At 40.0% G+C, this 102,980-nt stretch overlaps 1 long non-coding RNA gene across 1 annotated transcript; it reads left to right on the top strand.

Moving 5' to 3' along the window:
• The first annotated feature begins 27,214 nt into the window (after window positions 1–27,214).
• LOC146376724 (uncharacterized) lies at window positions 27,215–101,231 on the top strand. Its single transcript, XR_014801763.1, has 3 exons — window positions 27,215–27,343; window positions 70,058–70,164; window positions 100,207–101,231. It is a non-coding gene; the product is annotated as an uncharacterized LOC146376724 (long non-coding RNA).
• The last annotated feature ends 1,749 nt before the right edge of the window (window positions 101,232–102,980 follow it).

The raw sequence follows: 102,980 nt of genomic DNA, 5'->3' as shown, positions 1-102,980 counted from the left end.
GGGGCTAGGTCAAGGAGTATCTGCAGTGCATCTCCCTCTAATGCTAGTGCTAGGTGTGTAGCAGTCTCCTCTTCGCTCCAGCCACTATGTCTGGCGGCTAGCCGCACTTGTGAGAGGTAGGGCTCTAACGGGGTTAGCCCGTTGTATTTCGGTACCTTAACTGGCGTGGTAGGCATAACTGCTCGCGGTTGGGGGCTCGGCGTGTGGGTCGACAGAGGTAGCCCATGAAGCATTGCCCTAGCATCTGTCGCGACGGGCCGCCGCTGCGGTGCGCTCGCACCATCGGGACCCGTCGGGGGACTTACATGGCCGCTCACATCCTCTCTCTTCCATCGCCAGTTTCCCAAGCGGGGAATGTTCTCCTCGACGGCTTGCTCCAGCCTCTGAATGTCTCTCTCCATTACGGCGAGGGTGAGCTATCCCACTTCTGACACCAATGTGGCGAGCTCAGACAAGGAGGAGACGGAGGTATCGTTTGGTCTTGCTTCCCGTGAGCTAGCCAGGGAGCACAGCCGTTTATTCCATTTGCAGAAGAACACTGCCGCTAGCTAACTGCTCAGCGCGGCAACAACAACAACAACACAGGGCGCCCTCTGACCCCGGAAGGACACACCGTCGCAGCGAGAGGGCGTCACCTGTCACTATGGCAACATAAACAAAACATAACTGTACAAACAGAACCCCGAACAGCCCTGACCCACTACAATATAATATTCATATGAATTACTTCCCTTTTTAACTCAAATACAAATATTAAATTATTTGCTGTGATGAATTCCTGTAATTTGTTTGTAATTGCCCTTTAACTCCATAAGCGATTGCTAGCGTAAATTGTAGGAGATTGTTTTTAACATTAAACTTGCAGAAAAATCGCCTTCAAAGAAAATGATCCTTACATGCACATAAAACATAAAACACGTCTGTACATACACACAATTCTACCAAAGGCATAGGATGTATGTGGATGCCGCTGAATTTAACTAGCTAAGGCCACCATGCTGCACAAGCCTTCTCCTCAATTCACAGACTACTTCCTTTTTACATTCCAACATCATGTCCTATTACAGGCGACACGGATTTTAAGGTGACACCAGTGAGTTGCAATTACATATTTAACATTTAAGACAGCGGTCCCCAACCTTTAAGGTGTCGTGGATAAGTACAACAAAATAAAATAATACAACCAAGACAAAAACTGTGGTACTTTGTAAATATAATAATAAACGCGAATTCACTGTGTAACTGTGTAACTTTATTAGCAGTGTCCTCCTGACAACACTGAGAGTAACGTCCTCCTCTCTGCCCCTTAATGCTCTCTGTTCGCTATGGTAACGCATAAATATTTCTTTCAAAATAAGACGCACAACTACAACACGGGAAAAGACCCAGGGAAACCGAGTTAACTATAAAAACCCTGAAAACCATAAATTTCACACCCGAGCCTCACCTCTCGTGGCCCAGTACCAAACGACACAGACCGGTACTGGTCCGTTGCCCGGGGGTTGGGCACCGCTGATTTAAGAAATCTAAGAAAACATTCTACCTTAAACTAACTTTAATATCAGAACAGAGAGCTACGACATTATGAGACCTCTAGCAGTCACGTGAAGACCATCTCTGGTGGTAAATGTCATATGCAAAGCTGGCAAAGCTAGAACGATAGAATCATGTGGACGGGACTGATCAAGATGAAATAATCTCCACCTGTTGTTCAAAGCAGTCATGCCTGTGATGGTGCTGTTTTCTGTTGTATTTGTTGTATTTCTTCTGTTTCTACAGTAGTTTGTGCTGCTTCTGTGTTCCTGAGTTGTGTTAGTCTTCATGCTTTACTTATTTGGCTCAGCTTTTGTTTTTTCCTCTCTTTGTTGCCCTGCCTTCACTAGGTTCGCCTGTGTTTGATTGGCTCCACCTGTGTCTCGTTCCCACCTGTTTCTTTTAACCAGTCATTACTGTGTGTATGTATCCGGTTTCACTTCTTGCCAGAACCAATTTTTTACTCATTTATCAATAAAAGACTTATGAAATCCTTATGATTGTTCTTTAGTAGCAAAGTGTATGAAGTGAAGCTGTCAGTTTATTGATACCACAGTCCTGCTCTCGTCTATGAATCCATGACTCGCATCTGTGAGGCGTTGACCAAACGAATACGATCACAGATTACTGTTTAAATGAGCTTCTGAAGGGTGTCTCCACTGTTCCTTTAGTACGGAGCCCCACAAGGGACATGGGAGAAAAAAAAATTACGATGAACTTTTGCGAGATCTCGCAAAACAAACTCGGGATCTCGCATTCCAACAATGGCGGCAGCTACTTAGTTGTAATATTACTCTTTCTGGGTCACAAAATAAACTTTTAAGATATTTTGAGGCGTGAATGTAGTTGTGTAAACGTCAGATATCTGCTCGGTTTACAAGACATCACATATTTGCAAAAGTGCTGCGACGTTTTCGGAGATCTGACACCCACCATCTCGAAGCTAACGGGAGGTCGAGACCTACTACAGCCGGGAGGAACACCGCTTTCCCGGCACATCGTGCCTCAACCTCCCGGTCGGCTTCGAGCTGGCGGCCTCCGAAGAATGCGGCTAAAACTTTTGCGAGATCCCGAGTTTGTTTGGATTTTTTTTTCACCCATGTCCCTTGCGGGGCTCCGTACTTTAGAGAGGATGAAGCCCTCAGCATTTAATTAGGACATCGCCTGAGTAAGGAGTTTCTGACCTGTCCAGCTGTGAAGCAATACAAGCTACCACGAACCAAAGAGAAGTTATAATGCTTCCGTTTGTATGTTCACATGCAGCATTGAAGCATCAGCCCCTAAATTATTTGGAATAAATGTGTCAGTCGCAGTGAAAATAGCCACTGCAGACTTTCCAGGCAGAGAATGTGACTCTTTCTAGAGCTGAGTGGAGCTTTTATGCATGAAAGGAAACTAGGATCAATTTTTCAAAGATCACTGGAGTCATCTGTCAAATAGCACACTCAGCCTTTCAACAAGTTGGACTGCCAAAACATCTGGCTGAGCTATAGCCGCTCAAGTGGGATCCACATGCCATCAACTTTTTTTTTCTCTTAGATTTGGTATTGCCAGCACTACGACATATCCCCTAAGGAGCTGGAGAGCAACAGGTGTGGGGCTGAATGGGAAACCTATGAGAAATAACTTGGCACAGATTTATATTTCCCTTCTAAGTGTGATAAGACGGCATTGTGAAATCTGAAGGAGTGCAGGAACCTAAAACTCCCACTGAGGATTGAAGCTGATGAGGTGAAACCAAAACCTTGTGAAGAAATCTAATCTTTATAATATATAGTCTGTGATAGTGCAGTCAAACATGATCATTAACTGAACATAACCAGATGTTTAGTGATATATTATCTTCTGCTTCTTTTCTGTCTGCTCTGGGGTCATAACTCCATCATTCACATGAGGATCATAAAATGTATTTTTGCGTTTTTCTTGTAATTTGAGTTGTTTACATTCACTGGTCTATTGTTTATCTACAGTTTGACCACAATTCATGGATTTCCTACCTAAAACAGACTTTTATCAATGTTTTGACACCCATATGAATGAAAGGACAGCAATGGATTATACTGTATGAACTGGATTGAGTACTTCAACTTGAAAGCCAAATTTTCCAGGCTTTGGGAGTAATTAGAGATACAGTACACCATTTTGGTGGGTTTTTTTGTAACCAAACTTCAAGCCCAGGGGTCAGATTTGATTATAAGACCAACAGAGATGGCACACTCGTATGACAGGGATCTGTCAGTCTGAAGGTAGACCTGCAGAAAGGAATACTCTGCTTGTCATTTGTGATTCTAATGGAGACCAGAATTTACAAAAGGAAATTCATGATGGTTGTAATAAGAGGTGACATTAACAATTTTGACCATAAACTAACTGGTATGGTAAGGTATAGATCAAAAGTGGGCAGCACAGTGGTTGTTGTTGTTCTCCCCGTGTTTGTGCGGGTTCTCTCCGGGTATTCCAGCTTCTCCCACAGTCCAAAGACATGCAGTTAGTGGGGTTAGGTTAACTGATAATTCTAAATTGAATGTGGGTGAGAATAGTTGTCTATGTCTATGTGTTAGCCCTGTGACAGACTGGCGACCTCTCCAGGGTGTACCCTGCCTCTTGCCCTACAGTAGCTGGGATAGGCTCCAACTGCCCGCGACCCTGACAAGGATTATCGAACGAGAATGGATGGATCGATGGATCAACGGTGCTGTTGACTATTTTCTATTAGATTTATACAACTAAAACTCTTTTTGCCTTCAGTTTGCAACATTTCAAAGCTTCTGGTGCAGAATCTGGGCCCTTTCCTCAGACCACCAGTTACTGTTTGCAAAAGCAGATAAACATCTGCAAAAAACTAAAAAGAATTTAAATCATCATCAACTTGTTTTTGAGATTTAATGTAAGCACATGCAATCTGTGATTTGCTCAAGTAGCATTTATTTACATGCCAGGCCTGCTCAAGCATGACCGGTCAACAGAACGACAAACCAGTAACTGGAAACCAGAAGGATTTTTTAGTTATTAAAAATCTTTGCTCGGAGATATTTGTCTACAGAGATTAGATTTCTGCCATTTCAAATGTGAGTAATTGTATCACAGCAGTGTTATAAATCAGTAATTACATGGAAATGATACATAATCAAAAGTTCAGTAAAAGCTGTACAACTGTAGGAGTCTGAAGTCTGATGCATTATGTCAATGCACTGATTTTGTTTAAATGGTCACAATTTAGGTCAAAATATGTCTTTGACTGTTATCTTTAGACTTTATTTTGTGGTTTTAAGAGTAACTACAGGGACTGAAAGGGACGCTTTTAAAAAATGTAAACAAAAATGAATGAATAGGAAAAAATACCACCAGAGGTAATAACAATCAGCCAAACTGAAGCTTATAAGATAAGCAAAGGAATCAGAGGAGCCATCAAATGCCTGGGCCATCCTGATCCAGAAAGGAATGTGGCATCAGGAATCTGTTTGAGTTGGAAACAAAGCCTCTGAACAGAATTTCCTTTTTGCATGTCAGTCGACACAAAAAGCAAAACAGCAGGAGCTGGAGGAAGCCAGAAGAAGAGCGCATCACAGCAGCGTGCTCGTCAACCACACAGCAAAGTCGACATCACAGCAGTGCACGCATCAGTGGGGTTGTGTGTCCAAGGCCATCTTGCAGATGTCTTTGTTGTGTCCTCTCTCTCCGGGCTGACTTGGCCACTGTGTTTGTGTGATAGATACTAGGAGACACGGGGGGGCTGTCTGTAATATTTCAGCAGCTGTTTCCTTTATGCAGCTGCACCGCTGCAGACAGGACACTTCAAATCATGGTCATCGCTGCCACCACTGTGTGTGTGTGTGTGTGTGTGTGTGTGTGTGTGTGTGTGTGGGGCAGTCCGAAGGGATCTAGTCCCTGACGTCGTAGTGAGACTCAACAGAGACACGAGGGACACCCTACATCTATCACTATGGATATGATCAGCACAGGTTCACTGCAGAGAGGGCAGGTCGTGTTTGTGGGAACAGAGCATCACTAGCTGAGTTTCTATCCTTTATTCAGTTTTTTCTTCTCATCTAAATACTGTTTTAATTTCAGTTTTATTCAATACTCTTTGTGAGCAAACTTGCACATTTGACCTTAATGAAGTGTCTTCTCTGCAGCAGCTCTAACTTATGATTGATGTTCTGGGGGGGTGCACCTTTGTTTGGCATGTGCACCTCCCAGAACAGGTATTAAAAAAGAAGCCTCCTTTTCACTTGGATTAACAGTACAGTAATAAACTGTAAAAAATATAAATGAATATATATATGAGCAGTATTTCTGAAAACAGTGGCAAGTAGCTGCATATCTGAAGAGAAGACTGTAAGTGGATGACAGAATATGATGAGTTCTTGCAAACACTGAACCAGATAGTTTACATTTTAAACTTTCCTAAATTTAAGACTCCCTCACTTTTATATCTACATTCATTTAAATTTTCTCAGACTAGACGTTTGACTTGTTAGAGATGTGGCCCCTCACCTCTGCTGACTCTAATCTCCGAACTGGACCTCAAGCTTCAGATGTTAGCGTCTTTTGGAGCATTCTTAACCTGACAAATAATATGGACTACTGTGCAATTGCACACCTCTGCAGAAGTGTGTGCTCCGGTTCTGGTGAATGCAGTTCTAGTAGTCATTCAGCACTTAGAAGATATCTGTGTCTGCGTGTTCCGGCCTTATGATACATGGATTCAGGTGGGTGACCAAGCTTGCTAATATTAGGTGATAATGTAAAACTTCTCTCGTCTTAACCCATTTTTTTTTTTTTTTAAATAGCATAGCAATGGCCTTGATGCTAGCATCCAGGCTTCAAACTAATATCCCCAAAGGCACTGGGTCACTCTGTCTTTCATATACAGTTTATAGGCCAGACTAAAGATTAATGAATGGAAAGACAACAGTTGTTGTTGATGAATCGAGAAAAGTAAAGCAAAAATTAGCATTGTGTTGTTATTCCCATCAAAATCCTGCAAAAGATGATAGATAATAATACAATGGGGCCAACAAATCATGAAATGTGGCCCGCTCCGTTACTAGGTTCACACAATCATCATCGATGACAGCCTTCAAAAACACGTACCCATCGAATGCCTGTGTCAACAAAGATTTCTCCCAGCCACAACGAGACAGCCCTCTTTGATTTCCTCATTTATTTTTCATTTAAAGCTGAAACCACATTGGTGTGCCCATGAAAAATACAGATTTCACCCTTGTCCAGTTGGGGGAAAAAGATCCAATGAGGCAGAAAGACACATCAACAGGGAGGAGAGGGCAAGAGAGGAGAGAGGGGAAAATACACACAGCGTGTCCTTTGAGCCGGTGTCACCCTGCTGGGCGGAGTTTGACATTCAGACCATGCGACAAGGCTCGGCCCAGGGTGGACGGCCCCCCTGCAATATTAACTCTCATTTGGAGAGCAGCTGTGGCTATGAGCATGAAACATTGAAGGAAACAGCTGCCATGGATCCAGTGCCATCGCACCACCTCTCGCACTGTCTATTAAAGCGCCCTCCCTACTGTTCCCTTAAGCCTGCATGAAAAAAAAGCACACAAACTGGCTCTTATTCCTCATGTAATTTCCCCTCTAACTTCAGTCTCAGGGTGACTTAGTCTGTCTGTGTGAGGCTTCAGTGGCCTGGGAGATATCCCCAACATCTGGACAACAAAAAGTGCTTTCAAGGCCTCACTGTCTTAAAGACTGAGTGGGCTGTGTGTGGCTACAATCAAGGAAATTTCTTAAAAGTGTGGCTAGACAAAGACCAATAGGGTGTAGACAAGGAAATGTTTTCTAGATGTTCTAATGCTGAAAGTTTGATGAGCACCAGGAACAATGAATGCTTTATTCTCATGAAAATGTTAAGCATGTTTTTTTTAAAGATATCAGTGGGACCTCCGAATTGTTTCTCTGCTCTTTGGAAATAATTTGGTTTCGTCAGCTTCATCGGGCATGTTGACACATGGTGGACTTCTTCCTCTGGGTTTTGGAGTTGATGCTTCAGTATCTGTAGCTGTTTTCACACGTGCACTGCAGCCCTGAAAACAGCTGCATGTGAGAATACAAATGTTGGACATGGTTGGATATTTATGTGTTTAAGCTCTGCACAGAGTCTGTGTGATATCTAGTCACACCCATGTAAAAATATGGCAGGTCACTGTCAGCGCAGTTCACAAATGGTGAATGCTAAATGAACATGAAGAGTGCCCTTACAGCTCAAAGCACGCACCGGTACTGATACACAGTATTATACGATGTTACCTTTGCTTCTTCCTTTTCTTGTTCGGAAACTTCAGGACCAGCTCATCTTTGCTTGATGTTGACTTTAAGCATATTTTCCCACAAACACACAGCCCGTTCGGTGTATGTTTACTGTATATGTTACACAACAGACTGCTCATTTGTATGCTCAGGGTGTAATGGCCTTTAAGTGTGTGTTAAAATGTTACCAACTTCTTCACAAGGCTGTTAGATGTTTCCAGCATGATCTCTGTTGCTCTCTGTCACTGATTACAATAGATGATATCAACGTATTGAGCAGTCTGGAAGGCAAGGTACTGATAGTGACATTCGGTGGAGTCAGGGTACCAACTCTACATTGGTACCCTTAAAAAAAAAAATCCTAACTCTCTGCTGCTTTTTCTTTCAGGGTGTAGCACATGTTGCACGTGCACATGTAAATACTGATTTTGACTGGAACATTCAGGACCTCACAAACCCAAAATACGTGCAGAGCTGTGGCTATAACTCTGAAAGCTATAGAAGCTCTCCTTCCATTTAACTATCACACATTCATAAGACGTTCAGTGTTTTAAAAGACCCTTGCCTTGTAAAGTAGCTCCTTAGAGACACATGCTAATTTACTTTAGCTTTAGGAGGGGTGGAGGGGGGTGACAGCAATAAAGGTCGTCTGTGATTTCTAGTGACAGGCTGAAAGTAAGTGTACAGGCGTATGAACCTGAAGCTCCGCAGGGACCTGGACCCCCTGGTGTTCTCCTAGTAGCTGTACAAGCTCCCATCGTCCGTGCAGTGTGTCAGTGACTGATTCAAAGGCAAATGGCTCTGAATTATTGATCAGTCGGATCACTGTAGCTGCGGATTATAACCGTGCGAACACTTTCCCGTCTCTGCTTGTGTGTTTAACCATAATGAAAAACAGCAGTTCAGAAAGTGACAAAGAAACGTCATGTACAACAAGAATACGAATAGATTCCTCCCGGAGAGCTCGTGCTGCCATCATCAATGTAAATGAGGCCCTGACTCTTCGCCAGAATCGTGGACAATTAAACTGTTATTAATTATTCAAGAGTGGAAATAATTGATCAGCAAGGTTGAAGTGGCTGTGGATTGTAATGGCATGGGCAGTGCCACTTTCACAGGGGATAATTAGCAACTGGGGTAATTACACTCACAGCCAATTTGTAATACCAGCGTTTCTTAATGCCTTGTGTGTACACCGGTGTCTGTGTGCAGTATCAAGCTTTAAGCTAACAGATTTTCTTTTTGCTCTGCATTTGACACAGATTATCACAGTCATTGGTTGGTGGTGCTCCCAATTACTGAGCAGCTTCCTTATGGAAATACTACATCCAACTTTTCAAAATATTAAAGTAGATTTATTTTTAGTAGTTTTAGTTGACTACCGTATTTTCGCACTATAATGCGCACTTAAAATCCTTTAATTTTCTCAAAAATTGACAGTGTGCCTTATAATCCAGTGCACCTTATGTATGAATTCTGGTTGTTCTTATTGACCTTGAACTGATTGTATGTGGTACATGGCGCTCAAAAATCTGTCAAAAAATGTTTTAGTCCGACTTTGGTAAGCTACGAAGCCGCACCGCTTGATGGATTGTCGGAGCATTACCGCTACCGTAGTCAGGAGTAACCTAAAGTCAAACGAACACTGCGGCATCATTGAGAGGTAAAAACTGTTTGAATTATTTCATCTTTAATAAAATGGTCACTGTTGCTGCTTTACCAGGTGTAACAATTAAGTTTAACATCCAGGCATCCATGAAAACAGGATTTATTAAATTTAGCGGAGTTAGAAATTAGCAGGAAGTTAGCTTGCTAGTTTCCACCTAAGCATGATATAGCATGTTCTGACTGAGAGATTTTTGAAAAAATTAAAACTTACAGCTCTGCTATCACTTCCAGCATAAATGAAGAGAGAAAAATAAACAGCAGTGACGTTTGTAGGGTTACTGAAGTTGGGCTAGCTGGTATAGAATGATGTGCTACGTGATCGCTAGCGATACAGCTATATTAGCATAACATAACCAGTGGAGTTGGAAGATGAACGCTAACTTTTTTCCACTCGATAAAAGTTAACGTGAGGGTTCCCAATGGTCAGAGACAAATGCAATCGCATGGCAGGATGCTGTAAACGGACCAAACTTCAGTCAGGAGAACAACTGAGATAATCCATCCACAATACGAGGTTAGTCATTAATATACTGCAACAACATGGGGATAGAGCAGCTGCGAGAGAATTCAACATTAATGAATCAATGGTACAGAAGTGGAGGAAGCAAGAAGAATGAGTTGAGTAAAGTTTGACTTATATGACTGTTTTGTTTCGCTTAATGTGCTTTATGGTCCGAAAAATATGGTAAATACTTGGAGACGAAATCTAAAATTGGTTCAGACTTAAATATAAAGTGTGAAAGTTTGCTGTGTTTTTACTGGTATGTGGTTTATAAGGAGTCTTATTTTCCTTCTATTTTGTCACCTTTTAAAGAGGAACAGGGAGCATGGCAGCTAGCTTGAGTCGGAGCACTTACTGTAAACTCCCAAGAGCTTCAGGATAGTATGTGAGTGTGCATCTGCACTGCTGATAATGCTAACCAGATGCAGTCATTTCCATCCACCATCCCCTGCCATGCTTTGATCCATTTACATATTGACTGGTCACCTTGGTCGTATGTGTCTGAAATTACCAATTAGTACCTCGTTTCCACTCGCCAACTGTATCAGAGGAATCAGTGATGATGTGTCACTGCTGAGAAGGTGATTACTGAAAATTATAGGCGTGTGCAAGAATTCACTAGTCAGAAACGTACTTGTAGAAACAGCAGTATTTACTTACTTACAAGACTAAATATTTATATATGTATTTTTGGTGCAGCACATTGCTTTTCTGGCAAAATAAATTCAGTATGTAGTTATAATCAAACTATAGTATGATTATAACTACACTGAGCTCAGTCAACACTTCACATAGAGATTCACATACTGCAACACAGCTGGACTCCCACCTCTCAGACTGCAGCTCTTAGTCAGTTTTCTCTTAATTATCAGTGCCGTATGTGCGACGCAGTAATGACTCAGCCTTTACTACCGCTTGGCATTAGATAACACTATAAGAAGTTGAACTACAGTAGAACTACCCTAAGCATAAATGTAGTTTGTCAGATTGAATATGTTTATATGATATACAATTTTTTTTGTATAAGGTGACACTTCTTCATACCTCACTGTTCATGGAAAAGGTTTTGTATTCAGTCCAGAACTGGGTATTCCCAGTTTGTCATTCCGGGTTCTGTTTTTTGTTTAAGTTGTTTGTGTCGTTTCGCGTCAGAGCTTGAAGCGCTGGTTTACAGCAATAGTGCAAAAAGTCTCTGTGTGTGAAAAGGATCCCTTGGTGTCACATTTAAATGCATTTCTTGTGTCATTTTTTAATATGCATGGTTACTGTTATACGAGCTATGGGTAGTGACCGAAAGAACAAGATCACGGATGCCGCTGCTCCTCCACATCGAAAGGAGCCAGTTGAGGTGGTTCGGGGATCTGACAAGGATGCCTCCTGGGTACCTCTTGGGTGAGGTATTCCGGGCATGTCCCACAGGGAGGAGGCCCAGGGGCAGACCCAGGACACGCTGGAGGGATTATATCTCTCAGCTGGCATGGGAACCTGTTCCTCTGGATAAGCTGGAGGAGTCGGCCGCGGAGAGGGAGGTCTGGGCTTCTCTGCTTAGACTGCTGCCCCCACAACCCGGCTCCAGATAAGCGGAAGAAGATGGAAGCTTAGATGGATTGATGGTTACTGTTATAAACTGAGTATTTTAACTCAAACCAAGTAATGTACCTTAACCTAACCAAGTAGGTTTTGGTGCCTAATCTTAACCAGTGAGGGAAAGAAAACGTAAAAAGTAATTGAGTCCAAAGGAATCAGCAATTAAAAACAAGGTGAAGGCAACAACGGTACAAACACAACACAAATTATTGACACAACACAACATCCATGAAATGACCAACATATACAAGTATTTTAATTCATTAGTAAACCCCTCATTGATGAAGCACTAATTAAATAATTTTCTGCAGCTATGTCAGACACCTTTTTGAGTTAGAATCTCATACAAAGCGCTGGTACTCACAAAATAATAGAAACTGCAGAGGCAGTTAACTGAAAAGTAAAAGCACAATGGATCTCATTATGCTATATGTTTGTTCCTGTTCTCTTTATTGTCACTGTCTAACACACACTCCTCTCTCCGATTGGACTGTCTCTCATTTCTCTCATGATTCATTTCCAATGTGCCCTTTGCAATTAAACCCGGGGGTTCCTCACTTAAGACCGACAGGCCAGGGGAGGCGGGTGTCAGCTGAGACCATCAGTCATGCATGGACGCTGCTGTGTGGCTCTGTGGATGTGATAAAAACCAAAGCAAGGCACTGCAAACAACTGCTGCTGTGCACGCACGCACACGCACACGGATACACATAAACAGTCAATTATCAGTGAAATAGCACAACACTCTCTTTCTTCTGTATACTGTTTCCCTTTCAGCCTCTTCCACATCACGTCGTGTTCCCGACTCTCTCCCCGTCACTCTCTGTTCCCCTCCCCTCTCCCTTTCTCTCTGCAATCTCTCATCGTCGCTTTAGCACATTAATTGACTCATTATTCCAATTCGTACTCGGGGAGGGGGAAGGGCCCGTTGATTAACGAAGGCAGATGCCCAGTCTCTGCAGAGGAGCTCCGGATCGCTGTTGTTTGTCCCGTACGTTTACAGGAGTTATTAGAACAGCTCGAGACTGCTGGCTCGAAGGTAGAGGAACATGTAAATGTTCTGACAGTCACTGTGATGTGTGTGTGTGTGTGTGTTAAATGGGTGATTGTTTAATTAGCACATTAACGAAAAGATAACTGCACCAATTTGATTATTTACGGGATTTGTGGAATAGTTATGATGAGGCGTGAAAAAGGTGTCGTTCACAATGAAAATTAAGAATATGTGAAAATTGTGTGGTAAACAAAGATAAAACTGAGATGCGATCATCACTGTTTGTTTGTTTTTTGGGTGATTTTTCTTTTTTGTCTTTTTTAACAAAACCTAGTTTGAAAAGTTTTGTTCCTTTGCAAATCCTCTGTAGAAGGAGAGGCTGTATAAACTGCATCTTTTAGGTCAGCAATGTTTGTCCATTTAATTCAGTTATTTCTTTTTTCTGGCCCAAAATAAAAGTTGAAATCATGATCTGCCTCATTGCAGCATTGGTACTTTTGATTTTTACATCTTTTGTCAGTTCATATCATTGCAGCCACATCATCTTTGAGTTTTGGATGCAACTGCTGCAACTGGTCAGACAAAAGAACAAACTTGTGACAAGCAAATGATTGATTTCAATAACAAATATCAAGAAGATAAAAGTAGAAACACAGTGGCTAACATGCTTCCTTCCATATTAAAAACACTGGTCAAATAAGAGGCCCCCACATTTCTGTGTTAAGAGCAAATCCATATCCATAAATATCCAGTTTTTTCACTAGTTTCCCCTCATACTGCCACCACTGGTAGTATGAGGCAACACGTGGACCCCACAGAGGTTACACAGGTAGTCCAGCTTTTCCACGATGGCACATCAATGCATGCCATTGCCAGAAGATTTTCTGTATCTCCCAGCACAGTGTCAAGAGCATGAAGGAGATTCCAGGAGGCAGACAGTTAACCTAGGAGAGCTGGACAGGGCCGTAGAAGGTCCTTACCTCATCAGCAAGACTGGTATCTCAGGACGAATAGGATGAGCACTGCCAGAGCTACAAAATGACCTCCAGCAGGACACTGGTGTGAATGTTTCTGACCAACGATCAGAAACAGATTTCATGAGGGTGGCCTAAGGGTCCAACGTCCTCTAGTGCCCCTGTGCTCACTGCCCGGCACCATGAAGCCTGATTTCCATTTGCCATAGAATACCAGAATTTGCAGGCCCACCACTGCCACCCTGTGTTTTTCACAGATGAGAGCAGGTTTACCCTGAGCACATGTGACAGATGTGAAAAGGTCTGGAGAAGCCGTGGAGAATGTTATGCTGCATGTAACATCGATCAGCATGACCGGTTTGTAGTGGGATAATGATGGTCTGGATATCCATGTAGGGACACAGAAATCTACAGGCTAGGCAGCCACACCCTGACTGCCAGGTGTTGCAATGAAGTCTATCAGACCCTGCGTTGCAGTGGGTCCTGGGTTCCTCCTGGTGCAGGACAAATCCTCATGAGGCAAGAGTATGCAACTGATGCCATTGACTGACCCCACGCTCGCCTCAACTGAATCCAATAAAACTCCACTGGAACATTATGTTTCAGAACATCTGATGTCCTGGAGCAGAGTAATGCCCTGGTTCAGATGGAGGATACCATCGTTCGTCTTATTAGACGCATACCCCGACGTCAGGCATGCCTACAAGCAGACGGGGGGCTATGCAAACTACTGAGAACTGTTCTGTTGTGTTTTGGGCTGTCTTTGAATTATTCCTCTAATATTTTTGAGCAGTACGAATATTAGAAAACTTCTGAAATATCACCTTAACATGCTTAAAAAAATCACAAGCCAGTCCATGTCCAAATATCCTTTATTTATGATGTGTAAATTAGTTCCAGATTAGTCCCCTGTTACACCCATTAAAAGATATTAATGATACTTTGTAAAAAGCAAAAAGCAGATTTAGGTCAAGTAACACTTTCTATTACCAAATAATTTTTTAAGATAATATTTATATTTATATTGTATATCAATCAGCAAAAACTCAAAGGAGGATATTCCTCCTGTCTCATGTCCTATCCCCCACCTCCATTCTCTGTCTCCCAGTCCGTCTTCATGTCTCTCTGTATGTGACGCTAGCATAAGATTTTTAGGCCATATTTTTAACCCCACTGTTCTGTAGTGACAGCTCAACATTTAGCTGCCCTGACAAGTCCAGTTAGCTACAAGCCCAAAGTTTACCTGACACAGGGTGGCCTACTTATTGTCTCCCGTCTCTTTTCTTCATCCACACCCCCACCCATCAAATCTACCACCATCACCACCACTCTGTCTCTTAATCCCGCTTTCCTCTTTCTGCACCCTCCTCATCTTCCTACATCCTATTTGAGGGAATTAGGAGAGAATCAATCATTCGTCAGGGCCTACATGTTGTTACAGCCAGCCTTACTTCCCAGCCAGGGTATCTCTCTGCTATCTCTAGGCGGACAGCATGGGATGGAAGGGCAGAATGGGAGGGGGGATATCATATGAAGAGACCAGGAATGCAAAGTGACGCAGGTTGGAGCTCTGGTGGCCGTTGAGTTCCTCTGACAAACTGACTGCAACACCCTGGGGCACTTTTTTTCCCTCTCCTTTCTATATCTGTCCAATTCACTCCTGTAACATCCCCTCCACCACTACCACCACACTGTTCTGTCATTCAGCGAGAAGGGAAGCCATCATCATCATTGTTGCAGCAGCCAGTAGGAGGTCCTGGAAACCCAAAGTGATATGTCCGTCCATTTTTTGTTCTGTGCTTGTGGTCTTTCAGTGTTGCTGACTAAGCAGCCTGGACCACAGCTGTCAAAGGGAAAATCTGGCAATTACAATGAAAGATGAGGTGGAAGTGTATACACCGGTGTTATGAGAATACTTTGTGATAACTGAGCTTTAACAGAGGCTGTCTCAAAGGATCCACTTAAAAATAAATCACCATTTCAGCAGAGCCACTTGGAACTTCAGTGGATCCACCAAACTGACCTGGAGACTTTCACTATCGCTCAAGTCAGTGTTGACTTCTCAACCCAGATCTTTACTGTTTTCTCTTGCTTTCACGTCGGTAGCTAAAAGCTAGAAGGTTAGGCAAATAGGAGGAGCAAAATGGAGTTACAAGGAGCTCTCCTATCAGATATCCATCAAGTCCATCAGGCAGACATATAAACAGAGCTTCAGAAAAATATTTAAATGTTGGTTAGAGACAATGTATAAAGATGGACAGACCCTAAGTGAGACACAGAGCACTGGCTCCAAAATGCTGTGCTGTGATGCAAGACCGGGTGTGTCTTTGGATTTTGCATTAACTATTCGTACATGCACATGGATACAAAAAGTCATGGATACATTTTTGGTTTATTTAATCATTACTGTATCCAAACGTTTTGTAAATGGAACTGTGTCCCTACAGGAAGTTGAGTGTTGATGGGAATTATTGCAGCATAAAACTGTAATTCATAGTAAGTAGGATGTGAAAAACATTGGTCATTTTCTTATATGGAACAAACCGAAAGAAACCACCATCTTTAAAGCTTCAAAATTCATAAAATTGTATATTTGCCATAAATTTATTTATGCGTCAAAACAAAACTGTACAAATATATCGGGCTTGTGTCAAAAACAAAGCTTAATTCAAAATAATTTATTGATTTAGAGCAAATGAACCAAAGACACAAAATACTAGTTAATTTGCAGGTTTAGGGTTCCTGTGGTAATCTGCAATATAATGGATTATTGTACCGACACGACTATGGCATCTCCCCCAAGTTTCAAAGATGTTTCTCTTCCAATGAGTTGTGCTGCTTATCAGTTTCTAACAAACAAACAAACAAACAAACAATCTTTTTGTCAAGTAAATAAATAAATAAACAATGTTTAAATCATCTGACAATGTTAGGACCAAGTAAGTGCATTGTCACTGCAGTGGTTGGTCGACAGACAGAAAATTGTTCCTGCTCAGAACAACCTCTGTGGGTTTATCTGTTTTTCTATAATTACATGATTCAGTATTTCCTGTTCGTGCCATTTATTTTCAGTATATTTAAGACTAAGCAGACATATCTACAGCTGATATCTCAACAAACACCAAAAACAAACTAGATGGATAAATAACACCACAGGTTAGAGGAAAAATATCTAAATGAAATTTGTGCTCAACCATCTCTGTATAATATCTTTAAATAAAAAACGTTTTCTCTCCTTTCTCACCCAAAATAGACCAAATAGGCAAATTCTCCCTAAATAATATCTGTTCCTCACAGAGGGCAGCAGCAGTCGAGCAACACCACATTAAAAAAACGTCCTCAGCAGTCGCTCCAGTGTGCAGCTAATCGGAGTGAGTATGTTGTTCTCAGAGCTAATGTCACCTTGCTATGAAGGCACATATTGCGCAGTGTGAGAGCAACTGGTTTTCAGCCCACACAAACAAAACAGATGTTGTGGGTGTCAGGGGTCGGTGTGCAAGCTGCACGGGCCTTAATCAACTATTTAAACAGCTGAGAGCTAATGACGTCATTACAAACACAGATTAACAGGAACTTCAACTCCCTCTGGTGCAACTGGACACATTTTCATTTGAATTATTTGTGTCGTATGCTTTTTAATCTCAGCGACGGGCCCGCATTATCTGTGCTTATTCTTTTACTGAGTTTATCTTTGTTTGTTTGCATGTTTTGGATTTTATACATTATATGTGCATAGTTTAAATATGGTTTCTTTTAACTTAATATCCAAGCACAAGTTAGTGGGGCCATGTCCTCGGTACTGCGCTCCTCGTTCTCTCCAAAATGTTTGAAAACCAGCCGTTTGCTAAAGATCTGGCAACAATTCACCTTTTTATTAGCCTATTATTGCTTTTTACAACCAGCAGATTTTTATGATTAGCTTTGAAATGCTAAAAACCACTGTACAAGAAAAAAAACACATGTAATGCCCAACACTACACACATCCTAGTAGCCACATTGGGGTTCTTCGGCACTCAGTGTACAGTTCAGTTAAGTTTGCTTTCATCAAAATACCGGTATTATTGTGGATTACAAATCTGTGTGGCTTGGCTCCAAACATTTGGAAGAGGACGCTGTAAAGTTTTGATGTAGTGTACTGTTTCTGAAATCCTCCAGGGACGCCAACTAAATGTTCATTAATAGTGGCAGCTATTGAAGTAGCATCAGGGTTAAAATGAGACTTGGTTCATTGTTAAATTTAATGTAATTTACAGTAAACCACATCACACACGCCTTAGTAAGGACACGTGTGAACTCCATCAAATACGTATGCAGTACGACCAGCTGCAAAAAATAACCGCCCACACCGTTTCAGTACCAAAATCGGCACTATGCTTGTTTAGTAAACACCGACTGTATTTGGTATTTGCACTGCTGCAGACCATAAATCTGGCCCTAACAGTTTGCTTCCATTGGCTCAGATTCAGCACTCTGTTGAAGTAGGCTAAGTTGCTTTCATAAGGATATGTTTGGTTTCCAAGTGCTTCTGGCTTAGCAACATGTTAGCATTAGGCCACTTTTCCCAACATCCGATGAAGAGTAAAGACCTTTAAGAGCTTTTATGATTGGCTTTACAGGCTTTTTTGTTTGTTTTGTTTTTGTCTTCTTCTTTTTTGGTTTTCTAGAAAGGGTTTTTGCTAGCGTGTGGCTAAACCTCCCTCCAGATGTTATAGAATTCAATATGAACATGGAAGACCAGGAGGTCATTTTTTAAATATAACAGGACACAGGGTTTTGATGTTTATCCCAGGACATATGCAAACAACTGCAGAAAACATCATTTAAAATATCCTCATTGTCTCCAGTGGTAAATGTTATGTTTTTTAATTGTCTTATATGACAAAATAAATACATGATTTCCCATGTAACACTTGGGAAAAGTGGTATTTTACTGGATTTCAGTCTAAAAGAGAAAAGGGTTTTTTCTATTTCTTTTTCATTTGTGAAGTCAGGAGGTTTGGATTTATAACTAAAAGTGATCAGTTTAATGTGGAATATATATATACAGGATAAATTCATGAAGGAACTCTTTTTGCAAAACTTCTCGCTCTCTCAGAAAAGTCATCATACTCGGTGGCACGAGATTTCTGCTCGTCTGCTGCTAACAAGCTAGCACTAGCATGTGCTAATATAATTGTTTTGGAGCATCTTCCACCAAGTCACCACCCTCCTCCCCCCCCATGCTTTATCTAGACTTGCAGATGGTGACCCACTCTAATAATAGTCACTTAAATAGGACATGACTTTCTGATGCGCACATATGTTTGCTTCCTGCTCCCTCCCTCTCTCTGTCTCTCTCTGTCTGTCGGTCTTTGTGTTTGGCCCATTTGTTTTGCATCTCACTTTGTGCGTTGAAGCGCTGGCCGCTCGAGGATCTTCCTCGCTTGTCGTATGCTCTGACGGACGGCCTGCTCATGCAGAGCAGCCATGGTGCTGATGCCGGGCATGAAATGAAACATTCTCTTTATGAACTTGGCATGTCAACAGAGAGAGAGAGTGAGGGCTGAGGGGGGAGAGACGGAGAGAAAGGAAGATTCTCTGAAGACAGAGGAGAGGGTACAGAGGGATATCCAGACAGAGAAAGATATTATCACACATGGCTAACTAGCCATGAGCCCGGTCAGGGAAGTCATTTGACAATGCATGTGCACATATGTAAACACAGACACACAGACACAGACACACACACACACACACACACACACACACACACACACACACACACTGTTGCTTCAGACTTGTGCTGTGCTGAAATCAAAGCCTCTCCTCAGCCCACGTGGAAGGAAAACCCTTTGCCATGACAACACAATGTTATTAAACTCATAAAAAGGATAGATTTTAAATTCTCTTAAAGGATTTTATGTTCTTTAAAAAAATATTATAAATAAAAGTTACACCAAAACCAAATCTCAGCATGTTCCAGAGACTCTAATCAGATTACAGTTTTCAGTAATGCAGTAATGTAACAAGTTACTGTACTAAATTCAGCAATCACATTACAGTTACAATTATGTTGTTACTTCCATATTTTGATGTATTATATAAAAGCTGCTAACAAAGGCTGTGATGAGCAGTCAGACTTGTAGCATTGGAGCCTCCATTTCTACTATCTAGCTATCTATCTGTCTGTCTGTCTGTCTGTCTATATAAATAATATATCTATATATAAAGATCTATAGATATAAGCAGGATTGTACATTTTACTATGCAGTGTACTGCAACTATGATGTGAGTACTCCATAGTTGGGTTTTGAAGAACAGTTTCTTTGATGCCCTTTTGCTGTCTATAGTTCAGTACATTGAAAGCCGAGCCCAGTGCACAGTCCCTGCTTCATGCCCACAATCTAGTGATTGCTCCATTTTCCTTTGTCAGTGCAAGCTGCTGCTTCAGACTGCTAAATGCAGCATATATGTAAGGAAGGTTCAAATTCACTCTCTTTTAATTCTTTCTAGTTATGAGCAAAGAGCATGACAAGGATCTTACATATGTCAGAGATTATAATGTGTGCCAGACAAACTGCACTCGTGGACATGCCAGAACCTCGTGGAATGATCCCTTGGTTGTGACAGAGCCCTTTTTATTTCCCTAATAAGACTTGACTGTGGTGGTGATGGTGGTGGTGGTGGTGGTGTGGCGATGGGTTGTAATGCTGACTCCGACCAGAAGAGGGCTCCCTCAACCTCTGGAGGCCTTAGGAGGGTTACAGCTGCAGTGAAGGGGCATGTGAGTCAGGAGAGGGTGATCTCAGAGAGGGTTTATCGGCTGGAAAATCTGAGTGGATAGATCAAAAATACTAATGCTGAGGGAGAGAACGTGCATGTCTGCACAACCACTGCTTAGCACAGAGAGGCTCCCTCCACACTGCTTAGTGCCTCAGCTGGAAACTGGGATTCCAGGTGTGCTGGGGAAAAGAGCACTTTGTGTTTTGTGGAAAAGTGATGTTTCCACTTAGAGTTTAAAAGCGCAAAAATTACTGAAACTGATCTACCACACCGGTGATAAATTGGTCACTCAGTGGGGACTTCTGGGGAGGTCAGTGGATGCCACCATCAGAGCAGTCTGGGTGTTTTAACGGCTCCACCGTGGGCGACTCCGATCTGACACACCTCACATCCCTGTCTATTGGAATAACGCGGGGGCGGTGTGACAGAACATGTTTCCCCCGCTGATATCTTGTTCCCCCGCCAGCGCCATCCGACAGTCAGAGTTGCCGCTCCGAGGAGAGCAAGGCTTTATAATTGTAACCACATCCAATTAAGTTTTCAATTCAGCCCCCTATTAATCAGGCCAGTGATCAGAAAGGCAGAAGCCACAGAGCATTTCCTGCAGAGACCTGTGAAGGGAGCAGTGTCTGATTCACAACAAGAGGATCGTTTCTGAGGGGAATATTTTTCTGCCTCTCAGTGTTTGGGCTTAAACTGCAGGAGGGGGGATGTTAATTCTGTGCCACAAAAGCAACCAACCGTTAACAGAGAGTTACATCCTGTTTAAAAGTTGTTTCACTTTATCTCCTTCCTTTTTCATTAGTTTATGTGCATCAGATTGTGGTTTTGGAGGAGCTTTTTCTTGTTTTATGGGTTTTTATGTAACATTGTTTTGTTTTAGTTTGATTAAACTTGACATTTTTAAAAATGGCTGCTATGCCCTATCTGCCAGACTACAGACACCTGACAGTGTTTCTTGAACGATGCATCTCATTACCTTATGACCATTTGCGACCTTTGTTTAATTGCTTTATTTTCCACTGTGTATTGAAAACATACCAATAATCACAGTGGAAGTCCAGCAATTTAGTATTCTACTTATCAGTAATATGACTTGTGAGAAACAGACAGAAAAGGTCAAAACTGAAAAAGCAAAGGCAAAGATATTCTGACTTTTAGCTCTCAGTGCAGAAAAAGCTTTCACCTGGAATTCTGTCCCAGTCACACCAGTCAATAGTCACAGCATTGCACTCTACGTTTATGTGATTATGAAGCAGAAAGCTTCAGGGCTGAAGAATGAAGCCAAGTCAAAGGTGACAAAAATTGCAGTTCCTCTAATGTCCACTTGAGGCTGGATCTAAAAGCAAGTTCCTCCCATTTTAGACTCACATGTTTCACTATCCAGCATTTAAAACATTAAAAAACATGTTTATGGACTCATACAAAAATGTTTTTGCCCATATTTGGATAGTTTCCCCTGTTAGAGCTCATCTTTTTTCATTTTGGGTTTGGCCGCTTTAATTGACAGCTGTCTCGACACGGGCAGGTAGTATCTGTGAGCCCACAGATCCACTAATTCCAGTCACTACTAGACCTCTCCACTGTATTTGCTCTCAGTGGCTTTTTGAACATATTATTAACAAATAATATGGTTTGTTGTCCACTACAAATCATCCAAAAGGTTTTTGCTTCAGGATAAGTGAATAAAATTCTAGTATTATTTTAGTCTGTCCCTTAATACTAATTAGCTCTTATTTGTATCTTTGCACTTCAATAATACAGTTTATGGATGCGCCTGGTTAGCCAGCTTCGTAGCAGATAACTTGGCTTCCAAATATATTGACGTCTTAGTCCAAAGGTTCCACACAGTGGCGTCTGAAATGGAAGCATCAAAATGACAAAACCAATCCAAAACCAGTACTTGTGTCATGGTTGCTGTGTCCATTATTCGCCTCTGCTGTGGCCTGGTTCTGTTGGAGGTGTCTTCCTGTTCAAAGGGAGTTTATCCTTCCCACTGTCACCAAGTGGAGTTTTCTCTCTATTATTATCGGGTCTTTACCTTGTATTATAAAGTGCCTTGAGGTGACTGTTGTTGTGAAAAATTCACATTGAACTTTTAAATTAACGAGCATTTAAGCTAACATGTTTAGCCAAGGAGTCACACGAGCAGACATGGACCGAGACTTCACTTCTTGTCCATGACGGTGAAGAAGAGCGTAATATTTCCTGAGTATTTAATGAACTCACCTGAGACTATATTGGAGATATGTCACAGAAGAAAAAACTATAAACTACTGTAAAACTGTAGCGGGAGAAACAAACATTGTTTTTCCCTCTAATAGAAAATTCATGTCCAAGAAAACAGTTTAATAAATTAATTTTTGCTTTCTGAACTGCCACGAGCCTGTGCTGAGATTTAATCAGGCCATCTCTGCCTGATAACTGATACTCAAATCCCAAAAAGGCTTTGCCCCGATATGACACAGACATTTTGCTGGTCATATCCAAGCCCTGGGTCTTCATTTGATATTATTATTTTTATTCAATTTTATGAGTGGGAATTTCCTTCAGTTTGACCGTTCCTCTTGGGATTGTGTCGAATGTCATGTAAGTGTGGAATGTGGACAATAAGCTGTACATTATCACTGGAATCCTTCGGCCATAAACTATGCGCCCATATGTAACCCAAAGCCTTGGGGTGTGACAGGGGAAGTGTATTGGGACATGGTTATAATCATGATCCATCTAATGGATCAGGCTGATCTAATCCACAAATAGTTACAGTTGAGCTTTGAGCTGCTAAATCCACACGCAGCTGACTGTCAAACAATAACAGAAATTGAAGTCATTGTGGCGAGCTACCTTTTTTGTAATCCCCGTGATGAGTTAAAGTGTAGGAGAGAAAGCTTTTTGTTGTTGGACAGAGTGTAATCTACGTGACAGCGGGGGACAGTCACCCCGTCCTCTCGGAGGACCCAGCTTTGATCTGAACCACCGTAACGCACGGTGCATTTATCGCCTCACTGAAAGAGGTTTTAGTTTAATCTAAAATATTTGTTAGCATTTAAATGTTGGTTAAATTTGATGAACTCCTGCTTTTAAAAGGAGCTTTCAGTTATCTTTAGTTTGATTACATTTTCATTATCAGACTGTAGTTTGGGGGTATACTTGAGCCCAGCTTACTTTTGATTCCCTCCAACTTTTTAAACCTTAGATCTTCATGTTTTACACATTTAACTTCACTGACGCAACAGAGGGTCACTCATTCTTATTACAACTTTTTATTTAGTTCATCTGGAAATTGGACCATGAAGGAAACTTTAGGTAATTGCAGAATAAACTGCTAACGTCTAACCAAACCGTCGCTGCTCGCTGAAAACAGCAGAACCCTAACAAACTTTGGCTAAACCCAGCAGTCCTGATGGGAATCGAAATCATTGACAGTGAGGAATAGACACAATAATCACTTTAAGTAAAGTCCAGCGAGTGATAAATAAACTGAAGAGTGGTAAGTCACTGGGCTCAGACTGAATTCAAGCAGAAATGCTCAAGAATGGTGGAGAGCCAGTCTGCCGAGTGTTATTTAACATCTGTTCAAAAGTCTGGGGCTCTGTACAAAGGCCATGTGGACTCATTCCAATGTAAAAAAAAAAGGAGACAAAACCTTATGTGAACCACAGAAGCATGAGCTTAATAAACCACTAAAGAAAATTCTACAGAAATGTAGAAAAGTAGAATAAATTTTATATACTAGCCATTATGTGAATAGAGCTGAATACTGTCAATGGTGAAGCCTTAAGTCTCAGTGTGTTCCTTGATTCCGCATAGACAGATTAGAGTAAGCGCAATGTAAAATAAAACTTTTATTTTGGTAAATCTTGCTGCCAGTACTTGAATGTAATTTATCACTGGAGAGTGTTATAGTATAGCCAAGTAAGTTAAAAAGATCAATGATAATTAAAAAATCTAACTTGATTTAACATCATACTATATAAGTCTGTATACTGGCTAATGTAATATTATTTATTTCATTGATATTATTGATAATTTCATTGAATACTATTCATTTGTTATCTTTGATGAAAGCTCAGCTCAGATGGGACAGCAATGTGTAGGTATGCATGTTCTGAACCCAGCAGTCTCAGTGGGATAGGAGGGCAACAAAAGGTGTGTGTGTGTGTGTGTGTGTGTGTGTGTGTGTGTTCAGTAATACACGAAACAGATTTAACTGCATTTGAGGAGAAAGTGGTGACAACATGGCTGACTCATAAGTCTGCTGTCGCTCAGCATGTGAAACAGGGATAAGCCCTCAGCCTGAACAATAGACTGGGCCCCCTGTACAGGCATCTGACATGCTTTAGCTCAGATTAGTGTGTAAAATATAGGTTATCCTCCGAGGTGACAAATGGGCTTCATAGAAGTCTAAACAGTGATGCTGATTTGACACAGTGCTGCTGTTTTAAAGCTCCCCCATTATAAAGCTGTTTATTTGTGTATTTGATAAGCAATATGCAAATAGACGCGTGCCATAAACCAAGTTCTTTATTGCATGCTTAGACACGTAACCCATAAACTGAATGTAATCATTAAAAAATATTTGTTATTTTTATAGTCGTAAGATCAAAGTGCAGATGTTTTAAAAGTTATCTTATACTGAACAGCTACAAAAAGATTAGAGCTTTATTAGCGCCAAGAAATACATGCTCTTAGTGGGAATGGGACATATTAAAGATTAATCGTCACTACAATAATGTAAAGTAAAGCAACTAGTCACAACAATTAATTTAAGCCATTCATGCTCAATAAGTCAGTAACTGTACATATAATATTAACTAGGAAAAGTAGCTCTATTGTTTTACTACCCATTGCTTTTAATTCACACATTTGCATTTGTGATAGGGGGTAATTAGGATCTATTTATTATTCACACAATCCCTCATAAAAGGCTAATGAGCATTTGTTTTGACGACAGTAAAAATGCAAGAGAAAACGATTTATATTTGTTAGCACTCACAGGTCATTATGCTGCAGCTGTTTGTCAGGGGCGTAGCATCCCCGGCTTGATCTGAGTCAGGGAGAGAGATCACGCATTCATTCTTCCTCTTGGGACAAAGATCCAGCTGTATTTCTAAGAGACATTATTATTATTATTATTATTAGTAGTAGTAGTATCATTATTGTCATTGTTGTTGTTGTTGCTTTTATGGTGTATTTGTTTATGGTTTATACTACCTTTAGTTTTTCCACTGATGTAATTTAACTGACGCTATTATTAGTTTTTGTGTAAAGCTTTAAATACATTAAATAAATAGACAAAGTCATGTTTTTGTCTCTTTGGAGTCTCAGAGCCATAATTTAAAGAGAGAGTTTGATGCACAGATTTATGAACAAGCTCTACGCTGTCATTGGCTTAGAGCCATGTCAATCAAATCATAACTGCCCCAAACTACATTTTTTAAAAGGGGTTTTAAAAGTTCCTAGGCGATTTATGTTTTGTTTTGTTTTTTAAACTCACCTCCAGTGTATTTGAAATGTCTATTTTGTGTAGTTAATGAAATAAATTGCAATAAATAAATAATTTATAAATGACTTTTAGAAAAATGTGATGGAAAGGAAGATGGAAACTTTGGGGTGGAAGGGGCACCGTAAGGTAAGGGTTATGGCAGAGACTTCATTTTTTCATAAATTTTTAACCGGTTATGTTAAGAAAATTTCCCAAAAAACCATTTTACTGTATTGAATTAGCCATTAAGAGCTAAAAGAATATATTCAAAACAATGAGTTTTTTGCATTCCAGTGAATTTGAAGTCAGCTTGCCCCACCCCTTAGCTAGCTTATAATTTTCTGGAAGCTCAAGTTTGACATCCTGGCTTAGTCTGAACTGTGTCCAGTGAGAAAAAATGTAGACAGGTAAGACGTACCAAAAATAGTTCAGTAAAGTTAGCATAGTGACTGCTGAGTGGAAAATACGTTACATTTATGTAGTTAGCTTAGCTTGTTTTAGTTAGCTTAGCTTAGCTAGCCTGAGCTTGCTTGTTGATAGCTTAGCTGAGATTCACACTAGCTAGTTAAATGTACAGGTGTTACTGCATGGCAGCCAGGAAGGCTCTGTCAACTGCAAGACTTGATACATAGGATACATGGTCATTCAAATATAAGTTGTGAAGTTCAACTTAAAAATGACTTGTTTGGCTCACTGAATCCTAAAAGAACATATATTTGATGAAAGTTTTAAATATAACTCCTACTAATCATTGAGACAATACTTTTACCAGAGAAATTAGCTGAGAAAATAACATGTAAACAAAACAAGATAAACTTTGAGCATTTTTCTATATTGTGTTACAAAACTGCAAATATGATAAAACGTACAATATCAGAAGATATGGAAATTAAAAACATTAAAACAATGAGCATTTTCATGATGGTGCAAGCCTTTAAATTATCCCAGGTATGGCCTAAATAATACACGATCTGACGAATGAGCACTTTCATTTACATTTCATTTGACAACTTGTGTCACTGTTCTTGATGAGGATGCTCCTTTACAATATGTTCAGCATCCATCGTGGTGGAAACAGTGTAGAAATAGTGTGTGGAGTGATGATTGAGGGGAAATATCAAAAAAGCTCTCCCCTCGATGCAGCGCCAAGACATTAATGGCTCAAAGGTGAGAGGGCCAATGAACTAGCATGTCTCCACTCTCCTGGAGGCCTGCTGGCCTTCACCTGTTCCCTGTCCTCTACTCCTCCACCGAGTTTTCCCCCCTGCCCCGCAACAGACGTCTTATCAAACGTGACTGATTGCTGTAATCTGGACTCTAGGCAGCCATTAAGCAAATTACCTGAATCATTGCGAGGATTAGTCTCATTAACACATGATTAGCATCAAATTAAAATAATGAGTGTTTAACTTGTGATGTCTTCCAGTTGTTGGAACAGCTTGATCAGCCACACCAGGCTGACAGAGGGGGCAACCCTGCGTGTCAGGGGTCCTAAATTGGAAGGGGCCAACCGTGGTGAAGGGGATGGACCTTCACTGGATTACCAAGAGTTGGCTGGCTGAAGGTAAACCTTTAATCTCAAGCTATTTTGCTGAAACATGTCACCCCAGGGGTTGCATTATAATTTGTACAATGTTCAGTTTTCCAAAATGAACACCAATATACAAGTGTCAGATTTGACAAGAAAGCTGTCCAGAAAAAAAACAGGAAATATGGCATTTATTTTATGGATTTTGTATTTATTTGCACAAAATCAAAAACATCGATGCCAAATAACATCAAAATACTTGGTTAAAGCTGAGTGAATGCCGAGCCCAGAAGCCAGACCCTGAACTTCAACAGGTAACAAAGGCAGTGATGAACAGTCAGGCTGCAGCCTCCATTTCTATCCGCTCATGCTTCTACAGTAGAATGACAGTAGCGATAGCTTCAAAGTGTCTTTGTGCTGATTTTCATTTTTGCTCTGTGCCATCAGCTTTGTGTTCTTAGCTTTGTGCCTAAATACTAAGAGAAAGATCATGCACACCCTGATTCGGTAGGGATTTGTGTTGGTGTGTGGGCCTGTAGCCTGCGGTTTATATTGTTAAACTGTAATTATGAGACACTGGGTTTCAGGCCATTTTACAGACAAATGTAACATGGAGTATAATAAATTACTTTGGTAAACTGTTCTCTTGGGAGTAACTGATTACTTCCCCTGCATTGCTTTAAAAGGGGACATGAAACGCTACACATATAAACGCTAATTTACACCACTGAGTCCTGCGCTCAAAAACTGACATAGATGTAACTCTGTCTGTGAAGCTGGACTTAAGAAATAAGTCCTTAAAGTTAAAGTTCAAAAAAAATGTTTAGCACCACCTTCTGTCAGTACAGAACGTGACCTCATATGGTTGGTTGGTTGGTTGCGGCTAATAGCTAACATAAACTAATGTAAGTCTAACTAGTGACAGAATCGATTATGAAAAAATGACACCAAGGGGATGTTAAAACCGAGTATATACTGTCTGCTTTCGCTGTCTGTCTCTTTAGCAGTAAGGTTGTTCAGACTAACGGAAACATATTTTTCCTCCTCTGGCCGAGTGTACCGAGCGACACGATCAGTGCTATTTTATACAAGCAAATTCAGACAGTTTACAACATAACAGCTCACTACATGCACATCACACCACAAATGTAACTACGTTTCTTACTGAAGCACAAGCACAAATCCCATCAGCACGTCTGCAGTGCTCCGAGGAAGAGATACCCACTTTTTGGAGACCTTGTTTTTTTTTCCCCCTCACATCATTTCACTGATTAAATTACTTTATTATATTAGTGATCAAAAGCGAAGCCCAAATGTATGTGAAGGAGACTGTAATGTGGAGATTTTTATTTCCCTGCGGACATACTGATGGATCTTAGGATTTCCAATCATCTTGGGTAAGAAACTGTTTTGTTTTTTTGTGTTTGTGACCCCTGTTTGGTGAACCCTCAAAGCAGAGCCAATGAGACCCCAGTGAGAATGAGACCCAAAGTGATAGCTTACCAATAATATTATATAATGAAATCGAATTTGCTAAATTCTTATCAATTCCCATCCATCCCTAATGAAAAGCAAAATAAAATTGTGCTTATTCATTAGTTATTTTTTTCCACAATTTAATTCATTATTATGACTTTATTGTTATTATTGTATTGTTGAGATATCCCACTGTGAGATGTGATATAATGTCACTTATTAATTCTATTAGGTCAATTTATAATTTAAAAATTTAAACAATTGTGATTTCATAGTTGTATTTATTATGTATACATGGATTAAAAACAACAACAACAACAAAAAAAACCCAAGTCTGTATGACGTCTATTTTAAAACTTGCTGGTAACAAGATTTAGAAAAACCTTCGACTGTTCGTTCAAATCCTGGAGTCCGCAGACATTTAGCAACATCTGTCAAACCATAATTAATCAACATTCACAGATGTTGCTTTCTTTCAACCTGTTGATATTTCCCCAAAAATCTCTTGGAACAGAGAACATCAGATTACTTTAATAAATACCAAAATGTTCCACATTATCATCCATACAATCCACCATCAGGCCCTTTTCACCTCTATGAAGTGAAGATGAGCAAATGTCCCGAATCAGCAGAGGAGTGCAGTGCACCTTCTGCTCTTATCTCAACAGAAGATTTATTTTAATACCAGAAATGCATATTTAGTAACCGCTAAGTGTAGTTAAAAACTCTAATGCTAACTGCTGCTTGGAGATTATGGACACAGAATGATATTATGTTTTATCAGAGGAGCGGGGGAGTGTGGATGTCAAGTGCTCGCCCAGATGCACGATTTCATACCATACACACTGAGTACAATTCCCCCTTTTTTTTTTTTGTACTAATGAAAACAATAGCAGCACTAAACACTTCAGCCCACATTTAATTTAATCTTTGAGGGATTATCTTCTTCGGCTAATGTCAGAGTGTAAGAAGCCCTGTGAATATTAAATACATTTCCTCTGCAGATGCTCCGGCAACATTGTCAGGATAATGTCAACAGATTTTTTTCTGAGTTTCTTCATATGGGTGGAATTACTTCATGAAACATTTATGGGGAGGCGTTTGCCTTTCCTGAGTTCTCCATTAAACTTGAATGTCATGACACGAAGAGGCGGGGTTTGAGGATAAAATTTGTGTTAATGGCCTTGTGTTCCTTTGGCTTTGGCTAAATTAAAGGGCTTAGCAAATCCATCTTAACTGTGACTATACTGCCACGGGGTGAAGGGAGGAGAAACCCGCTGCAGCATTGTGCAGGATATTATATCTTAGAATAATCAGCTGAAGCTCTGATTCAGTGTGTGGTATGAATTGAATAAATTCATGCATTAGTTAAGTTTGAAAAACTAACACACACAGTTTGATCAAAGTTGTATTTTGATTGTTCTGTTTGAAAGGGAACCTCTTACACTTTTATGCATGTTTATATATGCACGCACACGTGCACGCAGTATATTAAGTCATGCTACCAATAGGTTTGGCAGGAGCCAGTACACAGCAACACACTACCAGGCATGAGAACAACAAAGTGTGTGAGGTGAAATATGATGATATGATCCTGTAAGAACAGAAGCAACATGCAGAGATAAAAACAAGTTCAAACTGTGTTGTGTGGTAGTCAGAAATAAGTGAAAATTAGTTCCAGTGCAAAACTAGCAAGTTGACCGCAGCTGTGCACAGTCATTGGAGAGCAGTTTGGGGTTGGACGTGATCCTTAAAGAATATTTGAATGGTTCCCTCTGAAAATTGAATGGTATTTTTACTTGAAATGCTTTGCTGGAAGTGGATAACAGTCCCCATTAACAGTTCAGGTTGTCAGCTTCCTTTTTCCTGATAGTTTAAGCAGCTTGTTGTAAATGGTTCTTATATAACACTTTTCTACTCTGCCTGAGCACTCATGGTCCTTTATACAACATGCCTCATTCAACCATTCACACAAGCACTTTTTTCTATGCTTTTTCCTACTGAAGTGCTAATCTAATATTCACACACATTCACCCCACAGCCACTCCTTGTAGTTCCATGTTTTTTAAAGGGAGGGAAGATAGTAAAAAAGTGACTGGATGAATGAATTTGGATAGTAGAGACAGAAAACAAAGAGAAAAGAAGAACAGAGGAGAAAAGATGTAAATGGGTGCTTATAATTTGAGGTTTTTAAAATGATGACAGGAAACATACACGAGCGGACTCACAAACAGCTGAAGTACAGAGATTTTTAGGCAAGACACTCTGAAGCACTAATATAAATGTTTAAACACAATCTAAATGTAGCTGAAATTGGAATGGAAACAAAGCAAATAGAGAATTGAGTGTAACAAATCAATACCAATCCATGCCCTATCTGAGGTCAGTCAGAAGTACAATTTTCAAGATTTCTTCCCCTGAAAATGCTGTAAACACATCATGAACTAGTTGTCTAATCGGTAGTTCTGTGGTGGAATTTGGAAAACAGCTTTCTATCAACCACATTTATGTACTGTTTGTCATATTTAATTGACAAATGGTAGATAGTTTTAATTTTTTTCAGAGGAAAAACACAGAAAGCAGATTTTTTTTTTCCATGTTGGGCATGTTTGCTGTATACTTTATATTTCACTCACTTATTTAACACTGATTGTGTTAAATATTATTTTCTTTTAAATGGAGATTGGTTGATGGTTTGACTTGATGGCCGTGAACAGAGTACCACCTTGAATTTCACTTGTCTAAACATTGTCGTTTCCAAGTATTCATTAAACATTGCAATGTCAAAACGTTGTAAACTACTGTGGTTCTGAGCAGGTCTAGGTTAACTATTGACACGATGCTTGAACAGACCCTCGGGTATGTTAAAAATCAGAAACATCATCAGCTGTGTTGCCATTTTTCCTCCCAGCAAAAGAAGTTTACAGTAGCCTGTCTCTGTTTGTAACCAGTGTGGATTATACTTTTGTATCATCCGTACGCGACGGTGCCGATCCTTACTAAAATTCAGCAACTCTAAAATGGCTTTGGTTCTTTCTGAAATCACTTATAAAGTAGACAAATTTAATACCCAGAGCCAAAACTCCCTAGCATTTGCATAGCGGCTGACAGTAATTTCCCCACATTGTTATTGCTTTATGTCTGTCTGAGCCCATCTGTGATCTCTGTAGCGGCGAACGGTATTTCTCACTGAGTGCACTGTTGGGCTGACGTACTGCTTTTTTCTGCAAGTGAATGAAAAGTCATCCTAAGGACATAGCGACACAGCCTAATTGCAGTTGATTAATAAAATACTAGCGCAGGCACCAGTTGGCAACTTCATTATTATGTTTCTCAAACAGATTAATTGCGCTGAACAATATGAGCCTGCCACCAGTGATAGCAAGACTTTGGATACAAAGGCAGTCATCAAGACTGAGCCTGGCTTACATTAGTCATTTTAAATAGCTCACTCAATGATTACTCTCATGTGCAATCTCTGAGGTACAGGGATGTGGCGTTAGGAGCAAGCAGATGCCCAAATGTCTAACAAGTACAACTGATCGTTGTTTTTCAAAGCAAAAGACATTTAAATCACTGTCAGTGTGGCCACCGTGAAAACAACTTTGCAATAAAATCTTTATATTTATCAGAACATAAGACCCAAATATTCCACATACTCATAGTGCCCGTAGTTTTTGCTTAGACTCAGTTAATGAACTTAAGCTGAAGGGAAAAGAGGATCCTTCCCTCACGACAGCAAATAGCCAAGGGCAATAGCCGATAACTAATGTGTGGAATATTGCAATTAGCATGGCAAAGTACTTACAGGGATCAAATTAAAAAATTCATTAACGCTCGCACTTAATTAAGAAACACTTTTCGGTTTACATGATAAATTATGACACCTATTAAATCTTCCACTACAAGCTGTAATGGCCTTCTTTGCTCCTGGGTATAGGCAGTGTTTCTTTTCAGGTTCAAAGAACTCTCCAAGGAACTTTTATTAGGAATAATGTTTCCCTGCAAGGGATACAGGAGCAGCCATTTTAGAGAAGACGTGCTAGCATTTCCCCCCTCTGTTGCTGCTGTTGCACCTCAGCATCTTCTCTGAGCGTGTTACTCTTAATTGAAACAAGATCGGAAAGAGGATTGAAATGGGTGTTTAGTTTTAGGGGGATTGAAGTAATAGGTTAAGGTTGAAACTGATAATGTTTGTGAGAAAAATGAAGATACTGTAGAGGTCTTAAAGCACTTTATACTGCGGATGATCTGATATCGTCGTGTTGGTGTTGTTCCCAGATCATCATGAAAATGTTGTTCCAGGATCAACATTGCAAGTGACCAATCACATTGTTGTGACGTTATTCTTTTGCGCACCAAGCCATTCGTGCATTTATGAAATTCCAATGTTGCAAGGACAATATCAGTTCTGCTTACCGTTTATTAAAGGGTTACGGTTAGGGTTAGGGTCAGGGTCCATTGATCGGCGGACAGAAGCGGTTTCTCGCAGCTTAAGTACAGTTTTTTTACGGCGGTTTTTCCCGAAGTCGCAAAAGTATGACATCACAACATTCTGATTGGTCACTTACAATGTTGATCCTGGAACAACATTTAGTATGATGATCTGGGAACAACACCAACACGACGATATCAGATCGTGCTTATACTGCGTGGTGTTGGACTGTAGCAACATGTGTGTCATTGTTGTTTCATTATTGTTAAAGAAGGAATCAAATGCTAAATTGCACCAAAAACAGATTTGAGCATGTTAGCCTACCCAGGTTAAGTCTATGTATGGGAAACACTACCCTGCTATGTGTATTGACCTTCACGCTCCTCAGTGGTCATTAGACTTTTATTTTCTCAGTAAAAATCAATTTCATTGGTTTTAAAGCTATATTTTAGATTTTAGAAACATAAAATAGAAATGATCTTCATTGCATACAGCTGGGAGAGTTTGACGGGAATTTAAAAGGTTCCTAAACGTAACCAGAAATGCTAATGAGATGTTGCATCGCGCGGCCCGTGAAGGCTACAAACAGAGGGGCCTTGTTTACTTCAACATTATAAGACATTAAACCATCATGTACGTTTCTACTGTCATTTGGTTATAGTTGTTCAAAGTCATGCACCTGTAATATATCAATATCAATATGATTATAGAAATCAGCCACTGTTGTAGAGAACAGATTACTTTTTTATTAAGTGAGTCACTAAAATCAACATGCAACAGCTTTAACTGAAAACTATGAACTGAACTTCTGCTGTTTTGGATAGTGGCTGTAGCATGTTATTTATTTAGTGATATTTCACTTTACATTATCAATAAATTACCTATAATTCAAAAATGTTTACATGAACCTTGAGGAGTGGATTATCTGTTTACAGCCTACATGGTACCTGTGATCTTCTAAGATAATAATCAGTGGTTTGGCTGCAGGCTACAGTGTTTTTTAATTTTTTTGATTAAAATTACTTCTCCTTTTTTTTCAGAGTCATGCAGAAAAAGCTGTGAGAAAACAGCAGTAAATAAACAGGAAATGTGCATTGAAGTTCAGTCAGTGCTGTGTTCTGAGGCGTCTGTTAGATCCCTGAGCAGGGAAGCCCTGCAGCCTTAATCATCTCATTTATATACCAAAGATGATTCCACACACCAGTAAACATTAAACTGATCATCTCAATCAAGCAAGTAAATAAATTTGATTTGTAGAACAGCCCTCACTGATGAACCTGTTGGTACACAATGGAGTAAGAGGAGATTATATCAATGCAGGCACCTGAGATGGCCTAAATATGCCACGGATTTCTCATAGCAGTCAAAGAGCCCTTGACAAGAGCCCTCTTGAACTTTGATTGGCTCAAGTGGCCATCATGGACAACCTCTATATTGCGGTAATTTCGGCTTTCTAATATATTCAAAAAGGCAGCTGAGCCTAGGCGCATACTGGAAATTTTTCAATGGCACAAATTTGCTCACAACACAAATAATTGCCTAAAATCTCCCCCTATGTGCACTACTCTGAATCAAAGTATTGGACAGACAGTTATCTGGTCAGATACTGTACCACATGTTGTAATTTCTCCGTTACATATTTTTCAGCCTCCTTCTTCATCAGCCCTTTGAGTAAATAATTGGCAGAGCGTGTGACAAAATGGCCGGTAGTCATGAGCGTGCAAATCTGCGGTTAATTTGAAGCATCGAAGCAGGGCCTGGCTCACTTCTGTTAGATTATTTAAAACAAGTGTCCAGAGCCATGTGCCATGACAAAATTATTAACTGTGTATTTCATAATGTTACTGACAATATGTTAACGTGTTTTTTCGCCTCCCCCTGCCGTGAACAGATGGGTCCTTTTACTTTATTTTCCACATCAAGTATGATTATTTCTTTGTGCCAAAAGCCACCTGCCGTTCCTTGGTCTCTGTTCTAATTATTTATGTTGGTAATACACAGCAGGACTTGTTATCAGTTGGATGGTATCTTAATAAAGGAAGGCACATCAACATATTGACATCATCTTCAAGGGGAAAATTTATCACTGTACAAAAACAGGGAGAGGGGGGTACCGGAGCGGATCAGGCCATGTGCCAACACTTCCAGATCTGACCTCCTTTTGTTCCCAGACTCCTCAGTTTGCTCCCCAGCACACATCTTTGGAACCATGTGATGATAATTAGGTGAAAGCCCATTAAAAAGTCAAATAAGAGAGAATACATTATCATTGAGACACCAAGACCTGATCATTTTCAGTTGTGTGTGACAGAAAAGGACGCAGTGATCCAACAGCTGATTGGAAAAGATGAAAATGTCTTTATTTGTTTATGGCACGTAAAGGGTGTGATCACAGCTGGTATTGTTTCTTATGTCCAATTTACAATTAAAATGTCTTTTTGGTCGCTTGTAATTCTCGATCTCCTTTCAAAAGAACTAGTTCTTGTAAATATAAATCCTTGGAATATGTAAGTGGCTTTTCTGGAGAAGGTTCTAGCAGGTTGTGACTTTTACAGACGGGTAGTAAACAAGAGAAATCCAAGAAATCAAGGTTTGCTGTTGTTATTGTGGTGAAATGCAAAAACGCAGCGTACCTTAGGTGCATCTACTAAATATCTCAGATGAATTTGAATCTCAAACGTCACAGTCAGAGGTCATATTTTCTTAAAATCTTGGAAGTAACCAATGAATTTCAAATTGATACCATAGGTGCCGCTACTGAAAATCTGAGACACATTTGAATTGTGGTGACCTCGACCTCAAGGTCAGAGGTCAAGTTTTCTGAAAATCTTGTAACCCCCCCCCAAAAAAACAAAAAAAAACAGGTTCAACACCTTCGTTACCCGTTTGATAGGATGCAGGTTTAAGCTTCTTCCACATTGACTTCACCTTTTAGACTCTGAGGCTATTTCCATCTTTTGCATACAGCTGCATACAGCATACAAGCCTCGGGTTAAATAGTTTCTGGCTTTACAGTTTTTCTTTTCCTCCTTGGTTTTCAGCCTAGAATTCAAACACTTTCGGTGATAGTGTTTGTTGATATATTTGATTTGCATGAAGTTCAGTCTTGTGTATTTGGATATGATGAAATGGTTTCCTATTTTCCCCAAGAGGACTGCATCTTTGAAAAGCCACTACTTGGGCATTAAACATTGAAAATAATTAAATGGAATCAATAAAGACTTAAACTTATACTGATGAACGATCAACTATCCAAAACATAATCATATGGTACATATTTAAAATCAAAAACCTGATGAAAACAAAGAACTTTTATGGTGCTTCTGACTTGGACAAGTAACGTAAAGGAATAAAGGAAGCTGAGAAAAATCCCTGTTCCAGCAATGCTTGTTCGCAGATGGGGGAAATGTTACATCAGCAGTTCCCTGCAGAGCCAGAGAAAGGAGATTGAGTCCAAAATATTGCAAATGAAAGTAGCAATTAAGTTAAGTATTCACGGCATTTCAAAGCGTCCTGCGGTGGGGATGGGTCACTCTTAATCAGGGCTCCACTGTTCTAAAATATAGAACACTTGCAATTAAACATAGTCGATACTTTAATCCCTGAGAGCTAAAAATGAATACAACGTAATTACAATTCCACATATACAGCTCTGCTCATTACTAATGTGACTGGAAAAGGATTCAGAAATATGTCATTGATGATGGCTGATGCATTATAATTACAGATTTCTCTATCCTTTTTGAGCTTTTCTATCCATCCCAGGCCAAACACAAAGGCTGACGTATTAGTCCACGAGGAAGCTGGATTTAAAAGGGTTACAAAATCTTTATCTACCCATTTAAGAGCATATATGGTGCAGAGAGGAAAAGCTATTGTGGAGCTCAGACAATGCACTGACCATAAATCCATAATAGCCTTTAGGATTAAAGAATATGCTCTCCGAGTTTAATTACATATTGCTTCTGAGAGGTTTACCCCACTGGGATGAAGAAGCCCACTGGCTGTCCTCATGACTGCAGATGAGGGAGAAGGCCGGAAAATTAACAGAAGGATTTATTTAATCTCAACTAGTGAAAGTTTTTGTATGATAATACATCTACATTCAGTTCCATGTGGCTGTATAAAGAAAAAGAGGCCATCTTATAAAGGACATAAGCTGTGCACACACAGATGTGCAACAGTTTTCCTCAGAAGGCTGCACTGACTTGGATACAGTGAAGCCCTTAGATACAGTTGAAGCGTTGATCAGCTGAGTATAAACAAGGTTCAGGTTTGAACAAAGGTGCAGACTTGAATATAATTAAGAACGTGATGCATTGAGAATTTCTTCTTCAGTCACCTTTCTCACTCTGTGTTAACAGACCTCTCTGCACAGCATGTCTTTATCCTGTCTTCCTTCTCTCACCCCAGCCGGTCGTGGCAGATGGCCCCGCCCCTCCCTGAGCCTGGGGTTTCTTCCTGTTAAAAGGAAGTTTTTCCTTCCCACTGTCGCCAAAGTGCTTGCTCATAGGGGGTCATATGATTGTTGATTGATTGTTACCTTACAATATAAAGCGCCTTGAGGCGACTTGTTGTGATTTGGCGCTGTATAAATAAAATAGAATTGAATGTGAATGGAGGAAAGTTTTGCTAAATCCATGCTTGCATATACAGTGTTTCCCTCACACAGACTTGGACAGGCTGGCTGTCTTGGTGTACCTTTTTTATCAGTTGCAGTTATTTGCTAAAGAACTTCATACCACAGTTAAATGGGTAGTTTTTGTTGTGCTTTGACAATATGCTGTAAGCTGGAGATCTACTCTAACCACATCCTGCAGGTAGGTGGAGAACTGGGTCCTGCTACCCCAGACTCAGTGTAGCAATTCACATTTTAATGGAATTCAGGTAGTCGTATATTAACTGAGATGGCAGCAGAAGAAACACAGCTCAAGTTCAGCTGTAGTGTTTTTTCAACCTTAGTATACCATGTAGAGTATCTTCCATACCTATGTATGTAGTCATATCTATGTAGCAACAACAGGCTCTCAGTTGCAGGTTAAATTACAGAAAAACAGAGTTTTGAGACTAATTGAAACCATACAGGGTGGTGCTGTTAACACTTAGCAAGCTACTTTTTTGCTGTCTTTGTTAACAGATTCAGCTGTGGGAACATGATGATAAGCTAATGTGTAATAGGAACGCTGGAGTGATAGTTACTTAAAATGACCTTTTTAGTTTACAAAGATATTCAGTTAAAAGTCATAAAGGATTTCTTAATAATTCCATTAACTATTAATTCAGTTTTGCAGCTCCAAGGGTCATTTCTATTTAACAAAGAAAAAATAAACTCTTGAGATTAAAGAGAAACAGCCAACTTAGTTCCAAACTTATAAACTATAAGAATTTACTGTGCTTACCTTTAAAAATAAATAAATAAAAAAGCAACTGCTTAGTGACCCAAAACTTCTGAACAGGTGTGTACTGGTATTTGAACTTGTTTTGTTCTTTCTTCCTGGTCCTCACAGGTTAATATTCCCTGTTGACTGTGGAGCTTTAAGAGGCGACAGGTTGTGTGTAGGAAACTGTCAAAGGGTGCCATATGTTTCTTCTGCTCTAAAGGACAGTGATTCACTGAATGTAGGTTAGCACCTGCTTCATAAATGTAATACTGGAGTGAACTTTGTCGCGCTGCAAAAGAAACACCTAAATCTGTAGATGATTTTTTTTTTAACATGGATCATTTATTAACAAGCTTTTTTTATGTCTTCCAGTTAAATGATACCTGCAATGTCATGGGGAGGAATTCATTAGAGCCGTTTATAACAGGTCTTAAATGTTCTCTTTTGATTTTTAAAGTCTTGTAGTGAACACACTGAAAGGACAGTTAACCCTTGTATTAAGAGTTTGCTTTGAATTCCACTAAACAGCATTGAGAGTTGGCATAAAAAGTTTAAAACAAAAGAAGAGCTCACCTAGCTGAGACAGACGAGCACAGTACTGCAGGACAGTGGCACAATAATTCAGTAAGTTATGGAAATGACTTCTATTGAGTACACTTCTTTGAAGACTATGGGGGAGATTATTAGGTTGGTTTTAATTAGTATGCAAATGTATTTCTTTATGATCACTTTCATCCTTTCTTCATTATATTTCATCTCTCTATTTATCCTTCACGAAAGAGAAAGATTCAATTCACTTTGTCTTGTGTTGGAGCGCTAATTTATTGCTTGTAATTAATTTCAAATGCATTACCCATTAATCAGACACATCTGTACAATTATGTGCTAAGAATCTCTTTTTTAGCTTACCTTCCAATTCTGCAGTCTTACCATTTACCATCAAAGAGATCTAATTTGATTGCCCGAAAGAGGTCAAACAAGTATTTGAAGTGAGATTTTACTGTCTAAACCATTTTCACTTTTTTAGTACAGAATGGTTTTAATAAATCATTTTCTCTCACTCATCTTAAAATCTGTGAATTAAAATGCAGAAAGAGAAGATTAAACAAATTCACTCAAACTAATTTACCTCAGTCTTAAATGTAATTTAACAGCCTGTGAATTATTTTTGCAGATTTTCTTTTATCATGTTTTATTTTCTCCTCTTGTGAAATGATCACAGCTTTTCAGCCTAAAGGATTTCACTAGTAATTTATCATTTAAACTGTGTTTGTAATGAAAACTAAATCTTACAGCTGCTTTTGTGGTTTAACATTAACAGAAATACAGATGGATAAATTTGCTCCAGAGCCACTGAATTCAGCCATCTGAGTTTAGATGTGCTAAAAGTAAAACTGCTTTTCAAAAGTGAAATTAGAATGATTTGAGTAAGAATGCACTGGTACTATCGGGAGTAAGACTTGTCCTGATAGTCATTGATCTTCTTACACCAATCTTTTTTATATGTGCATGTGATGATTCTGAGGTCATTGCCATTTTTGTTTTATGAGTAATTGTACGCTTGTAGTTCAAGTGTAAGTTGTTTGCCAAAAAGAGACATAATAAACAAAGTTAAAGAAAACATTTACTGACGTTAACATTATTATTGTCACAATCTGAAAGCAGGGACTCAAGCGCAGAACAGGTTGACGTCTCAGAGCACCGTTTATTTACACACCAGTGCGATAATATATACAGTGACGGGGAAAAATCCAGGGTTCCAAGGGATTAGTGGAAGGCTCTCTCTCTCACACTCGCTCACGTCCTCACATCCAACTCACACACGTTCGTACAGCTGGGAGGTCACAGGTCCGGGAAGGTAAACTGGAACAAGAAAGGGAAAAATCACTCACAAGTCACGAAGGTAGGGCGTAAAGGCACAAGACCACGGGAGCTGGGAAGAGAGACTAACGTTAGTAGCACAATCATCCAGCGATGAGAAGATCTGTGGCCCAGCCTCAAATAGTAGTTGGGAAATCAGCTGATCGCCAACAGGTGTGTGAGCCAAGGGCGGGAGCCAGCAGTGAGCTCCGCCCAGGCAGAGAGGTAGGGGAGAGAGAGAGAGAAAGCAAAAACACAAGTGTAGCCTTGTGAGGCCGGCTGGGCAGGCACGGGGACCATGACAATTATTCCTGTTCTTGTTTCGCTTTTTTATGCATTTTGCGATGTTGTCATCATCAGTTCTTTGAGCCGTGATATAAAAGGCTAACATTACCACGGTCCTAAGATTTAACAACTGCAGTGTGTAAGGCTGCTTAATTGTGACAATGATCATCAGAGACATTTATTTAGGTCATTATTAAATCACAATTATTTACAGTTACTCATCGACTCTGGAAACGATGCTTTTATTGAACTTTGTAATAAATGAATACATAAATGTGAACTGCCACAACCTGGTGGCTAGAAAATTTGGTTTTTCGTGGAGAGGCAAAAGTAAAGCCAAAGTGTGTACTAGATTGGTAATGGTAAAGATAAGAAATATAATATAAAGTATAATATTATCTTGTTTTGGAAGTCACATTTACTAATGAAAGTGAAATTGGAGTAATTTTCCATCACTAAGTATACAAATGATCATAATGGTCCTGTTTATTCTGTGTCTTTCCCTTTGTTTAATATTATAAATTGTATTTACTTTTTGCCTACCGTCGTAAAACAGAACTATATTATAATTACATTTCAGTTACGTTGGCACAGCATTTGTTTGAGTGTAAAGATTTTCTTGACCTTGGTGTAATTAGCTTATTGAAATACTTAACCCAAAGCCTTTACATAAACCTGTGTTTACCCAAAGCAGTGGGATGCACACGGTGGAACACGCCTGAAAAATGTGAACTTTATACACTTTATAGTCGAATTGTATAATTTTCTATTATTTTAAAAGTTACTCTGTGGAAAATTAATTTCTCTCCATTTGCTTTACTGAGTTTTTAGATTTATTGAACACCCTAATACATGTGTCAGGTCTGTATTATTCATTAACTAACGAAAAAAATGTGAATTTTATGACATAAATTGAGCATAGTTGGCCACATAGACCACTAGCTATAGCCTGCCCACAGCTGCTCCACTCTGCTTGCTGCTTGGCAACCCATCACCAAAGTTGCTTCTTATTTAGTGCTTGAATTGTGGTTTTTGGTGTGAGTAGAAAAGTGATTTTTTTTTTACCAGTGCCAAACTCTCCAATCTCCAAATATAGGCCTTTTCTGCCTCTTTAAAAGTGGAAAATATTTATTTTGTCTACATCAGGGCTGAGGAGCTCCAGGCCTCGAGTGTCGGTGTCCTGCAGGTTTTAGATGTGTCCTTGATCCAACACAGCTGATTTAAATGACTAAATGACCTCCTCAGCATGTCTTGAAGTTCTCCAGAGGCCTGTTAATGAACTAATCACTTGATTCAGGTGTGTTGGCCCAGGGTGAGATCTAAAACCTGCAGGACACCGGCCCTTGAGGCCTGGAGTTCCCCACCCCTGGTCTACATGGACGCAAACCAGTACATATAACACCAGCCAAGTTACGATTTTTGTTCTTTTTTGACTATAGTTTTGTTTGTTTGTTTGTTTGTTTGTTTGTGTGTTTGTTTGTTTGTTTGTTTTTCTTCTCCCACACTCACATCTGCAAGAGGGAATCATGGCTAGGTGTCTTTTTGGTTTTGAATGTTTTTGAGATAATAAAGATCTCAGTTTTCTGCAAGCGACACCTGCAGAAGCTATTAAATAAAGATGTTCACCTGTAGGTCTCATCATGTAGCCAGCTAAACAAATCACTCAGGCTGTAATCACTCTGTAATTATCCACTCATGGGTTTTTCTCCCCCTCAGTTTTATTCAGATCCTAAACTCCATGGATCTGGCTATCTGCTAATGTGAGCTCAAAGATTTCACAGCTAAGTAAAACAAGATTCTTTTGTTAAAACAGCATCTTTGCATATTACAGTGAGAACAGTGGGGGTTGATTAAGTAGACCCTTCCTATGGACCACTGTCGTTGCTTTGTTTTTAATCAATGGCGACTAATAAGATCCTACAGAGCATCTGTGCTTACAACGAACAAGATCACATTGTGCCAGATCACCTGCACTAACCTTCTGTCGAGTTACAAGGGCTGTGATGTACAGTGACTGCTTCAATCAAACCAGCAGATTTGAATATCCACAAGACTCTCCAGTAACAGCCTCAGTGTGAGATTTATGCCCTCATTGAGAAAATTACATTCACTCCCTGTCCTCACTGTTTGGCATCCATTACAGTTCATTATTATCTTCTGAAGGCGTACAGCTCTGTAATAAAAGGGGAAAAAAAAGAAAAGCGGAAGTTTGTGCCTAGATTGGAGCATAAATTGTCCCGTCCCTGCTGTTGCAAAACGCCGAGCCGTATCTAATTATTTTCTTTCTCCTGTTGGGCCTGTGTTTCTGTAAGTCCAGGCATGCCTTTAACCAAAGTGGGGAAGCCCTGATTCATATGAGGCTTTCTTTCTTTTCTAGTCATGGGTGACGAGATTGTGAAGCATCTTGACAAGTATGTTCATATTCAGTTAAATGTGATTCACATCTTATACAACAAATCTGTGGCATGCATGTTAACATGGGAACTGAAACCACTAAACATACTGTACAGTGCTGAGGATTTAAGCAGTTGCAGGAAACTTTTGCAAAACTTGGGGTTTGGAAGGGAGAGGAAGATGATGATGAAGTCCTGAATAAAACCTGCCAGCCCTGATTGTCAGATCAGTATACAGAAACGTGGCAGCAATTTTATTGGTGATATCACATATCTGTGTTTTTCACACATTTAGACCCCATGGTGGTTGGTGTGTGTGCACCTGCATAAAAGTGTGCACTGAGAAAAGACATGCATCTTCTCAAATTAACTATTATACTAATTTATTATTATTCTCTGAACAAATTGTAATACTAGCAGTATTTTATGGTGGATAAAAAAAGGAGAAATACCAGGATTTTTCTTGTATGCTGCCACAAAAACAGAAAAAATAGAGGTTTTTGGCTCACCTTGAAAATATATTTTTTTCTTGAAACAAAATTATTATAACACCTGTAACAAAAACAAATAAACCAAAAACATTTTAGAAATTTGACAAACTTTAAGTCTAAAAATGACTGAATTCACATTTTTATACCCAAATTTGTGCTGACACACTGGGCTTCTCTGAGAAGTTTCTGAGAAATTAATCAAGTATAACATTCAGCCACTAAAACTAATCTTTCTGTTGAGGAATTAAATGACTCTAATTTGGCATCTTAATTAAAAAAAAATCCTTCACTACAATCTGCTGTTTTTTGTAAATTTTGAATTTGAAATAATATTTGAGCGTTAATTTCGATTAAAGAGCAGTGTTGCTAACTTAGCGACTTTGTTGCTATATGTAGCGAGTTTTCAGATTCGATTTTCCTTACTGAGGAGTTGGCAAGTGAGGCTTGCTATGTCCATTTTGATTGTTAATGTAGTTTGTTACAATGTTATGGTTAAAAACGTTCTTCTTTTACTGTTACTTTTTGTGGATCACATGGTTTAAAACTACTTAAAAAGACATACAAACAAAAAAAGTAACTACGTCAGCGTGCCTATTTCGAGTCACCAATTATGCAAATTAGGCGATGACGTCATTTGGCGACTTCTAGCGACTTTTAGGACAGCCAATAGCGATTTTCCTTACTGAGGAGTTGGCAACACTGTTAAAGAGTTTGTGCTAACTAAAGGATTTTGCTTACCACCAATACTGTTAGTTTATGACAGCCACCACCCGACCTTACTTTGGGTGGTGTTCTAATTTATTAAGCACTCTGTATATGTCGATAGTAGTTCTTGTATTTTGTCTCCGGTCTTGATGAGTTAGGCTTAGTGGCGCATGAACCAGAGCTCCACCTGATGCAGGTTCTCGTTATAGTGGCTCTCTGGCACAGTGGATATTAAGAGAGAAATAAAGATTGCCATCACTATCTGCAGTGCAAAAGGTGATTTTAGAGGATGGCCTATTGTGAAACAAGATCCTTTGTGGGTAGGCAGATGAACAGTATTGAAGACTGCCACAACAACCACTGAGCCAGCTGGTGAACTGGTAGTAAAACACAAGATGGCAAAAACTGTGGCTAGCTGATTAGCAGTGACTGGACTTTCCACTGGTAAACTATTTGAAGTTTTTCTGAGATGCTAAATGAACATGCGTAGCTGCCAATCACCAAAAATCTATTTGTGGGAAAACCTGCATATTCAGTGTGTATGGTAGTCGTTTCAGCTGAGCATATAGATGGACAAAACTAATCTGATGACAGTGGCAGCAGCTAGGCTAACAGCTGGGACAGCTGATGTTAGGGCTCAAGCAAGGGGAGATACCCTGTGTAACACACACTCACACTCTCTCTCTCTCAGCCCCCCTACTTCTAACGTGCTCAGTGAGGAGTCTTCATAAATAATCTTCCAGCAATCTGCCTCTCCCTTCACTCTCTTATTAATTACTTTTACGGCCAAAATCAAACATCTGTCATGCTAGAATATACAAATTAATTATGCAGCTTCTCCCCATCAAAATCCATATAACATTGTTCCTCAGAGTCTCGCTGGCTTCACAGGGGAAGGTGTCAATACAGGACATAAGACCGTTTATGTCTTCTCTGTTATATCTTTAGATCTTCAAAAAGATCTTAATTCTCCTGAGGCAACAATAGTTGCAGGAGAATTAAAAAATAAAAGTATTTTTTCACTTGTTGTTTTCATATTAACTGTTTTACCTAAACATGATTTTTACATATTTGATCTTTAATTATGCAGAGAAAATAAACAGAGCATAATTACTACAGTGACTACCTAAAAAAGGTTTTATTTTTGACGTCATCCTGCTGAGGATAAATGCATAAAACTGAATGTGACAAAGCTAAGTATGTCTGCTTTTCCAAAATAAGAGAACAACTATGAAGTGTCATTTCATAGAAAAAAAAAGCTTATCATTGGTAATTATGTTTTGTTCCTTGTTCCTTGTGTGCTCAATTATTTTTACTTATTTTCCCTATTTCTGGATACTCTGCACGTAGCCTTTGTCTCAAACCAGTATTAAAGCTGAAAATGGAAAGGAGAACAATAAACTTAGCTTTGGAAATAGATGGCAGAGAAATATAGCTTAATTTTAAATGTAGCGTCCTGATTTTTGAGCAGGTCTGTTTCTAAATGACTGTGTATGCAGCGAACGGTGATCTTCAAGGTCCACGGGCCCAGTGACAGAAGACAGCTGTCTGCCCATCCTCCAGCTTAGCTCTGAGGTGTCCTGGGACTTTGCCTGCTTGCAGGTCAGGACCCTAGAGGGGAGGCACCATTTGGTACCAGTTACTGAGCGGCAGGGGTTGCCGGTGCCTCCTTTTCTCCTTTCAGTCAAGGTAATGTTGGCCAGGCAAACCAGAACAGTTCCTGGCCGGCTGACTGGCTGGCACAGACAAGAGCTACCCATCATGCCACCGTGGTGAAGGGCCTGGTGACCTTGAGACAGGATGGGCTCCTCCCCCCTCAATGAGTTCTAGACTGCTTATAAGAGGATGAATGGATGGAGGCACATTTTGTACCTCTGTTTCGACAAGAAACATGATGCATGAGTAGACTTCAGTGTGATGCATCTGCAGGCTTTATCGGGCATTAGTGCCTAGCATGTTTGCCAAGGGGCAGTGCAGTGTTGCAGGGATAAGCCCTCAAGTTTTTGAATGTTTTGAAATCCAACGTGTGTTAAACTTTTCCAGTGTGAGCATGGAAAAGTGTCAGTCTGTCCCCCGACCCTGGTTGGATGTGGAGTTAAGAAAATGAATGGATGGATTTAAAGATTTCTTTAAAGATCTTTCCTGCTCATGTTCAGTCTGTTGGGCTTTACATCTGTGGACAGCGATTCTACAGTCGATTGATTAGCGGACAATATGCTCACAACTATTCTTTGCAGAGGAGAAACTCCAAAATGTTTAATAAAGTATGCAAGTTTTGAAATGTAGTGACCTACGCTAACTTTAGCTGTATAAGAATAACTAGGGCATCTTCAAACATTTGATAACAAGGTGTTTGAACCTCCCAGAAATCTCCACTTTTGAACCTGGCATCCTTTGGAGCAGCCTGACCTCACACCTGTATGCACACATGGTATGGAAGTATGTGCCTGCTGCTGCTATGCTAATCTCAGTGCACATGCCTTTTGTCTTTGTCATCAAACAGAAAAGGAAATTTACCAATCCAAACAATTTATGATGGTTAAGCGTGGCAGCATATATTATGACAAACAACACATGCTCCATTATGCCAGCTGGTGTAATGATGTGGTAATGCCAGACTCATTAACTTCTGCACACAGTTTATGGTGGCCTTTTATGACAGAATTAATTGATTCACGCATGCATTAAAACAAAAATAACTGGAATGAAAGTGCAGTTGGATGCTGGCCTCTAATCTGTCATAAACATTTCTGGTGGTAAAGCAGGGTGACATTATTTATATGAACGACTGGTCACATACGCAATAAACAGCCTCAAAAAGCCTTTAGGATCACAGCTAGCTTTGCATTTCTTACTCAGCAGGTAAATAAGTGATATGGCTGCATCATATACAGTCATTAATGAGATCAGCTTTAAAAGTGTTTGTTTTTAGTTGGCAGGTTTCTGAAATTCTCTAAATATAACTGTCGTCACGTGTGACGTTTTCCTATATCATTGGAGCTGTTTGTTGTTTAACCACGTGTGCACGTTGAATCTTTATTCATTATTTGCTCGACCCAGCTGTTAAATGGAACGATTAATGTTTAAATTGTATTCACACATCATTTAGACAAATGGATTAGATTTTACAGATTGTGTTCAGTGCCACAGCTCTTACTCTTTTCTCTAAACAATCGCTCGTTTTACCAAACCTCTGATGGTAAAGTCAGTCTTACATAATTTACTTTGCCTCAAAAGTGTAAGTTCCCACGGCGCAAAGTAACGTCAGGGTGACGTCTTTTATATGTCATTTCTTGACGTCGGCTTTTCGTCCACTTAGGGGGTTGTTTTGTAACACCAGGCGACTCTTTTTTCCCCCAACATCTACTAAACGTCGAGTGTTGTCGTCTGTAGGACCTCCGTGTTGAACGTTTTTTCAATGTCAAACTTACATGTCAGACTCATTTTAGATGTTGTGCTGCTTCTGTAGTCCCGTGTTTCCAGAGGCTGTTGTTTTTATAGACCATCACTTCATTTTTGTGTAGTTTTATTTACACTTTTGTATGCATCTCCAGTTATCAAGGCAAACACTGACGAGCAGAAAGTCCAGTTCATACACACTTACACAAACCTCTGTCGCAGCTTCTCTTGGAGCAGGCTACCGATCACAACCACATCCACTTCCTCTTACAATCGTGAGGTTTTTTTCAGAATAAAACAGGATACTTGTAAAAATGAACCATGTATAATACAAATGCTCTTTTAAACTTATTAAAATCATTGTACTCATTTTAAAAGGTATTCCAACGTTTTTCTAAATACTTTAACCATTATTATTTTACATTTTAAAATGGATTTGGATGTTTTTGATATTTCAACACATTTTAATAAATGACCTAGTTACAAACAAATAAGTTCATTAATTAAAATAAATAAACCAGTAAAAAAAAAACAGGAAAATGTTAAATTAAGAAAAAAACTCATTTGTACTGAACACATCGATAGACAACACATAATAAATCATAATTGTTTTTAAATAATCTGTATTCATGTGTATCATCTGGATAACAACAGTGTTGATATTTGTAAAAAATAGTCCACATGACCTCCAAAAAAATGCCCAGTCCAACGTTCAAATGTTGAACGTCATATTGACGTCCAAGTGGGGTCATGGTTGCGCGTCCAAATTGTGGACCGTGTTTGGACGTCATATAGATGTCCAGAACTGGTCATGGACCGGCGGACCCAATATAGACATGATCTGCACGTCTATCTGAGGTTCAGTGTTTTATTGGGTTTGTTTTCTGTGTTTAGTTGTGTTTTTTTGTGCGTCAGCAGACAGCTAATGGTCAGATGGAAGCAGAAGACAAATACTAGGTAGCGCTTTCTGCAGTAGCTTGTAAGCTCATATATTTAAAATAATATTTAAATATTTATAATATTAATTGAATATCAGATAGTGTTTTTTAAGCTTGAAATGCCAAATAATTTATTTTTTGATTTATCAAATCACTTCATTTTATTCTCATTCAGCTCTCCAACCCCCTAATTAAATAATCAGAGATGTTTTAGATTCCATCCATGTGGCCACACTGGAAACTGAGTTTGTGCCTGTGCACGAGGATGCTGGGATTGAAGTCCGTTTTAAAAAATGATTTTTTTAGGGGCCATTTCTTTGAATGTACCACAAAACATTTTTAGAAGTAAAAGCTCTTTTGTTGATTGGTTTGTCGAATTGAGCTTTGAAGATGATTCATTACATGAATGGCAGCATTATGTCTGATGTCTTAATCATGGTCAAGGCGTAGTTTAGATCTCTTTTTCTTGGAAGGAACCTCTAAGGAAAAAGAGGATTTTCTTCCAGCATATGTGACAGTGAAAGCCTGACATTTAATCAAAGATAGAGCTTGCATCAAAAAAAAGAGGAAAAGAGGAAAGGCTCAGTCTCCTACCCCAGATGACACACTACCCAGACATCACCAACAATTTAAGCCATATGTTTAAGAATTTCCCTCAAATCTCTGAGATGAAATGAAGAAAGGATTTAGCTGGGAGATCATTTTCTGTGCCTGTGCTGTGATGAGGGTCACATCAAAGCAGTCCCAGCTCTGCATATTGAGGAAATGATTTTTATCTCCTGGGCTGGACTTGAAGGTAATTGTATACAAGCTGTTCTCTGCTCCAAACATAATGAATTCCTTAATCCGAATCCCATTGTTACGAACCGTGCAATTACTGGGGATGAATAATCCATCTTGCAAAGCTGAGCAGATATTGGTTTTAGTAAAGGTCACTCAATCAGTGGATTATGCGGGAATTTGTTTCACTCACACTATTTAAATATGTTGTAGACATGTACACACTAACTCTGCAGGTGCTGTATTTTATTTAACGCACACATTCCTTTGAAGAGCTTTAGTCTAAAAATTAAAGATATGCAGAGGAGACGTTTTCTCCATGCTCTCAGTCGCACAACTTGATCATTATATGGAGTTGGCCTTGGATATATGTTATAAAATAGAGTACATTCTACTTACATAAGCGCTTATAAATAATGAGATTAGATCTGAGCTATTTCCTTGATAACTTGGTAAATCCCATCAGCTGGAAAAGATCTCCAATAATTATTCTTATTCCTATTTTTTAAATAAGACATTTTCCTGCTGAACCATTTAAATTGTAGAATTTTTGTGGGATTAAATTCAAGCACCAATACCATGCTGTTTCTACAAATTTGTGAGGCATCATTTATCTGGCTCGTTAATACAGAGAAAAGTAGGAATTAAGTAGATATCAGTCATATGATCCATTACAATCCACCTGTATGAAAATCTTACTGGTGCCGTATTAAGGACAGAAAGTGTGGGCTTTCTGCAAGCTGAAGAAGAAGGACTTTGTCTTTGAATTTTGATGGTACAAGGAGACACTTTGTCTCTCTTCCTCACAGTTCAAGGAGCCTCGGCTCAAAAGCTGCTCAAGATTTCATGTCTTGGGCAATCCTTGTCACAGCTTGTATCACCTCACCGACAGATGTCAGTGAAATCAGTGACAGCCGATCATGCTGATCCCCCCCGTAATCATGTGCGATGATCCTGCCGTGACATGGAGCTGTGGGAAATATGTCCGTCAATACCAGTGCCGCAGGCAGATGCACCAGCATCCTCCTGCCCGTGCCTACCACCTGCCCCACCCCATCCGTTCTTCGCCACCTCCGTTTTTATCCCTCCTTCCTTACTGAGCTGCAGCCTTGATCTCTCCATTAAGCCTCTTCCCTCCCGGCTACTGTGTTTAACTGCTTATGCATTTCTCTTTGACCCTTTTGACCCACACATTTCTCCTACTGTGTCATTTCCAGTGTACAACATGAGTGGCACGGAAGATTTGTTAGATCTGTGTTGCGCTGCATCGTTGGTAGTTGTGTGTGTGGTTTTTTTTTTTTTTGCTTACCTTGTGCTTTTGGCCAGGTCACGCATGCCATGATGCTCACAGAGGGCTGCACAGCTGCTGTCCCTGACCGGCCCTTCCTCCGCGTGGCCACAACTCTGTGAAAAAGGCCACCACACAAACACAGCCTCCCTAAAACACAATGTGGCATATGCTCAACTAAGGAAGCCGCATCAAACATTCTTGCAGAGCTCAGCTCTATGTGGCTTCTCTCTGTGAAGGCCCTGCGAGGCAAAATGTTTCCAAACAATTTCACGTTTTCATGTTGAAACCTTGCACACAAAAAAAGAGGAGAAAAAATAGAGGAGCTTTGCATATTCACACACGCCGCAGGCTAGCACAGTTGCTGCTGCTAGCCAGTGTGTTTCGAGCAAAACCTTGACAAAGGTCACAAACAATTTGTCGTATCCTGTTATTAAGAGTGCTTTAAAAAAAAAAAAGGAAAAAACAGCACTGATGATCACTTTGCCCAGCAGCAAGCTTCATCATCTGTAGCCATTCCAACATATGCTTGCGAGATAATAAAAAATGTGGCATTAAACATAGCAGCAGATTGAATTTTGTTCCAGGCTACATATAGCAAGTCAATCCTTCCCTCTGGAAACCTATTTAATATAAGGTAGTTAATGCCAGTGGTCATGATGATGTTTCTTGCATAATATAATTTATAGTGGGTAGAGGTCCATAAATGGGAGGCCTTGTAAAATATTTCCATTATGTGGGGAATGTCAGTGGGTAATAAAGGCTTTATTCTACTTTTTATGGCTCTCAATCTGTTGTTGTTCCCAGCAATTTTTAAATCTGTTAAAATTCAGCGAATAACTTGATGCGAGTGTTAAAAGCAGGAAATATCAGTGAGTCTTTTACAAAGTGACTCTTGGGGTACGACTTTTTGACTGCACATAAAAAAGACTGCAGGTCCAGTAAAGCGAAAGTGCGTCGGCTCGACTCCTCTTTTTATTACCTCTGCTTCTCTTTTTATGCAGAAATTATACATCTTTCTTTAACAGTGCTGTAAAGGTTACACAGTCATTTAAGCAGCAGTTCAGACAGATTGATGTTTATGTCATTACAGCAGCGAATGAAATGTGCCTCTCTCCCCTCTTACTCCAACATAAAGCAGAAATGAGCTTCATCCATTGATGACATTGGAGATACATTAGAGTCAAAGCTGGGGAGAGGAAGACGGTAGTTATTAGCGGATAGTCGATGCGTTACCTGCTGATTATGATAACAGAGTACCCTCTTCAGTCACATTGACTGGTGCTTTTGGGACCAGTAAGTTTAAAAGTTTAATTGATGGCCATCATTGGAACTACAATCTTAGCACGATTTTGTCGTGTCTGTACCATCAGTGTACATCCGGTTTTTGAAAGCAGAGGTCACTGATTTATTGGAGCCAATTGAATTTGAAAGCACTCAACCAAAAATGTTAAATCATTTCTGTCAGTAATCCTTCCAGATAATTAAGGTCTTTTTTTAGCAGTCGGAACACTGTCGTAAGAGAGAGGATTTTGATTTCCACCAATCAGACACAACATTGAACCTACTTACGGCTGAGTGCATAGCATTTATTATTGACATGGTGCTGTGTATTGGTTAAATTTGCTGAGCTGTGGTTTTTCCTGTGTTTCCCGTTTTATTTTGAAACTTATACTCTTACACTATACTTTTCCCAGTTGTATTCATCTGTTGCTTGTTACTCTATTCAAACTTGTCTATAATTATGTGATGTGCTCATCAAATCACTTTTATCCAAGTGCAGCAGAGGTTTGTATTAGGGCTGGGCGATATGACCCAAAATTCATATCTCGATATTTTTTAGCTGGGTGGCGATATAAGATATATATCTCGATATGTTTTTTAAAGCCATAAGTTAAGAACAAAAAGAGAGTTCTTAGTCACACTGTGTCCCAGATGTCACACAGGCATTTTTATTTACATACAGCATAGATTTACATGAAGAAATTACTCAAAAATAAATCATCAGCATTTATTAAATAATCATGCTCCATAAATAAAAGAAAACAATGTTGTTTTTGTGCATAACAAAAAGCTCATAATTGTGCAGTCAAAATGTAAACTAACAGACGCTGTGCATAATAACAAAGACAGATTTCACAGCTGCTCTGTTCCCAACTTCTACTGCGTGACTGACAGCCTTGAGTTTGAAATCCTCTTTGTAACCATGTCTCTTAACAGGTGCCATTTATGGCCCTTATACACACACAATACGATAATATTACGTTGAAGCACAGTACGTATCACTCCGCGAGGCTCCAGACTACGGTAGCCGTAATGCTCCGACAATCCATCAAGCGGTGCAGCTCCGTAGCTTACCAAAGTCGTACTAAAACATTTTTTGACAGATTGCTGAGCGCCGTGTACCACCTAAAATCGGTTCGCGGTCAGTAAGCACAACCAGAATTCATACATAAGGCGCGCTGTCAACTTTTGAGAAAATGAAAGGATTTTAGGCCGTGCAGCCCCTGTGGGCTGCGTGTCGTTAGCGTGGTTAGACCGTTAGCGCGGTTAGCTCGCTAACACGTTGACGCCGTCCAGCCCCACAACTCGCTAACGGAGATTTGCCGTGTCCATCTTGTCGCTGCCGGCAGGTGAAGCTATGGGGGAGGAGGGGGAGTTGTGTTCAGTGAAGGAGAGGCGAGGCCGAGTAACGTTGCGTAGAGACAAAAGTGGACGAAAGAGAGGCAAACTTGTGGCTCCACAAGTATAATTATAACGTAAAATAGACTATATCGATATAAAGGATATTGTCACATCTTATATCTCGTATGAAAATATATCGATATTTTTTAAAAACTCGATATATCGCCCAGCCCTAGTTTGTATCAACTTGACATTAGCTTTAGTTAGTCCTCCTTAAAGAGCTAACAGTTCCTTGGAGGATAGCACTGCAGGAAGGCCGGCTGAAAGGCACACTGCAAGCCCACTGAAGAGGGGAAGAAAAGTTCACCATTGAGGAAGCAGAGAGGACCTCCACGTGGCTCAACAGGAGTGAGTTGTGGGCCAGTGCTGTTGTGACACAAGCCAGGGTCTGATCAGTCATGAAAGACATGAAACACCTTCGTGACATCAGGAAAATCCCCGAAGATGCGTCTCCGTGCGTTTGAGAGTGTATTCTGGACTTAGGACCACTATAAAACATCTGTAACTACACATTACTTTTAAATATGTGGCTGTTCACCTGTCATGTGGTACCAAATATGACTGTAGCATTAAAAAAATCACTAAATTGTCAGCTTTCTTTGTGTGCACTAGGGAGTGTAATGAAATGTGGATTGTACTATACACTTACAATAGCACATTTCTTCTACTTTTATGGCACTATGATTTGTCAGGGTTAATTAGTGGCTAAATCATATAGATACACTTGCATTAGTGCTGCTCTTTTTGTCTCCACCAATAGGACTTTGACTCTCATTTCAGTTATCAGTGGGTACAAGAGAAGCTCTGATAACATTAAGGATTTCTTGTTAATCATAATTTGGTTTTGCTGTATTGTATCAATGCCTGGGTAATTTCTCTCTGGCTGAGGCAGCACTGACCAATCACACCACTAAACCCATAAAATTGCACCAGCAGTCAAATTAACACTATTGTGTTGTCTCAGCTAGAACATCTGAACTGCTGTCATCACCATATGTTGCCATGCTGTAGATAACTATTGCCTTCTAAGAGTCACCTTATCTGCTTATGTACCGAGTTAACACAGAGCAGAGGCTACGTGTGAGATTTTAATACCATTCTTCGTTTATTAATAGAGACATAAATTGTCAAGTCGAATCCCCGACTTTAGCATAATCAGCTTTCTGCAGATAGCTGGAGGCTCTTCAGGACCACTCCTCTCCCCCGTGGCCCAATATAAACAGACAAACACCCCCCCCCCACCCCTTTATACTCAGTGACATGTGTTTGTTTATTTATATTTCACAAATATCATCTGGCTACAAATGTCTGTTCATCCCTCCCCAGGAAAGAATAATCCACAAGATGAAAATGTGTCTCAGTATGTCGCAGTAGAGCTTAGCCTGTAAGACGCTGCAATTCGACCTCAATAAACCCATTCACAACGTCCTGCCTGCCCTCCCATCTAAAAAAAAAAAAAAAACACTTCCTAAATCATGTATGCTATGAATTAATCATTGCCTCATTTTGCTCTGACTTAAGTATGAGGCATCTGTAAACCATCTCTTTTAAAGTGTGTCAATATGCTCTCTGCAGTCTTTGGTGTTGTAATCTTGGGGAACAACATGAAATCAGATCAGAGGGGTAGTTGGAAGGTGACAAGCAGAATATCAGCTCTGGTGTTTTTCGATGATAGCTTGAGATCCGGCTCAGATTGTTATTTGCTTGGTTTGGGGATGTCGTTATCAGCAGATATCAGATGTAGAAATTATTTTCTGTGCACTTTTCATTAAGGCCATAAATATGTTTTCTTAGAAACTCCAATCATTTCATGTCTTTCTTTTTGTTGTTGTGAAAGGAGAAGCAGAAAAAAACCCTTTGAATATAATAGTTTGTTCTATTATCCGTACATGCATATTTTGTCACAAACATTAGTAAGACGTCTGTGCACACACAGATGTAATTACTGATATCATCATGCTAGAATGAATCCATAAAGCTCACTGGAGGCTGGTCCTCATAGCGAAAACTTCTCTGCATAAAAACATAACTGCGCTGAGACTCTTTTTTTTTTTGTTTTGCTTTTTTGTAAATAACAAATGTAGTTTGCAGTTAGGGCTTCTATGGCTGGACGGTTGTGCAACCTGGAGAGCTTCAGTGAGAGGTGGCGAGGGAACACAGGGAGGCAGGGACATCAGCACGATCTGCAACACTAGTCACGGCAGATGGACATATCACAAGGCCCGGTGCGAAGTTGCTGTAACACATAATGTTGTTTGTGCCATATTTTCAGTTCTGAGTGCCGGGCAACCGGCACAAAGGCCTGGATCCTGAACTGAAACAGCTTGACTCGGTGTAATGAAATTGCCTGGATCCCAACTGTATCCTCCTTTCTGCATCAGTGTATTGGAACAATCGCTTTGCCAGACACAATGGGGAAAGCCCGAGAGGATGTTGAAGATACTCCTCAGCACTTGTGTTTCTTTGAGATTTAAATTAAGAAATGTCTTGCTCCATTTGTTGAAGTGAACATAGTGGTAATACTTCAATTCACAATGACGTACCCAGACTCATGGATACAATGAATATCCGTCTTTTTGCCTCCCCCACTTCCCCCATGTTTTTACTTGAATTCCTCACCCCCCCACACCTCCCACCCGCCTGCTCAGCATGGAGTCCTGTTCAAATGATCCTCTCTATTGTCTGCTGCCGGTACAAATCCAACAAAGTGGGTTTCACTTACCACAAGATGATTATGAGCTCAAACATTACTTTAGTTATGGGTCAATAGCTTAGGATTTTAATCTATTGGCCCCAAAACTGCACCATCATCATCCTCATCACCATGAAGGGTTTCAGAGCTTTGGCACAGATGTCTTTGGGTAATCTTTTGGGTGCAGACAAATATGCAGAGAGCATTTACTGTACAGCGATACAAAGATGTGAGAAACTTTCACTGATTAGCATACTAACTGTCACTGAGTCATGTGCAAGTCAACACAAATTGTGAGTGTGAAGCTAACATGGACTTCAAGTTATTATCCACTAATGCAATGCTTATCATGCTCTTCTCCCAGCTCCCATCTGTAGCCAGTTTGCTTTAAACTGTTTGCAGTAATAATAAGAAGGGTGCCTATAACCGTTATTTAAAACCATAAAACCAACTATAGTAAATATATAGCCAAGGAAGTCCAAAAACAAAACAAATTTGTCAAATAAAGTTCATTAAAAAATTCAAGTCGATAAATATGAGTTTTAAGAGGTGGTTAATAGCTGAAGCAGATGTAGCAGATGTGCTTATGAATGTAATGGAGCTCATGAGGTTACAGATATATCATGTGGGTGTGGAAGAGAGCCATAAAAAAGCATAATTGTGCATGAGTTTATTTGACAAAATATTATCACATTTAGTAAAATAGCCATGGCTAGCCATTTTACTGCAAGAGCACATCAGGTTTTATATAAAATTGTACAAAATGCTTATTTATGTCAAAAACCTTTCAATTATTGTTTTGTTTTTTAGAACTGAGAGCCTTTCTTTTGGTAGGCATACATATTTACAGCATGCCATTATAACATTATATTTTATACTGTATGAACCAGTTGTATAGTTGTTCATGCCATGGAAATACTTTGTTTTCTACTAATTTGTATAGTAGTCTGATACCTTTGATCGTCTTTGAAAAGAGGATGTGAAAGCAAAGGAAAATGACACGAGTAAAGTAAAAGGGGGAAAAAAGAGAATAAAAAACGGCAGGATGATAGCTGTATTTTATCTTTTATGTGACGCTTTTTACCCTCAAAAGAATAAGGTTACTGTCGGATTATGGGCTTGATGGTTTAATATTACAGATGCCTAATTCTTAAACCATATGCTGTAATCGTAGCAGTAATTTAAGCAGCATGAACAGGTTTTTTTTTGGGGGGGGGAGAGTAAAAATTGAGTCACCTTAAAATGCAAGCTTCAGCTGAATACCATGTTAATCTTGTTCCAACTGAACTTCAAAGTCTTTTTGTTACACAGTTCAAATGTAAACTACTTTCACAACTCTGTCTTTAAAGCCATCAGCATATGAAGGTTCTCAATAAACAATAAGTGCTGTCACAGTAGATAGCAATATATTAAGATTTGACCTGGTCTAGCCTGTAGCTTCCATTTCTGACCCCCTTTTTGACTCCACCACCTGTTACAAAAGGTATAATCTCCATTTTGTACAATCTCATCTACTCATTTAATCTCATTTTGCTCCATTTCGTTTAAATACTGTTCGGGAGGATACTTTACATATTGAAATTAGGAATGATGTATGATGAATGTTTAAGAAGGGTTGACTTATCCTCCGATCCTGTCAGACCTTGACCGCTTCAGTGTATTTGTCATATTCCTAAAGTTAAACATGTGTGCAGATGTTGACCCTGACTGCTGTAGAGTTTTTATTTTTATCAAGTTTTTATCACAACACGGCAAACATAAAGCATCAAAGACCCACTTTAGCTATGGAATTCATCCTTTTGATGTCAGAAAGATGGGATGAAAGTTGATTTTGCTGCTTTATTTATTGACAATAACAGTTACTATATTGATTAATCAAGATTTTGAATTGGATGTAAATCCGTTATTGTCGTGTTTATCACTTTATTCTTTTCATAGGGGTAAAGTTGTTTACTCTATCGAACCTCCCATAAACTTCTTTAAAAGTACAGTATGACATTTATAACATTTATATAAAGGAGCTGTCTGTCCTTGACCTTTCAAATCTCGTTCTGGATATTGAAAAACTATAAAGTGCTTTTTGTCACGCTTGTGTCGAGCTCTATGTTAAAACAGCTGCTTTGGTAAGTGTCAAGCTAAAGTCAAAAAATAACTTGACCCTTAATATCTTGAGCAACAGAGAGATCTACAGTTAGAAAATTAAAAACGCCCAGGTATGATTGATGTGGGACAGGAGTGAAGGTCTAGACCTCAAAGTATCTTTGCCTCAGTCGCCAGCGAGGAGAGAGTGATTCTTTGCATGACGATTAAACTTTGAAGTGTAAGGCCAGATCACCTTTTCTTCCAGTGATTTATCTCCCTGTTCCCTTGACTATGTCTGGGGGCTTCTGACACATGGGCGTGATTTATTGCTTCTGATTCATTTAAGTTCTTGAATAAACATTGTGGAAAATTTCATTAATATCTTCAAAGGTTGAACAAAAATGATACCTGTGATGAAGGGAAGTTCTGCGGCACTTAGTGTATAAATATTCCCGACAGGCCAAGGGTAAACGCACTTATCAGATTAGAGGAAATGGCTTTATGGTTTAATAAGAGGAAAGTTGCAGGCCTCGGTTGCAATAATATGGATGACATGTTTGGATATCGTTATTATTTACCTATGATGATTTTGACTCTAATCTTTTCTTTCTTCTGATGGGTACTTCTGTTGTCTGTGACATCGTTTTAATTTATTTATTTTACAAATAAGTCCCGTTGAGATCAAAATCTCTTTTCCAAGAGAACTGTACAAAATTTGTCCCTGCCGTGTGAGGGCGGACACTCAAGTTTATGAATGCAATAACGCGAGAATGATGCGACGTAGGTTTTTCAAATTGATTCCATAGGTGCAGCTGCTAAAATTTCAGATGATTAAAATCTGTTCAATTCAGTTTTATTTATACAGCGCCAAATCACAACATCAGTCGCCTCAAGGTGCTTTATATTGTCAGGTAGACCCTGCGATACAGAGAAAAACCCAACAATCATATGACCCCTTATGAGTAAGCACTTCGGTGACAGTGGGAAGGAAAAACTTTTTAACAGGAAGAAACTCCGGCAGAACCACCTCAACCTAAAGGCCAAGGTCAGAGGTCAAGTTTCCTGAAAATCATGTGTATGCAATAACTCAAGGAGGAAGTCGCCTAGAATGTTTCATAGTATAGGTGCAGCTCCTAAACTCTCAGGAGAGTTTGAATCCCAGTGACCTTGACCTTAAGGTCAGAGATCAGCTTTTCTGAAAAACACCCAGGATTTTCACATTTATAAAATAGGTGTATCTGCTAGAGTGAGCTGTAGCAGTCGTGGCCACCAGTAATTTTCCTGTAATATACTGTAAAGTTGGGCATTTTAACATGGGGGTCTGTAAGGACTGAGGCTCTTTTGCAGCCTCAGTGGACGAGCTCCATTGGCTGAAGCCGGGCAGCACAGGAATGCAGTGTAACCCACTGCCGCATGAAGGGTGGTGCACATCCCAACAGTGAACCAGTTTTGCACATTGATAATATTAATAATTGCAAACTGTTAACAACAAGGGCAGCAAAAACTACTCATGTTGTGGGCTAATCCTTTACATCAAAAAGTTCAATCACCAACAGATTTTTCTTCTTTAAATACATTTAAAGACATTTGTTGTTCTGAAATGTCACAAAGCTATGAAATAATGGAAAGCACCCAAGCCTAGCCTTGTGTGACTTTTTTAACGCCCTTATATTCAGCTCCACTGTTGCTCTAAGAAGCATCAGCTGAATAACCCCTTAAAAGTGCAACATAATCATAGCCTCAAACCCAGATGAAGCATTTTTTCCACTAGCCCTCCACTTGACAAAAACTGTTTATATTCAGCCTGCTAAATACATTTCAGCTGTGACTTTGCTTGAGACAAAGCATCACATTAGTGTGGTGGAGATTTTAATTAACGCTAAAAACAAAAGGCATTTGCTGCTGCTCATTTTGACAGTCCAGATATAAGAAGTGAAGCCTGTGTCCATATGAAGTAGCTCACGTCGGCCTGTAATAGTGCTCAGGGATACTTGTCGGACGGCGTGCGGCTGGTGGATGCTCAGTGTGGAAAACAGCAGCCATTAATTCCATCATTAACATTCCTTCGTACAGCACTGCTAGCACAGAAGGCTTCTTTAATTAAATCAGTGAGGAGTGCTGCAACAGTCGCCATAAGGCATTTATTTGTCTATACAGTGTGCCTACGGACGCATCCGTCCAGGCAGATAGTCATGCGGTTGTGGGGCATATTTTCACATTAAGCTCAAGGAAGGAACAGCTCCTCCTCATCACAATGAATCTGAGCACAGCTGCTTGTTTTCTGTGTGACTCTTTGTGAGTGGGTAACAACAGCATGTTTTTACACAGCTAAGCTGCTACGCTGACTCGGACTCAAAAATGCATTATTTAAATATGTTTTGTATATTATGATTTCACATTGCAAATGTAGCAGTTAATTATTGTAATAATAATTTTATTTACAAGTCAGTTTCCTAAAGCCCTTACAATGCGCTTTAAGTGATGCAGCAAGTAATAGAATACAGTATGCCAACATAGTGCGATTGTATAAATCCATCAATCACAGAAGAGAACAATGTGAAAATTAATTAAAAAGTAAAACGAGTAAAATAACTGCAAGATTATCAAGAAATTGAAAAACATGTATTTTATGATCAGAAGTTAATTTAAAAGGCTAATTATTGCAATAAATTATATTTGTGCTCAGCTTCAATATTATAAATATTTAATACATATTTATATCCCATTTTTCAGAAACTGATTAAAACATAATCACAGCCTATAGAAGAAGGCTCGGGGGACAACAGATATGGGGACAAACCTTTGTCTGTGGGGCTTGGACCCTAAATTTAAGTTGAGAGACAGGTTCATGCAACAAGTCTACCATCTACATCATAGCAAAGTTATTTGGTTAGGGTTAGGAAAAGATCACGCTATGTTAGAAAGGAAAATTGTTTAGGTTTCTCCACCTGATGCAGGATTTTAGGTAGCCGAACTAGGGTGAAGGCTGTGGAGTCAGCCTGGTGGTAGTGATGCCATACGTAGGTCAGATGGTGATTTGTTAAACAGTTGACTTGAATTAATGTTTGGTATGGCAGAAGAGGAAAAAAACAAAAGAAGAAATCTTTTTATTATCATTGCACAGTAGTACTTAGTACAATAGTAAAACTTCTATGTGTTTAGAAAAAACATACATAATAATGTTCACATTACTTTAACCACGTATCCGATTAAAACACTTGACAATGTGAAAAACTGAAAGTAGGGGCAGTGACTTAAATGCATCTCAGATAAAAGCTAGAGAAAAGCTCTGTTATGTGTTTAATCACATGCATAAAGAGCCTGTTTGGATCTTTTCACCCACTCGTTGTTGCTCATGTTTGCCTGTGCATGCTTGCAGACATGCATGCCTGCACACATGCCATTGCATCTGTGTTTATAATATGTGCATGTATGGCGTGACAGAGTGGCAAGATCACGGAAGGATTTCCCCAGCGTCCCAGGTGCCAGAGTGTGTGCTCAGTGAAGGGTGAGGACCATCTGCCGGGGCTGGGTGAAATCAGTGCAACATGCAGGTGCTGAGGTATTTATCCAAGCACGCAAGGTAAAAAAAAAAAAAGAAAGAAAAAAAAAAAGCAGGGGTCAGGACCCACAGAGAGTGGGGTGTCTGGCCTAGAAATTCAGACCTCATGGTCAAGTGCAGCATGCATAATTTAAAGGTCTGTCACACTTTTTTTGGTTAGACCACAAAAGGCTAATTGCTTCTGAAAACTGGTTATCTTGCTGCTTTGTGATGGTAAAAACTCAGTGAACTGATGACCGGTTGTTTAATCCATTATGTTTTTGCTGTTCTGATGAGTTTTACTGCTGAAAAAAACTCAAGTATAAGATGTGAATATAGTAAAATACTGTATAACTAAGTGAAATTTGAGAAATGATGATGCAGCTGTTAAACACGATCTTTGTAAGCGTTACCTTTAAAGTAATAATACTGGATTTGTGCCCCAATCCCAATTAAATCCCCATTGGGTATTATTTGTAGCAAATCAGTGTGTGCAGTAAATACTGAGGTGCATGGGTGTACGGTTATTTGGCCTTCCAGCCATCCAGTGGACCCTCTATAGGATTAAGTAAAGGGTGTTGGATGGATTGTTTGTGATTGACATTGTCTGCATATCAGTATCTTGAACACATTTAAAGATATGAAGGCGTTCAATGTGCTGAAATATTGTTCCCCTTCTTGTGCACAGCTATGCTGTTTGTCCAGTCTGTTGTTCATTGTGACATCAAAATGCTTCTGCAGCTCAGCTACTCCTACCTCATCACGTACGATGTTTATTGGCTGATTGAAGGATAGATTTGACATGTAATCACAAACTTTTAATTAGCTATCATGTACAGATATTGTAGAAAACACGAGTCTTGAAATTGTTGGCACAGAACATTTAGGTTGGTTATTGGGTTGCATCTGTCAGAATCAAGGAGTATCTAAGGTCCATTTTAAATGCCACAATGTGTACAGGCGGTTGTACTTAAATAATTGCAAGGCTTCTGCTGATCATGTACTCACTAAAATATGAGCAGCGTAAGATAGATGTCATGTAGAGAATGTTAAAGCCAGTGGACTGCTGATGTCTGAAACCAGTAAGTGTTATGTACAGAAACCAGTGAATCCGCTGCTGCCCCAGATCTGGGAAAACCGTTCATCAGCTGTGGGAACCTGGCTGAAGGAATTTGTTCCATTAATACCTATTTTCCAGCAAAGCGCTGCCAGTCTGGAGCGAGTTCTGTCTTTTGAAAATAAGCTCACATTTTAAGACATCTGAGTATGGTTCTGGCAAAAGTTGAGGTCATTTCCATGGCATGAAAATTTATTGCTGACAGAGTCCCAGGATCCCATCCCAAATCAGTGGTGAATTTCTTTTGGTAGCCCCTCAGTTAGCCACTGACATCAGTGGTTCCAGCTTTGGGCCCCGCTATTTTGTGATGTCATGCTCGTGTCAGCTTTTTGCTTTCAGTCGTTGGCAAAGAAATTAAATGATTTTAGATTGGGCATCTGCACCATGTCCATGGGAGAACTCAGACCTGTGAAGCCTGGCTCACAGGAGACAAGTTCGTCCAAAGGTGTTAACTGGATTGAGAGCGGGGCTGTGTAGTTTTTTCCACTTTAAAATATTCTTTGTTCATCTAGCTTTGTTCAGACAGGACAACAGTTTGCTCACACTTTTATCATTTTACTTATAAGACATTTCGATTTTGACCAAATTCATGGAAAAACCAACACAGTTGAAGACAACTGTGGGAATTTGTCAACACAACTGTCTTTCTCCTTTTCTGTTACTTTTCCAAAAGCCTGTTCCTTCCTTGGTTCCGTATTCATGTTTGTTTGTTTTTTCCCTGCTAATTTATCTATTAATATTAGCTAAAAGTTAAAACTATAAATCCTGCCACCAAGTCCAGAACATTCATCAAATATGAAGTTCCAGTATACATGTCTAGCCCAATACAGAGCAACCCTGCACCAATGCTATGCCATCAATACATATAACACATGCTCATAGCATAAACCAATTAATTCTGCTTCCATTATTTATGATGTGCCTCTGTCGTTGAGGACACTGAGATGTTGAAATACACACAGCTTAGAGCCCTCCAGCCTGCCATACATAATTCTTTCTGATGAATTGTTGTACAGATGTTTGCATGTTCTGGCTGCAGACTGCAGTACACACGCTCAACAAAACCCATCCTTTCACTGTAATCCTGCACGCAGGGAGGGCGGGTGGATAAAATTAAACAGATATGCTTATCTAAACTATTTATTAAAGAACCATATCCGAGATATAATCCTAATATGTTATCCAGAGCCGAGGGGATTTTGGACGTACGTGTATTGCAGAAATCCAGGTGTATGGAGTTGTAAGTCGGAGGATTAGTAGAAAGGTTATTGTAATTTTTTAAATAACACAAAAGCAGATTTCATTATTAAAAGGCTGAACGGACCATCTGGGAGGAGGAAAGTACTTTAGTTTCATCCACTGCGATGTCCTGTACCATACCTCCATGCACCAATTATTATTATTGTTTTTCATCAGCCCCGACCACAGGGTCAGTTTAAATGAAAAGCATTTACAAAAGTATATCTGACCATGTACCTGATTTGTAGTATGAGGACACCACCGTCTCTATGAATAGATTAACAGACTGTGTTATATCAGAATCACATTATTCACCATGTACAGTGGTTTTTGCTGTAGTACTGGGCGGCTTAACCTGTACAAAGGGTACACCGGTCTGATACAAGCACCAACCATCAACCATCTGTTGACCTTAAATGCTACTGATAAGTAATAAAAATGAACAAGTGGAGCCTTTCTACTTATATTTAAACAAGATGACGATATCGGACAGCTCCACCCAGAGCTGTCCGATACAGTGCCAGTGGTCACCTTACTGGGAAAAGATTGAAGTTTATGTTACACAAAAATTAATAAGACTCAATGGATGTAAATTGTTTGGTCTCAGGATTGTCCAGTATCAATGATATTCATGATTTTTTGGCTTCTTCACCTGCATTGTAATAACATTTTTCAATGAGTGCTGAGCAGTGGCTACTGTTGCCTCAGTTGACCCAAGAATGCCCTTGGTTTGGACCTGGAGTCCACATCCTGCCTATCTGGCCCCTCTTAGAAAATATATTCTTAATTTCTTATTCTTAATTTGGATGAAGATGACATGCATTAAAAACCCAAATCTAGTTTTTGCTGCAGATTTAATTTGGAATTTGTGGTGCTTGTGGATATGCATGCATATGTTTAAGGAGGCACATACACACTTTCCTAAATTAAAAAAGAAACAAAGAACACTAAGAAATGATGATTAGTGAAACTAGCTTGCATTTGAAGCATGTAGAGCATTTGTCTGAATGCCATAGATGCTATTGCGTAGGCCTGTCGACAAAAGACAATGAATTGATTCAACCTAGGGGTGCCTGTAGCTCAGGTGGCAGAGCAGGTCAGCCACTAACCAGAAGGTCGGTGGTTCGATCCCATTTGCATGCCAAATATCCTTGGGCAAGATACTAACCCCGTGTTTGCCTACTGGTGGTGGTCAGAGGGCCCGGTGGCGCCAGTGTCCGGCAGCCTCGCCTCTGTCAGTGCGCCCCAGGGTGGTTGTGGCTACAATGTAGCTTGCCGTCACCAATGGGTGGATGACTGAATGTAGTGTAAAGCGCTTTGGGGTCCTTAGGGACTGAGTAAAGCGCTATACAAATGCAGGCCATTTACTATTTTTTTTATTTTTTTGAGTTTCTCCATTTCCTTTATAGATATAAACAAACGAGAAAAATTAATACAATTTCAACATGACATTCAAGTAAACAGCCATTTAGGACCATTCATTGTCTCAACAGTAAGAACAAAAAAGACGCTGACAAAATAAAGAGCAAATAAAAGAATCTAACAGTATAATTTGCAGTTTAACAGAGTAGGGCACATGTAACCCAAAACACAGTACAAAGCAGGGAAAACAAAAGTGAGGAGGAGAAAGTGCTGACAGACTCGCTGTGTGTGCGCTGCTGTGCTCATATTCGTCAGACTCCCTCAGCAGACTCGTGTGACACCAGCCACCTCGTTTTTGAACCACGCTTGCAGCTTTCTGTGACAGGTACGCCAGCCAGCATCACCGTATCCAACCACAACAGCCGCGACTCACGGCCCGCAGGTTCATCCGTTCTGACGGATATTTTCTGTTTGTTGCCCGAGGGATTACAGGCCCAATGAAACAAAGGCACAAACATAATGTTTTGTGTTGGAGCTGCTTCTATCTCGTGTCTGCTTCACAGACAATGCAGTTGAAAGTATTTTTTCCCCGTCTGTTTTTTGCTGTGTTGTTTTCGTGTAGCTCTTGTTCAAAGTGATATTTCACCACCAGACTGGACATTATCTGCTCACAGGTTTGTGGATAAGCTGAATTTGGAAAACATTTTTAAGCTTGTGGGTGACTCCTGCTCATCCATCTGCTTTATTTTAGCAGTTTTTCATCACTCTCCCGCGAGATGAAATGAGCAAGATTTTTTGAGTTTTGGGGGTTTTTTTGGAATCTTTTTGCTAATCTTTTTATTTTCTTTTGCTAAACAGAATAATGCATGCATATATACCTAGACATATAAATACATTTGGAAAAAAAAAGTGTAATTGCAGTGTTGCAGAAAATTTGCTATTGGGAACAAAGTCTCGTTAGGGCCACCTCAGGGGTCATTATGCTGCTCAAGGACATCCAGTCAGGACTCATTGCCTGCAGAGCCAATCAGGCCTGTGACCTTCTGCTTACAGGACACACTCTTTAACAGTCGGGCCCAACCTGCCACCTCACAACATGGTCAGATCCCCCAGACTGCTCATTTCACCACGGCAGCACAGACTGCTGGTATTTACAGCTGATGAGCACACTCAGTGGGGGCCTGTACGTTGATCTATGTGGAGAGTCACAGTCATGCTTTAGCAGGGGTAAATTCAGAGGCATCGCACAGTCGGGGTTCTCACAGCTTCAGTATTGTTTAGAGAAAAGGGGACGTTGGTGCAGAAGGTCAGCGACTCCATACACAACACAATTAGAGGAAGACACTGTGGCGTGACTGACTGCATATCTGTAAGAGATTTTCAGTAAAGGGCCTAGTGATTATGGGTGAAAGAGGTACATGTCATGTAGTAGCAGAAAATGTTAACTAGATTTACTGAAGTACCAGAGAGGAACAATTATTCTCTGGTTCTGTCCTGTGACAGATACACAGTTTCTGGAACAATAGATTTCTTATATAAGAGAAACATAGGCTAAACATAATCAAGATGTTTTGGTGCCTCAACCTAACTGAAGAGGTAGCAGAAATGGTAAAAATATAGATTTGCCACCATCAAGATCAACATCAGTTACAGCTTTATTACTGCCCATGTATCTGATGTTGATAGGTGCACTGTGGAGTATTAACAATCCAGTATTGACTTTTGGTTTGGTATTCAGCTTCTAACCATCTTGTCAAAATGATCATATTTTCTTTAGCATTAAAAAACTGTTGTTGTTTTTTTTTTTTTTTTTTTTTTTAAACAGTTTACAAAAACAAGTGTTTTCGTAAAAAAATCAACTTCACAAAGACTCCAAAGGATACTAAGGTGTGCACTTCTTGGTGTAAAATTAAATTAAACTTTGCAGAAGAATAGCAAAAAGCACATTGCTAGCACATTTCCAGTCAGATGAGACAGAGATAAATTTGTTTGCCTCAGATGGAGTCCAGCATGTTTGCCGTGAACCTGGCCAGGACTACCACGGAGAAGGCATAGTCCTGGAGGTAGGAGTGTGAGGATATGGGGCTGCTTGAGTGCTAAAGGTGTTGGAGAGATGGTATTTTTATAGATGGGACCATAATTGCCTGTGGATACCAAAGCTGACAAGACACCCAGTCTCCAAGCCTGAAGAAAATATTTCTGCATAATTACAGTCAAGAGCATACTGCCAATATCAGTGACCTCACATGTCATCTGATATAAAGACCTTAGTTGCATGTCAAAGAAACAGGTAGAACAAGGAAACCCAGTTTGGACTGGTTTGTGAGGGTCATCAAAAACAAAATCAGTGTTTCTCACAGATTTAGATTGTTTGTGGTGGAGATATGTGCACATGCATATACTCTGCAAAACAGGCGAAGGAACTAATTTCAGGTGCATCAATCACAAATACTATTTGTTGTTGGACTGTTGGACTATTCTTTGAAGATTATCCCTCACCTCAAATAAATGCACCTCAAATAAATTTGCATAGTTGTGGCAGACTTGTGAGGCTAGCTAGAGGTGTTTGCTATGGACCTCATTCTCATAGTTTTGCAAATAAGACTTACAAAGCAGTGACACCTGAACCAGTTCTTCTGCTGCTGTAGACTTAGAGGAGGCCTAACAATCCCAGGTCTGCAGAGCAGCAAGGCCGTTGTGAGGCACAGTCCAAGGCAGTGGAGTGGAAGTCCAGCCGGCTAACTGATGAGATATTCTCTGAAAACGCAGGTGAATGAATTTGAAAACCATCACAATATAAACCTAGCTTGCAAGCCAGAGACCTGAGATAGGAAGCACTGAGGCTAGCTGCTTGGTAGCAACTGAACTTTCAAAATAAGAGCGAGGGAATCTAGCTCAGGTGTTGATCAAAAACAGATATGTAATGTTTCTCCTAAATGGATTAAAAATCATCAGTAAAAAGGTAAAACCAGTCTCCAGATTTGATTGGCTTGCTCTTAATACATTGAGGACAATAAAGATGATCTAGTTTTAAACTATTTGACATTTTCAGGATGTTGCACACTGGGCACACTCAAAAACGATGATTTCACCCTCAATAAACATGAAGCAGTAATTTTGAATAAAATGTAACTGAAGTATAAAGTAATGAAAGGTTTATTTATTCAGATAATAAGTCATTAAGGAGAATGTACTTGTGAACTGTGAATGTACGGCAATCAAATTTCATTTGACCAGATTCCCTTAAATGCAATATTTTACATTGTATTTATGTAACAAAACGACATGAAACATTTACATGTAATTAAACAAGTTAAAGTCATTATTTTAGGCTGATTTGTTTTTGTGTTTGTGTATTCTCACATATGTTTCATACTCCATGTGTCATGGTGTCGGCCAACGCCTCTGGAGTTCCAGAGTGTCGAAGAGTTTCACTTGGCAACATTCAGCTCAACTTCAAACTAAAGAAAATATCAGAAAGATAGAGATCTTTTATGTTGCTGGGAAAACAGAATTAATTATCACCATAACAAATGTCTGCTGTCTTCATCTGTGGGTGTATGTGTTTATAAGTGTGCTTGTGTACTTGTGCTTCTGTCCAATGAAGACCGAATTTCAGACATTTGGTGAGAGGACAGCTTTACAAAGTGAGAATATTTTGGATCATCCCCAAGTCTTTGTGAGTCCAAAATGTATAACTTTTTCATTTGCGCCTATCTTTAAGGTTGGTTATACTGAAACGACTAAACGGTGTGTATTTAATGTGGCTGCAGATGCTCTCTGGGAAATGTTGATCAGGTTTGTCAGGTTGCACCTGTCGTCCTGACACTGCCAGTGCTGTCTCAATTCATTTTGTCACTAAATAACATGTAGGATATGAAGATCATTTGGAGATATTTTTATTCCTTAAGCATTTTTGAGCCCCCATCTTTTTTGCAGTATACTTTAAGTCTAGTTTTTAAGTACAAACCTAAAATGAAAAGAAAAAAGTGCAGTTACATCAGCGCCTCTACTGCTGTGTCTATCCTGTATTAACTGTTCATTTTTACTGAAAAATGAATGTTTAAATGCTTAAGCTTACACAAAGGGAGCCTATATCTCCAGGAGTTCATTACCAGATACTCAGAGTTCAGCACATGGAAAGAATCATCTAAAATCCTTTTGGCCGGTTGAGCAGTGGACTGTTCAAAATGTCTTGGGGAGTGACTTCATCCTTCCTGCCACTTTCACACAGTAACCCCTGTTAGCCTTTTGGAACCAGGAAAAAAGGTCCAACTCACCAAGGCCTACAGTCTAAAAGGTTATGGAATGAGGATAAGTAAGAATGTGTGTCATATATTGTTGCAGAGGTTATTGTTGGGGTGTTTCAATACTTCCCTACACAATACAAAAGCAGAACAGGTGATGTGGCTAACACTTTTTGTTCTCACTACTAGCATCAGTCATCCCCAAATTAAATGAATGAAGTAAAGAAGGTTAACTGCTGACTGGTCTGTGACTTTAAGCGTAAAGAATGATCAAACTTGCACATCTTTAAAAGTCTGACTAATATAATTTTTTGTGTGTGTCCCTCTTTGGGCTCTCTTCCTCGCTCTTCACAGATCACTAGCAGTCCTCAGCAGCCCCGGCCCCCGTCCCGATGATGTAATTATTTCCCAGCGGCACCTGGGAGCAACGGCCGCCATTCGGAGGCATCGCTCACAGCCAAGTATGCAGATGTTTCTAATTGCTTTCCATTACCAAGAATAACAGCTGTTTATATCTATCAGCAAATAATTCACAAGAGTTCCAGACTGTTAGGATAACATATCCCACCTGGTCACCATCACCGGTTGTCAACAGCCGAGTGCACTGCTTGCCAGGCCTCTTGTTTACTGAATCCCCCGATAAGCTCGGGCTTAGAGTCACCTTCAGCCATCTTGCTTTGCACCTCTCAGGGTTTCCTATTGTATCTTACAATTCAATCTTTACCGTTCATGACAGCGCGGCTGGTATTGTTCTCACCTTGTAACTCTGTCTGTATGTGTTTATGTGTGTGGTCCTGGTGACATGTACTCTAGCAGCAACTACCACAAAGCCAGTTTAAAGAACTTAAGCACGATGATATGCATATTTCTGACATATAAATGAAGGTCAGGCATCATTCTATGGGCACCGATTAAAGTTCTCCAGAAGAACTGCTGCAACAATAGAATCAAAGACAACATTGTCATTTCTTGTAGACAGTATTTAGTTCATTTTGATCAATTTTTTTTTAATTGACCTAACAAAGTACCTTTTTAAGATTCTATTTTGGTGTTTTTATCAATGTTACAGTTTTGATTACATCAGAAATGTTAAATACATAAACAAATGTAAATGTAACAACTATAATTCAAACACTTAACACACGGTTAATTGTTTGAATTGAGAAATTTAAAGCAAATTCTTGATAATAACACATCAATTTAGTAAATTAAAGTATAAACGGAGCACTCACTACCACAGACCTCTTAAAATTCATGAAGCAAACGATTCTTTTCTATTATTTTTATTTTGTCTTATACGCTCTTGGCATTTGATGTGCAAATATGCTGTTGCACATTTTTTATGTTCTTTGAAGAAAGGGGTGGTCCCAGAACTCATTGTGCTTGTGACCTTTATGATTCGATCTCAGTTATTATCACTCCAAAGAGGGAAGGGGACTATAATTTCTTCTCATCATATTGCACCCTTTAATCACGCTCAGTTAATTTGAGGTCGTGGGCATTACACATTAACTGTATGTTACAGGCAAGTGGCAAAGTTCAGGGCTGAAAAATGAAGCCACTGTGCAAGTCCCAAAAACTGCAGTTCCTCCAATGAACACACGAGGCTGACTCAAAAAGCGAGTAACTCCCACTAATGTTTTTTTCATGTTAAAATGTCCACATTCACAGTTGTTACAACCCAACATGTTCACATCTTCATAACAGCTGGAGAGCAGGTGATTTTATCTGTAGGTATAATGATACAGGTATACCTCACAGATATTATGCTTTGGTGTGTGTGTGTGTGTGTGTGTGTGGTACAGCCCATGCAAGATTTTGTGATTAATTTGGGGTGATTCAGATTCTTGTTTTTTTTACTTAGCAATAATTATCAGACTATGTTCGCTTTTTAATAACAATCCACAATGTATATTCAGGAATAACCATCGTGTGCTGACACACCTTTGAGGACCCAGTTTTGTAGATACTTAGAAATGTGATTGCATAAGGCCTCACCTTAAAGATTTGCTTTCTGAGTATTTTCTCTTTGGAGGGAGCCAGTCAGCAGCTGGTTCCACATCTTTACCTGAGTTGTTGTGCTGCCAGAGTGAGCAGACTCGCTGTGACCACGGAGCTGTTTTATTTCTAAAGTGATGACTTAGTCGCATGGTGCTTTAAATATTATTGGCTTTGCAGAACCTCTACCATTTCTCTTCATGGGGCATCGACCTTAATTTAGTCTATCAGTGAAATCAGGGAAGCTCATCGCCGTCTCTCCCTTTTACCTCCACGCTGCCTCTCTTTATGCTTCAGACTGTCAAGTAGCCTTCTATGAAGCATCCACCTGTGAGTTTAACATGTCTGCCATAATCACGCCCCAGTTTGAAATACATGGAATTTTTATATTTGGGGTTCCTTTCAGAATGGAAAGAAAATGGAACAACAGCACTGAAAGCAGTGGCAGTGTCCTGATATACCTTTGGTCTCGTGATGGATTGCCGACTTGCCCAGGGTGTATCCCGTCTCTCGCCCTATGTATAGGTAGCTCCTTTATTACTTGCCCGTTGCTGTATTTTTACATAAATAAGTGTAAAAGCCCCCCAAATCTAAAAGAGCTAAACATATTTATAGCAGGATGTCACAGATGTTTACATTAAAAACAACATGCTGACTAGAATAGAACATGGTCTCTTTACCAGAAATGAAGTCTGCCTTTCAAGCAACAGTCCTGTTGTCCCTCATTTACGGTGTAAACGCCCAACCCAGTATTGTGTGTGTGCACTGTCTGACATGCTGGCTGTTGGGAATGAGCCATCTGACGGGGAGTGACTGCCAACAAGAGCAGAATGTCATTATGAGTGGAGGCTGCTGCGGGCCTGCCACCATCATAGGGAATTCATCACCACAAGTGATGATGATAATGGACTTTGCTGCAAATGACTTTGGATGAGCAGTGTTTTTGGCAAGCGGCACAGGATCTGACTGGAATTTTTTCTCCGTACCTCAGAAACAGAAGAGAAGGCTACTGGAATTCCAGCTGGGATACGGAGAGGCCGGCAGTAGAAGCGCTGACACTGTAAACATTTAGTAACATTTTGGTTAACTGCAATTTGGTGCAATAAATAAAATCCTTAAACAAATGCACTATTAATTGGTTACAAACTACTTTCTTGACCTTAGCCACATGTGTCAGTCATTTTTAACCATTTCCTATGTTTCCTAATGACGTTTCCAGCAACATCGCAAACACTGCTTTGCAACATTTTAATAAATCGAGTTCCATAATTGGCCTTTTCCATCACATTTGCTACACAGAGAGCCCAGGGATTCAAAAATAATTGTCCAACTTTGCCAGAGTGCTCAGAGCAAAACTCATCAAGTGGTAAATTCTAACCGCCTAGCATCGCCTCCACAGGAGAACATAGCTGTGGGGAGGTGAAAAACTGTGACGACTCCATTATGATCTACAGGAAAAGGAAATCTAACGAGGCTGTGGCTCATTATAAAAAGTGACAAACAACAGTTAGTTGGGATCACGGCGGTTTTATCGCAATTCTTTTAGTCAGTCCCTTTCAGTGAGTATGAAATGCCTCATTAAAGCAGCACACTTGAAAGCTTGCACAAATCGATGTGAGATCAAAATGCAGGTTGCCGTCATGAGAGGGGACATTTCATGTGCAAATTTAATATAAGGTGAAACAGCTCGGCGATAGACTGTTAAACACATAATTAGCAGATTCAGCCCCTTTTTTTTTCATAAATGCAACATTCTGTTCATGCATATTCAAATATGCGCCCTGCGCTGCCATTTTAATTGGTTAAAGAGTTTCAACTGACAACAGAGAGGAGAGTGTGGCGGGTCTTTTCGGCGACACTCTGGACTCGCCTGAAAGAGCCGTCAGTCTGTCTGTCATGCAAAACATCTTTCGGGGTTTGTTTACCAGGCATGCAGTGGAGTGAGTACTCTCTGGCTGCTAATGTGACAGTTGCACTCTGGCTTTCAGTTCAGTGGACATGTTGTTTTGGAGAGAAAGCAGGAGGATGGTACCCAACTTATCTGATTACCGATGATGTACATCACACATCCCCGACCGACTTTGCAGCGAGTCAGCCAGGCGAGAAGGAAAGGATGTTGGATATCTGTAAACAAGGCTTGACTGACGTGGCGGCAGACGATTTGTGAGGCTCAGCTGAAGAACTGTGCCACATGCATGCCACTGAACTGAAGGAGATCAGAGGAAAGGCAGGCACACAGCAAGACAACACGGACCAAATTGGCAGTGCTTTGTCACCTTTATGTGCAGCTTTATGACACACTTTTGTCTGTTTTTTAAAATACATCACAACGATAGAAAAACTCTGATACATACATTTACAATTTATGCAAAACAGAAAATTACATAACAATACACAAATTTAATGGGAGATTAATGTGAAAAGATGACATTGTTAAATGGACGATGAGTTAAGGAATGATGGATAGAAAGGATTGATAAATACACTTTGTGGTCAAATCTTAGTCATGTTAGCCCAAAACCATGTTCCACCCTGAAGTTTTAGGCTTTCCTCTAAACCCCCACTGTGTGAATTTAGTCAAAAGAAAAACAAACTTCAGCAATATTAGGTAATATAATTTGTGAGATTTTAAAGATGTCTGTTTATAAAGTTTCTCCCCTTCAAATATTTCATTTGAAGTTTTTTGCAAAATTGAATAACTGGGTAATATCATCAGCTTAAGGCTCAGTATGTTCCTCACTAGACCATTAATTGTCCATCAGCTCATGTGTGTAAACTCAAACTCCTCCCTTTATATGATAGCCCTTCCATTCATGCATCCATCCATCTTCTACCATTTATCCGGGCGTAGGTCACAGTATTCTAAGCAGAGATGCTAAGACCTCCTCGGCCATCTCCTCCAGCTCTGCCAGGGAGAAGTAGGGGCATTCACAAGCCAGCTGAGAGCTTGAATCTTTCCAGCATGTGTGCCAAAGCTTGTTCTCCCAGTAGGACAGGCCCAAAGCACCTTACCTGGGAAGCATCCAGGAGACATCCTGGTCAGATCCCCAAAACATCTCATCTGGCTCCTTTTGATGTAGAGATGCAGCTGTACACTGAGCGCCTCCTCGGGCTCCTCACTCTTTGTAAAGGAGAGATGCTGATATTGTAGTGTGCACCTGCAGGAAGAAGTCCTTCCTGCTAAGCAATATTGAGAACTGAAGGCTGGCCAATGAGTCAGCCTCCACAGATGAAAGACATCAAAGCCCTGGGCTAGCTGGTTAGCAACGAGGTAACTTTCAGAATGAAAGCAAGGAGGTTGCCCACCAGTATATTAATTGTGCATAACACTGAAGAGATCAAAACTAGCAGTCATACATATTTATATTGACTACCTGAATAAAATCTGTGTGTAGGATCAGAGCTTTGTGCACTGCTGTCTCAATTTAACTGGAAAATTGAATTATACTTTTGCACTCGTATAGTAGAGGAGGCACATCATTATCTAAAATATTATTGTATGTGGAAGAATTAAGAATTAAATTGGCCTAATCCAAAATGGCCAAAAAAGGGACCAAAACCCAAAGAGCACCAAAAGAGCACTCTCCATGTAATTGTGACTCTTTAACAAATCAACATTTCTAGTCTAGAGTGGAAAGGCAACAGTCCCCTCTCTCTGTCATCATGAAAAGCTGAAAATCTCAAATTAAAGCAAAGCAAAAACTGATCTTAGTGGCACATCTATACATCAGCTACACTTACTGCATTAAAAGCAGTTGTAGGTGCTTTCTTTCCCTTTTACGTTCCCTCTGATTGTCTCACATACATCCTGTTGCCCTGTGTAACACACGAACAGTATGTTAGAACCTAAATATGCCTGGGTTTATTGACAGATGTTTTTTCATGTTACTGAGTACAAAGTCATTTCTCTACAGCTCTCCTATTGTTATCATTTCATCCATGGGTAACTCGTGATTCATCGTGTACTCTTATTTTTCTCATGGCTAAATAATGCCACAGGGACTGTGCTAACTGTAACCACCCGTAATCTCAATTTGCAATGCATATGTTTCAAAAAGAGCCTCACATTCAGTATACAAACCCCCCCCCATGAGCACTGAGGCAGCAACTGTGTATCACAGGTCCATTAATATGCATAGCTTTGCTAAAAGCGCCAAAGTGACCTACATGACAAGGTTCAGTATACGCTCCAACTGTGTGCTACACTTGTGGGACTTAGCTGCGTGTGCTACCTTAATTAGTGTCGTCTTGCCACGGATGGCTTTTTTCTGGAGAGGCTGTTGAACTTATCCGCACACTTGTAAGCCCAGGTCGGCGTAGGTCACCTAGGTCACTCCGAATACCTGGTCCTCGACAGCTTGGGCACCTCTCCAGTGCCAACAAAATGGTTGCCATTAGCCTGTAGAGGATGACCGCTAACATCCCCATTAGATGCACTTTAAACTCCTGCAGTGTGTCCCAGCCATCCAACAATGACACTCTAGCTCTTCCTGGTAATCCCAGAGGCCCTTCACTGACAGGATGTATCAATTAACAGATTTGTTTGCTTTCCTCTCCCCCGGTCTCATTTGCATAGCAGCCGACTAACGTACCGCTCGAGTTCAAGAGCACTGTTGACATAGTGTTTTCGTTTTTTTCCTCTTTCTCTACAGCAGGCATCAGAAGGGCCAGAAATGAAAAATTACCATACATATTACAACTCGGCTGCTCTGTTGATCCAAAAGTATCCAACAGAAATGGTTTGCAGCACAGGAAGTTACAAGATGTTAGCAACCACTCCAGGGCGAAGCATTGTTGACACTCATTCCTGTTCAGTCTTTGTCAAAGGGGAACTTAGCATTTCCAATGCTAAAGGACAGCTGTTGCTGGCAGGCCTCTTTCTCACTGTTTAAGGCGGTAATCTGTCAGGGCGGTATCATAGCCAGTGTGCTCTACCCCTAGGTGGAAGCAGACAAATGTGGTTCGGGGCTCCATGCATAGCAATGAGGCCAGACAGATGTAAAAATCCACTGTGGTTTTACAGCCTCGGTGCTCTGTGTCTGTTTGCCTGGATCCTCAGCTTCAACCTCTTTGAACACATCCTATCCCATGATGCAACAGTGTTACAAGGGAACATTTATGCTGTTTGAGTGGAGGCCTTCAGCGTGATCCAGAGAGACAGAGCAAACAACACACATTTAAAGTGTTTTTGTTGTTTTACAGATTCTCATTTAAGCAAGGATATTTTTCGAGACTCGTACTTTTACAGGTTTCTAAACATTTCTGTTACTTTTGTATGCATTTTTCTCTTTGTCTTCACATAGTCACTTGGATACATTGTTTGTTGTGCAATGAAAATGAGGGTATTCATAAACTGAACGCAAATGTAATTCATATTCATTTGCTTGTAAATGAATAAAAATGACTCATGGGATGGATGGTGAGACAGAGAGCAGAGAAGTGGAGAGAAACTGCATTTACACACATTGTCAAATTGAAGATAAAACCACAAGCCTTGGGTGCAATATGGTGATCCAGCAGTTTTGCGGGGTCATATTTCTTGCATAGGTTTGGCAATCACTTTGCTGTGGCCTTCAGTCCAAAAGCAGTGGACCGACATGCTAGACAGCACTCTCTACCATCATTACTGAAACACTAAATGGGGGAATTGTTTTTGTGTGTGTGGTGGGGGGTGGAAGAATTATCAAGGTGCTTTTTCTTTAAATTCCCCACCCATCTGGATATTAAGCACTAATTTACCATCAATCCACCATGCAAAAATACCCAGGGTCTATGCTCTCTTCTTTTGTGACTGATCAGCCACTCCTACACAAGTTCATTTCATTGTTTTCTTGTTTTTGTGTGAATTCTGCAGGTTTGGGGGAAGCAAAAGTAAAAACTATAGTGTGATATTAACTGAAAGCTAACTGTAATTATAATACATGGGAAAATAACCTAAATGTCACCTTGATTGGAATCACCCTCAGTCACCATCTACCAGCACAACCCTACCGCATATCTAGATGTGATCATTTAGGCTTTTTAAAAAGCCTGCAGCCTTCAATGTCCACACACATGCAGAGAAACATACACACACTGACAATCCCAAAGATAATTATCTGCACCACTTGCATACTGTTCTCATGATTAGGTGTCAAAGTTCAGTAGCAGATAATGACTGTCACCACACATCATTACCTGCCTGTACAATTTGTGCTTAGTTGGGAATCGGCATACTCGGGCCTAACATATTTAGAAATGTCAATCACATTGAACTAGCAGGGAAGCGGGAACCAAATGTAAACACAGGGAGTATTTTTTGACACCTCACATAAGGGCGCAAGGCAAATTAGTCAGGAAATGACGCCGTAAATATGGAGTCTATCCCACTGCTTAATTTAGCTAAATATGCTAAGGTCTTCTTAATTATAACCGCAGCAATTTCCATCACGGCTGCTGCTAGTTTAACTGCAGCATCTTGCAAATCACTAAATTGCAAACTTTTCTTTTTCCAAACAAGCCTGCAACTATGTTGATGTCTATAATTAACATATTTTTTTCTAATTTGACAGAAATTCTTGGACAACAACCAGAAGCCCTTGTAGCTGCCTAAGTAAAAATATAGAAAGTCTTTTTCTACATATCCCATCTGCCTCGGTATCCATCATGTGAATATGTGACTTCTTTAATGGTTTTGGGTAGATTGAATTAGATGGATGCAAACATGTACGGTGTGAGAGAGCTACTCAAAGCCTAAAAATGGAAAAAACTATTCTATTAGATATACTTTGTATTCTTAGGAGTTTATTCTGTCTGATGCTGCGCTAGATACTGAGAAAAACATAAGGCAGTACAGCATAAACGGTCATATCTCCCTATGTTTTTCTTTGCGTTTAGCAGATTACATATTTACAGGACATGGGTGATAAGTTAAACACGCAGTGTTTTTGTTTATAGCATGTTGGGCCACCACTTTCAAATGGTTTTGGACAACATTAGAATTTTTGCTACTGCCATGCTAGCATGTTGAGACAGAGGTTACCATATTTAGAAAGGGTTTCATGCTAAGTTGTTAGCTAAGGCTTTTAAGTTTGGGTAGCAACAGTGTTGGGGTCATTACTCAGAAAATGTAATGGATTACACGTTGCTCGTTAGTTTTCTTAAAAATGTTCCATATGTCACATAATTAGTCTGTTATCAAGACGAAACAGAAGCCAGGTGGACTTCCTCCATCTGTGCCACAACAATGAGTTCTCTTTCAGTATCACTTAGATCATTTCCTGTCACCATCTTAATTCAAAATAATCTCGTCTTCTTGCCTTTTTTTAAATACATGTCACACAACATGATAAAACTGCATCATCGCACCATGCAGTGCTCCTGTGTGGAAGCATCTGCATTGTTGTGTTTATCCTGGGTTTTCTTTTAATTAGTCACCCGTCTGTGAAAACTGTTCATTCATGCAGTTCTGCTCTGCATGGCAGGGTAACTTTAAATGAAGCAAATAAGAAAACTCTGCAAATCTGTCTGAGGTTTGGAGAGGAAAAATGCGACTATAGGTGAGGCTGCACCCGCACACACCCAGTTCAGTTGACACATCTCAAAAGAAGCCATTAGAGGCCCACTGTATAAAATGAAGATGGACTACTGTAAGTGACAACGTGAATCATGGGGGCATATAAAGCAGCCTCTCAGCCGAATGCTAATGATTAATGAGGCACGTGGGTAAACCTAGCTGCACATTGCTTCTTCTCCCACGTGCAGTTGCCATCTGCAATAAAATGTTCTCTTAAAGTTTGAAAAGTTCAAAAAAAAAATCTGGATTGTAGATCTTTAAACCAGCAATCCATGGCTGACAACTATAGAGGCGTTTTGAGACTCCTAAAAGGAAGACAGCTTTGGGGTGCTGTAATATTTATTTATTTATTTAAAGAACCTTGAGGTGCATATTGAGTCTCTTCATCTTGGCTGAATCCCCAAAGAGTTCCTAGTTTTTATGGTGCAAGTCACACATAGTGTGTTTTCAAGCCTCTTATCAACACTTCAGATTAGCAGGCCTGCAGTTCACACATTTTAGTTCTTGGCCTGTTAGGATCCTCAGAAACATGGTCCTTTGGACATGGTCACACTGCCAACAGATGGTGAGAGCATCTTTAGGCTTAGCGGATGGAGAATGACAGCAGATAGCTGAGTGTTTTGCTTAAAGAGACCCTTCCCCAGAAACATGAAACTCTTCAGGTCAGTGAATGAAATGTATGTTCCCCTGAGGCATAATTACTGTCAGATTTCAAACTTGTGTGACCATTCGTGGATGTTGTGGGGATGCGACTTTCATCAAGTTACTTAAATGCATAAATGTGACGACGAAGATGATGCCTTATGATGTTAAAAGCATTGATTGACAAACTGTTTTGCAGCATGTTATGTTATGTCAAGTCTAAAGATTTTCTGTTGTGGGGTCAAAGGTTAACGGTTTTTTGGTAAACTAAAAATACATAATGCTACTGTGCTTTTGTGGATTAAACTGCCTCTGCTTTAAATGAATAATATTCTAGTTCTCATCAGTGATGCAACATTTAGCACAATGTATCAGTTTTATCTTTGATGATTTAAAAAAAAAAAATCTATTTAATTAAAATTTTAGTAAGTAGTACCAAATCACAACAAAGCAAAGACCCTACAATTATACTGATAAAGTATAGAAACCCCAACAATCACATGACCCGGGGGACAGGACAAAGACACAGAGTGAGGAAAAAAGATTTTTATCATATTGTTACATTACATGCTTCAATTGATATAAAGTTTTCTTCATTGAGATCCAGATCTCTTTTTCAGTGGTGGCCCTATAACAGTATATAACAGACACATAATACAAACACATTATGCATGTTCATGTAGAATATGGAAAATGCCAAATTAGCCCTCCTGCTAGTAAACACTGCTGTGTGATACAACCAAAATCAGATAGGGGAATCCTTAGTCAAAATGATCATCTATTGTCATCATATTTAGATTTTAAAAAAATGTTATTTAGATTTATGTAGAGTGTGTCTCATAAAAGTGAGACAGGCTTTTTAAACAATAACTCAAATGGTCAAATATCATGTGTGCTCTGTTTAATCTTCAGTTCCTGATCACTTTACCTCTTAACAATGCTCATGTGCAAAGGAAACAAGCAGGAGACGAGCGTCTCCTTGAGTCGTAGCGTCCCACAATATGTCTAATGAGGCATCAGGATAAAGTAGTTTGTTGTCTCGCGTAACCAGATGGATGTAGGCCGTGATTAAAACCAATTAACTCTCCCCCAGATCTAAATAACTTTTCTGTCATTAATGCACATATTTTACACCTCATTAGAGGCACCGTGATTGGAGGTGGAAAAAAAATGAAAAAGAAAGGAGAGGGGGGGAAAGAGGGAGTCATTTGCATTTTAGAGTCACAATATGCTTAGGAAGGGAAAACAGGATATTCATGCAGTGAGGAGAGAGAAAGCGAGATGATGGAAAGTGGCTTTAAAACAGTCCAGGCCACATCTGTGTGTGCTGAACAAGCTTCAGGAGGTGACACATGACTTCTTCTAATTAACTGGAAGATTTTTTTTCTTTTTGGGGGGAGCTGTTGAAATCCGAATGGCCACTGCAGTCATCACCCTTCTCCCTCCCTTTCCCTTTGCTGAAATGTGCATCGTGGGGTGAAACGGGCAAGATGTTAACTAATTTTATTTTTAATCTTCCCTTTTGCCGCCGAGCGTGTCGTTCGGGCATCACGTCTTCTGAAATTTCCTCGCCTCTTTCATGGAAACATATTGGGGCAGAATTCGCCAGCTGTCGGCCTCCTCTCCCTTCTGCTGCCATTATCCTCAGGCCCCACCCCGCCTTATGGCCGGCCAGCCTGCCAGGAACGGGGCCCGTCCAAAATCAAAAGGTGGCTCTTTTCAATTCAGGCCATCATCATACGTCCCCCAAACTGGAACCCCACCCCTCACCCTCATCCACCCCCCACCCATCCACCACCCGCGTGTACCACGTGTCTATCTTTGTTCCCACAATGCATATCCTACACAAGGCAGAGCTTTGGCTCTCTAACTCGTGATAGTGCCTCTCGTGTGACCGTATGCCAACCTTTCCATTCCCCCGCCCTCCCCTCCTTCCACTATACACTTCCTCAACCAACCTCATCACCCCTCAGCATGTTCTTCCGTGTATAGGGATGCACACAAGTTATAGAAGATGATTTCACAAGCAAACCCCTCCTGCGTGCACTTCCTTCACCTTTAGTGTGTTTCATTTTTTTATTCACACAAATCACGAATTTCCTGTCATTACAAAGGAGATTTTTTTAATACACAAGGTTTAGTTTAAAAGTGTGCGACTAGTGCCATTTGTTACACAACAGTCTTTCTTGTATTGTCTTCTCCTTTTGAGTCTGTGTGGGTGTATGGGTAAAGATGTCATCAGTGCCAAGGAGGTAAATCAGTGATTCTGTTTGTTTGACTTGATGCATTGGCATTAAAGTTTTATCACAGGAGGGGTTGGACAAACCAAAGCGCTTTTAAAAGGAAGACTCGCCACTCCTGAAACGCCTCCTGGCAGTTATTTTAAGGATTATATAAAACTGCATGTATATGATAGTGCAATTGCTTAAAGTACTTAGAGACTAGTTTTTAAAGCTGGGGATCAAACCACCATTGCACATGACCCCATGTCACCTCCTGCTTGTGGTAGGCCCACAGGAGGAAGTTTTGAGTGTTTCGTAAGGTGGTTCTGACAACCTCCTTCTGACAGGAGGCTGTGGGGAAAGATATATCTCTCAGTTGGCTTGGGAATACATCGTTGTACCTCTAGATGAGTTGGAGATGGCTGGGAAAGGTAGGTCTGGGCTGGTCTGCTTAGGATGCTGCCCCCGCAAAAGCAGACCCAGGTAAGCAGTAAAAATGTTCAAATGTCCGTCTGGATCCAGGGAATCAATTCAGCCATGCTGTGAAAGTTTTGTTGTACAAATTGTAGTCCTAGTAAGTACTTCCTAAACACGATTTATTCATATGTTCTTCATTTAGTTTCTGGTTGTGGTACTTGATGGATATTACTGCCCATAATAAGTAGCCAGTTGTAAAAGACTAACAAAAAAAGAAGTACATTATATTTTTATTAGAGTTGGACACTCAGTGCGCTCTTCGGGGCTATAAAGATTTCTTAAAATGGTGTTAGTCAAACATTTATCTAATTTACATATAAACAAATCATTATAGCAAATTGATTAAAATTTCCTAATTTGTGAATTAATGTAAAAAACCAAAAACACACTGAATAATCGTGCTGTGCGCTAGTCTGAATTTGCTCTCAGTTATTAAGTCTTTATTATTAATGTAATATGTACCAGTCCTGCAGTGGATTCTGTTAATATCTCACTCGCATTAAGCGAGTCTGTCTCTTGTGCAGCTTGTCCAGTGGATTATCTAAGGATGAGTTACTTCCTCTGCCCTCAGGCTCTATGTCATATGCTGTTTTAGGACCTGGGGGACTGAGGGGCCCGTCCCTGTTGTTTTCTAATGGAATATAGTTTCCACTGAGACCTTTGAGATGACTGTATGCAGTGCTGCCACTCGTCACAATCAGGCCTTGTCTTGAATTCAGAAAGCCTTGTCAGAATGAGAGGGAAAGAGAGTTTGATTTGTCTGAGCTGGAAAGTGCTTGTCATAAACAGGGTTTTAAAACTTCCAGAGGTTGCTAAGGTGACTCGGAGTACTTTAGTGTGCCATGAGTTAAGGTTGTCTGTAGACATCATGATGTCAAACACTGGCTCAGCAGTACCATAAACTGTACAGATGCATAGCAAAAATACAGAAACATTTTAATAAGTGAAAAATAGGAGACTAATAAATTACTAGAATTTCACTCATCAAAACTGTGCAAACTTTTTGGATGATCTATACCACACGGTAAGTCTTATGTTTTTTCTTTAAGGCATTAACTGCACACATGCAGTCAAGTTTTACCCCACACACTGTTAGTAAGGGCGACATTAGCCACAGACTTCTTTTTTTTACAAGGGTTTTGGTCTATGGATAATGTCCCTTACTATACTTGGGCATTTTAACATGGAAATCTTGGTCCAATTTTAGAGGCACAGCAGGTGTTTTTTAGGAGCCCTGTTTTAACTATAGATCCCCCTTCTGTTTAAAAAGGCCTGCAGAGGGTGAAAAATAAGTTGGATTATATAAAAGTCTCAGAAACTGCACAAAACACTTGCCCGATGACCTTATGGTCTCAGGCTACGTCCACACTAATGCGTTTTCGTTTGAAAACGCGTCGTTTTCTCTCCGTTTTGGCCTCACTGAGACGGAAAACGCTGAAGGAAAATGCAGCGTTTTGGAAACGGTGCTTTCACATCGCAGTGTGGACAGCAAAGACTGAGACTTTTTGAAAACGATGACACATTTTAGTCATGTGTTGCAGTCATGTGACCAATTAAACTAAGATAGCGGAGGGCATCATACAGCAGTTGTTTTGTTTGCTCTCAATGTTGACAGCCCTATTAAAGATTAATATCAGTCTGTACATGCTCCAGATAGCTTTTCTTCAAATTCGTTAACTCTGTCTCGCTTTTGCATCTTTGTACTTTTGTGTTACTCGCAGCAACAACTCCACCTCATTGTGAGTCCATTTAAAAAACTCGGTGCTTTCCCTCGACATTTTGCCACAACGTATTCAAAGAGCCGGAGAGTAAATATACGACAGGCAGAAATGAGGCAGGCCGAATTGTCTTGTGTTTCACGCATGCGCAGTACTGGAACGTAAGTGTTTTCAGCCGTTTCAATGTGGACGCACAACTCTGTGAAAACGAATGAAAACGCTAGTTATTTTATTTTTCAACTTTAATTTATATATTTTATCTTATTCTTTCCCAGTTAAATTTACCCTTCATTCTAATTTGTGTTGTACAGTTATTTCATTTTTAACTTTAATTTTTATATTTTATTTTTATTCCTTCCTAGTTAAATTTACCCTTTTTAATTTTCATATTTATTTCCTATCTTATTCATAGCCTTTTCTGTTTTTCTTTAGGTCACGAGCAGTTGTCTAAGCATTTCACTGCATATTGTACTGTGTATGACTGTGTACGTGACAAATAAAATTTGAATTTGATTTGAATTTGATTTGAATTTAGTGTGGTCGCGGAGCGTTTTCAGACGAAAATGCCGTTTTCAAATCTATCCGGGCCAGTGTGGACGTAGCCTCAATCAGTAGTTTACAGTTTTATCAGAATCAGTGGAGTGTTAATTTGGTCACTGGCTTCTAATTCAGATCTTTGTCCCTGATGTCTAATTTCAAAACATCTAGAAGACAACCTAACGCCAAGTCTTCAAACATAACTTTGCATACCAAAGAATGGCCTCTCAGAAGCTACAGTGCATTGATCATATGTAGGACTGGGCGATATATCGAGTTTTTAAAAATATCAATATATTTTTCACCTGCAGGCAGCGACAAGATGGACACGGCAAATCTCCGTTAACAAGTTACTGCGCATCGCCCCGTGCGTGGGGCTGGACGGCGTCAACGTGTTAACGAGCTAACCACGCTAACGAGCTAACCACGCTAACGCCGTGCAGCCCCTCTAAAATCCTTTCATTCTCTCAAAAGTTGACAGTGTGCCTTTTGTATGAATTCTGGTTGTGCTTGATGACCACGAACCGATCTTATGTGGTACACAGCGCTCAGCAATCTGTCAAAAATGTTTTTGTCAAAAAACGACTTTGGTAAGCTACGGAGCTGCTTGATGGATTGTTGGAGCATTACGGCTACCGAGGAGCCTCGCGGAGTGATACATGCTGTGCTTCAACGTAATATGTGTGTGTATAAGGACCATAAATGGCACCTGTTAAGAGACATGGTTATGAAGCGGATTTCAAACTCCAGGCTGTCAGTCACGCAGTAGAAGTTGGGAAAAGAGCAGCTGTGAAATCTGTCTTTGTTATTATGCTCAGCGTCTTTTAGTTTACATTTTGACTGCACAATTGTGAGCTTTTTGTTATGCACAAAAACAACATAGTTTTATTTTATTTACGGAGCATTATTATTTAATAAATGCTCATAATTTATTTTTGAGTAGTTTTTTTCATGTACATCTATGCTGTATGTTAATAAAAGTGCCTGTGTGACATCTGGGACACAGCTTTGACTAAGAACTCTCTTTATGTTCTTACTTTATGGCTTTAAAAAAATATCGAGATATATATCTTATATCGCCATCCAGCTAAAAAATATCGAGATATGAATTTTGGGTCATATCGCCCAGCCCTAATCATATGCATACAGTTTGACCAGTAAATCTAAAGTAACATTTAAATTAATTTAAATTACAAATTTCAGATAAAGGCACAAAATAAGTGTGAAAAAATGCATACTGAGCTGGTGCTTCAGTAGGGGTCAGTCATTTGGTGAGTTTTTGCTGCAGCTTTGGCTCGTCTCTCCCGGGGCCTGAGCGATCTGGTGTGGTTGGAACGAGGGAGCATGGCTGGCATTTCCTCATTAGGATATTTGTTAGCCTCATTTTGGTGCTGTCACAGCCAATCTATGTTACAGCTCTCCACCCAGACCTCCATCGTTTCAAACAGGGAGAAAGACCGGGTAAGAGAACACATCTAAATATCTCAATAAACACTCTCTCCTCTGTTCAACAACTCTCAGCTCATTAGTAATGTGAGGAATTGTAAAAGGAGGCTCAGGTGTTTTTGGTAGATGGAGACAGACACCAAGAAAGCAAACACAACATTTATATTTATTACTGATTTGCATGAATCCTTTACAGTATCAGAAATTATTAGCACAGTCACTGTAAGACAAGCTATTTCTTATGGTAAAAGTGATAGTATGTTAGAAGCAGGTTATTACCTGCTCTTGATTTTAAATAAAAAATAAATCAAACTGTAGGAGAAGATTTTGTAAAACCATAATGTAAAATAATAAATTACATATAAGCCTGATATGATTTGTATTTATTTATCCTTACATTTCCAAAAGTATGGTTCTATTGTAGATTTAATATTGTTAAAAAAAATAATAACAAATTGCATGGTTAACTCTGATTTACAGCAATGGCTCTGTTTGAGAAATTTACCATATTTAAGGTGACATTATTAATCTTAGGGCTCTGTCTGGGTCATTCAGTCAGCCAGTCAGCTATGTGTGTTTAGCTCTGTGTGTGTATATGTGTCACAAACCAAATGTTATGCTCAGACTATTATTATTTTCCTTGTGTACCAGCGTTAATTCAGTCTAACGAAAGTGCTCATTAGTTCTAATAAATCCTGTGACTTTGCCTTGTTCCACTGGAGCCTGACCTTTCTCCGTGCACTGCCCGTAAAATCTCCTGCTAGGATTTTCACTGTTTGATGCCTCCGTTAATTGGGAATGATTTGAGCTTTTTCTTCTGCTTTTGTCGCCAGTCGAATTCAGCATGGAGCTAATGGCAAATGTCACTGTGAATTGGCTCCTACATTAGCGGGGAGAGAACGCAATTTTCCTTTTTTTTCTTCCCCCCCACCTCCCAACGATATATGTACATCACTAAAATGGACCTTTGGTATGCCATCATCCTCATTAATAGGGGGCTTCCTTGAAAGGGAGCAAAGCAACAGTTGTGGGCATCATGTGGAAGCATCAGAAACAACAGGATTATTTCAACCTCACTACCTCTTGTCATTAGCCTGTGCCCTCCACATCTTAAACAGCGCTAATGAACAACAACGATTTGCCAAGAAAAAAAATGGCGAGCCAAAGATTAGAAGGACACAGGACGATCAGATCTAATTATGTTTGTATACCTCAAACAGAATGGCATTTGGCTGAAAGGTCAAGAGAAATCCCCAGTCTTAATCTACCAAACCTGTGCCTTCTAGCCCTTTTCTATATCGGCTAATAGCAGCTAGCAATAAATAAAGCTGAAACTTAACTCCTGAGAGACTGAGGCAGAACTTTGCCCAGAGGATTTGTTCATCGAGTAAAGTTTGGTTCCACACTAAATGCACTTTGAAGTGTAAGGCTGGATGTGATTTTCCTTGACAAAAGTAGATCAAGGAAAATCTTCCAAGTAAAGTTTTCATTAAAGTTGGTAGGGAGATGTCATTTGCATAAAGAAAGAACCTGATGAATTTAGTAGGGGTGCAACGATACTCGTATCGATATTGAACCGTTCGATACAGTGCTTTCGGTTCGGTACGCATATGTATCGAACAATACAAATTTTTTTATTTATTTTATCAACTTTTCTTCTGACGATGCTGTCTGTGTTGAGCGCTCACTGGATCTGCGTTTGACTACTCCGCCTAGGCTGCACTGTCGAGTGCAGATCTACTGAGCGCAGCGCAAGCTAGCAAGACAGAAGCTAAGCTCGTTGCAACATGGCAAATTGAACCTCCCCCACCCTCATTCAGATCTGGTGTTTGGAACTATTTTGGTTTTCATGTGAAGCATGACCCTGAAGGTAAGCGCGTCATGGACAAAAGTAAAACAGTATGTCGGATGTGCCACGCAATGCTCAATTGGTGGGAACTAGTGCGTTAGCGCAGTTAGCTTGTTAACGTGTTGACGCCGTCCAGCCCCACGCACGGGGCGATCCACGGCAGCTCGTTAACGGAGATTTGCCGTGTTATGGCGTTAATGTCATTTTAACGAGATTAATGCTGACAGCACTAGTGGGAACACAACGAATATGACTGCACATTTACGCCGACATCATCCTAGTGCAAATACAAGTGGAAGCAGACAAAAACAACAAGCACGCATGCTACAAACTTTACCCGAGTCATTTAGACAGCCGTTAGCACATGATTCTCCTTATGGGGACCTGATATGTTTAATATGCTGCTGAGAATATAGCCCAGAAGAAGCGTATAGTATAGCTTTTATTTTGGAAACAGACATTTCTCTGTAATAAACTCTCTTTTCCAAAGATGAGTGATTCCTCAATCAGATATATTTATTTATTTTTATTATTTTGTTGTTTCAGCAACATTAAATTTAAAAACTGTACTTTTGAGTTAAAATATATATTTATAATTGTAATAAATGACAAATTAAAAAGGCATGAACATTTTTTTGTATCGAAAAAATATCAAACCGTGACACCAAAGTATCGAACCGAACCGGGAATTTTGTGTATCGTTGCACCCCTAGAATTTAGGTGTGAGGACGCTTCTAGTTTTGCAAAGTTTTTGGTTCAAATTTCGCAACAGGTTTGTGTTGGTCCTGCTGACGTTGATATATTTGGGGAAGTGTATGTCCAGCACAACATCAGGATGCACAACTTGTAATCTGTGATAGTGCTGGTGAGGGGGGGAAATAATCCCAAAGCACCTGGCTAGTTTAACTTGCATGTTGGCTCAGGTGTTGTCATTATTTGCTGTCATATGGTGCGTTGTTCTATACTACTTCACAGTGAGAATCATCAGAATCTCCATCACTCTCTGTGTCTAAACAGCAACCTCAGAAAGAAAAAATGCAAAAATATACAACCAAGAAATTGCCAAAAATTGCAGTTCCTCTAATGACCACTTGAGGACTCCAGGAGTGAGTTGATCCCCAGAGAGTGCCATGTTAAAACACAACGTGCTTACAACCTGGTACGTCAATGAATAGTTTGCTCTATCATAGGTAATGGGATGATTTTATTTATTTTAAGTCCTCCATTTGGATACTGGAGTATTAACTCCAGTATGGGGAATTAATTTATTAGTGGAGGCCAAACCTCCACTACGACAAGTCAGTAAACTGGATGTATTCAACAATTACACATTTCAAGTTAATTATTTTCCATATTAAATTACTCATGTGATGCAACATTAAACTAACAAAATTAAAATAAAATAAATGAATAATGTGATGACTCAGTCACCAACATCTTTGGCCAATCAGCATACCCTAATCTAGTTCTTCTTTATTAACTTAGTCCTACATGTTTATGACACTCCACAGTCATAAAGCTAAGTAAATCGGACATGCCTTTTCCAACGTGAATGTAAAATATATTTAGTTTATCGAGAAATCAATTATCTGTGTTCAGCACTGAACCACACTTGCACTAAGAAACTCTTTTCCTCACATTGCAGACTTCTAACTTTATTCGTCAACTCAGCCAAATAATGTGCTTACGTCCATATCTCTGTACTCACTTACTCGCTCAAATTGTATTTTGTTAACAAACATGAAAAATAGCAGGCGTCAGATTGCAGCCATTCATTGACACTCGCACCCTTGAGACTGTGTCCTTTCAGTTGATATTGCTTTCCGTCCCAGCGGATCTATTTGGAGATTGAGGATGGGGACGGGCCATTTTGAAAATGCTATATTCACCCATCATGTGCTAAAAACATAGTCTGTCATAAAACTGATTATATTTTTTGCTGTTAATGTGCATTGTGGGGAGAAAAAGGACGGCAGCCAGGGAGATGGAGGGGATGAGGAGGGAATGATAGGGAGAACCTTGATTAAAGTAAGATGCATGCGCCTCTATGAATCAGAAAATATAAATCACGAGTCAATGTAGCAGTGTGAATCTCAGCAGGCAGCGAGTAAACAGCCCATTAGATTTAACTGAGCATCATCACGCTCCAACCTAACTCTCTTCGCTCACTTTTTGTAAAAGCTCTCTTTTCTGCGCCTCGTGATTCCTTAATGCTTCAGCAAACTGACTCTCTGCTTGACTTCAATAAATATGCAACACTAAATATGTTGCAGTATACGTCCTCGAGTTTCCTCGGGGAGAGAAAAAATGTGTTTGTCGGCATTGTAAGTAAGTGCAGTCTGACAAACTGTGCTGTGACCGAGTTCCTCCCTGCGTTGGGTGTCTCTTTGGTGCCTTGTCTCCTATAGCATGATTCACCAGAGCAATAACGGGGCAGTTAGGCGTGCTCTGGTTTCTGCTTTTGCCCGCATCATCATCATCGCGGATGGACTTTGTCGTTTCCACTGCACATTGAGCATTAGGGCAGCAAAGGTCCGTTTCAGGCACAGCAGCAGCTGGACGATAGCAGATGCACTTCTCGAAAAAGAGAAGCAAGCGTAAGACGTGTGGCAGAAATATGGGGGAATGGGGCAAGAACATATCACAAGGGCGCGGCTTCATCTCTGCTGCTTGTCTCGTCTCGTCGAGCGTATGTGCCGTCCTTTGCTTCTTACAGGCAGCAGCTGAGCCAGTCGCACTGGGGTCTGTGCACTCCCCACTCCACTCAGCCTGGCGTCCGCCAGCTCGGGGGCTGACATTTCCAGAGGTGCTAAGTCACTCAGCATCTTGTTACTCCCTCTGACAAGTCGAGCTGCATCATAGCGAGTGCCAGCGGACTTGAGCTGAGGCCAGGAGGAGAGGCCTCTTTCACACAAGTCACTGATCTTCCCTGCTGGAGGTGCTGAGATCTCAAGGTGTTTACAGAAGATCGGGCGAGGTGTCAATCATGCTTTTGGCCTGGCACGCTACCCCTGGTGCCAGTCAGGTGTGAGGAGTAGTGTGAGGTCGAGGCAGGGGATTGGTTGATGGAAGGGAAGGGCATCACAGTGACAGCTCCGCGGTGTCAGCGGTCAGATTGCCCAAAACCAAACTTCATGGCGGATTTTCTTGGGTGCAGTGGTCGAGAGTGACACAAGTTCCCCACCCGGAGGTAAAAATAGAGCTTGATTCACTTGTCATTTTGCACCGAGTGCAGTCGCAACACACCATGAAGGAGTCCGGGATCATCTGCTCATTCGGCCTGTCAGCTGGAGAGTTATTGGAGGGTTTAGAGAAAAGGTCACTCTGCTGCTGAACTGACTGTTCACTCTTTCAGTAAAAGAGAGATGTACAGAGGAGTAATTAGGCCATGGGTCTGCTTCACTACAGCTGCAATTTCCACTTATTTCCCCTGAAAAGTGACTTTGAAACTCACGTTTAACTTGTTTTCACAGCCATCCAACAATATGTAGAGGGAGATGCCAGGTGGAAAGAAATCAGGCTTTGTTGTAGTTCAGTTTCAAAGACTGAATGTCTTTACTTATGCAGGAAAAATGTTTAATGAATTGACAGATATTGCCTCAGGGAAGCTTAATATGTATTCAAGCTCTTTTACAGAAAAAAACACACCAAATCCCCCCAGTTTTTAAAAATTTCAGATGAAATATTTCACAGTCTTTTCCAAACTAGTCAACTTCATTCGTTCCGGCGTTTCACTACATTGGAGACACAATCCAAGCGAAATGATGTACTCTCCTGCTTCGAATCCAACGTTTGAGCAAAGCAACTCAACAGATGTAATTTGATGGCCCCATTTTTAATTCCTTTGAAGTCTCTCAGACAACGAGGGGAGGCAGAGAACCACCTTTCTATTATGCATGTGTTGCCATTACCCAGTGAAGAGTTTGGCCTGACAAGGTGGCGTCTCCCATCATGAATTAATCACCCTGCACTATTCATCAGAGGTGACTTTGAAATTTTGAGCATTTTTAAATCACAGACTGATTTTTTTCGGGGGGGAAGATATAATTTATTCAACTTGAGGTTTATGCAGTACATAATCAGCCATTCCTTGGTGTCTAATTGCCAATATGTACCTCTGAAGGATTCAATACACTGCAAGAAGATTAAGAGGAAAAAAGAAAGACAGTTCAAAAGAGTTGGAAGTCAAATGAAAATGTCCATTTGCAGTCTCCTGTGAATTTATTGAGTGGGTTCTGAGTGTTTAACTTTCATTCTGATAATAGTACGGGTGTTTCACAGATTACTTTGTGCCAGTGTTCTTTTTATTGAAAGCAATTGGTGCGCAGCACAACCGAGGCCTGTCTGATAAGCCTTGCTCTCAAATTAATCTATTGGAAAAGAGGAATATTTGACTATCAACTCTAATTGTAACATGTTTCACAAGGCTGATAGCAGTGCATGTGGTGTGGACTGCTAATTAAGACAGCAGACAAAAGGAGGATGCAAAATATAAAAAACTGCAAGTAGAGAAAGGGATATAGCAGTAGTGCAAAGAATAAGAGGTCATTCTAACATCTAAAAATGATAAATATTTGCTGTATTTACTGACGGTTCTGTATATTTATGTCCATTATAAGCAGGGGTGCACATAAGTGGTCCGCAGGTGCCCATTTGCGTGTAGGCGTGTTTGCATACATAAGATTTTTTGGAGGAGGACAGACATTTGTTTAGAACTCTTAAAGATGTCAAGAAGCACACAAACAAGCTCCTTTAAGCAATTACTTTGGTGTTCCTCCACCTCCAAAGAAATGTCAGAAGGAGTTAGAACCGCAAAAGAAGCTCGTATTCTCGGGAAAGTGGTTGCAGGAGGTGAGCTGGCTTCAAACAAATGATGAACGCACAGAGATGTTGTGCAGAATATGCCGTGAAAATCCCACTCTAGCGGACAAAAACACTGCCTTTTATATGGACGCAAATGCGCGTTGCAACTTCTTATCTGGTGTGCGTCTTTTATTTTGACAGCGAATGCGCACCTGCGGACCACTTATGCGCACCCCTGGTTATAAGTCTCTCTGGCTGTAAATGTTTCCTTTGGTTAGTCCTTGGTTTGTCTAAACCATTTTTAACAGCGTGAATATTGTTTATTTTGTTTAAATGCTTGGTCCTTAAACTGAATCGTTGCACCATTTGTGTTTTCCTACCATTATCTACAGCATGTCCAAGCATTTCTGAAATAACAGACAGCATTTCATTTAAACAGATTCAAGGAAATCTACATTTAAAGGCAGCTGAGCTTGAGCTAACACCAGCATCTAGAGGGTGAAGTTTCATTTTCATCTGAGACCACTTTAATAGTCCTTTTCACCCAAGTTTGTTCTGTTCAATTTTATGTTGCAGCTCTTCACAGTAAGGCTCTTCTCAGAGTTCTTTATACTGTAAGGTAAAAGATGCTGCAATATTAGAGAACGATCCCCAATTATCAAATGACCTTTTATGAGCGTCATTTGGAATGAAAGAGAAGGAAGAACTCTTGTTTTACAGGATGAGTGAGGTGATGATAGTTCACTGAGTTGCTGAGTTCACTGTCCTCAAAGGCATCCACACTCACCAGATCTCAGTCTCAGTCTATTAGTTTAGTCTTTTGGGGTGTAGTGGAATGGCAGATTCACATCATTGATCATTGACAGCAACAACTGTGTGATGCTGTCAACATGGACCAACATTTGGACCTTGTTGAATCTATGCCACGTAAAATTAAGGCAGTTCTGAAGGTAAAAAGGGGGGGTTCAACCCAACACCAACAAGGTAAGTGTATACTAATGCAGCGGTCCCCAACCTTTTTTGCACCACGGACCGGTTTATGCCCGACAATATTTTCACGGACCGGCCTTTAAGGTGTCGCGGATAAATACAACAAAATAAAACTAGTACCGGTACCGGAAAAAAGAAGATTTATTCATAACACACGTGAAAAGACCCAGGAAAACAGAGCTAACGATAAAAACGATAACAAAATAACGCTGAAAACCGATAAAAACCCTGAAAACCATACATTTCACACCTGAGCCTCAACTCTCGCGGCCTGGTACCAAACGACTCGCGGCCCGGTACCGGTCCGAGGCCCGGAGGTTGGGGACCGCTGTACTAATGGATTAGCATCGTTACTAAAAAGCCCTGGGAGATACTTGCTGTGTTGGGTGAACTTTCACACATAACTGCAGACAGTTTCCAAATCTTTGACTCTACCAGAGTAGCTCTGCTTCATTTGCAGTTTAAAATGTGAAATGTGTGATGTGCACCCCCATTTAAAGAAATGACATCAAGCCTGCAAGTATAAATTATTTACTCGTACGCGTAACAGTCAGATGATAAACTGCCACCTTGAAAAAGCAGCAGAATTTTTTATCTGCTTTTTAGTGTTAGACTGTTATCAGACTGATCAACAGATCCTAAAACGTTTGTAATCTGAAACTTGGGACCAAACTTGTGTTAGTAATAGGTACACGAGGATGATTTTGGGAGGATTTCTTTAAACAGGCCTGTGACACCCTCTGTCCTCTGTTGGTTGGCAGATATTCAGGTGTCTTTTTTCTTCTTTTCTCTGTTTTGTGTGTTCTTTTCTTACCTCCTCTCCATTGCTCCGCCCTCTTTCTCCCCCTCTCTTCTCTCAGTCTCTGAGAGAGGTTCAGTTTGGGGAGAGGATGTGGGGAACAGCTGGGCCCCATCACTTCTCATTGTGGGCCTGGGAGAGACGTAGCTGACAGAGTGATGCACAGAGCCTGTCCTTGCTAATGACTGCGCCATTCTCCATCATTATCACCATCATTAGGAAATTAGGGGGACAGAAGGTATTTACTGTAAACCTGCCACCTCCCAAGGAGAGATAAATAGAAACTGATAAATGCAATCGTGTGATGCTGCCTGTCTATTAACCTTCCCGTTTTCCAGCTCCAGCATATGCACATTTAACAATCATTAATATTCTCTAATTGGGCCAGATTTTAGTGAGGAAAATACTCTTGGTGTTTTTGGTAACGGAGTGATGCTGCATCAAAATGTGACTCTCAGTTAACAGTACACAATGTCGCTGGGACGTTTTTCTAGCTCACCTGCCCATCCCAAACTCCTAAGCTGCACAGACATTGTTACTGCATTGTTACAAATGAAATAGCAAAGCATCTATACTTTAGAAGCACATTTTCTTATATGCAACTTGCTGGATATGTAGTTTGTACCAAGATGCCATTTTTGACCATTTAAGCTCCACTGTGTGACAGACTGTAGGCTAACTGACATCTTGCTAACTGCTTGGCAGCCCTGCAAAAGCTGATTGTTCGGTGTTTGACTGTGTTACAGCTGGATAACAGCGGGACACTGCTGGCGTCAAGGACACACACAAACACACCCACAGAAATCACACATGCATCCAATTGTTGTAGGTTTAAGGGAAACATTAGCCTGCTCAGCAAATATCTTCAGCACGTATGTTCGACACGGGCGCCTATGAAGTACACACAGACTCACTAAGCTGGGGGCAAGGAGACTCTGTACATTGTCTGATAAAGAAGGCTTTCAAAACTGTTTAGCTTTCATGTTTTCAGAGTGATGTGTAATCGTTTTACCTCCTGGACAGCAGAAGAGTGTTTAGTTGGACAGTGCCACTTAGTTTCACAGCACAGCTAATTTGATTGTGTTCTTCTGTTACACTGTCAGCGCTCTAATAGCCAACATTTAGAAATTCAATATTTTAATAAACTTCAAGTGTTTATTTTGCTGCTGACAAACAACAACAGTGTAATTAAAAGCAGTGACTGACTGATTTCAATGACATCTGATAAAACTTTGTAGGAGTGTAGAGCAGAGTCATGTTAACAATCCACCAAACCCTTCAAGGTCAACTCAGCGATTTACTGGTTGAAAATGGACAAAAATGCCTTATACCTTAGAAGCCATGACTCTTACAATGTGCATGTATTGTCAACATATAGAAGGGACTGTGTAAAGATTTAAAATATCATGTCACGTTTGACCTCTGACCTGTCCTTCAAGGTCTATAGATTGATCTGAAGGTCTAAGTCATAATAATACTATATCGAGCTATTTTTACATCTGTGTTTCTTACCACCATTGTTTTTATTGACAACATGTAGGCAACATACAGGGAATAATATATGGGAATTCTTAATATCACATTACTGTGGACCCTAACTTTCATAAAATGTATTTTATCATGAAAAAAGTTTAAATGTTATTGTTGTTGTTTGGGAAATTTGACCTTTAACCCCACTCTTATATTTTTAAAGCTGCCTTTCTTTCAAGTTGACCCCAAAATACGTTACGGCTTTAAAGAATGTATTGTCAAGAGAAAGAGAATGAGTGGCCTAGTTAGTTAGAAATGTAGTCTAGTATAATATTAAATGTTAAAATGTATTAATATTATTTACAAATCAATAACTATTATCCATTTTCTGCGCCTACATAACAAAAATCTTTCCACTTGTTTTTATTGTACTACATACTTCTTAGAGTATATTTAAAAACACAGGAATGTTATTGAAAATCACTTTTTTCAGAAGTATAGGAGGCTAAGTTGGGCACTGTCAGCTGCCAGTAATTTTGTGTAATGACTCCTTAATGCAGCCTCACATGGTCAATGTCTGTTATGAACTTGAAGAAGAGCCATAGTTAGTTTTTCTGGCCCCATTTTTTAAGACATTAGAATGTTAATCTGTTGTGAACGTCTCTAAAACATGGAATTATAAATATATAAAATCTGTAAAATAAACACATTGTTTGCTCATTTTTCCCCTAAAATCTCCTAAATTGATCTCAGGATTCCTGGTTGGAAGCTTACAGTCTGCTGTTGAAGGAGTTGCATGTAAAGATTGTCACACTGTAACAGCATGAGGAGTCTGTGTGTTTAGTAGTACAGCATTTTTATCTCTCCTTACACGTGTTTAAATGTGGATCAAATCATTTAATGTTTGAGAGTGAATGACTGGATTTTATCCAAGTAATTAATAAGTAAGTAATTCAAAAGAGAATATGTTCAAATTGGTTATACTGCATTTATTTGAAGTAGAATTGTGTTTATGGTTTGCATCAACACCAGGAAGCGATTTGGGGTCACATCTGACAAACATCTATCACGTTTGAATGAGTTCGGATGATAAAAATCACAAACAACCTCCTCCTCAAATCACTGGCAAGGCCTTCGTGGGTGCTGTCAATGCAGCTGATGAAATTAGATAACACAAGTGTAATTTTATAATGAAAAACAAAAACGCTGATGTGCCTTTGATGCAGCAATTAGAGGGGGAGATCCTAATGATGATAATTTGAGTTTTAATTCTGAACCCACTAGTGACTGGCAGAGTCTATCAATTACTGCATAAAACAGGCCCCAGCTGCAGCAGCCACGGCAGCCGCCTCCCAAATTGTCGTATAAACTGCTGTTGTCTCTTCTCCCATCGCTCGCCGGCGTAATTGCAGTTTAACCAGTTCATCATAATCACACAACAGTTTCCCTTCCCAGTAGAACAGGGATGCGATTTTCACATCCAGAGTGTGTGCTGAGGACTGTGTTTGTGTGTGCAGATGTCTGTTTCTATATGGATGTATACAAGTGTTTGTTTTCAAGAGAATCCCCACAACCCCTCAGAAAGGGGCTTTGGTCTTAACTCCCCCAAAAATGGCCACCATGGTCAGCTGAGTTTTCTTTACTAATACATAAAGCACATTATTGTTAGCAAGAAATAGCAATAAAAGTCATAGACTTTTGTTAACCCTCATCATAGGTGATAGCTCTAACTCCGTACTCTGTACTTGCACTATATAAAATTAAATAAATTTACATTTATTTGGAATTCAAAGAGTCATCATAGTAATGGCTGAGCTATTTGCTACTATCATGCTACAGGTGTCTTCCATTCTATTGTCAAATGAAGATACATGTGCATACAGAAGAGTTTACCTTTTTAATTTCCTAAAAAAAGAAATGGACTGACTGCCAAAGCTTACAGGCTAATTATAAAAAATAAGTTTTATTTGTTTCAACTTGAGAGAGAAATCCTTTTTCTGGTGCTGATACAAATACTTTCACTGTAGTTTGACCTTGATGTAAGATAAATTACAGAAATCAGACAAATCAAAGATGTTCGTGTATCAACAAAAATGTTACATTTAATCTCTGGTGTGTAGATGAAGCAGGCAGAGCAATCGAGAGATTTTTTTAACTTCTCTCGTTTGGCCCCCTGCCGTCTAAATCTCCCCTTTCCAAAAGAGAAAAAGCAAATTTCAAGGTAGAACAACTCAGTTTTGTTTTTCTGCATCTTAGCCAAATGCCACTTGATGCCAGCATGATCAGCATTTCCACCACCAGCTGCAGACAGGAAGACGAGCACAGCAAGCATGTTACACTGAATATAAACTAAGAGCATGCTTTCTTCACTTACTGACAGCTCATAGTGTTGGTGATCTATTAGATGTACCACATTGTTACTTTATGTGCCGTAAATGGCTGTGGATAGGGGCGTCAGCTGAGTTCCCACAGTCTCAAAGGGATTCTTTTCAGCTGAGAGGGTAAAAATAACAATCGATTGTGGTCACTGTGAACATTGTAGTAGCTATTCATTGAAAAATGTATCATTTATGCGTGTAAGACTCACAGAGCCAATTGAAATAATCAAAAGATCTCAGCAAGTTGTTCAGCAGCGCTTTAATCACCTTGGGTGACAGGAAGTAGAGGAGGTCATTTACTAATCCGAAGGTTGGTGGTTCCAGTCTGCCTGCCAAATATTCTTGGGAAAGATACTAACCCCAAGTATCAATGTGTGTGAATGTTAGATAAAAAGCACTGTGTCAGGTTGTATAGAGCACTTTGAGTGTGATTTACTGAGGTCAAATGGTCCAGGATGTGAGTGGGCGTTAAGGCGTCTGGGAAGGGATCTCAAAACTGGATTATAGATGGCAGAGAGGTGGTGTTGTAAGCCACCGCCTCTGTTCAAAGATGGTCGTTCACAGTGGACATAGATGGCTTCTTTCACTCCTCTTTCAAACCTTGACTGATTGTGACCCACACCTGTTTTCACACTTGGCTCGTGTGATTAGGCAGAGGATCAATAGGGGGTCCATGACCCTCTTGGGGACACTCCCATAGGGCTTAAAATCTGGGACTCTCCACCAATCGCTCTTAGAACTGAAGAAGCTTCTTGGATAGGAAGTGAAACATCTTCAAGAAACCTAAAGAAGTCCAGACGCTTTTCTTTCCAAGCTCCTTAGACTACGATGACCTGGATGACTGAGAACCTTCACAAACAGTCCATTTTACATTCTTCCAGAACAGAAAACTATGTAAGCTGTGCAAAATGTGTAAAATTCTGAGTTTATCTTTGCACCAAAAGGAAAGATGTATGGTTGCAGTGTGTGGACAGAGTCCAGATGTTAGTCAATTTTAAAAAGAGGTGTAGTAAACAAAGATTTTGTGGTTTTCTTGCATTTTTTCTGGTATGTTTTGTTATACGTGTCATTTCCTGACAGACTTCTTTTTAAATTAATGTTTATGCAATTTGCTAATGATAAATTCTTAATGTTTCTAGCTGCTGCATAGATAAATTCTGTATAATTTTAATTTTGTCAGCATTCACAGTATTCAGTCTCTATCGCTGTCATTACACATATCACACTGCTGCTCAGGCTTCTGTTTGGATAGAAGTAGCTGTATTCACAAATTGTTTTCCACTCACTCTCACTGTGCTGTGTTTTATGATCACTATTAAGCTGCTACCAAAGTAATTCAACACACAGAAGTTGCATATTTAAAGACTTCAGGCTGCGTGCTTGCTTTAATCACTCTCCATTTATTAGAAACCAGCCTTTATTTGTTCAGCTATGATTTAAAGCTTAACAACTAACTGAATACTCATTATATTTGAGAAATGATTAAAGACACAGAATCTAGATGGAAATAGGGCGTTGGTGGACGGCTAGTTGTTTTCCTGCAATCATTTTCATTAGAAATACATAATCACACAATCCTAAATCATGCCACAAACATCTTTCATTATCTGTCTCTGCAGCAGACCAGTGACGCTCTCATGGTGATGCAGGTCCAAAAGTTTCCAGAAGAGCAGGCGAAGAAGGAAGTCAGAGGGCTGGATCAGCTGTCCTGTGATCTCCCGTGTGAGCCAAGCTGTCTGATTGGCTGGAGGGCTGGAGGGCCATCTTGCCTCCCTGGCAGGCAAGTGGCTCAAGCAGTTTGGTTGAGGAGGTGTGTGTGTGTGAGAGAGAGAGACGAGAGGAGGGGTAAGAATTTGGAAAAGCAGAGGGTGAAAATGTGTGGCTGTTGGTGTGTTGGGGTTTTATGACAGAGGACTGCGAAGATAAGGGATGGATGGCTGTTACATATGTGTGTATGCATTGTGGCATATGTGTCTTTGTACTGTATGAGCTTATATGGGCAAGAAAAATCATGGAGGTCGTTAAAAATCTCAGTTTCTGAAACAAGGCCAAAATAAGACCTAAAACATTACTCGCTCTGCTCGTCTCTTTATACTGTAGTTGTGCAAGTGTTTGTTTACATAAATATGGTTTTAATTATGATAAATCTAAGAAGTCAGATATTTAGCAAGGCTTTATCTTGGTTGCCACAGCTGATGGGGGGAGAAATCTGGGCTCTGTTCAGGCATCTCAGGTCTCTAAGCAACAACCATTTCTTTATAGACCCGTCTCTATGCAAAGAGCCCATTCTAATGTTGCTACAACATCAAAAGTATATTTGATAACCTGCTTTAGCTGCCTCTTTTTGTACTTTTTCATCCATCCAAGGAAATGATGCCTTGTACAATCAATTTATTAGCGAACAATCCACTTAGTCTTATTTTGAAAGTTCAGTTATGCGTACCGGTTAGCACTGGCCCTTCCTGTTTGTGTTTCTTTTCCATCAGGCTGACCAATGTTTTGTTGAGCCTCACTATTGGTCAGAAGGACATTCTTCTCCTCTGTCTGTAGTAATGTGCCGTCTGCTCTGGTAGCCGATGCCAGCTAAAGGGCCAATAAAACCAGTACCTGCAGTTGGTGTTCCCCCAACTCTGTGGAGAGGCAGCTGAACGACGTTGAAGATCTTATATATTTGACAAAAAATATTTGGCAAATTAGATCATTATTATATGATGATGAATTCTAGTATTAAATAACTTCATCAGTGTTCATTCATGCACAGATATCCATTCGTTTTTAAAGTCCTGTTTTGCAACCTTGAAGGCAGACATAACAAGCAACGAGTAACAGGAAGCTGCACGCTCATCTGCTATGCAGCTGACTTTATTCCTTTATTTTTCTTAGAATGACCAAAGTAGACTTCATGTGTTATTCTGCAATGAGTGCATAAACTTGTCTGGAAAATGTTTATAGAGGTCAAAGCCAAGACTCATTTCCCATAGACACCTCTATAAGGCACATCAGCATGGGGTTCATCTTTTGTAGCTCTACGGTCACCTTTATACTGCCTGTGGATGGATGATATGGAGACCCTTATTGGCATAAATGTCAAACTAAAATGCTTCCTTCACTGAAACTGGATCGTCTAAAAATGTAATTTTATTTTCAGTGTAGCTCTTTTTTCCTGTATCTTTTAGTAGACTAAACTTAGATGTAGCCCTGTATAAAGTGCATGTACTCCTTCACATATTTATATACATTTGTTGGGGAAAATAATCCAGTTTTGTTTAATTAAATTTACCAGCAACACATTAACAAGTGTTTGTTTGCAGGGGGTGGTGTGTTTACGTGGACTGTATGCATGTGCAGCAGACACATTTCCAAACCTCAGATGGTGAAGCAGAGCCTGTGGATGGGTAGGTCAGAGAGTAGCAGCAGGCCAGTGTTGGCTCTGCTCTGGGCTGTAGCAGGGACACAGTGCAGGCTGAAATGTTAAACCAAGGTCCTTTGTGTTATTGCTGACATTATGCTTCATTCCCTAACTCCCCCCCCGGTGTGCACTTTTGATGATCGCACAGCACATGCAGACACAGACATGAGTGGGCGTAGTGGACTATAGGACAGATAATGACCAGCACTTAGCTGCTAATGCCTAAAGAGCGGAGCTTTTGACCGTCCCACTTCAGCTGCCCAATAATTACATGATCACAGTGTTCCCTCTGGTTATTACAAAGTGGATGTGAAATGTAGCTTTACTTTTTAAGAAATACTTTATTGTGGAAATGTAGCTCTTATAGCTGTAAATTAGATTAGATTAAAAAACTAAAAGTTCAGTTTTTACTGTAGGAAACAAGATTCCTTAGAGGAAAACATTCATCACCCTAAACGTAACTGTTTGAGCACTATTTGTTAGAGTTGTCAGAGAAATTCATTTCTGCAACTCCAGATTCTTATTTAAGGATCTTTACTGTCCAGTTTCAGCTTTAAAACCTGTTAACTGATCCACTTATTTGTGTCACTTTGTGATTTCTATTGCATATTGGACGCACAACAAAGATACGTTTGTGCAAAGAGAAGTTATTTGTCTATGTGGAAGGGGAAAACTCATTAGTATGTAGACTTTTAATCCAAAGAAACACACTCCTGCAGTCAAGTGGCTCATTTTTTACTTTTTAATTAAGTTTGAATATTTGTGATATTTACAATTTGTTTAAATTAGCCACACCTAAAAACTTCTGTTACGTGTTACTCTGTATTTATTTTTGTGCATTACCAGTTAATAGAAGATCAAAATGAAAAAACGGAGAAGAAAACTCTTCATGTAGGCAGGGTGGGTTTATCAGGGTTTCAGTGTGATTTAAAGTTTCAGTGAACAGGTGATGAATATTTTAATATTCCTAATGCATTTCCAGCA

The sequence above is a fragment of the Perissodus microlepis genome, chromosome 12, assembly GCF_051167445.1.
Source record: "Perissodus microlepis isolate ML-2025 ecotype Zambia chromosome 12, ASM5116744v1, whole genome shotgun sequence".
In the NCBI taxonomy this organism is placed as follows: Eukaryota; Metazoa; Chordata; class Actinopteri; order Cichliformes; family Cichlidae; genus Perissodus; species Perissodus microlepis.
This window is presented reverse-complemented; position numbering and strand designations above follow the sequence as displayed.